Source organism: Gopherus flavomarginatus, chromosome 18 (assembly GCF_025201925.1).
Source record: "Gopherus flavomarginatus isolate rGopFla2 chromosome 18, rGopFla2.mat.asm, whole genome shotgun sequence".
Classification (NCBI taxonomy): domain Eukaryota; kingdom Metazoa; phylum Chordata; order Testudines; family Testudinidae; genus Gopherus; species Gopherus flavomarginatus.
This window is the reverse complement of record NC_066634.1, coordinates 5,694,792-5,817,584: the sequence shown is the minus strand read 5'-3', so window position 1 is coordinate 5,817,584 and position 122,793 is coordinate 5,694,792. Positions and strand designations below refer to the sequence as shown.

At 61.0% G+C, this 122,793-nt stretch overlaps 6 protein-coding genes and 1 pseudogene across 8 annotated transcripts; 2 read left to right on the top strand and 5 right to left on the bottom strand.

Moving 5' to 3' along the window:
• Window positions 1-1,189: 1,189 nt before the first annotated feature.
• LOC127036541 (sulfotransferase 2B1-like) lies at window positions 1,190-5,648 on the bottom strand (annotated as a pseudogene).
• A 6,759-nt stretch (window positions 5,649-12,407) lies between these two features.
• Window positions 12,408-20,670, bottom strand: NTN5 (netrin 5). The gene is made up of 6 exons (XM_050928209.1): window positions 19,734-20,670; window positions 18,779-18,967; window positions 18,439-18,588; window positions 17,060-17,122; window positions 15,751-15,831; window positions 12,408-12,736 (listed from the first exon to the last, which is right to left on the bottom strand). The coding sequence occupies exons 1-6, from the start codon at window positions 20,668-20,670 to the stop codon at window positions 12,408-12,410; spliced, it is 1,749 nt and encodes a 582-aa protein (XP_050784166.1).
• Window positions 20,671-46,543: 25,873 nt separating this feature from the next.
• On the top strand, window positions 46,544-50,854 carry IZUMO1 (izumo sperm-oocyte fusion 1). The gene is made up of 9 exons (XM_050927567.1): window positions 46,544-46,778; window positions 46,900-46,974; window positions 47,659-47,745; window positions 48,355-48,375; window positions 48,632-48,712; window positions 49,202-49,302; window positions 49,873-50,023; window positions 50,407-50,578; window positions 50,779-50,854. The coding sequence occupies exons 1-9, from the start codon at window positions 46,544-46,546 to the stop codon at window positions 50,852-50,854; spliced, it is 999 nt and encodes a 332-aa protein (XP_050783524.1).
• Window positions 50,855-52,351: 1,497 nt separating this feature from the next.
• On the bottom strand, window positions 52,352-63,544 carry MAMSTR (MEF2 activating motif and SAP domain containing transcriptional regulator). 3 transcript variants are annotated; one of them, XM_050927480.1, is made up of 14 exons: window positions 63,438-63,544; window positions 61,361-61,472; window positions 60,011-60,064; window positions 59,736-59,794; window positions 59,145-59,220; window positions 58,628-58,789; window positions 58,153-58,298; window positions 57,729-57,842; window positions 57,145-57,392; window positions 55,322-55,448; window positions 54,403-54,765; window positions 53,956-54,084; window positions 53,800-53,854; window positions 52,352-53,511 (listed from the first exon to the last, which is right to left on the bottom strand). In XM_050927480.1, the coding sequence occupies exons 2-14, from the start codon at window positions 61,413-61,415 to the stop codon at window positions 53,093-53,095; spliced, it is 2,007 nt and encodes a 668-aa protein (XP_050783437.1). In that variant the 5' UTR covers window positions 61,416-61,472; window positions 63,438-63,544; the 3' UTR covers window positions 52,352-53,092. The 3 variants fall into 3 exon arrangements, with proteins under 3 accessions (XP_050783437.1, XP_050783439.1, XP_050783438.1); XM_050927482.1 differs by having other exon boundaries at window positions 58,637-58,789; XM_050927481.1 differs by having other exon boundaries at window positions 58,628-58,786.
• Window positions 63,545-65,500: 1,956 nt separating this feature from the next.
• On the bottom strand, window positions 65,501-83,657 carry RASIP1 (Ras interacting protein 1). The gene is made up of 12 exons (XM_050927445.1): window positions 83,526-83,657; window positions 78,473-78,627; window positions 77,220-77,797; window positions 76,017-76,387; window positions 71,822-72,442; window positions 71,284-71,321; window positions 70,481-70,632; window positions 70,164-70,279; window positions 69,280-69,520; window positions 67,128-67,300; window positions 66,506-66,653; window positions 65,501-65,933 (listed from the first exon to the last, which is right to left on the bottom strand). Exons 2-12 carry the CDS (start codon window positions 78,604-78,606, stop codon window positions 65,734-65,736), a joined length of 2,772 nt encoding a protein of 923 aa, XP_050783402.1. The 5' UTR covers window positions 78,607-78,627; window positions 83,526-83,657; the 3' UTR covers window positions 65,501-65,733.
• A 786-nt stretch (window positions 83,658-84,443) lies between these two features.
• Window positions 84,444-85,594, bottom strand: LOC127036560 (cytochrome c oxidase subunit 6B2). Its single transcript, XM_050927590.1, has 3 exons — window positions 85,459-85,594; window positions 84,798-84,898; window positions 84,444-84,497 (listed from the first exon to the last, which is right to left on the bottom strand). Exons 1-3 carry the CDS (start codon window positions 85,592-85,594, stop codon window positions 84,444-84,446), a joined length of 291 nt encoding a protein of 96 aa, XP_050783547.1.
• Window positions 85,595-103,007: 17,413 nt separating this feature from the next.
• Window positions 103,008-105,143, top strand: TMEM238 (transmembrane protein 238). The gene is made up of 2 exons (XM_050927591.1): window positions 103,008-103,387; window positions 104,938-105,143. The coding sequence occupies exon 1, from the start codon at window positions 103,014-103,016 to the stop codon at window positions 103,383-103,385; it is 372 nt and encodes a 123-aa protein (XP_050783548.1). The 5' UTR covers window positions 103,008-103,013; the 3' UTR covers window positions 103,386-103,387; window positions 104,938-105,143.
• The last annotated feature ends 17,650 nt before the right edge of the window (window positions 105,144-122,793 follow it).

Sequence of the window (122,793 nt, the reverse complement as noted above, 5' to 3'; positions counted from 1 at the left end):
CACCCAGCACAGAGACCGAACTGGAGTTTTTGATCCTCTCCGTGACTGTGTGCCGACCGGAGGCTCCAGGTTTCTCAGTCCAGCAGCCCCCCAGGGGCCTCCCCACTCTGCTGGGGCTGGGACTCGTTTAGGGGAGCCCAGCTCCTGGACTGGGTTAGGGCTGCTGTCACCCCGAGTCCCCCCACTACATCCGCAGCGCAGGGCGCCCCCTAATGGCATGAACTGGCCTCTGGGTACAGTTTAAGGGTTCCAAGCATTCTCCCCATTTGCAGATGTTGGGGTACAGGCCCTGTGTCTGATCCCCAAGTGAAATTTGGGGTCCCATCCTTTGATCTGGGACCAACTAGGGGGGCTCCCTCTTCCTGGAGGTAGGGGAAGATTTGGGGTGTCCTGTACAGACAGTTAAGGGGTCCCACAAATCCATCTAGATGGAATTCTTGGGGTATGGATCTCTCTCCCCAGTCTTGCGGTGCAGCAATCTGGAAAGAGCGGCTGTCTGTGTGGGGCTCCAGGAATCTTGGGGTATGGCCTCTCAGAGGCTAGATTAAGGGGGCCTGCAGGGCTTACCCCAAATTATCTCCACGCCCAGTGATCCATCCATGTGACATGTGGAATGCTGCAGCTTTCCTGGGGGCGGGGATTCCCCTGAATGAGAGGGGAATGCCCCACAGGAGGGGGTCCTGGAGCTATGGGGCTGCTGACTGGCATCCAGGGGCCCTATGTGCCAGCCACTGTAAGAGAAGGAAAATGGGGGGGGTTAAGAAAAGACCTCCCCAAATATAACAGAACCCCCTTGTGCTGCTCCCCACCGAAGAATGAGGGGGGTTGGTGCTGGGATTCAGGCACTGGACACATTTGGGGACACCCCCATCATCCAACCAGGACTCCTGGGTTCTTTTTTGGCTCTGGCAGAGGAGGGGGGGTTTAGTGGTTGGGGGGAGGGGAGTGCTGGGAGCGAGGACTCCTGGGTTCTCACCCCACTCTGGGAGGGGAGTATGGCCCTGTGTGCTAACTCACCCAGGAGTAAGGACAGCTGGGGCCCGGCCCAGCCACATGTGGACGCCCTAGACAAGGTGCCCGAGAGAAAGGCTTTGAGTAGGGGGTGGGGAGGCCCATTGGGGCAAAGTGAATTAACAAAATCCTCTGTGCAACCAGAGAGAAAAATGGGGGAACCGTGTATGGGGGGGGGGATGCTGGCCCCCAGATGGGCTCTGTTACGAAGAAGACACTGCCAGGGTAAGCCTCTCATGAGAAGTGGATCCAGGCTCTCCCAGTGGGACAAACACTGGCCGGGGGGGACCAGCGGGGAAGAAACACCTTCTTGGCCAGGAAAGGACACGGGGAATAAATTCAGGCTCGGACTGTGTTTATGACTCTTGCCCGTTTATTAACTAGTAATTACTACACCTTCCAGACTGCTCATTAACTGGTAATAACTATGGTTTCTAGGAGCACCAGTTTAACTGGGAAAAAGTGCAGACCCTACCCTGCTTATTAACTAGGAATACGCGCAAACCCTACCCCACGCTTTATATTTTCTTGTATCTCTTTCCCAGCCTTAAACTTGCTTCTGTTTGACTCTTGGTTTTGCTGCAGACATGACCCCAGCCCGAATGCTCAGCAGAGGGCTGGACTGAGGGGACGGTGGTTAAGAGGGGGGCCCAGCTCCCACAGAGGCAGCCGATCCGAGTGCAAAGCGGCCCTCCCAGCAGTTGAGGGGCTGGGCACAGACAGGCTGGAGGGGCCAGTGCCCCAGGGACAGAGCAGATCTCGGGGTGGTTGGGGGATGGGTAACTATCTCCACATATTTAGCTCTGCCCCAAGGATCCGCGCCAGGATGCTAAGGGCTGGTAGGCAAACCACAGCGCCCCCTGCTGGGACGGGCTGGTGGGGCCCGGAGTGGGGGCTCGCGTTTCCCCCCTTGAGCACAGAGAAGGTGGCCTGGCACTGCTGATTCACCCTGTACCCCTGGAGAACCTGAAAGGGTCACAGTGGGGGTATCGGGGTAGATGGGCCGGGGGGGGGGCTGATCCAGGGGACAGGGAGGGGGTGGGATGCTGGGGTGGATGGGCCCAGGGAGCTGATCCGGGGGGAGGCAGAAGGCGGGATACCAGGGTAAATGGGCCCAGGGGGCTGATCCGGGGGCATGGATGGAGGAAGGGGACTCCAGGCTGCAGCCCCTGCCAGAGATGGAGGGATGTTGGGTTCGTCACCCCGACCCCAGCTAATCCCCCCAACCCCTTACATTGCTGGGAAGGGGAGGGGTGTGGGCAGCTGCTGGGGGCTGAGGCAGGTGGTGAGGGGGAGGCGGAGGGGGATGCTCTTTGGGTACCTGGGGGGCGCTATGGGGCTGGGGGAAGGGTGCCCCTGCCAAGGCCTGGCACAGACCCTCTGTATGGGGCACAGTGCCCCCAAGGGGCCTCAGAGCCAGCCCCCCTAAGCGGGGCCCATTGCCAAGGAAAGCCTGCCCCCCTACCTCCATTTCTGGAGAGGTTTCGCCCCCTGGTGGCAGGTTCCCCACACAGCAGTCGCACACTTTCCTGCTGGGGTTGTTAGTAACACGCAGCTACAGGATTAATCCAGGGCCTGGGAAGGGGGGTTTGTCCCCATTCCATAGAGAGGGAAACTGAGGCACAGACGTTGATGAGCCCAAATGGCTGTAGAGTGACAGAGGCGAGGAACAGAAACCAGGACTCCTGGGTTCTATCCCCAGCTCTGGGAGAGGGGTTGGGGTCTAGTGGTTAAAGCAGGCACGGGTGGGGACAGGGGGAGCCAGGACTCCTGGATTCTAGCCCCGGCTCTGCAGACTATTCAAGTGCCCACACACGGATCTAGGGGTCCCTACAGACTGTAGCTGTCTGGTGGAGGGGGCTGGCGACCCCTCAGGACTCATCCCAGGGGAATCGGACACCCACATCCTGCATCTGCTCCCGGTAGAGCCAGTCAAACACCTGGCTCTGCGCCACCATGAAGTGCCCCTTCCAGTCGCCAGGGACCCTGCAAGAAGTAGAGAATGGAGGGGGTGAGGGAGTCCTCCACAGCGCCCCCTGCTGGAAAAGGCCAGGCTGGAGTAACTGGGAGCCCCTCCACAGCACCCCCTGCTGGGAGAGGCCAGGCTGGAGTAACTGGGAGCCCCTCCACAGCGCTCCTTGCTGGGAGAGGCCAGGCTGGGGTAGCTGGGAGCCCTCCCCCCCACACACACACAGCACCCCCTGCTGCCCAGCAGGGGCACTGCCCCTCTCCCACCTTTTCTCAGGAAGGGGCTGACCCATTGGTCCATGATGTTCTCCAGCCCCAGGCCGTAGTTGCACATCTTGTTCTGATTCATGGCCTGGAAGGAGGCGTTCTCCACCACCCCATCCAGTGCCCGCGCGTCCTGCTGCTTGCCCAGGAACTGGCAGATCCACTCCATGCTGCCCCACAGGTCCTGGCACAGGGCGGAACACCAAGGTAGACGGGCCTGGGGGGCTGATCGGGGGGCAGGGAGGGGGCGGGACACCTGGGTAGAAGGGCCCAGCTGGGGCTCTGAGCCAGGTGGCAGGGAGGGGGTGAGCCCAGGGGTCTGATCAGGTTGGGGAGGGGAGGAGGCTAGATACCAGGGTGGATGAGTCCAGGGGTGTGACCCACGATGGCGGGGGAGGGGGTATTTCCCTGGCCCCACCTCTCTCTGGTGCTAGTCTCTCACCTGATGCATTTCCTCACAGGTCAGGAGGAGGAAGTTGAGCCGCTCTGGAACCAGGAGCCGAACAGCACTGGAAGTAAGGTGGGGTTAGGGAGCGAGGGTAAAATGCCAATTTATGTATGAAACGAACAGTGGGACCCAGACGCTGGGCTTGAAGACCCTTTGATATAACAGCCTGGGAACACGCAGCTCCCCAGCCCGGAGTCCTGGCTCCCAGCCCCTGCTCTAACCATTAGCCCCCACTCCCCTCCAGGAGCAGGGAGAGAACCCAGGAGTCCTGGCTCCCAGCCCCTCCCCCGCTCTAACCACTGCACCACGCTGCCTGGTACCTTTGCCTGCGCTGAAGAGCTCCACAAATTCCCCCAAATCCTCCTGGAACTCCAGGAACGAGGCCATTTTAGAGTAATGATAGAGAGAGACACAGACGTCCTTGGGGTTCCTCACAGTATAGATCACCTGGGAGAGGGACAGGGACTGAGACAGTGCCCCTCACTCCCGACCCACAGCCTCCTGCTAACCCAGCCCTGCCGGTGCCCCTCACTCTCAACCCACAGCCCCTGCTAGCCCAGCCCTGCCCCCCAAGCCCCGCCGGTGCCCCTCACTCCCGACTCGCAGCCCCTGCTAGCACAGCACTTTCCCCCCCCAGCCCTGCCAGTGCCCCTCACTCCCGACCCACCACCCCTCACCTTGGCGTTGGAGCCATGGAAGCAGGTGGGGAAGAGACGGCAGGGCAGGTGGGAAGAGATGAGGCGAGGATAGGGCCTGTTCTCCAGGAGCCTGGCTGCTGTGGTCTGCTCCAGCCAGGGCACCCACTCCCAGGAGGGCACCAACTGCACCAGCCGGGGGGTCTCCATCACTGTGAATGAGGGTCAGCAGCTCCTGCATCCAGGTGGAGCCTGGGGGAGGGGAGAGAATGATGGAGCTGGGGGGCTGGGTAGATATTGGGAGAGGGGGCCCCAGGGAGTGGTAGTAGGGGGTCCCCAGGTATGGGGGTGGTTAGAGCCAGGAGTAGGGGAAGCATGGGGGGGAATGGAGTACAAAGGGGGGGGACCCCAGGGCGCAGGGCGATGGGATAGGAAGCTAGGATCCTGGGAACATGCAGCTCCCCAGCCCGGAGTCCTGGCTCCCAGCCCCTGCTCTAACCATTAGCCCCCACTCCCTCCAGGAGCAGGGAGAGAACCCAGGAGTCCTGGCTCCCAGCCCCTCCCCCGCTCTAACCACTGCAGATGGGGGTCAGAGGGGTGGAGGGGGAGTTAGGGGGTAGGGGAGGTGGGGAGACCCAGGGGATAGGGGAGATGGCCGGGTGCTCAAAGGCTGTGCCAGGGTTCAGAGGATGTAAGTGGAGTTTGAGGGGTGCAGATGCTGTGGTTCTGGGGGTGCAGTGGGGATCCTGGGGGAGGCTGGAGGGGGGATCCCAGGGGCCATAGTGCAGGGGGGTTACTAGCAGGAGCTAGGGATGGGATGGAGGTATGTGGATGCATGGGGGAGGAAGAAATGGGGGAAGCAGTGTAGGGGGCACCAGGGGCTGGGGAGGAATGGGGGATTCCAGGAATTAGGGGGTCTCATTTGCGCTGGGATAGGTGTGGAGTGCAGTGGGGGTCTCCAGGGGAAGGTCTGAGGGGACCTCATACAATTTGGGGGTAGGTGTGGGGGTGCAGGGGAGGTATGGCAGGCATAGGGGGCTCTGGGAGGCTCTCGTGATATGGGGTGGGGCTCAGGGATGTCGGGATATAGGGGGTACAGGGGAGGTATTGGGCATGTAGGGGGTTCAGGGGGTGCAGGGCAGGTAAGGAGTGCAGAGGGGGAGTTTGGGGGGTTCTCACAGGATTTGGGGTAGGTGACACTGAAGACGTCTGTCTCGTACCTGGGAGCCGAACTGGGCGTATCACACGCTCTCCTCGCTGTGCACCAGGGCCGGAAGCAGGAGCCCCTCGTACAGCAGCTAGCGCGGGCCGGGGTCAGCCATGGAGCTGGGGGGGACATGGGGGGACACAGGGGGACTCTCAGCAACGGGCAGCACCAGCCCTGTGTTATTGGGTCCCCCCTCCTCATTAATCCCTCCCCCCGTGTTGCCATCCCTACCTCTGAGCCCCTCCCCTTCCAGCCCCCCAATTCCCAACCACCACCCTGGGGAGGAATCGCCCCCGGGGACCCACTCGGGCAGGGCAGGACGGACTTGGAGAGTTGAAGTCAGGGAGGAGTGAGGGGCACCGGCGGGGCGGGGGCGGCAGGTCGGGAGTGAGGGGCACTGGCGGGGGGGGCAGGGGCTGCAGGTCGGGAATGAGGGGCACTGGCGGGGGGGGCAGGGGCTGCAGGTCGGGAATGAGGGGCACGGGCAGGGGCTGCAGGTCGGGAATGAGGGGCACGGGCAGGGGCTGCAGGTCGGGAGGGAGGGACGCTGGGGGGGGCAGGGGCTGCAGGTCTGGAGTGAGGGACATGGGCGGGGCTGGGGGGGCAGGGGCTGCAGGTGGGGAGTGAGGGGCATGGGGGGCAGGGGCTGCAGGTCAGGAGGGACGCTGGGGGGCAGGGGCTGCAGGTCGGAAGTGAGGGGCATGTGCAGGGCTGGGGGGGAAGGGGCTGCAGGTCGGGAGTGAGGGGCACCGGCCTCCTCCACCCCCTCACCCAGATCACCCTCCGGCCGGGGTCTTTCCAGGCTTTGTCTGTGTCCCGTTCCCACGGCCCGGCCCCGCCCCACAGAGCCCACGTGGGTTCCGGGGCTGCTCCCGCACAATGGGGCGTTGTGTGAATCCGGGTCACTGGTGGGGGAATCCCCCAGGGCAACCCCAGCCGAGCCCCGCGCTGGGCAGTGACGTGGGCGGGGGGATCCCGCGGGGGGGTTGCCGCATTAGGGGGTCCGGGGAGAACAGCTGGTGCCTCCCGGAGTCCCGCCTCCCCGGGGAGCCGCGCACATGTGTCTGTCCTGCCCCCTGCTGGTGTGTGTGTGTGTGTGTGTCCGTCCTGCCCCCTGCTGGGGGGTGTGGTGTGTGTGTCCTGCCCCCTACTGGGGTGTGTGTGTGTGTGCAGCACTGCCCCCTGCTGGTGTTTGTGTGTGTCCAGCACTGCCCCCTGCTGAGTGTGTGTGTGTGTGTGTGTGTGTGTGTGTGTGTGTAGCACTGCCCCCTGCTGGGTGTGTGTGTGTGTCTGTGTGTGTGTGTGTGTGTCCAGCATTGCCCTCTGCTGTGTGTGTGTGTGTGTGTGTGTGTGCGCGCGCGCGCGCAGCACTGCCCCCTGCTGGCTGCCCCCAGCCCAGGGCAGCATGAGACGCTCCCCAGCGCTCAGGCAATGGGAAGGAGGCCGGGCCCCTGGTATTTTGCAGCAGGTCCCGTCCCAGGCGAGCTCCCTGCGCGCTCCCGGCACTGACCCGACTGGAAATCGGTGGGTGCCACCCCCGCCGGGGCTGTTCTGCGGCACGGGCCAGCCGGGCATTTCCAGCCCCTCGGCGCTCGGCAGCGCTTGACTTCTTACTTAATAATCCCCACGGGTCACAGCAGTGTTTATTTTCAGGCATTTCCCCTGTTGCGCTGCTGGAGAGGTGCTGAGAGGGGCCAGGGCAGGGGCTCCAGGCACCCTATAGGAGATTAGTGTTGAGTGAAAGGGCCAGAGTGGCACAAAATGATGTGGTTTAAGCATTTTTATCCATTGAACTATTGAGAGATGTGCAAAATGATGGGGGTGGTGTGAGGCCATGGAGAGGTCAGATGATAATTATGACATGAGAGCAGATGAGGAGATGCCGGAAGTTAAGAACATAAGAGTGGCCAGACTGGGTCAGACCAAAGGTCCATCTAGCCCAGTGTCCTGTCTGCTGACAGTGGCCAATGCCAGGTGCCCCAGAGGGAATCATCAAGTGATCCATCCCCTGTCGCCCGTTCCCAGATTCTGGCAAACAGAGGCTAGGCCAACCATTCCTGCCCATCCTGGCTAATAGCCATTGATGGACCCGTCCTCCAGGAACTTATCTAGTTCTGTTTTTGAACCTTGTTATGGTCTTGGCCTTCACAACATCCTCTGGCAGTGAGGTCCAAAGATTGACTGTTTGCTGGGTGAAGAAATACTTCCTGTGGTTTGTTTGAAACCTGCTGCTTCTTCATTTCATTGGGTGACCCACTAGCTCTTGTGTTACGAGAAGGAGTAAATAACACTTCCTGATTTACTTTCTCTAGTCATGATTTTATAATATCAATGGAAATATTTTTGTGGTGTGTGCAGTGAAATTGATGTTTACTGACATTCAGCCATAAAAAAATTAAATCTTCCAAGCCTGCCTAGGAGTATGGGAAGGACTTTTAAATATCTATCTATCCATCCCCATCCCCATCCACCCATCTATCCATCCCTAGACACCTCATCTATCTCTCTAACCCCATCCACCCCATCTATCTATCCATCTATCCGTCTAATCTTGGCTAATAGTCACTGATGGACCTGTCCTCCAGGAACGTATCTCGTTCTTTTTGGAACCCTGTTATCCTTTTGGCCTCACAACCTCCCCTGGCAGTGAGTTCCACAGGTTGACGGCACGTTGGGTGAAGAAATACTTCCTGCTGCTTGTTTTAAACCCGCCGCCTCTTCATTTCATTGGGTGACTCCTAGTTCTTGTGTAATGAGAAGGCGTCAAGAGCACTTCCTTATTCACTTTCTTCTAGGGTGACCAGACAGCAAATGTGAAAAATCAGGTGGGGCGTAATAGGAGCCTATATAAGAAAAAGACCCCAAAATTGGGACTGTCCCTATAAAATCGGGACACCTGGTCACCCTACTTTCTCCACACCGGTCAGGATTCATTAGACCTCCATCATATCCCCCTGAGTCGTCTCTTTTCCCAGCTGAAAAGTCCAAGTTTTATTAATCTCACCTCATACGGAAACTTTCCAGCCCCCGGATCCTTTTTGTTGCTGTTCTCTGCAGCTTTTCCAATTCCAATGTATCTTTTGTGAGCTGGGGTGACCGGATCTGCACGCTAGACTGAAGGGGTGGGCAGACCAGGGATTTATACAGCGGCATTAGGATATTTTTATCTTATGATGGTTCCCTTGCCTAACGATTCCCAATAGGCTGTTCGGTGTTCGACTGCCACTGCACATTGAGGGGATATTTTCAGAGACCCCTCCCCAGTGACCCCAAGAGCTCTCTCTCGAGGGGTACCAGCTAACTTAGACCCCACCGTTCTGTACGAATAGTCGGGATTATGTTTTCCCAATGGGTGTTGCTTTGCATTAGTCAGCATTGCATTTCAGCTGCTGTTTTGTGGCCCAGTAGCCCGCTGTTGTGGGATCCCTGTGTGATGCCTGAGTCTGCTTTGGATTTTCTCTGTGGGCCCGGCCAGGTTCACAATCGGACCCCTTGTGCCATGGGCTGGCAGGTGAGTTCCCACATGGAGTGGGGCCGGGGCCGGGGGTCAGGGACAATGCAGAATTGCCCTGGAAAGACACCACCCAAAAGTTAACGGGCTGGGGCACTGACCCTTGGGCGCGGAGCTGAGCTAGCAGGGGGAGGGGCTCCAGTCCAGTCTCCTGATCCTCACCCACCTCCCCAAGCTGGAGAGAGAACCCAGGAGTCCTGGCTCCCAGCCCCCCCAACCACTAGACCCCGCCCCCCACTTCCCTCCCAGAGCCGGGGAGAGAACCCAGGAGTCCTTCCTGGCCTCTGTCACGCTCCAGCCATTTGGGCTCATCAGCACTGGTGCCTCAGTTTCCCTCTCTGCGGAACGGGGCCGAACCCCCCTCCCCTGGATTAACCCCTTATGGCCTGCAGAGTCGCAGCCTGTCCCTAGAAAATAACCCCTGCACCAGTGTGCGGGGCTGCTGTGCGGGGAACCGGCCACTAGGGGGCGAAGCGGCTCTAGAAATGGAGTGGGGTGGGGCAGGCTGTGCCTGGCGATGGGCCCTGCTTAGGGGACTGGAGTGTGGGGTGGGGCTGGCTCTGAGACTCCTCGGGGGCGCTGTGCCTCATACAGAGGGTTTGTGCCAGGCCTTGCCAGAAGCCCCCGGCGCCCCCCAGGTACCCACAGAGCATCCCACTCAGCCTCCCCCCCCGCCTCCTGCCTCCCGCGTCTGGGATCAGAGCCCTGCCTCCTCCCCACCTGCGCCAGCCCCCAGCACCTGCCCACATCCCTCCCACTCCCAGCTCTGTAAGGGGTTGGGGGGATTAGCTGGGGGTGACGAACCCAACATCCTCCCTCCGTCCCTGCCCCTGGGGCTCATCTGCCCTGGTATCCCACCCCCTGCCTCCCCCCAGATCAGCCCCCTGGGCCCATCTACCCCAGTAACCTGCCCACTGCTTGCCCCCCGGATCAGACCCCCAGACCCATCCACCCCAGTATCCCATCACCTGCCTGCTCCACAGATCAGCCCCCACCAAGCCCATCTATCCCGGTGTCCTGCCCCCCAAAACATGGATGCAGATAGAGCAGTGTATATGGGGAGAGAGAAGCTGTACAGGGATAGATAGGGTGGATGGGGATAGATATAGATGGGGTGCATGGAGGGATGCATGGGTGAGGGGGGTGGATAGACAGAGGCATGAGAGGGGACATATGGATAGACAGATGGGTGAGGGGGATGGAGGGATGGATAGATGGGAGGTGTGGGGGGGCTGGATGGATAGACGGGGTGAAGGAGATGGAGGGATGGGTAGATGGGAGGTGAGGGGGGATGGATGGACAGATGGAGGCACAGGGCCGCCCAAAGATTCAGGGAGCCGGGGGCAAAGCAATTGCAGGGGCCCATTCCATAAAAAAAAGTTGCAATACTATAGAATACTATATTCTTGTGGGGGCCCCTGCAGGGCTCGGGGCCTAGGGCAAATTGCCCCACTTGGCCCCCCTCTGGGCGGCCCTGTGGAGGCATGGAGGCAGGGATGGATGGATAGACGGGGGCATGGAGGGGGATGGATGGATAGGCGGGGTGAGGGGGATGGAGGTATGGGTAGATGGGAGATGCGGGGGGATGGATGGATAGATGGGGTGAGGGGGATGGAGGGATGGGTAGATGGGAGGTGCGGGGGATGGATGGATAGATGAGGTGAGGGGGATGGAGGGATGGGTAGATGGGAGATGCGGGGGGATGGATGGATAGATGGGGTGAGGGGATGGAGGGATGGGTAGGTGGGAGGTGCAGGGGATGGATGGATAGACGGGGGCATGGAGGGGGATGGATGGATAGACGGGTTGAGGGGGATGGAGGTATGGGTAGATGGGAGATGCGAGGGGATGGATGGATAGACGGGGTGAGGGGGATGGAGGTATGGGTAGATGGGAGATGCGGGGGGATGGAGGGATGGGTAGGTGGGAGGTGCAGGGGATGGATGGATAGACGGGGGCATGGAGGGGGATGGATGGGTAGACGGGTTGAGGGGGATGGAGGTATGGGTAGATGGGAGATGCGGGGAGATGGATGGATAGATGGGGTGAGGGGGATGGAGGGATGGGTAGGTGGGAGGTGCAGGGGATGGATGGATAGACGGGGGCATGGAGGGGGATGGATGGATAGATGGGGTGAGGGGGATGGAGGGATGGGTAGATGGGAGGTGCGGGGGATGGATGGCTAGATGGGAGCATGGATGGCTAGATGGGGTTAGGGGCATGGAGGGACAGACACATAGAGGGGTTCAAGCCGGGTGTGTGCAGCAGACACAGTGGGCTAGAGAGTTCCGGCTAGATGGGGCTGTGAGTGCGTATCTCTGGTGTTTGGGGGGAGGAAGGGCCTTTGGGTCCTGGGGGTTCCCTTTGGAGCTGGGGTGCTCAGGGCTCTGGGGAGAGGGGCCTGGGGGATTAGATGGTGCAGGGCCCCACACAGCGAGGGGCAGAGTGGGGCTGGCAGGCGGAGTGAAGGGGCAGGAAGGTGTGAAGTGGCGGGGGCGGAGGGGTTGTGTGGGGGTGGACATGCGCTCCCTCCCGCCCCCTCCCCCGCAGTAACAGGACCCTCGGGCACAGATGGCGATTTCACACCCGTGCCCAACGATTGGTTCTGGTCAATGGCAACAAGGTTGGGTTCAGGGAGGATGTGTTCCCCCCACCCCTACTGCTGATGGGGCAGCTGGGAACCTGCACATCAAAGGCCCCTTTCCCCACCCCCCTGAGCCAGCCAGCCCCCGCCCTGGGGCCAGATGGGAGCTGGCGCCCCCTAGAGGGGAGAGGCCCCGAGCCCCATTCCCCGCCCCCCTGAGCCAGCCAGTCCCTGCCTTGGGGCTGGATGGGAGCTGGTGCTCCCTAGAGAGGAGAAACCCCGAGCCCCATTCCCTCTCTGTCCCCCCGCCCACACACACTTTAACGAGGACCCCGCTCCCCTCCCAATAAACAGACTCTCCGGTGAGTAAAATAATTTCTCATTTTATTCCATTCATGTTTTGTACAAGTGCAAGAGCAGAGCAGGCCATAGATCAGCGGTCAAAGGTCATCTTAGGTATTTCCTCCCCTTCCTTCTCAACCTGATTACAAAAATGTGGAGTGAGGGGGCAGCGGGAAGCTGGGTGGGGAGGGGCTCCCCTGTAGGGTTGGATGAGGAGAGGTAGGATTGGGCCCTGCACGGGGGGTAGGGTCTGAATATGGGGGAGTCTAGGGGATTGAGGAGGGGATATGGGCCCAGTTTCAGGGGCCAATGGGGGATCTCAGCCACTGGAGGAGCTGCGCCAGGCGTTACAGACCCTGCCCTGGGTCTTGGGGTGCCTGGCTTGCCCTCTTCCCCGGCCTTGGGGTTCCCGGTATTTCCATCCCACCTTCTTGGTTTCAGGGGCTCCGGCAGTTGCCCTGCCGGTCCTGCTGCTGGAAGCGACGGAGCTTGTGGGCCCAGACATCGCGCCAGGGCAGCGCCAGGCTGTTCCTGTCCAGCACCAGGCGTGCCGGGTCGGGCGACTCCGCATCGTTCCCGATCACCAGGTAGGCCTTGCCAACCTGAAGGCGCAGGCAGCCGCAGGCCAGGTCCTGCCGGGGCACCCAGAGCGGTTGCTCGCCCCGACGGATGGGCACCTGGCGCTGCCGATATACCGCCAGCACTGAGGTTGTGAACTGCCACCACTCGCCCGACTCCACCATGGACAGCAGCTGGGCATGCAGCACTGCAGGGGGAGGTCAGAGGTCAGGAAGGGGCAGGATACTCCCCTATCCCCAACATTAGCCAGTGATGCCAGTTCTCAATGGTAGCCAGTAATGCTCATCAGGCAATGATACACAACGATGCTCAGCGGTGCTCAACATTAGCCAATGATACCGATACCCAATGATATTCAACAATATCCATTAGTCAATGATACCAATACCCGACAATACTCAATGATATTCAAGAATACTCATTAGTCAATGATACCAATACCCAACAATGCCCAATGATATTCAACAATACTCATTAGTCCTCACCATTCCCCAATGATACTCAATGATTCTCAACGTTAGTCAATTATAGCAATACCCAACAATACACAATAATACTCAACATTATCCAGTGATACCAAACCTCACCTTTTCCCAATGATACTCAACAATAGATAATGATATCAATACCCAGTGATACTCAACAATAGATAATGATATCAATACCCAACAAAACCCGATGATACTCAACAATAGACTAAGATACCAATACCCTACAATACTCAATGATACTCACCAATACCAAATGATACTCAATGATACCCAACATGAGCATTGCACTGCTACAGACTAGGGACCGAATGGCTAGACAGTAGTTCTGCAGAAAAGGACCTAGGGGTTACAGTGGACGAGAAGCTGGATAGGAATCAACAGTGTGCCCTTGTTGCCAAGAAGGCTAATGGCATTTTGGGCTGTATAAGTAGGGGTATTGCCAGCAGATCGAGGGAGGTGATCATTCCCCTCTATTCAACATTGGTGAGGCCTCATCTGGAGTACTGTGTCCAGTTTTGGGCCCCACACTACAAGAAGGATGTGGAAACATTAGAAAGAGTCCAGTGGAGGACAACAAAAATGATTAGGGGCCTGGAACACATGACTTATGAGGAGAGGCTGAGGGAACTGGGATTGTTTAGTCTGCAGAAGAGAAGAATGAGGGGGGATTTGATAGCTGCTTTCAACTACCTGAAAGGGTGTTCCAAAGAGGATGGATCTACACTGTTCTCAGTGGTACCAGATGACAGAACAAGGAGCAATGGTCTCAAGTTGCAGTGGGGGAAGGTTTAGGTAGGATATTAGGAAAAACTTTTTCACTAGGAGGGTGGTGAAGCACTGGAACGGGTTACCTAGGAAATCTCCTTCCTTATCGGTTTTTAAGGTCAGTCTTCACAAAGCCCTGGCTGGGATGATTTAGTTGGGGGTTGGTCCTGCTTTGAGCAGATGGTTGGACTAGATGACCCCCTGAGATCCCTTCCAATCCTGATATTCTATGATTCTATGATTAGCCAATGATGCTGGTACCAATATCCACCAAAACCCAATGATGCCCAACAGTGCCCACCAATATCCAGTGAGACCCAATATGCAACTTTATCCACTGATGTCAAACATTCCCCAATGATACCAACACTCACCCATATTCAATTAAACGTATCAACACCCAACATTACCAAATAATGCCAATGCCCATCAATACCCATTGATGCTCACCAATACATAGCAATACCCAGTGATCCCAAATGATGCCCAACAGTGCCTGCCAATAACCAATGATACTCACCAATACCCAGTGTTACTCATCGATGACCAATAGTGCACTCCAATACCCAGTGAAACTTACCCACCAATACGCAGTAGTGCCCTTCATGCCCAGTGTTCACCAATGCCCACCAATTCTGAAGATGCCTAGTGATACCGAAGAATGCCTACCAATATCCAGTGACACCCACCAATATCCAACTCTGCCAGCAATACCCACTGAAACCCAACAGTATCCAGATAACCAGCAATAGCCATTGACAACAACAATAGCCACTGACACCCAACAATAGCCACTGAACCCCAATATCCAGTGATACCCAGCAATACGCACTGATGCCCAAACGATATGAAGTGCTAGCCAGTGATGGATACTGATACCCAATAATACCCAGTGATGTTCACAGATACCAATTGATGTTGATTAATACCCAGTGATATATGCCATAAAACCCTCAAGTGGCCCCAACTCCTAGCCAGGGACAGCAATCAGACCCTGCTATGCCCAGCAATTCTAAGCACCCCAAGGAAAGCCCCACTCTCCCACGAATGGTGCCTGACCATGCCCAGTGGGCCGGCCACCCGGACTTGCCAAGGTGTTTCGGCTCTGGCACTCAGGGCCTGATTCTGAGAGAGCAAGTGAGGAAGAGTGGTGGAGGAGGAGGGATGGACACACAGGTGGGGGGCGGAGGCAGAGTGGGGCAGGCTGGGCTCTCACTATCCTTTGTGCGGAGTGTGTATGATCCGTTGCTCTTTGGCTGCTCTCAGGAGCCGGGGCCAGGGGCAGTGGGTGGCTCATCTGGATAATCCCTTCCTAATCCCTGGAAGAAAACCGCATAGACTCCTAATGCCCTTTGTGCCTTGAGCGCGGCCTCCAGCTCAGGGTCAACCCTGCAGTGCGGGAGAATTCTCTGCCGGACAATTGTCACAGCGAGGGCAGGGGGCAGGGACCAGATCCTGAACAGAGCATTGCTGGGGAATAAATCATATCCATCTATCTTGGGACACAGCTATCTATCTATCTATCTATCTACCTATCTATCCCCATACACATCTCCCTGTCTCTCCATCCATCCCCGTATCCCCATCCATCCATCCCATACACACTCATCTATCTATCTATCTATCTATCCCCATCCACCCCCTCTATCTATCTATCTATCCTCATGGCACATCTTTCTTTCTTTCTTTCTTTCTTTCTTTCTTTCTTTCTTTCTTTCTTTTTCTTTCTGTAACATTTCCCAGCTTCAGGATGGACATGTATGAGGAGAGAGAGACAGATAGGTGGATGGGATAGACAGATGAATAGATAGCGGGAGTGTCTGGAGATAGATAGATGGGGTGGCTGGGGATAGATAGATAGATAGAGTGGCTGGGGTGACCTGGGATAGATAGATGGGGTGGCTGGGGATAGATAGATTAGATAATGATGTCGGGTCAATGTTACCGTAATCCTTCTTGCAGTATTTTCGCAGGTTCATGTGGACACGGCCGTGGGAGGGGCTGCAGTGAGTCCGGCATTCAGTGCCTACGGGGAGAGCACAGATGGAGGCACATGGGTACAGTGGGGTTAGCTCGTCCCCGGCTCCTCGCCCCATCCTGCTTCTCATGAACCAGGGTCCATCCCAAATCATGCCTTTGACCCCCCACAAGTGCTGCTCCAGGCCTGGAGGCGGGACCTCCAGCTCCAGTGCTATGATGTCACTTCCTGAATTAGCATTCCTGCTTCCTTGGAGGCAGGATTTCCTGCCGGGCTGAAACTCCATGGTACAGCTGTTAAGCTATCATGTCACTTCCTGAAATCACATGTGTCACCCCCGCTGGAGGTGGAACCTATAGCACAGCTCCCCCTCCCCGCCAGGGGCGGCACTTCTTGGAATGCCATAATACAGCACAGTTCTGGAGCTATGATGTCACTTCCTGAACTAGCATGCCTCCCTCCTTGGAGGCAGGACTTCCTAGAGTGCCAGGTAGAGGACATAATTCTGCGGTTATGATGTCACTTCCTGAATTTGTGTTCACCATCCACCTTTTAGAAGGGATTCCCTGGAATGTCTTACCCTACAGCACAGCTCCAGAGCTACGACGTCACTTCCTCAATAGGCATTTCCCCCCCTTTGGAGGCGGGCCTGCCTGGATTGTCCTACACTGTGTCACAGTTCCAGGTCTATGAATTATATCTTCTATGTCCTGGAGTGCCATATATCATGGGGCACTAGCTATGACATCACTTCCTGCCTACAGCCCCTGGAACCTTGAGACTCCGTTGGGGGAGGGTCTTCTTTATAGGTACCCCAACAAATGTGTTCAGCCGTACCCCCCTAATAGTCCCCTCCTCTTCCCATTGTCCTCCTCCTCCCATTCCCTTCTTCCGACCTCTCGTGCCTGTCCCACTTCCATCCCCATCTGCTAAATGCCCACCTTCCTTGGCACCCCCTCAAATTCCCCTCCACCAGAGCCAGCATATTTGGCTGGTTCATGCCATGAACCTGCAGGCTCCATGACCACACTGCATTGCAGCTCGGCATCCACTGAGTCTTACCAGCAAGATTTGAACCCTCCCCCCAAAGCCATGTCTCTCTGTTAGTTGCGCTAAAGGAGTGGCTTTCCCTAGCTGGCAGCAGTAGTAGGCAGTCATCCTCCCTACAGAGTCCTGCACCAGGTGGAAGGACAGTGGTGGGGATGACTGCTCCATCCTGAGGCTGGGAAATGGGACTGGGGGGATGACGCCCAACTGTTGATCCCCCTCATCCTGCCCCAGGCACCTGTGTTCCACTCCAGGGGGTAGACAGCTGTGGTGGTCATCACCTCTTGAATGCCTGGGAGAGGGGGATGGAGGGAAGGAGGGAGGGAGAAAGAGAGAGAGAGTGAGACGTGTGGAGTCAATAAGCATGATCCTGTCACCCCCTCCCCATCTCATGCGTGTAGAGAGCAAGGTTCACTCATGCACTCAGACTGCCACTAAGGATGTTCCAGGCGTGATCCTTGCCCATTTGCCAGGACAGGCTGAAGTCATGAGCTACGATGTCACTTCTTGAATTAGTGTTTGCACTTCCTGGATGGATGACTCACTTCTAGAGTTATGATGTCACTTTCTGAATGACAATCTCTCTCTCCCCTTCCACCACCGGAAGTGGGACATCCTGGAGTGCCACATGCCAGGTGACAGTGCCAGTTCCATGATGTCACTTCCTGAATTAACAATGCCCGCCCCCCAGGCCCAGTTAGAGGTGGGCCTTCCTGGAGTGCATTACACCACATACCACACCACTGGAGAGCTATGAGGTCATGTCTCAAATGAGCTCCTCCCCTACAGGCGGGACTTCCTGAAGTGCCCTAACTAGAGGTCAGATCCGGAGATACGAGTTCACTTCCTGAATTAGCATCTATTTTATCCCCCGACCCCTGAAAAACTCCAAGGAGGCGGGGCTTTCTGGGCAGGATCTGATTGGTGGATTAATATTTTACAAGTGGTTATCTTATTGAACACAATATAGGGACCCCACCTCCTTAAAGTAGTCAACAGAAAATGAAAGCTCTGCAGTTACCATACCATGCCTGGCTACCGTATTGAGCAGTATATATGGGCCCAACCCAATTACCAAACTGAATGGAATATATGGGCCCAATTTAGTTACCATATTGAACAGAATATACAGCCCCTCCTGGTTACTGTAGTGAACAGAATACAGGTCCCAATTTGTTTACTGCACCTAACTAGGGTGACAAATAGAGGCACTTTCTGGGGGGTGGGTGTGTTTCAGTTGCCTATATACGACAAAACCCCTAACATCAAGATAGTTTGGTCACCCTACTGAAGGGAGTATAAAGGGCTTGATTGGTTACCGTATTGAACAGAATATAAATGGCCCTTCCTGGTTACCCTATCGAGCCGAATACATGGGCCCTTCCTGGTTACTGTATAGAGCAGAATATATGGGTCCAGTTTGGTTACCGTACTGAGCAGAATATATGGGCCCAGTTTGATTACCGTACTGAGCAGAATATATGGACTTTTCCTGGTTACCATATTGAGCAGAATATATGGGCCCAGCTTGGTTACCGTATTGAGCAGCCTACATGAGCTCTGTCTAGGGCATTATACCCATCCAGTATGTATAAGGGGCAGACTTACGGATGCAGGGGATGTGGGCTGTGCGGCTCTGCTGAAAGCCCTGGGCGCAGCGGTTGCAGGTGAGCCCGGTGACGCCCATCTTGCACTGGCACTGCCCCGTGGTCTGGTTGCACATGGTGCTGACAGCTCCAATGGGGTGGCACTGGCAGGCTGGGAAGGAAACAAGCAGGGTTAATGTCTATCCCAGCAGCAGGCCTCGCAAAGGTGGGGAGGTGCTGTGAGCTTCCCCTCAGCAGTGCCCAGCCAAGGAAGGCCGGCACTGCGAGCTTCCCCACAGCAGTGCCCAGACAGGGATGCCAAAGTTGTGAGCTTCCCTGCAGCAGTGCCCTGTGTTGCTCACCCTTGCAGGCCCTGCGGCTGGTGATGGGCCGAGCCAGGTCACGTTTGAAGCCCGGCTGGCAGTAGTGGCAGTGCCGCCCGGCCGTGTGGTGCCGGCAGTTCAGGCAGACACCCCCGCTCTTGCGCCCCGACAGCTTGTACAGCTCCATGTTAAAGCGGCACCGGTGCGAGTGGCGGTTGCATTCACAGGCTGCGGAGATAGAGTTGGGGTGGAGGTGGGGGAGTCGTAGTTCCAGCCCAGCAGGGGGCGCCTCAAACACCAGCAAACCCAGCCCATCCTTTACGCAGGTGCCGGTGCCCCTCAGTCCCGACCCTCAGCCTCCCCCTCCCACTGTTCTCCCAGCCCTGGGCCCCTCAATCCTGACCTGCAGCCTCCCCCCAACATACACGGTTCTCCCAGCCCTGGGCCCCTCAATCCTGACCCACAGCCTCCCCCCAACATACACAGTTCTCCCAGCACTGGGCCCCTCAATCCTGACCCACAGCTTCCCCCCAACATACACGGTTCTCCCAGCCCTGGGCCCCTCAATCCTGACCCACAGCTTCCCCCCAACATACACAGTTCTCCCAGCCCTGGGCCCCTCAGTCCCGACCCGCAGACTCCCCCCGCCCCACAGTTCTCCCAGTCCTGGGACCCTCAATCCTGACCTGCAGCCTCCCCCCCACATACACGGTTCTCCCAGTCCTGGGCCCCTCATTCCTGACCCACAGCCTCCTGACAGCCAGCTCTGGGCTCTCCACCCTCTGGTCCCAACTCTGCCAATGCCCCCCAATCCTGACCTGCACCCCTTGCCCCCACCCAATATCCCAGCCTGTGGTGTCTCTGTGCTCAGGAGCACCCTGGGGCTGCCCGGCCTGCGCTACCCAGTGTCCCCACTAGGGGTCTCTGTGCTGAGAAGGACCCTTGGGCTGCCCAGGTACCCTCCCTTAGCAGCCAGGCACCCCCCGTCACTCACCCACGCACTCGTGGGCATCGCTGGGCGTGGCACGCTGCCAGGGCCGGTCGCAATAGAAGGCCCTGCAGGTCTCGCACTCGGGGCCGGCCGTGTTGTGGCGGCACTGGCACTGGGGGGCCCCGCCGGGCCCGGCAGCCCCACACCGGGCAGCATGCCCGTTGCACCGGCACCGGCCCCCGACCTGCAGCTCCGACACCCCGTAGGAGGCTTCCCGGCCCCGCAGCCCCAGCCCCCAGTGCCTGCGGTCCAAGGCCACCCGCAGGTCGGTGGCTGTCACCCAGTCCTGGAGCACGGGGCTGTACTCGAAGGCCCGGGCCAAGGGGCGGCCGGCCAGAGGCATGAAAGCCACCAGCCCCCCCACCAGCGGCGTGGGGTCTGTCTGGGCAGAGGTGCAGATGGCTTCATGCTCCGAGGCCTTGCTGATGACCGAGGCCGGGGGCAGCCCGTAGGCCTGGGCGCAGCGGGCGGAGAAGAACTGGAAAGGCATCCAGGAGTGGCCATGGTCTGTGGATTTGTAGAGGGCCATGGAGTGGGGGCGGGGGGAGCAGAAGCGGAGGGCCACGTAGAGCAGCTCGAAGCGGCCTCCCAGGGCCAGGGTCAGGCTGGCATTGGCCACCGGCCCCGACTGCCAGCAGGTGGCCTCGCCGCCCGCGTCGGTCAGGTAGGCGGCGGGGTGGGCGGCAGCAGGGTCGGCCCCGTCGCAGAGGCGGCACCGGCGGGACGAGGTGTTGCCCGGGTGGCGGAAGGCGCACAGGCGCTGCGGGGGGCGGCCGCAGGTGGTGGAGGCCTGGACAAGGCGCCCGGCGGCCAGGTCGGTCGGCTCCGGGAGGCAGTAGCGGGGCCGCCGGGCGGCATCGTAGCAGGGGTCGGAGGCCAGGCCCAGCAGGGCCAGCTGGAGCGAGAGCAGCACCCGCAGGCCCCGCCAGAGGCCAGGCATGGCCAGGTGGTCAGCGCCGGGCTGGCATCACCTGGAGAGACAGAGAGAGGAGAGGGTGAGGGGAAGGTTAGGCAGGAGACGGCCTGCAGTGGCCAGCCCCAGCCCCGCCTGCTTGCCAGAAAGCTGGTGGCTTCTCATTCCTTCCCCTCGCTGTGGTGGGTCACAGAAACAGCTGTCGCTCGGCAGGACTCCGCCCCAGCCATATCCAGTGGTGGGGAGTTCCACAGGCTAACCACTCAGCGGGCTGGATCTCCTTCGTTGTCGTGCCCCACATGTTCTGCACTGAAGTGGGAGGGGCCCAAGGGACCATCTCTGACCCACTCGCTACAGCTAACACCTTCCCCACCCTGGGCAGAATGCTGCTTCTGGGGTGCCAAAGCCAGCGCTTATGCTCAATGACCTAGTGGAGTAGCTCCAGTTGCCAGCTCCAGCTGGCTGTAGTAGGGTGTTACCCTCGAGCTAAACCAGACACAAAAGGGATACAGAACATACATAGTTAGTGTGTTACAAACACCACCATGCGGCCTCCCAAACCCAGGAGTCCTGGCTCCCAGCCCCCCTGCAATCACTAGACCCCACTCCACTCCCAGAGCTAGGGAGAGAACCCAGGAGTTCTGACTCCCGGGTCCCCCATCGCTAACCACTAGCCCCCACTCCTCTCCCAGAATCGGGCTTGGACTGGTGCTCGGAGAATTCTCTTTCTAGCTTCCTGACCGGGGTGTCACATGCAGAGTCTAAATGCTCAGCAGATTTGGGGTGAGCAGGGCAGGAATGAATTTCTCCCCCAGCTCAGCTTGGCTGGGAATTCAGTGAGTTGCGGGGAAAGGCTTCCTTCCTACAGGGCAGAGCTCACACAGCCGGGCTCTTTGCAATGGTGGGTGCGCCGCCTGTCCGGCCCCACCTGCGCTGAACCAGAACCGTGGTGTTCGAGCCCACCCCAAAGAGGGTTTGTCTGCCTGTTCCGGCCCCTGCAAGCCCCCTCTTAATATCTACCCTAGATCTCGCTCGCTGGGAACAGACCCCAGCCCGTCTCTGTGCCATGTGGAGCCCAGCTGATCCCAACCTCTTTACACCCTCCTTGAGCTGGGATCCGGCCCTCTCAGCCAGGCTAATCCTGCCCACCCCTCTCTGCTGTTCCTCTCCCGACCGGTCCTTTTGCCCGCCCGGGGATGCTGGAATTTGGGGCTGGCTCACCTGAACCAGCCTCTGCCACTTTGGGATATGCCTGCTTTCGGCCCCTGGTCCAGGAGATCGTTTTGATCGCATGCCAATCTCCAGGCGTCCCAGAGGGGTAAGGGACCGGGTGGAACTGACCGGCGGCTGGTCCCCCTAGGATCTAGGCATCTCGCACCCCAGGCTTGCTCCAACCTGCCCCGGTCCTGGCTGCAGCCAGCCTGGAAAAGGTTAACAGCCCCCTACCCCAGCAGCCCCAGCTCGGCGCTAATCCGGGTGCGTGACTGCTGTGAGAAGAGGCCCTTTAAATCCAGACTCTCACGGTTATTAAGGGCTCATCGGCTTGTTTCTGTCCTGATTCCCGCTCCCCCTCCAACACCCTTCTCCTTTCCCTGGCAGGGCCGATGAGTAAGGGGTGGATCTGAGAGAGGGTCCGCTGACAGCTGGAGTCAATGCAGGATTAAGGCGGCCTGGAGGGGTAAAGGACACCCACCCATCCACTGCATGGAGAGCCCCAAATGATCTCCAGTGGGAACGGCTGGCTCAGGGGACCCAGGATGGGACATGGGGCCTTTCCCCTGTAGGGGGTGCCAGCCGCAATGTGGCCCCAGGGCAGGGGACCACGTGGCCCAGGGATGAGGAATGGGGCAGGGGCCTTTCACTCCACACACAGAACTGGTTCTGATGCAGCCACAAATTTGCAGAGATAAAAAAGTGAGGGCTCCTGGGGTCTGTTTCCCGCTTGGATTCTCTGTGTGCGTCTGTAAAGCTGTGAGTGGGGCCCCGATCTCAGCAGCTCTGTGTCTGGGTGGCGCCTGGCCCGACGGAGACCCAATCTCGGCGATTCTGTGCCTGGGCAGCGTCCGGCCCGACAGGGCCCTGATCTTGGGGACTCTGTGTTTGGGCAGCCACCAGCGTGACGGGGCCCCGATCTCGGCGACTCTGTGTCTGGGCAGCGCCCGGCCCAATGAGGCCCCGATCTCGGCGACTCTGTGTCTGGGCAGCGCCCGGCCCGACGGGGCCCCGATCTCGGCGATTCTGTGACTGGGCAGCGCCCGGCCCGACGGGGCCCCGATCTCGGCGACTCTGTGACTGGGCAGCGCCCGGCCCGACGGGGCCCCAATCTCGGCGACTCTGTGACTGGGCAGCGCCCGGCCCGACAGGGCCCCGATCTCGGCGACTCTGTGTCTGGACTGCACCCGGCCCGACGGGGCCCCGATCTCGGCAATTCTGTGCCTGGGCAGCGCCCGGCCCGACGGGGCCCCGATCTCAGCGATTCTGTGCCTGGGCAGCGCCCGGCCCGACGGGGCCCTGATCTCAGCGACTCTGTTTCTGGGCAGCGCTCAGCGCGACGGGGCCCCAATCTCTGGGACTCTGTGTCTGCACAGCGCCTGGCCCAAGGGGGCCCCGATCTCGGTGACTTTGTGTCCAGGTAGGGCCTGGTGCGACGGATCCCTGATTGTGACCAGAAGGAAATTCTCTTATTCTGCCTTAGCCCAGCCAGACACCTGTCTCTGCCTCCCTGTGTCTCTCGGACACTGATCGATGACTCAGGGGTGCTAAGTCTGGGATTAGGTCGTCGCGAATTCTTGATTTTCGCTGCGTTCCTGCGCTCCCTGTTAAGTAAACACCTTCGCCTCCATCTGGGCCCCCTGCCCCCCAACTCAGCCCCCACCCCTCCAGGGTAGGAAGATATAGGAAGTGCAGGGAACCGCTCCCTGTTGAGAGTGCTCTTCTCCGAGCTGTGAGCTTCCTCGCAGCAGTGCCCTGCACATCCTCCTGTCCCATCCGCTCTCTCTCTCAAGATCTCACTGCCGCCAGCATCCTCCAGTGCTGGGCCCAGCTCCCCCACCCCCCAGCACAGCCCCTTTCATGTCTGGCAGGATCTTCTGTTTGATTCATGGCAGCTGGGATTTTACACTGGGGCCCATCCTGCTGCTGCCTCCAGCTATTTATCACCCCGGTGGTGTGCGGGAAAAACCTCCTGGCCACACCTTCCCCCAGGGCTGGACAGGGAGGTGTTGGTTCGCAGCCAAGACTCCTGGGTTCTAGCCCCAGCACTGGGAGGGCAGTGGGAGCTAGTGGGCAGAGCAGGGGGGTGGCTGGGAGTCAGGACACCTGGGGTCTATCCCCTTGCCCTGGGAGGGCAGTGGGAGTCAGTAGGTAGAGCAGGGGGGTGGCTGGGAGTCAGGACACCTGGGGTCTATCCCCTTGTACTGGGAGGGCAGTGGGAGCTAGTGGGTAGAGCAGGGGGGTGGCTGGGAGTCAGGACACCTGGGGTCTATCCCCTTGCCCTGGGAGGGCAGTGGGAGTTAGTAGGTAGAGCAGGGGGGTGGCTGGGAGTCAGGACACCTGGGGTCTATCCCCTTGTACTGGGAGGGCAGTGGGAGCTAGTGGGTAGAGCAGGGGGGTGGCTGGGAGTCAGGACACCTGGGGTCTATCCCCTTGCCCTGGGAGGGCAGTGGGAGCTAGTGGGTAGAGCAGGGGGGTGGCTGGGAGTCAGGACACCTGGGGTGTATCCCCTTGCACTGGGAGGGCAGTGGGAGCTAGTGGGTAGAGCAGGGGGATGGCTGGGAGTCAGGACACCTGGGGTGTATCCCCTTGCACTGGGAGGGCAGTGGGAGCTAGTGGGCAGAGCAGGGGGGTGGCTGGGAGTCAGGACACCTGGGGTCTATCCCCTTGCCCTGGGAGGGCAGTGGGAGCTAGTGGGTAGAGCAGGGGGTGGCTGGGAGTCAGGACACCTGGGGTGTATCCCCTTGCACTGGGAGGGCAGTGGGAGCTAGTGGGTAGAGCAGGGGGATGGCTGGGAGTCAGGACACCTGGGGTGTATCCCCTTGCACTGAGAGGGCAGTGGGAGCTAGTGAGAAGCTCCCCAGGTGGGGCAGACGTGCTGGGAGCCGTGGGTCTGTGCCCAGCTCTGATTTCCCCAATTGCTAATTGCTGAGGTCAGCTCTAATTGTTAACATTCCTGCAGGGCTGGGAGGTCTCTGTCTTCCCACTCCCGCAGCCTGTCCTATCCCAAGCGCCAGCCCCCAGCCTCTCCGGGTTGGGAGTTACTGAGCCTGGATCCGAGGCCTCAGCCAGACCAGGTCCAGGAGCGCCTGGGCTGCCAGGGAGTGGATATTATCATTGAGTAGGACCTACTATTATAATGGGACATGGCGCGGGAGCATGGGAGGGCAGAGGCGGCTGGGTGGGACCCTTTCTAAGCACCCTGTCTCCTCTGGCCCACCAAAACTCGCTCCCAGACTCACCCCGAACCTTCCCCCTAAACTCACCCTCATGTCCCTGAACCTTCCCCACAAAATCCCAGTGACCACCCTTAACTCAAACATCACCCAATCGTTTCTCAGTTTGGGACATGCTGACCTCACACTGATCATTATTATTATGCGCCGCCCAGACACGAAGTCGCCGAGATCGGGGCTCCGTCGGGCTGGGCGCAGCCCAGACACAGAGTTGCCAAGATCGAGGCCCCGTGGGGCTGGGCGCTACCCAGACACAAAGTTGCTGAGATCGGGGCCCCATGAGGCCGGGCGCTGCCCAGACACAAAGTCGCCGAGATAGGGACCTCGTCAGGCCGGGTGCTGCCCAGACCCAGGGTCGCTGAGATCGAGGCCCCGTGGGGCCGGGCGCTGCCAGACACAAAGTTGCCGAGATTGGGGCCCCGTCGTGCCGGGCGCCATCCAGACACAGAGTCACTGAGATCGGGGCCTCGTTGTGCCGGGCGCTGCCCAGACACCATCACTTTCTTTTATTAGAAATATTTAAAAGCAATTCATATCATTAATAATTGTGTACAACCAAAGTCGAGATCATTATTAAAACCTATCTACTATCCAAACTCTAGTAATGAGAGCAGCAATTAGTGTGTAATGGGTAGCAATTAGTTATTATTAGACCCTATAATTACTCTTTATTATTAACGTTTAAAAGCTCTGCTTATCAGCAATCATTCGTGTACAACCAACTGCAAATATTACAATTAAAACCGACCATTGCTCTTTCGTGGTACTACTGAAAAGATGTGCACGATGTCAGCAATCGTTCATGTGTGCCAGCCATTATTAATCATTAGAACCACTTCTTGCTCTCTATTAATTACTAATCTTTATAATCCATTCAGATTTGTCAATCATGTGTGTGATTATTAAGTATTTATCAAACTGATTCCTGATCTTTATTACGAACTAATCTTTAAACTCTATTCCCATTCACAACCGTTTACGTAGAGCAACAATCATGACTCATTGTTAAAACCTAGCGTTGCTGTTTGTTAATAACTAATATCTAAAACCGATTAGGATTTGTAATCATGTGGGTGATTATTATTATTATTCCGTTAGCCCTGATCTTTACTCATAACTAACTTTTAAATGCTATTCATCTTAGCGATCCATTGTGCAGAGACGCAACCACTGATCACTGGAAAAATCTCATCTTGCTCTGCGTTACTTACAAATCTTTAAATGCTGTTCACGGGGTGCCTAATAACCCCTTAATAACAGGGTTGCAGATTGCAACGTGGAGGAGGGAGACACAAGGTGTAAGTGGGTGACACTGAATCATCTGGGTTATACAGCTGGCTGAGGGATCTGAAGCAGTGGTTCTCAACCCAGGGATATACCCCTGGGGGCATGGAGAGATCTGCCAGGGGGTACATCACCTCATCCAGAGATTTGCCTAGTTCTACAACGGGTGACAGAAGAAGCCCTAGCGAAGTCAGTGCAAACTAACATTTCCTACATACAGTGACTTGTTTATACTGGTCTGTAAACAATACCCTGAAACCCCTTTGTATTTTTGTCTGAATCTCTGACTCCAGCGGGCCGGAACGGGACAGGGAACATGGCAGTTGAGGGCTCCGGATCAGGAATTCATGGGGTTTTTGCTCTTCTGTGGCATTTCCTCCAAGCTCCCCCCCCGCCCAGTTTCCATAAATGACCAGCAGCATGTTGTCTCTGCACTAACGAACCGCACAGGGGAGCTGCCCTCGTTCGATTAGCTGCTCGATAAACCTTTCCAGTCCAGACTGTCTTTCCCGAGGGGTGGAAGAAAAGGACGGGCCCAGGTGAGGTTGTGGCACCTCAACTCCGCAAGGACGCAAATCAACACACACGCACAGATGCAAAAACCAAGGACGCCAAAAGGCACAAGTGCTGCTTGGCAAATTTCAGTGGTGCCAAGCACCCAGGTCGGGGTACACAACCACACATGTACACTCCCCCCGAAGTCACACTCACACACATATCACACGCCCACTGAACTCAGACGCCAAGCCTACGCAGTGAGAACAACCACACAACCCCCAAGCCAACACACGCACAGCCACCTACCAAACACAAACGCACAGCAAAAAACAATCACCCCCCCAAATTCACACAAACCTACAGCAAAACACTCACCAAACCCACCCGTACCAAATACAACACAACACACCAACTCATCACCCTACACAACCATGCCACAAACAACCATCCACCCCCCAACCCAACCACACACCTCCAAAAACCACCCACATAGAGCTACCCCTCCACCCAAAACTATACCCACCGCACCCACCCACCCACGCCCCAAAATAACCACACAGCAAAACAAGACACATATCCACCCACCAAAAACGACACACAAGCAAAAAGAACCATATGGCCCCTCGCAAACCTACACATGACAACCCTCCCCAAGCAACTAGACAGCAAAAAAGCAACACACACACATACCCCCCCAAAAGTACACACAAAACACACCACACAATACACCACGCACAAACCTACACAGGACAAACACCCCTCACAAAAAAAACAAGCAGACGGTTAAAACCAACACACTCCTCCCCACCAAAAAAAGCCTACAGCCAAGCAAAAACACACCCACACACAAACCTACACACAACAACCACCCAGCACACCAAAATCACCACCCAAGCAAAAACAAAACAACCCTCCCCCCAAAAAAAACTTTTTTGGAGGGCTCTTTCTTTCAAACCAAGAGGAAACCCACCCACCTGGGACAAATACCTGAAGCACCTGCCTATCCTGAAACTTTCCCCGCATGGCTCAGAGCCAGCGCTGGCCAAGCAAGGGCAGAAAGGGCCACGCCGCGGCCCTGTCAGATGCCTGATCCAGGTGCCCAGGGATCCAGGCCGCCCTGATCTTGGCCAAGCCTCCTAGAGCCTGCGCTCACACAGCCATGTAACAGACAGATATTACCACAGCTTATGATTAGATTCCCCTCTGCCCCTCCTCGGGGGCAGACAAAGAGGTAATCCTCGGAGGAAACAGACAGACACCTACAGGAAACTCTGGAGTCCCCCTCGCTTCTCCACAGTGAGATCGGCTTCTCAGCGTCCTGTCTCTGCTGCTAATGTCTCCGATCCGCATGCTCCTCGCCAGCGCTGTCACCTCTGCCGCCGGGAGACATGTGGGGACGAAGGGCCCGACCCTGTGACCTGCCAGATCAGCAGCCGGCTACTACTGGGCGAGATTCCCAGCTGGCGTCAATCAGCCATAGCTCCATTGGAGTCAATGGGACCCGATCCCCACCAGGGCAATCCAAGAAACAGGATCGGACCCAAGGCGTGTCGAGCCCATTATCCTGGCCCTGACCATGGCCAGAGCCGATGCTTATCAGTGACGCTCAGGAGCTGAATCAGCAATCAGCATTACCCAAAAGGGCCACAGCAGTGTGAACTCATTATTTCATTTACTACAGAACTATTCATGTTTAAACAGTCTGACGGGGAAAGATTTAAGTTTCTATAGAGAGATCTATAATTCTCGCAGCAAATGAGTTACTAACTTAGTGCCAGTTGATCACTTCGCTGGTTGAGAACACAGTAAAAACATCCAGATGGGTTAATAACCTAGACTGGTCAATAATTAAATCACGCATTGGTTTAATATTGTGTGCTGCAAAGAGCCGCAGGAGACACGTGGAAGAGCCACTGGCAGCTTGCAAGCCGCAGGCTGAGCCCATCACTGCTTCAGATGAAGGTGCGAGAACCACGCACATCTGCTCGGGCCCACAGCAGAGGTGTACTCCCAGCAGCTCCCATGCTGAGCTCTGAGTTAGCCCCGTCAGGATCTGGGGCCACGCAGCCATCAGCGTGATTAATAAACCAAGGGACACTATTTCTCTGAAATAAGAAACCTTCTCAGGCTGTGGGTCAGGGGACAACTAGCCTAGAAAAACCCAGAGAGGGAAACTGACCAGAGCAAAGAGGGCGTGTGTGTGAAATTGACAAGATGCCCAGGTGAAACCGACTCAATTATTTTCACTGTCCAGAGAGATAGAGGCCAAACAGAGAGCAACAAAGACGCAGAGGGAGGGGGGCTCTGACTCTTCTTTCTCAAACGCCAGCACAGACCAGAAACAGCCCTGTCAAAACGCGCATGGGGGGAGTTTAAAATCAAAGCCGGGATTCAAATTTTCTGAAGTCTCCTAAACACTTTTGAAAATCGGTCCCTCTGATTTTCGGCGGGACCGAAGGCTTCCACGCAACTGAAATCCTTTTGAAAATACTGCCCTGCTCTCTTTCTCAAAAATCCGCCAGGATGCAATCAGAACTGCACTGCCTGATGAAGGTGTCACCATATTCCTTGGATTTCCACTAGCTGGGAATCAGGCTCTGGTGAAGTTTCTTTTACAACCTGAAAAGGCCTCTTTCCGTTTACTTAAACTTTTCTTCGCTCACTTAGAATTTCCCCCCTCATCTTTCATTTGTCTTGTCTTCTTCTCTCTTAAAACCCTTCTCCTTTAAAAAATAAGCAACTCCCCCCCTAGAAAAACCCCCTCTCTTTCCCTCTGATTCCTCCCTAATGATCGGAACTTTCCAAATTCGATTTTCCGCTCCTCCCGTAACCTTCACCTCCCCCCAACACCACTCCAGATTTTCCTTCTGTTTCACCATCTGCCATCACTGAAGGCTGTTAAGAAGAACCTCCTGTAGGCAGAGAGATATTTTTCAAATAACATGACAGAGCCCTGTATGCATTTGAAGAAGTGAGGGTTTTTTACTCATGAACGCTTATGCCCAAATAAATCTGTTAGTCTTTAAGGGGCCACTGGACACCTTGTTGGTTTTCTGGATACAGACTAACATGGCTACCCCTGATACTTGCCTAGTATCTAGAAATCAAGCGAAAGGAAACAGGGATGGCCTTCTGTTAAAAACTACCCCAACATATCAGAGTCTGGATAACATCCAGGGATTCAAAATGGGAAGGGGAGGTTTTTATTTGCCGGGGGTTTCAAAAATACTTAAATCCCCAAACTTGGGTTTCTAAAAAACCAATGAACCAGACAGATGCTTTGAAATACTGTGCCCAACTTTGTGATCAGTTTTTAGGATTGGGGATTCACTCAGCAAAGATGCTTCTGTCTGAATTTTCTTGGGACTTGCTGCCCCATTTCAGAATTCAAAGTTAAATGTAAGGGTTTTTTTTTTCCAGTCTACAGGACCAGGTCCTCAGCTGTGAGGAATGAGGACAAATCAGTAAGCTCCTTCTAAAACATCAGTGATAAGGCAGCAGCCCAGACCCCACAAACTGCAACAGAATATTTGAAATTTGCCGCCGTTTTTTTAGCAACAGGCAGTGTGGATTTTACAAAAAACACCCGCCACTCAACCGCCGCATTAGTTCTGACCATTTTTGCACCTGTTTTCATGGCAAGTCCCACTTACAATCACAGGAATTGGGCAAGATGGGGGCGTTAAATATATTTTGCGCTCCGATGCAAACACAAGTCACAGCTCCAGAGTAAAAGACGAACTCCAATTGTACCCCCAAAATGCAGATTCAAGCTCTTTGCTACGTAGGAAAAATATAACGTCCCTTCTCAAAGCGTCAGTGTTTCTTCTGTGATGAAAGGATGGATTTCCTGAGGCACGCCACTTAAATCTCTTAATTTGTTTACTTCGTAGAATTAAATTTAAAAAATGGATCCTTTAAGAAACAAAACACCCACGTGTCTTCACTTTTGTTATCAGAACAACACAAACTTGCTGTTCGAAAGGGTCACAAATATTTTCCACCAGATCCGTTTTCTCTTGGAAATTGCAGTTTTGTGGAAATCGAAATTATTGTGGGGGAATGTGTCAATTTCAAGGAAATTTTAGACAGGGAGATGCCCAAGCGAATTGTTTCAGCTTTCTCGGTATGTTCTGATAAAGTTGAAACGTTCTGAGTTTATTATTTTGGTGCATTTTGTTTTAGCTTTAATATATTATTATGTTTACATGATACTGTAGTATTCATAGAATCATACAATCGTAGGACTAGAAGGGGCCTCGAGAGGTCGTCTAGGCCAATTCCCTGCACTCAGGGCAGGACTAAGTATAATCTAGACCATCCCTGACAGGTGTTTGTCCAACCTGCTCTTAAAAATCTCCAGTGATGGAGATTCCACAACTTGCCTGGGTGATTTATTCCAGTGCTTAACCACCCTGACAGAAAGTTTTTCCTAATGTCCAACCTAAACTGCCCTTGCTGCAATTCAAGCCCCTTGCTTCTTGCCCTCTCCTCAGGGGATAACAAGAACAATTTTTCTCCCTTCTCCTTGTAACAACCTTTCATGTACTTGCACTTTGTGATCAAGTCCCCTCTCAGCCTTCTGTTTGTTTTAATATTATATTTTATATATTTAATATAACATATTTAACATACAATCTTAAATATAATCTACACAACATATAAGATATATTACATATACATTTAAGCTCTAATATATAGAATACACATATTTAAGATCTGATTATATATACAAATAAACATAGTTAAGTTCTAATATTATATATATGTTTAGCTCTAAAATTTTATATATATATATATATGATCTAAAGTAATATATAGACTATGTATATATTTAAGATGTAATCTCCAGAATATATATTTAAGACTGAATAGAAATACCAAAGTCCAAACAAAATGAATAAAAAGAATCACGTCAATATGGAAAGTTTTAACCTTATCAAAAATCAAAATTTTCAAAACAAGTCATCCACCTGGGCCTGGAATTGACATTATTCAGAATTTGTGTTTTGTGGAAAATATCAAAGTTTCAGCTTTTGGTTGAGACTCTGAACAGACTCCCTCCTCCCCTCCATGCCCCGCTTTCCCCCGGATGTCAGAATCTCCCACAAACCAAAGTCCCGTTCCCAACCAGCCCTGGAAATCAGACTGCCGTGCACCGGAGTGAAAAACGATTGTTGCCGCTAAAGTCATTTAAAAAGAATCAGATCTTCAGCCGGGGTAGATCAAACGGCTCCGAACAGCAGAGGGTTATCACAGGTGCAACCAGCAGCTAGACACTCAATTTCCACTTCTGAAAATCGACCCCATAAATCATGTCCATTGATCCACAAAAAGGGAAGACGGCTTTTTTTTAAGTTGGCCATTTTTTTTGTTTTTTTTTTTTAAGCAACAGGCCTCTTGGATTTCACAGAGACAAAACCCACTTCCTCACCACTCTGCTGTACCTGCCGGTGTTACAGTTAACGCACGAGAACCACAACCGATGGCCGAGTTAAAGCTATTTCTCCTCTTGGCCACCAAGACCGAGTGAAATCATCAGCTGTGTTTAAATCAACGTAGATCCACTGACTTTCGCAAGGAGAAAAAAGACTTGTGTCTGCTAAAAAATGTGCCCCATTCCCCCATTCCAGATAACTTTCTCCAGGCATGAAATGATATGTTTCCAAACCAGCTGAGGACCTTTGTGCCTGGTTTCCTTCGGGCCCAATTCTCTTCTCATTTACACTGCCAGAAATCCCGGAGCTAGTGAGAGCAGAATCCTACCCGCCCAACCTGGTTCTAACCTCGGGCCTAGGCCTAGAAGGAACCGGCAAGTGGATTGCTAATGAATGGCCTGGTGCCTCGAAAGAAAGATGAGCCGTGGGGAAGGAGCAAATTTCACATCAGCTCCCCTGCTGACTTTCCATTTCACGCTCCGACACCGAAATGTTCCCCCTCACCCCGAACCAGATGTTCCAGGGCCCCCCTGTCAGGCAGAGCGATGGGGAGCATAAATTATTTTAGAAACAGTCCCCCAATGCCCCCCCAACACCACCAAAAAAAGTCATAGACTCCAGGGGACCACTGTGATCAACTCTGACCTCCTGGATAACGCAGGGCCAAGAACGTTCTCTAGAGCGGAGCATTTAGAGAAACATCTCGTCTTGTCGGTGACGGAGAATCCACCACAACCAGTGGTGTAGCCAGGTTTTAAGTGTAGGGGGAGCAAATATAAAAAAGGCGCCCCCCTTGGCTCCTCCTCTGGCCACGCCCCCCGTGCTGAGCATGGGGCGCAATGGCCGAGGAGCCGGCCCCTCACTCCTCCGGCCGCGCCTGCCGCCCCCCCATAGCTCCTCTGGCCTTGCTGTCACCAGTGCTAGCCCAGCAGACGCCACTTTTTAAAAACGTGCTGAGGGGAAGCGGCTGCTTCCCCTGAACCCCGCTAGCTACGCTACGGACCACAACCTGTGGGGAATTGTTCCAATTGCAATGGCTAATCACTTTCCTTGCTCCACCTTATTTCCAGTTGGAATTTGTGCAGCTTCCGCGTCCAGCCAAGTTAGACCTGTGCGAGATCGACAAGCCCCTTATCCAATCTTTGGTCCCCATGTCAGTACTTCTAGGCTAGGATCAAGTCCCACCTCAGCCCTCTCTTTGTTCAACTTGGCAGAAGATCACTCCCAGGCCTTCAGAAAATCCCATGAGCTAGGCCAGAGGCTCTCAGTGTCTCCAGATGATGGGACCCCTTTTGGGAGTCTGATCTGTCTTGCACGCCCCCAAAGTTTCACCTCGCTTACAAACCACTTGCTTCCAAAATCAGAGCTAAGAACAGAAAAGCAGCACAGCAGGTGGGAACCGGCTACCTTTCTCCTTTTTACTATATGATTATAAAATCTATCAGCTGGAATATAAATATTATATAAGTCATTGTCCGTATGAAATGTTAGTTTGCACTCACTTCGCTAGGGCTTTTCCTGCTGCCCGTTGTAAAACTAGGCAAATCTCTGGATGAGTTGATGTACTCCCTGGCAGAGCTCTGTGTACCCCCAGGGGTTGTGCACGCCTGGATGAGAATAACTGTGCTAGGGCCTCGCATTTGTTCCTCTCATGAGCTGGGTGACAGACAGACTTTCTGGTTCTTCTGATAAAGCAGGGGGAGGGGGTATTTATTTTTCGTTACAAAAAATGAATCTTTTTTTGGTGACATTTTGATTGCACCCAAAAGTTGGAATTGGTTTTGATTCAGGTCGAAGGAAATGTCTTGCTGCAATGCTGAACGTTTTTAAAAGCACCAGGCAATATCTAAAGGAAGAGACTCTTCCAATTGAAAAAAGCAAAATGATTTGGTTAGAAAATGTCTAAACAAATCATTAGGGGGGAGGGAGAATTTTTTTTCATTTTTTTCTTGGACTGGAAGAGTTGAGTGAAATTGACCCAAATCCACAAATTGTTTCCATGGCACCAAAGCTGTGCTTCTCATTCCCTCCTCCCTCACAAAAAATTTTTTTTGGTTGAAAAAATGTTGCAGCTTCTCCTCCCCAGCATTAGGGGTCAGGTTTTCAGAGGCAGGTTCCAGGGGAGAGATTTAGGAAGGGAGGGATCTGGTTTACACCCTGTATGTTAGCAGGATTGGATCCCTTTGACCGAACTTAAATCAGAAGCTGTTCCACTATGGAGTGAGATCAGAATCCAGCCCTGCCCCCATTGCAATCGGAGTGACTCCAGATTGACCCCAGGGAGCTGAGATCAGAATCCAGCCCTGCCCCCATTGCAATCGGAGTGACTCCAGATTGACCCCAGGGAGCTGAGATCAGAATCCAGCCCTGCCCCCATTGCAATTGGAGTGACTCCGGATTGGCCCCAGGGAGCTGAGATCAGAATCCAGCCCTGCCCCCATTGCAATTGGAGTGACTTCGGATTGGCCCCAGGGAGCTGAGATCAGAATCTGGCCCAGTCCCCATTGCAATCGGAGTGACTCTGGATTGACCCCAGGGAGCTGAGATCAGAATCTGGCCCAGTCCCCATTGCAATCGGAGTGACTTCGGATTGGCCCCAGGGAGCTGAGATCAGAATCTGGCCCAGTCCCCATTGCAATCGGAGTGACTCTGGATTGACCCCAGGGAGCTGAGATCAGAATCCGGCCCTGCCCCCATTGCAATCAGAGTGACTCTGGATTGACCCTGGGGAGCTGAGGTCAGAAACCAACACGTTTCCTCAGCGGTTAGTGGCTCTAGGGAGGTTCTATCTAATTTATCCATCTCCTCACACACCCTCCATCCATCCATCCACTGCCCACCCACATCTCGTCTTCCATCCACTCATCCCTCAACAGGCCCCTCCACAACTTCCCAAACACCCAAAATCCACATGTGAGTATAGGGGGCACCACAGACAGACAGACAGACAGATAGAGGAGGTGTGTGGGGATGGATAGATAGATAGACAGACAGACTGAATCATGTAAATACATAAGCAGAACAATAAAACTGCTGTTTGGTAACAACTGCCCAGCACTGACTGATACGTCCAGTGAATAGTTCCTCATTACCCAGCTCTTGAGGTTCGGACTTCGGGTGTGGGGGGTGAAAGCTGTGGGTGCAGATCTTGGATTTGTTCCGGGCCCGCTGCCTACTCTAACCTGGCTGCCCCGGCACCACCCTGAGGACCGGAGACATTCAGCAGAGCACAGGGACCGTGCCCAGTTGTTCCCTAGAGAACAGCTTTGTCACAGACCCTCAGCAGGGGTCAAGCAGCCCCAGTGACCCCAGTGGTGCCACGACCGAGTGACACTCGCTGCGCGTCTGGTCTCTGAACGCTTTAAATCTTCAAAGCACTGACTGGTTCCCCAGCTCCACGAGCTACCGGGCTCACATTTCCCAGCGCTCCAGTGAGAATTTTACCCCTGCTGAGGGAAAGATAAACATTGTTCTGTGCTGCCCAAACTCTCTGGGGATTGTATCATGGTAACTCACTAGTGGCCGCGCTCTGATGCTTCTCAGTTCCTGCTCTGGACTAGCGCATGGAATGAAGACTCACTGAGATCGGATTTGGGGCCCCGTCGCGCCGGGCGCTGCCCAGACACACAGTCACCAAGATCAGGGCCCCGTCACACCGGGCGCTGCCCAGACACAGAGTCGCTGAGATCGGGGCCCCATCACACCGGGCGCTGCCCAGACACAGAGTCGCCGAGATCGGGGCCCCGTCGGGCCGGGCGCCGTCCAGACACAGAGTCACTGAGATCGGGGCCTCGTCACACAGAAACAAGGTAAGAAAAATGTTGCTTCAGAACTTAGTAAGGTTTGATTTTAGCTTATTTAAAAGCAATTATGCACAGCACCTACTACTACCCATTTTAATCAATAATAGTGTGAATGAATAATAAAGTACAGAAATAATAATAAGTATCGAGAATATAAATTAAAATGAATCATTAGCAATTACGTATCTTTGTATGACCAATAATAGTTTAATAATATAGACACTTTAAACAATAAGTGATAGAAAGCAGGTATGGGTGATATAAGATAACAGCCATGAGGAATCGTAAGTAATTATGTATTCTCTGTATTATCAATGTAAATTAACTTATACATTATCTCAAATAATTGTTGGTTATACGAAACACTGAATATAAATAAACTGTCTCTGAAACTGGCCTAACTGAAATCATGGCCGTGAAATAGGGACATTCAAATAAATGACACCAAAGCCGTTACAATCGGTTGACTTATGGTGCTATCGGTGAATTCTGCAAATATTATGGGCGGATGGAGCAGCTGACAAACAAGCACGGGAGAAGCCTGGGACTCGGCAAACGCTACCAGAGATCTTAGCAGAGGAAGGATTAGATGTGTTGGGCCCATTTTACGAGGTTTGGCGCGCGAGGCGCGTTGACAGGCACCGGAAATCAAGAGGAGAAGAACACGAGGCAGAAAAAGAAGCCGTCGGATGAACGACGTGTTGCCCTGGATGGCTCCAAGGACCCATCCTCCCCAAAGAGATGAGCAGAGAATGGCATAGAACAGACCCCACCGTGGCTGCAAACCTCCAGGAAGGGAGATGCCAGGTAAGAACGGAAAACAATACCAGGGAGGAATCGTGTCTCGATGTATTGCCCGTATGACTGACGACAATTTCAACATCATATGATGACTCGAGACATTCATGAGCCCCGTTCTCAGTGGGCAGCCAGCACTGGTTCTACAAGCAAGCTCCCCTTGTGTTTTCGGCGCAGTGGCCGTCTCTCTTCCTCTGTGCCCACGGCCCAAAGTTTCTGCCCCCACTCCCCAAGGTTGGGGCGTTTTGTTCTACCTCCAAGCTTTGGGCTCCACACGGGGACATGTGGGGGAAAGTCTCTGTCAAGGACAGGCCAGGATGTGTAATTACTGCAATTAGCAAGTCTAAGCAATTTGTAGACATCTGACTAAATGAAATAAGCTATGGCTTGAGTATTAGCACCGGAAACAGTAAACTATTAATTAATAATATTATCACCAATGTATAAATACTTATTAACTAATTACTATTCACTATTCAAGTGTGACTATTAACAATTTTCAGATACAATTTATTAACATTGTCACTAACAATTTTTAGTTATTGTAGATTAATATGTAATGGTATCTTAGAGGACATTTATTAATTATTAGAACTAATTATTCATTATTAACAACTCTAAGCTATAGTTTATTAATATTATTACTAACAATCAAATTATTATAGATTATTATTTTTTGAACTACCAAGGGTTATTTATTAATTAAAATTAACACTGTTAAAGATAAGAAATACTATTAATAAGCTTACATTATAGGGTACTATTTTATTAACTATCTGTGACTATTATTACTAATTACTATTATACAGTAATTATTAATTTATCAACAAGTATAAGTTATAATTTATTAATATTACGAGCTAACTTAAATTATTATAATGTTTAGGAACTATCAGAGGCTATTAAAACTAATTATTAGTGTATTACTAACAACTGTAAGTGATAATGTGTTACTTTTATTACTAAGAAATGTAAATTATTATATATTAAATGTTTGATTTCTGAACTCAGAAATAATTTATTATCACTTATAAGTATTAACTAATTTTAATGTATTATTATTAACAATTCTTAGATATAATTTATATCACTAACAATCTTAAATGATTACAGATGAATATTCTATGACCTACCAGTGCCTACTACTAATGATTAATTATTCACTACTTATTAATTGATTATTAACCAATATAAGCTATAGTTACTTACTTACGTTCAATTCTTATGCATTAATATTTTTACTTACCATCAAAAGCTATTTATTCTTATAAACAATCATACACCTCTATTTGTTAATGCAGTTCCTAACCCTCTAGACTAATTCTTAGTATTATTACTAAAAATCATGGGCTAATTATATATTATTCATAATATTTTTATAATCACCTATGCACAGATGTTATTACTAATCATCATAATCTAATTATTTATTATAATCCATTATTTCTACTACCAAGTAGCTTAGGCTACTCTTTTTTAAAGCTTAATAAACATTCTAAAATATAATTTATTAGTAAAAATCTTAAAGTACAATAACTCATTGCTATTCCTAGTCAAATGGATTATTAATTATTGGCACTGTTCTGACCTCACATTACTGTTTATTCCAAATTTGTAACCACCATCACAGGCATTTCTTCTTCTTCTCTCATTATTATTAACTATCTAAAGTGATTGTTGATTATTATGAATGATTCTAAGCTATTTTTCATTATTAATAATAGTTCAATGCTGTTAATATATATTTATAAATGTATTACATTTTACTCTATTAATTATGTATTAACCATCATGGGCTATATATTAACAAGTATATGCCATCAATTACTTATTAATAGCATTCTAATGAGTAATAGATAATAAGTACTCAGATTAGTAAAATAATAATGTGATAATCATAGAGCAATACATAACAATAAGTGCTTAATCATTGTAGCTTATTAATAACTAATATTAACAATTCCAGCTCATTTATTAATATTAGCATTTCTGGGATATTTATTACATATAAGTATTAATAATAATTCTAATCATCATTCTGATTATCAGTGATTCTAAACTATTCATGAATGTATTATTAATTCTAGTCTAATAATAATTCTTAACAAGCCCAAACTATTGATCGATTACGATGAATTCTAGTCCAGCAATAATGGTTCTTATTAACAATTCTAGGCTATTAATTCATTAATTACCTGTTCTGAACGCGAGTGGAACCAGAATGATTCCGAGTAACAGTTCAATTACTGTGAAGAATTCTAGTCTAATACTAATGATAATTCTTAGTAACAATTTTAGGTTATTTATTATTCATATCAGGTGTTTTCTGGTGTGTAATAGTTATTACTATCAGACTAATCATCACCACCACCGCTATTATGAACACTTCCAGGTTATTGAATATTGGTCACAGTCATTTAGGTTTTCTCACCCTGTTGTTATTACACATTTTCGGTCTGTGTCATTATGAATAGACATTGGTGCTCGGCTCGCAGGATGCTCACTCTTGCTAGCCCCTGCGGAGTTTTTGAAGAGGATTCAGGATGTTTGTGCACATTGCAGGCTGCTGAGCTTTCTGTCACCGAGAAGGTTACGTTGCTGCTCATTAATTATGATTATTAACGAAGCTCGGCTGCCTTGTGTCACTGTTTGTTAATATTCCCCCCTCCGGACTCTGCCGAGTCACTCCCCTTTCGACGCGCTCCTCGGAGCCCTTCCAGGCCGTGGGCTTTCCCCCCCCTGCAAAGGCTTTTAAACCCGGACTTGCGTCCGCAGCGCCCCCAGCTCGGGCCGGGGGTCGGTCCTGCTCTGCCGTCCCCACCTGCTCGCTCACCGCCGGCATCCAGCTCTTTCCCTGCCCGGTGCGGGGAGTCACTGACCCAAACTGCAAACCCTGGGAATGATGGAAACCACTGCAAGCCAGGGGGGCCTGCCGCCCCCCAGCACCCCCTGCCCCTCTGCCAGCCCGGAAAAGTCAGGGCACGGCCCGGCCCCCCTGCCCCCAAATGCAGCCGCGCCGGCGTCTCACCTCTCCATGGCCTGTCCCCCCGGGGCCCAGATTGCGCAGCCCTCGGATCACCCGGGCTTTGTTTGCTTTCAGTTAGGTCCTGGGTTTACCAGACCCCCCCAATCCCGCCCCTCTGCCCAGTTTACAAGCCCTGGGGTCCCGGCCTCCACGCGAGCCCACGGCCCTGCTGAAATCAGAGTTTTATTACCTCCGCGCGGCTCCGATTCGTTCAACCTCCGACGGGAGAAGGGGAAAGGGCCGGGGGAAGCTGTGAAATTGGATGTTGTTTTCTAGAGATCCCTCCCCCCCTCCCACTAGCCCCCACTCCCCTCCCAGAGCCGGGGATGGAACCCAGGAGTCCTGGCTCCCAGCCCCGCCCCCGCTCTAACCACTAGCTCCCACTCCCCTCCCAGAGCCGGGGATAGAACCCAGGAGTCCTGGCTCCCAGCCCTCCCCCACTCTAACCACTGGCCCCACTCTTTTTGGTTAGAGGGGGCGGGAGGGGAGAGCTAGGACTCCTGGGTTCTATCCCTGGCTTTAGAAGGGTTGAGACCAAAGGATAACATACCTTTTAACCCCTTCCTACAGCATTAACCAAAACCATCCTTTGATTTCCCACCTTCGCCCCGGCTCCCACTCGTCTTATTTCCTCCAGCCGTGAATATCTTCCCCCTTCCTACCCCGCCCGCTAGCCACACCCTGACCCTACTCCAGCCAATACCCCAGTATTGATACTGTCACCCTGAGCCTGCTCCAGCCAATACCCCAGTACTGATACTGTCACCCCGAGCCTGCTCCAGCCAATACCCCAGTATTGATACTGTCACCCCAGCCTGCTCCAGCCAATACCCCAGTATTGATACTGTCACCCCCCAGCCTGCTCCAGCTAATACTCCAGTACTGATACTGTCACCCCAGCCTGCTCCAGCCAATACCCCAGCATTGATACTGTCACCCTGAGCCTGCTCCAGCCAATACCCCAGTACTGATACTTTCACCCCGAGCCTGCTCCAGCCAATACCCCAGTACTGATACTGTCACCCCGCCTGCTCCAGCCAACACCCCAGTACTGATACTGTCACCCCAGCCTGCTCCAGCCAATACCCCAGTATTGATAGTCACCCCCAGCCTGCTCCAGCTAATACTCCAGCACTGATACTGTCACCCCAGCCTGCTCCAGCCAATACCCCAGTATTGATACTGTCACCCTGAGCCTGCTCCAGCCAATACCCCAGTACTGATACTTTCACCCCGAGCCTGCTCCAGCCAATACCCCAGTACTGATACTGTCACCCCGCCTGCTCCAGCCAACACCCCAGTACTGATACTGTCACCCCAGCCTGCTCCAGCCAATACCCCAGTATTGATAGTCACCCCCAGCCTGCTCCAGCTAATACTCCAGTACTGATACTGTCACCCCAGCCTGCTCCAGCTAATACCCCAGTATTGATACTGTCACCCCCAGCCTGCTCCAGCCAATGCCCCGGTACTGATACTGTCACCCCAGCCTGCTCCAGCTAATACCCCAGTATTGATACTGTCACCCAGAGTCTGCTCCAGCCAATACCCCAGTATTGATACTGTCACCGGAGCCTGCTCCAGCCAATACCCCAGTACTGATACTGTCACCTCTGAGCCTGTTACTGCTAATATCTCAGTAGTGATACTGTCACCCTGAGCCGGCTAGAGCTAATATCCCAGTAGTAATACTAACACCCTGAGCCTGCTCCAGCCAATACTCCAGTATTGATACTGTTACCTCTAGCCTGGTCCAGCCAATACCCCAGTATTGATACTGTTACCATGAGCCTGTTACTGCTAATATCCCAGTATTGATACCGTCACCCTGAGCCTGTTACAGCTAATACCCCAGTATCGATACTAACACCCTTAGCCTGCTCCACCCAATACCCCAGTATAGATACTGTCACCCCGAGCCTGCTCCAGCCAATACCCCAGTATTGATACTGTCACTCCAGCCTCCTCCAGCCAATACCCCAGTATTGATACTGTCACCCCCAGCCTGCTCCAGCCAATACCCCAGTATTGATACTGCCACCTGAGCCTGCTCCAGCCAGTACCCCAGCATTGATACTGTTACCCTGAGCCTGTTACTGCTAATATCCCAGTATTGATACTGTCACCCTGAGCCTGCTACAGCTAATACCCCAGTATTGATACTGTTACCCCCAGCCTGCTCCACCCAATACCCCAGTACTGATGCTGTCACCCTGAGCCTGCTCCAGCCAATACTCCAGTATTGATACTGTTACCTCTAGCCTGCTCCAGCCAATACCCCAGTATTAATACTGTACCCTGAGCCTGTTACAGCTAATACTCCAGTATTGATACTAACACCCTGAGCCTGGTCCACCCAATACCCCAATATTGAGACTGTCACCCTGTGCCTGGTTCAGCTAATACCCCAGCATTGATGGTACAATCCTGACTATGTTGCAGTTAATGCCCAAGTGCTGGTACTAACATCCTGAGCCTGATGCAGCTAATACTCAAGTACTGATACACACTGAGGCCCGGGCACAGGGAGGAGAATGGGGGCCCTGGCGCAAGGGGTGGGGGGCACAGAGCCCCTGGCATGGGGGAGGGAGCACAAAGCTCCTGGTATGGGGGGAAGGGGTACACAGGGCCCTGGGCACAGGGGGAGGAGGAATGGGGGGCACCCAGAGCCCCTGACACGAGGGGGAGCAGATGCGGGGTGCAGGGAAGTCCCTCAAATGCAGGGGCCAGGAAGGTGGCCCTCGGGGGCTGGTGGGTGCACAGAGCCCTGGGGGATGCCGTGAGCTCAGCTGACAAGCAACAACAGTTGAGACCCTCGAGTGTTAAACTACGAGCAAATGGTGCCCCTGGGCCCCCGCCCTGATCTGCCAGCGCCTCCCCCCCAGCAGCTGGCAAAGACATTGTGTGTGTGTGTGTGTGTGTGGGGTGTTATACTGTAATACCCCCCCCAGCACAGGGATTCTTTCTTTCTCATTTCCCACTTATTCTCTTCTTCTTTCTCGTCCAAAATGTTCCATTGTTCATCCTCTCTTCCCCCCTCTTCTGTTTTACTGCATTCGTTCTTTCCTTTTTCAGTCTTTCATTCCCTCTCGTCTCTCGTTCATTCATTCATTGCCCCTTTTCATCCTCTCTTTTCAGTTTTCCATTCCACCTTCCTTAGGTCATGTGTCCTCTTTCTCTTTTCCTTTCCTTCTTTTCTGATTTGCATTAATCTCCAGTTAGTGTCTTCACATTTTTCTGTTTCGTTCATTCATCCGATATTTCTTTTCAGTTCTGTTTCAGTCACTCTATTTTGCTTTCATTCTTTCTTTCCTGTTTTCAATGTCTCATTCATTTCTTCATTTTTCTTTTTTCATCCAACATTTCTTTTCAAATTTCCATTCATTCTTTTCTGCTTTCATTCATTCTTTTCTGGTTTTCATTCTCTTTATCATTCATTCTCTAGTTAGGTTTTTCATTTTTCTTTTTTATTCTTTACCTTTGCTATTTTTATTTATTCTTTTTTCTTTCATCCATTCACTTTCATTCTTTTCTATTTTCAGTTCTTTCTTTTTCGTTCATTCATTTCTTTTCAGTTTGTCATGAATTCTTTTTCTTGCTTTCATTCACTCTTTTATTCTCTTTTCTATTTTTCATTCATTCTTTTTTCTGTCATTCAGTCTCTCTTTTCTAGTTTTGATTCTCTTTCTTTTTCACTCATCCATTTTCTTTTTCATTAATTCTTTTCTGTTCTTCCTGCTCTCTTTTTCCCATTCTTTGCTTTTCTAACACATTCTTTCTCTCCATCCATTAGCTAATTTTTTTTTCATTTGCCATTTTCATTCTTTACAATTTTTTGATTCATTCTCACTTTTCATCCCATTTTCGCTTTTTCAGTCATTCATTCGTAGCTGTTTTCCATGTCAATCTCCCTCTCAATCTTTCCTCTCGGTTTTAACCATCTTTTGTGCTAATTAATTTATTCATTCTCTTCTCTGTTTTTTAATTCTTTCGTTTCTCCTTTTACAACCCTTCGTTCTTTCTTTTCAGAGTTTCATGTCTTTCCTCATTTCCTCGTTGGTTCTTTCTCTCATTCACACGCACGTTCCCCAGCAAGCCCACCTTCCATTTCTCCTTCATCCCTCGCTCCGCACCCATCCGGCGTCTATACCCAACTCACACCGAGCAGCCAGCTCCGAATCGTGTGTTGGGGCTTCTGGATCTGATACCCCTTTACCCCATTTATGGGACCCAGGAATCCTAGCCCGGGCTCTGGGAGGGGAGTGCGGGCTAGCAGTTGGAGGGGGAGGCTGGGAGCCAGGACGCCTGGATTCTCTGCCCAGCTCTGGGAGGGGAGTGGGGTCTAGTGGTTAGAGCGGGAGAGCTGGGAGCCAGGACTTCTGGGTTCTCTCCCCGGGGAGGGGAGTGTCCCTCCCACACCCAGTCAGATTCACATGTCTCACTATGAAACCGATACAGCCGGGACGGCCCCCAGACTCGCTCGGACTCACCGTGCCATGGGGGAGATGGTCGCCCCCCGAAAGACGAGCCAGACCCCCCCGGAATCTCCAGGCAGGGGACAGGAACAGCGAACCGGGTGCTGTTCTCATGCACCCACCGAAGCCTGGGATGGAGCAGGGGCTGGGGTCGCCCGGTGTCCCCCATTGAGCCCTCCAGCCCATCCCAGCTGCGGAGGGCTTGGCGCTCCAGAGGGGAAGGCTGTGGGGCTGGGAAAAGGAGGGGCAGGGGCGGGATGGGAAGCGGGAGCCAAGGAAGGAATCCGCAGAGAGGATGGAGCCCGCGGCTCTCAACCTTTCCAGAGGATTGTACCCCTTACAGGAGGCCGATCTGTCCTGGGTACCCCCAAGATTCGCCTGGCTCACAAACGAGCTGCTTCCAAAATCAGCCCTAAAAATACAACCGTGCCCCAGCCGCAGTGTTACTGAAAAACTGCCGCCCCTCGACCATGTGATTATCAAACAAACCAACCGGGACAGAAATCCTGAAATTGCCCCCCCGGGGACGGTACACGGAGCCGTCTACACAAAATGTTACTTCGTGCCGACTTCGCTGGCGCTTTTTCTGTCCCCTGCTGTAAAACCAGGCGAACCTCGGGATGGGCTGATGGACCCCCGGGAAGACCTTGGCGGACGCCCGGGACACGCGGCCCCCTGGCTGAGAACCACTGGATGGAGGGATCCAGACAAACACTTGGGTCATGGCTGGGTTCAGACCTTCACCTCTAGGGGCACCGGAGCCCACCCGGCCTCGGGGCAGGGACTGGCTGGCTGGGGGCGGGGGCGGCTGAGGATGGGGCACAAGGGGCAGAGGGACGTGGTTTTATCCTCAGCTGCCCCACAGCTGTAAAGTGGGGAGAATGATTCTCTTGAGGTCTAGTCACAGTGGGAGATCCATGGGGCAGGGGCTGTCTCTGGTTTCTGCAGCACCTCGCACAATGGGGCCCTTGATTCCCCACCCCAGCCCCTCACTCCCAACCTGCAGCCCCCCGCTAGCCCAGCCCTGGGCTCCCCCAGCTCTGCCGGTGCCCCTCAGACCCGCAGCCCCAGCTAGAACGGCCCTGGGATTCCCCCCAGTCCTGCTGGTGCCCCTCACTCCCGACCTGCAGCCCCTTGCTAGCCCAGACCTGGGATCCCCCCGAGCTCCGCCGGTGCCCCTCACTCCCGACGCGCAGCCCCACCTCCATTCCCAGCTGGCTGGCTCTGTCCCTCACTTGATGAAAGCAGCCATCAATCTCGATGCTGGTTTTATGACCCCCCTCCGCCCCCGCCCCGGGTTGCCCATTCGGATCAAAGGTTAATTAATCCGAAGCAGACCGTGTCCAGAGTTATTCTGACCCCCGCCCGGGCAGGTGGTCCCAGCCCTGACACACAAGCCGTTATGAAAGACCAACAGGGCCCCGGCCCTGCCAAGGGGCCGGGGGCTGAGCCGGGGGCTGGGGGGACACGGCAACCATTTGGGACTCAGCTTGGAGGGGGAAGGGAAAGGCAGGTGGGATTAACCCCGAATCAGAGACGCCTGTCGCCCTAAAGGAGCTTGGATTTCACACGCCCGGCGCCGGGACGTGGCCCCTCTGGGGTGGGGCGGGGGCTGGGTATATGGGGACCCCTCACCCAGTGCTAGGACATAGCCCCTCTGGGGGGGCACAGGGGCTGGGTATATGGGGACCCCTCACCCAGCGCTGGGATGCAGCCCCTCTGGAGTGGGGCATGGGGGCTGGGTATATGGGGACCTCTCACCCAGCGCTAGGACATAGCCCCTCTGGGGGGGCGGGGGCTGGGTATATGGGGACCTCTCACCCAGCGCTAGGACATAGCCCCTCTGGGGGGGCGGGGGCTGGGTATATGGGGACCTCTCACCCAGCGCTAGGACATAGCCCCTCTGGGGGGGCGGGGCCTGGGTATATGGGGACCCCTTGCTGGGACATGGCCCTTCTGGGGTGGGGCGGGGCCTGGGTATATGGGGACCCCTCGCCCAGGTCAGGGTGGGCGGGGTTTAATCTTGGCACGTGATTGGCCAGGCCATTGTGATGTCGGGGGTGGGTGCCGCAGGCGATTGGCCATGAGGCAGGGGTCGGGGTGGCACGAGGTCGCCCCCTGGTGGCAGGCCATGGCCTGGGCGCTGTGGCTGGCGCTGTGGGCGCTGGGGGGGCCGGGGGCCCGGGGCTGCCTGCGCTGCGACCCCGGCTCCATGCGGCTGCTGCGGGAGCTGAAGGGGCCCTACCTGGGCCGGCAGCTGCGGGGGGACCCGGGCCTGCGGGCGCGGCTGGACGCCCTGCTGGAGCGCAGCCTCCAGGGCCTGGCGGAGCTGCCCATCGGGGAGCAGAGCTACATGGGGGTCATCGGTGCGCAGGGCCCCCCGCCTCGCCACCCCAATACAGCCCGGGGGGGGGGCGGGATCCCAGAGCTTTGGGTCTCATCCCTCTGCTGCCCCCCCACTAACATGTCACCGTCCCCCCCCCCCAGACGAGAAGACGATGGGAGAAGCCGCCGCCCACTTCAGACGGGCCGTGACCCGAATCCTGGAGAATGACTTCAAAGGTACCAGCCCCAGGGTGCCCCTCACTCCCGACCCGCAGCCCCCTGCTAGCCCGGCCCTGGGCTCCCCCCAGCCCTGCCGGTGCCCCTCACTCCCGATCCGCAGCCCCTGCTAGCCCAGCCCTGGGCTCCCCCCAGCTCTGCCGGTGCCCCTCACTCCCGACCCGCAGCCCCCTGCTAGCCCGGCCCTGGGCTCCTCCCAGCTCTGCCGGTGCCCCTCACTCCCGACCCACACCCCTCACCCCACCCCTGCCGGTGCCCCTCACTCCCGACCCGCAGCCCCTCCCCCCAGCCCTGCTGGTGCCCCTCACTCCCGACCCGCAGCCCCCTTCTAGCCTGGCCCTGGGCTCCCCCTTCCCATTGCCAATGTGGCAGCGCCCCCTGCTGGCTGCTCTTCGGTTTTGAAGCTCGATTAACCCTGTGACACCTGAACCGCTTAGACGACGGGGGTCGATCCCAGGAGAGTCTTTTCGCGGCGTGGAGGGCGTTTGCTCTGAATGTGGATGGCGGGATATTGGGGAAGGGCCCCACTTTGGTGTGGGGGAGGGGCGTCTAGTTTTCAGTTAAATTCCCCTGTTGCCTCTTGAACCTAAGGATGGGGCATGGGATATGGGCGGGGCTAGACGGCAGCCACGCCCAAACGGCACTGCCCCGTGTGGTGTTCACAGCGCACTGGTTGCTCTGCAGATGGGCAGCTCTTCAACGAGGTGATGTGGAGCCTGCAGCAGCTGAGAGAGACTTTCACAACCCTCATGGCCCGATTCCAGAGAGAGGGTGAGCAGGAAGGTGCCCCTCACTCCCGACCCGCAGCCCCTGCTAGCCCAGCCCTGCCCCCCCAGCCCTGCCGGTGCCCCTCACTCCCGACCCGCAGCCCCTGCTAGCCCAGCCCTGCCCCCCCAGCTCTGCCAGTGCCCCTCACTCCCGACCCGCAGCCCCTGCTAGCCCAGCCCTGGGCTCCCCCCAGCTCTGGCGGTGCCCCTCACTCCCGACCCGCAGCCCCTGCTAGCCCAGCCCTGCCCCCCACAGCTCTGCCAGTGCCCCTCACTCCTGACCCGCAGCCCCTGCTAGCCCAGCCCTGCCCCCCACAGCTCTGCTGGTGCCCCTCACTCCTCACCCGCAGCCCCTGCTAGCCCAGCCCTGCCCCCCACAGCTCTGCCGGTGCCCCTCACTCCTGACCCGCAGCCCCCTGCTAGCCCAGCCCTGCCCCCCCAGCTCTGCCAGTGCCCCTCACTCCCGACCCGCAGCCCCTGCTAGCCCAGCCCTGGGCTCCCCCCAGCCCTGCTAGTGCCCCTCACTCCCGACCCGCAGCCCTGTTCCCCAGGGGATGTGTGTCGGGGGGATGAGCTCCATTTCTCACCCTTCTTCTTCCTTCTTGTTTTGCAGTTTTTTGCCCGAATAAGTGTGGTGAGTGGGAGCCAGGGGGGATGTGGGGGGAAGGGACAGATCCTGGGGGAGGGGGGGAGGGTTCCAGGGACCCTGTCTCTGATTCTCTGGGGGGTCAGTGATCCCCGTGCTGAGAGAGTCCTATTTTTGACCTCCACCCTGGGCCCTGACCTCCCACCCTGGGCTCTGACCCCCTCTGGCCCCTGACCTCCGACCCCCCATCCCTGACACACCCCAGGCCCTGACCTGCCCGGCCCTGAGCCCCGCCTCTCTGCAGGGCGCATGGTTCACCAGTTCATCGACTGTCGAGCCTGCGGTACCAAGCTCTACTCCTGCAACCGGGACCTGCGCTGCGGGGGTGAGCGGGGGCTGCCTGGGGCAGGATGGAGGGTCAGATGAACGGGGGGAGGGTTGGCAGTGAAGGGATGTGGGGGTTTAGAGGCCTCCAGCCTATGTTGAGGTTTCACTCCCAGGCTCCAGGGCCTGGCTTCTCCAGCAGGGTCAGGAAGGAAACTTTCTGCCCACCCCCACCATGGCCAAGTGCATTGTGGGTAATGAGGGGGTCTTCTATATCTAACTGGCCACTGTCAGAAGCTGGACTGGATGGGCCCATTGACCGGGTGTGGGGGTGGGTACTGGGATGGAAGGGCCCACTCTGATGTGGGTGGTGGGCTGGGGTGGATGGGCCCATTGATCTGACCCAGGAGGGAGGTACTGGGATGGATGGGCTCATTGCTGTGACCCAGGGCACACTGCTGGGGTCGATGGGGGGTGGGGGTTACTGGAGTGGATGAGCCTGGCTGGAGGGGTGGGGGGCTATGGGCTCTGATCTCAGGGTCTCTGGCAGAGCGGAGGCTGCAGGTGCAGCAGGACGATGACCTGATCCTGGACTGTGCCTTGACCTGGCATCGCGCCAGCTATGGTGCCAAAAGCTACCGCTTTTACCGGGTACGGTGCCCCTCACTCCCAACCCGCAGCCCCTGCCAGCCGAGCCCTGGGCTCACCCAACCCTGCCGGTGCCCCTCACTCCTGACCCGCAGCCCCTGCCAGCCGAGCCCTGGGCTCCCCCAACCCTGCCGGTGCCTCTCACTCCTGACCTGCAGCCCCTGCCAGCCAAGCCCTGCCCCCACCCCCCAGCCGCAGCCCTGCCGGTGCCCCTCACTCCCAACCCGCAGCCCCTGCCAGCAGAGCCCTGGGCTCCCCCAACCCTGCCGGTGCCCCTCACTCCTGACCTGCAGCCCCTGCCAGCCGAGCCCTGGGCTCCCCCAACCCTGCCGGTGCCTCTCACTCCTGACCTGCAGCCCCTGCCAGCCGAGCCCTCCCCCAGCTCTGCTGGTGCCCCTCACTCCTGACCTGCAGCCCCTGCCAGCCGAGCCCTCCCCCAGCTCTGCTGGTGCCCCTCACTCCTGTCCTGCAGCCCCTGCCAGCCAAGCCCTGCCCCCACCCCCCAGCCCCAGCCCTGCCGGTGCCCCTCACTCCCGACCCACAGCCTCCCAGATCCCTTCGTCTCTCCCACAGGCAGTGGGGGGCTCAGAGCAGGTCATAGTCACAAGCCCCGACGCCTTCCTCGTGAAGAAGGAGGCGGCAGTGAACGATTCGGGGCGCTACCGCTGTGAGATGCTGAACACCCAGGGCTGGGTCTGCTCCGAGCTGCGCTTCCAGGTGACAGGTGAGGTGGAGGGAACTCAGAAGTCCTGGCTCACAGCCTCCCCCGCTGCTTCTCTAACCACTAGCCCCCACTCCCCTCCCAGAGCTGGGAGAGAACCCAGGAGTCCTGGCTCCCAGCCTCCCCCTCTTCTCTAACCACTAGCCCCCACTCCCCTCCCAGAGCTGGGAGAGAACCCAGGAGTCCTGGCTCCCAGCCTCCCCCCCCCACTCTAACCACTGGCCCCCACTCCCATCCCAGAGCCAGGAGAGAACCCAGGAGTCCTGGCTCCCAGCCCCCCTGCTCTAACCACTGGCTCCCACTCCCCTCCCAGAGCTGGGAGAGAACCCAGGAGTCCTGGCTCCCAGCCCTGCCTCCCTCTAACTCCTGTCCCCTCCCCCTTGCAGTGACTCCCCTGCCAGGGAATAGCACCCCACCGCCTGCGCCGCCCCTGCTGGGGCCCCTGACGCTGCCCCCCCCGTCACGGAGTCCGACCCCCCCGGGGGGCCCTGGAGACTGGACCGTCTGGGTCATCATCGGGAGCAGCGCTGGGCTTGTCCTACTGCTCATCGGGGGCTGGTGAGTCCGGACGCCGGGGTCCCCCTCACCCTTACCCCCAGGGGGCAGAGCCCCCATGTGCCAGGGGCTGTACGTCTGGGGGAGGATGGGGGGCAAGGCCTGTGCCGGGGTTGGGGGCAAAGTGCTGGCTCTGTCCCCCCCTCACCAGACAGCTTCCCCCATCTCCTTTCCCTAACCCTCCTCCTCTTCCCCCCTTACAGCACCTGGCTCTATCGCCGCCAGCAGGAGGTGCCAGAGAAGGACGGTGGCAGCCAAGGGGGGCAGCTGAAGACGTGACATGCCCCCTACTCCAGAACCGACCTCCCCCCCGCCCTGGTTCCTCCCACCTCCAACCCTCCCCCTTCCGCTATTTTTAAATAGACAGGATTTTATTGCCAATACACTGTCGTCCCGGACTCCTGAGTCCTGTTCCCGCCTCTGAGTGAGGGGCTGAGCTGGGAGCCAGGACACTTGGGTTCTATTCCTAGCTCAGCGTGACTCAGTTTCCCTCCCTATGGACCACCCCTCAGCTACGCCCCCCCCAGCCAGAGTTAAAAAACACAGAGGCAGCTGGTGCAGTGGGAAGGGGCTTTATTGTGTGGGGGGATCAGCTTGGCTTCCAGGGATCCCCCCTCAACTGACTCCTCCCAGCCAGCACTTGTGGGAGGGGCCTCCCCGACCCTTGTGGGCGGAACCATCAGAGCTTTGGAGCTGGGGTGGGGGGGTTGGAATGAGGCTAGGCAGTTCCAGGTGAATTGGGGGGGGTTGGATATAAGTTGGAGTTTCTACTCACCCCCCTGCGGATCGGGGCTCATGGGAAGTGAGAATCCCCACTGCCCCCCCACCAGTGATGGGGGGAGCTCTCCCGGCCCCTGCCCCCACTCTGGGGAGCAAACAGGAGTCGAGCTCCCCTGCTGCGAGCTTCCCCACGGCAGTGTCCCGAAGGAGTTGTGAGCTTCCCCATGACAGTGCCCCAAGGGGGCTGTTCCAAGGGCTGCGAGCTTCCCCACAGCAGTGCCGTCACCCAGGCGGTCCAAATTTCTCAGTAGCCTTTGGCAACTGTCAGCTCCCCACCCCCCTGTGGTGTGACCCCCCCCACTAGCTCAGCCCCCTTAGGGAGCTGCCCCCTCACCAGTGGTCAGTCCCCCCCTTAATGATCAGGCAGGGCACAGTGATGAGCAGGATGGGGGGGGACGGTGTAAGTGGGAGGGGGCCAGGAGCTCGGGGGCAGCCTGGGTGGGAGGGGGGGAGTGAAAAGGGCCAGGGAAGGGCAGCCCCCCATAGAACACTAGGCTCAGCAATGGTACAGTCCAACCAAGATGGCGTCTACAGTTGCCATTTCCCCACCCCCCTCTGCCAGTAAAACGTGAGGTAAAAAATGGTATGATCCATCCAAGATGGCGTCTAGAGTTGGCTTCCCCACTCCCAACCCAGCTAGGTACAAAGATGGTACAATCCAAACTAAGATGGTTTCCACATTCTCCCCTCTGGTCAATAAGACACCGGCGTCAAAGGTGGTATGTCCCAAACAAGATGGCATCCCACAGGTGGACTTGCCTTCCGCCTGCCAATGAAACACTTAGGTCCAATTAAATGGTATGGCCCAAATAAAGAGGGGCTTGGGGGGATGCCAAGGCCAAATGACTGGACCAATCCAAGATGGCACCTAGAGTTGACGTGACTCAAACATCAGTGGTCTGATCCATTTAAGATGGTGGTGGAAGTTGGCATCACCCTCGAACAATGGCTTAACCCATTCAAGAGCTGATGTGACCCTGAACACTTATGGTATGATTTATGTAAGATGGCAGCCACCCGCCATATCACTGTGAACACCAACAGTTTGTTCCTTCCAAGATGCCCCTTGGGGCTGACAACCAAAAGAGCAATGGTTTAATCCATCCAAGATGGCATCCAGTGTTGACATCAACCAGTAAAATGGTTTCACCCATCCAAGATGGTGTCTGGAGTTGGTATCACCCCCAAGCAATGGTTTCATTCATCCAACATAGCATCCAGTTGGCTTCACCGATCAATGGTGGCATCCCGAGCTGATGTCAAACCCAAACAATGGTTTCACCCATCCAAGATGGCACCCAGAGTTGATGTCATCCTGAGTAATGGTTCCAAACATCCAAGATGGCGCCAAACAAGGGTTCCACCCATCCAAGATGGTGCCAGGAGTTGACGTCACCGAGAATAATGCTTCTACTCATCCAAGATGGAGTTACCGTCACCCATCCAAGATGGCGCCTGGAGTTGACGTCACCGAGAATAATGCTTCTACTCATCCAAGATGGAGTTACCGTCACCCATCCAAGATGGCGCCTGGAGTTGATGTCACCCTGAACAATGGTTCCACCAGCCAAGATGGCGCCCAGTTTTGGCATCACTACAAACAATGGTTCCTCCCAAGATGGTGCCTGGATTTGACGTCACCCATCCAAGATGGCACCTGCATTGGTGTGATTTGTTGGTGTCTCTTGGGTGGCGGTGGGGGGCTCGCCGTAGATGGGCCAGGGGGTCCTGCACCCCCTACCACTGCTCCACCATCAGGTCAATCATGTGGTTGACGCTCAGTTCGGGCGAGTCAAAGAAGTCAGTGGAGAAGATGCTGCTGCTGCCAGGGGTGCCGGGCCCCAGCCCTGAGGCTGGGCCAGCTGTCAAGGCCTCCAGCCAATCGACGGGGTCAAAGGCGGGCCGGGGGCTGGGTGACGGGGGCCCCTCCGGGGGCTCCGGGGAGAAGACCCCACACAGGGAGTCTGAGGGAGATGAGGAGGAGGAGGAGGAGGGAGGGGTGAGAAAGTTGTAGTGGCCGGGGAAATCCAAGATGGCCGCTGCCGGCGGGGTGCAACGGGGCTTCTTGCAGGGCGCCCCCTGCTGGCTGAGGGGCGAGGGGGGCTGGCTCGGCTCCGTGGGGAGCAGCAAGGGGGCATCCGTGGGGAGCAGATCACCTGGAGAGGGGGCAGGGGGGTTAGATGGACATGGGATGCTGAATGGCACCCCCTCCAAGCTGCTCTCTGCAGCCCAGCGCCCCCTGCTGAGCCCCCAACCCCACCCCTTCACAGCCCCACCTCCTGCCCCGCTCCCCACAGCCCAGGGTCCCCCGCTGAGCCCCCCCACCCTGCTCCCCGCAGCCCAGCGCCCCCTGCTGAGCCCCCAGCCCGCTCCCTGCACCATGGCACGCCGTACACCAGATTGGGGCAGGGGGGTGATGGGAGTAGGGGTACTCGGGGTCTCACCTGCACACGCCAGTGGCTCCTCCAGGATATCTTCGATCGACTGACTTGGGACCAGCTGTGGACGGGGAGGGAGAAAGGGAGTGAAGGGCAGAAATGGGGACACGGCCCCACTAGGGTGGGGTGTGGGGGCTGGGTATAGGGGAACCGCCTCCATACCTGGGCTTTCTGGATGGCCTCCTGCAGCTCCTCCTCCAGGGAGCGGGGGGCCGGGGTGGGGCTGGCCGTGATCTGCAGGGGCAGTTCTAGGTCCTCCCCAATTGGCTCACAGGAAGGGGGGCAGAAAACCTGAGGGAGGGGGAGGGACATGGGGGTAAATTTGAGGTTCCCCCTGCTCATCCCCTGCTCCCCACATGGCCCTATGGCCCTCCCCCCTTGGCATGGCTCCGCCTCCCTCCAGTGCCCCCCCCACCAACTTGTCATGACTCCGCCCCCTCAGCCTCTCCCTTGGGATGCCCCCCAACTGCTCCGCCCAATCCAATTGTGGTATGGCCACACCCCCTGCCGTGCCCCTCCCATTTGGCCCATCCTCCCCGCCCTGGTCATGCCCCGCCCCCGGCACACAAGCCCCGCCCCTGGCACACAAGCCCCGCCCCCTGCTCTCACCAGGAACCCCTCTCTCCTGGGCACTGGGCCCTCGGGCATCTCCCTAGTGGGGGCCTGGGGGCCGTGGCTGGCTGGGGGGGAGGGGGGCAGGGGCTCCCCCTCCGGGCGGCCACGCCGGCACTTGTGCAACTGCAGCTCCTCCTGCAGGTCGTCGGCCTCCTGCTGCTCCCGCTGCAGCTCCCAGGTGAGGCTGTCGATGAGCCGCTGCTTCTCCCGCAGCGCCCGCTCGGCGGGGGGCAGGGCCGGGGGGGGCGGCCCTGGGGTCCCCCGCACCTGGAAGGGCTTCAGCCGCTCCAACAGGGCCGGCTTGGTGCCCGACACGGGCAGCCCGCGCTGGCGCAGCTGCTGGCGGAGCTCTGACACCTGGGGGGGAGGGGGTGTCAGTGGGGGGAGGGGGCCTTGGTCCTGGACAGACAGATGTCCCCGTTCCACCCCCCCACACACTAAGAATGTCTTCTTGACAGAGGAGAAGGGAACCCCCCCGTCCTCCAGCCCCTCACAATCTCCCTACCCCCATTATCCCTCTCCACCCCTTCACAGCCCCGCTCCCTCCCAGCTCCATCCCCACTGCTCCAATAACCCCTCCCCACCTCTTCACAGCCCCACCCCCACACCGCCAATAAACCCTCCCACCCCCTCACAGCCCCACCCCTCCAATAACCCCCCTCCCCACCTCTTCACAGCCCCCCACACCCCTCCAATAACCCCTCCCCCTCACAGCCCCACCCCTCCAATAACCCCTCTTCACCCCCTCGTAACCCCCCCATGCCCATGACCCTCCATCATTCCCTCCCAAATCCCCACTCCCCATTTTCTCCTCCTTCACCCTGGCAGCCCCCAGCCAGTCCCTGCCTCCAGGGAGGAGCAAGAGAAGGATCAGGGTCCCCCCCAGATTTCCCCCCCTCACAGACACACTCACTGTCAGGTCATCCAGGTTGGCAGGCAGCAGCTCAGGCTTGGGGGGCACAGGAGGGGTGGGAGGTGTTGGGGGGGCTGCCAGGGTAATTGGGGGGGCAGCAAAGCTGATCACTGGATCTGGGGAAATACTAGGGGGGGCAGAGAGAGGAGGAGTTGGAGGGGGGCAGATTCAGTGAGGGGGGATTAAGAGGGTTCAGTGGGGGTTGTGGGGGTACCTAGCACTCAGGGAGTGCAGGGGGGTTCAGGGGGTACCTTGTGCTCAGGGGGTGCAGAGGGAGTTGGGGGGTACCTGGCACTCAGGGGGTACAGGGCGATGTGGGGAGGGGTACCTGGCGCTTAGGGGGTACACGGCGATGTGGGGGGGTACCTGGCACTGGGGGGGTACAGGGAGGTGCAGGGGGGGTACCTGGCACTCGGGGGGTGAAAGGCAGTGCAGGGGGGATATCTAGCACTCAGGGGGTTCAGGGGGTACCTGGCACTCAGGGGGTACAGGGCAATGCGGGCGGGTTACCTGGTGCTCAGGGGGTACAGGGTGATGCTGGGGGGGTACCTGGCACTGAGGGGTAGAGGGGAGTGCAGGGGGGGTACCTGGCACTCTGGGGGTACAGGGCGATGCGGGGGGGTAGCTGGTGCTCAGGGGGTGCAGGGCGATGCCGAGGGGGTACCTGGCACTCGGGGGGTGAAGGGCAGTGCAGGGGGGGTATCTAGCACTCAGGGGGTTCAGGGGGTACCTGGCACTCGGGGGGTACAGGGCGATGTGGGGGGGGTTCCTGGCACTCGGGGGGTGAAGGGCAGTGCAGGCGGGGTACCTACTACTCAGGGGGTTCAGGGGGTACCTGGCACTCAGGGGGTACAGGGCAATGTGGGGGGGTACCTGGCACTGGGGGGTACAGGGAGTGCAGGGGGGATACCTGGCACTCGGGGGGTGAAGGGCAGTGCAGGGGGGGTATCTAGCACTCAGGGGGGTCAGGGGGTACCTGGCACTCGGGGGGTACAGGGAGTGCAGGGGGGGTACCTGGCACTCGGGGGGTGAAGGGCAGTGCAGGGGGGGTATCTAGCACTCAGGGGGGTCAGGGGGTACCTGGCACTCAGGGGGTACAGGGCAATGAGGGTGGGTTACCTGGTGCTCAGGGGGTACAGGGTGATGCTGGGGGGGTACCTGGCACTGGGGGGTACAGGGGAGTGCAGGGGGGGTATCTAGCACTCAGGGGGTTCAGGGGGTACCTGGCATGGGGGGTACAGGGCGATGTGGGGGGGGGGTTCCTGGCACTCGGGGGGGTGAAGGGCAGTGCAGGCGGGGTACCTACTACTCAGGGGGTTCAGGGGGTACCTGGCACTCAGGGGGTACAGGGCAATGCGGGGGGGGTACCTGGCACTGGGGGGGTACAGGGAGTGCAGGGGGGGTACCTGGCACTCGGGGGGTGAAGGGCAGTGCAGGGGGGTTATCTAGCACTCAGGGGGTTCAGGGGGCACCTGGCACTCGGGGGGTACAGGGCGATGTGGGGGGGTTCCTGGCACTCGGGGGGTGAAGGGCAGTGCAGGCGGGGTACCTAGCACTCAGGGGGTTCAGGGGGTACCTGGCACTCAGGGGGTACAGGGCAATGCGGGGGGGGTACCTGGCACTGGGGGGGTACAGGGAGTGCAGGGGGGGTACCTGGCACTCGGGGGGTGAAGGGCAGTGCAGGGGGGGTATCTAGCACTCAGGGGGTTCAGGGGGCACCTGGCACTCGGGGGGTACAGGGCGATGTGGGGGGGTTCCTGGCACTCGGGGGGTGAAGGGCAGTGCAGGCGGGGTACCTAGCACTCAGGGGGTGCAGGGGGTACCTGGCGCTCAGGGGTTGCAGGGCCGGCACACACAGCGCTGTGGGGGGCCCCGGCGGGGCCGGCGGCTGCTGCTGCTGCAGGATCTGGAGCTGGAGGAAGAGCTGCTGCTGCTGGAGCAGACGGGCGTAGGCGGCGTCCAGGGGGGCCGGGGCCCGGGGGGGCCGGGCCGCGGGGGGCACATACTGATGGTACTTCAGCTTCCTCACCTTGGGCTTGGGGTCCTTTGCCTTCTTGGGGCGTGGGGGGCCCTGGGGAGGGGGGAGAATGTGGCTGGGACCTGCTGAGTGGGGCCCCCTCCCTATCCCCCTACTGGGATCCCCCAGCTGCAGCCTCACTCCCCCCCACTGGGACACCCCAATTCTGCCCCCCCACTCTCAATGCTGGCCCCACTTCCCCATCCTCTCGCTGGGACACCCCAACACCCCCTCACTGGGACACCCCAATACCCACCTCCCCAACAGCCACCCCTGGCTGGGACACCCCAGCTCCAGCCCCCCTACATTCCCCTCCCAGTTCCTGCTGAGGACCCGCCCCCTTCATCCCACAGCCCCCCACCCCCGGCCCCACTACAGCCTGGCACCTACCTTGGGCAGCAAGGCCGGGGCCTTAGCCGGGGGGCCACCCCCAGGAGGTTGGGATTCAGGGTCCAGGGCAGGCGCGGAGGGGGGCTGGGACTCCAGGATCGACAGCAGCTCCGACTGCAGGGAGAGGGACCCAGAAAGCCAAGGAGTCACACAGCAAGGATAGAACCCCGGGGTCCTGGCTCCGAGCCCCACTTCTCCTCCAACTCTAACCACTAGACCCCACTCCCCTTCCAGAGCCAGGTATAGAACCCAGGAGTCCTGGCTCCCAGCCCCCCCACTCCCCCTGCAGTACCTGCAGTTTGAAAAGCCAGACACCCGATGGCAGCAGAGACCCAGGGAACCCCCCCCAGCTCTGCTGGTGCCCCTCACTCCTGACCCGCAGCCCCCTCCTGTGCCCAGCTCTGGCCTCCGCCATGTATCTCACCTGGACAGCGGCCCCTGAGGTCGAGGGGGGGGATGGGTTGCCGGCGGCCCCCCCTCGGCTGGCGATGAAGCATGGGGAAGAAGAGGAGGACAATGAAGAGCTGCTGAGGTCCTCGTCTAATAGGAAGGTCCCAGGGGCAGGATCAGCTGGTGGGGGGGGTGAGGGAGGGGAATTAGAGAAGTCTGGAAAATCTCACCTGCCCCCCTGAGCCAGTCAGTCCCCGCCCTGGCACGGGATGGGAGCCGGCGCCCCCTATTCCCAGAACGCATCCACCGTCAGCCACTCATTGAGCCTTAGACCCAAGGAGAGAACCCAGGAGTCCTGGCTCCCAGCCCCCCTGCTCTCACCACTAGACCCTGCTCCCCTCCCAGAGTTGGGGAGAGAACCCAGGCGTCCTGGCTTCCAGCCCCCTGCTCTCACCATTAAACCCCGTTCCCCTCCCAGAGCCAGGGAGAGAACCCAAGAGTCCTGGCACCTGCCATACTTTTCACAGCATCTTTGAGGCTGGCGTCCAGGGAAAGGATGTTTTTCGTCACGAGTTCCAGTGGCCCTGGCCGTTGCAGGAGTTTCTCCTTCAGATCCTCGGCCAGACGCGTTTTCTTCTCTTTCCGCTCTGAGGGGTCCCCTCCAGACTCTGCTGGGGGGAGGGGGGCACAGACTGAATGGGGGTCACAGGCCATGGGGCGGGGATCCAAGTACTATGCACTGATCTGTTTGTGCCAGTCATGGGACCCAAACATCTGGGAGAAGGAACCAGGCGGCCAGGCAGGTGAGCCACAGATGGGCTGGGGCAAAGGACTGGGGATCCAGGTGTCTGGGTGGGGGGGATCCCAGGTGAGCCAGAGCATGGGATTGGGGACCCAGGTTTCCGGGTGGGGGGGACCCCAGGTGAGCCAGAGCATGGGATTGGGGACCCAGGTTTCCAAGTGGGGGAGGACCCCAGGTGAGCCAGAGCATGGGATTGGGGACCCATGTGTCCGGGTGGCACCTACCTTCTGTGAACTGTCCCTTGGCAGCTCCCACTTTGTGGGTTCTTGTCTGGACCTTCATCTTCAGGGTCTCATCGGCCTGTAAGGGGTGGGACCGGGGGTCAGAACAGCCTGGAGCAGCAAAGAGAGGGGGTTTCGGGGTGCTCAGGGGGGAGCAGGGCAGGAGCACTGATTGCTGGGTGGGAGTGGGGTCTAGTGGTTAGAGCAGCGGGGGCTGGGAGCCAGGGCTCCTGGGTTCTTTCCCCAGCTCTGGGAGGGGAGTGGGGTCTAGTGGTTAGGGGGGGTACTGGGAACCAGGACACCTGGGTTCTATCCTGGCTCTGGGAGGGGAATGGGGTCTAGTGGTTAGAGTGTGTGGGGGTATTTGAACCAAGACTCCTGGGTTCTCTCTCCTGCAAGTCCCTTCCTCTCTCTGTGGCTCAGTTCCCCGCTCTGCGCAATTGGGAGTTTGACTCCTATCCACCTGAATGTGTCTCCAGCACTAAGACCCTCCAGTGGGTGGGGTTGATTTGCATATTCCATTACCCAGCGTGCCTTGCAGCAGCAACATAGCCACACAAGCATCCCCTGCCCCCAGGCTGCCCTGCTTCTCACCCGGCTCTGCTCTGGGGTTCCGTTCACCTCCAGGTAGGTTTTGGGGGGCTTGGTCAGAGCTGCAGGGAGAGATGGGAAGGTTAGAGCCTGTCACCCTCAACAGGAGAAGGGTCCCTGGAAGCCAATGATGGCTGTGGGAGGGGGCCTCCCTCCCAGAAATGCTGTGCTTGGTTACCCACCACCTCCCTGCTCCCCCCCATCCCTCCCCCATAGCCCTCCTTACCAGCCCTTCTGGGGTCCCCCCTTGCCAGCCCCTCCTCCTTGGGCCCACTCACGTGTCAGGAGATGCTGCTCCTGGGATTTGCGATGCTGCATCCTGAGCTGCAGCACTGGGGGAGGGAGGACACAGTCAGCAGGGGGTGAGACCACCAGCCCCATTGCCCACGTCCCAGGGGTTCCCCCCAGAGCTCTGCTTGCAACCCCACAATCCTGGGCAGCCCGCACCCCTCCACCAGTCCCCGCTGTCTCTCAGGTCCCACTCAGGATGGATGGGGGCAAACAGGGGGAGGGGTATGGCATTGGGGTGCATGGGGTGGGAGGAGCAGAGGATGGGGTGGAGAGAAGGCAGGGCAGGTGGGGGAAGAGGAGGGACAGGAGGGGAGCAGGCAGAGGAGGGGGAGGGGCGTGGTGCTCCCATCTATTCTTGTCCCTCCCCCCCCAGCAGGTGTCTGGCGAGTGGCAGCTGGGGTGAGGGGAGTGAGAGCTATTTCGGGAGCTGGTAACATGAGACCCCCCTGCCCCCCACAGAACCACCCTCTCCCCACCCCATATAACCCCCCACCAATGGAATACCCCCAGGGGCTCAGTGGGGGGGCCTGTGGTGCAGGGAGCGGGGTGGGGGCTTGGCAGGGTATGCTGGGCTGCAGGGGGTGGGGTGGGAGTTCAGCAGGGGGCGCTGGGCAGCGGGAAGCAGGGCAGGGGGCTCAGCAGGGGGAGCTGGGCTGCAGGAGGCGGGGCCGGGGCTCGGCAGAGGGTGCTAAACTGCAGACCCTAGCTCTGATCCCGTGGGCTGTGACTGGCTCTGGGGTGGCTGCAGCCAGCTGTTGAACAGGCAGCCAAGAGGAGATTTAGGACAGGAAGTGAAGCAGCAGCTCATTTCCAGGCGTTGGGGTAGGGGGATATCTCCCAGCAGGGGGGGCTGGGGGAGGGGAGGGGAGCTGCAGCACAGAGCTCCAGACCTGAGATTGGGAGGGGGACGGTTATGACCATGGGGGTTGGGGAATCATGCTGCCCCCTTTCCCCATTGGTGCCATTCACCCCCCATCCTTCCCCACCCTTTGTGGCTAAACCAGGGCCTGGGCTTTGCCACAGCCGGGAGGGGGCAGGGTTGTTTTGCTCACAGACACCTCCCTCCCCCCAGCTGGGGAATCCCTTCAGCTCTGGGACCCAGGCATCCGGGCAGAGGTGGGACCTCAGGTAGGCCAGAATAAGGCCTTGGAGACCCAGGGGATCTGCTGTCTGGCACGCCTGGATCCCTGGCTCCCAGCCCCCCTGCACTAACCACTAGACCCCACTCCTCTCCCAGAGCCGGGATAGAACCCAGGAGTCCTGGCTCCCAGCCTCCTGCTTTACTATCCGCCCCTCGAGCCCCTGCACTGGGGGGCCCGTTTCCCAGCCCCACTCACCGGATCGGAACTTGCTGCGGATCAGCATGGAGCGCTCGGAGGCCAATAGGGTCATGGTCCGGGCTGGGGGTGTCAAGCACGAAGAGGGAGACACCTGGCCGGCCACCTTGGCCTGGGGGGACCCCAAAACAATCCAGCAGGGAGGGGAGACCAAAGGAGAATGGGGGTATCACAGATGGAGCTTGTGACTGAACAACCCCTCCCCTGAGAGAGGGGCCCCCATAAGTTCAGGGGGATGGAAATGCCCCAGGGCTGGATAATGGGGGGCAGGGAACTCTCAAAAACTTCCACTCAGTGGCTCCCAGCACCCCCCCAGCTGGGATAGAACCCAGGAGTCCTGACTCCTAGCCCCCAGCCCCCAGCTCTAATCCTGTTGGGACAGATTATTCCCTGCATAGGGGGTCATTTTAATTTGAGATGCACACACCCCGGTTCCTTGCTGGGGGGGTGGGGAGCTGGGGTGTGAAGGGCAGATGTAGGGGGCTCTGTTTGGAGGGGGATCAGAACAAAGGGATAGGGGGATCTTGGGGCCAATTTTGGGAGTTTGGGGGGCAGGATGGGACAGATTAGAGGGAGGCCTATCTGGGGGGCAGATTTAGGGGGATGGAGCAGGGGGTCAGACAGCAGGGTTTGGGGGGAATCTGTTGGGGCACATTCTGGGACATGAGGATCTAGGGGTCAGATTTCAGGGGGCTATAGGGGGTCAGATTTGGGAGATCAGATTTTTTGGGAAAAGGGATTGGGACAGGTTTGAGAGCAGGGATGTCTTGACGGGCAGATTGAGTGGGGCTGGGGCAGGACTGGGTGAAGGGAGATCAACTGGGGGGGTCAGGATTGGGGAGATGATGTGATCAGGTTTGAGCGGATCCAGCTGGGGGATCTAGGGGCCAAGCTGTGGGTCGGAAGCCCCAGGGGGCAGGTTGGGGGTTGGGGGATCCCAGGGGGCAGGTTGGGGGATTGGGAGGCTCCAGGGGGGCAATTGGGGGATTGGGGAACTCCAGGGGGTGGATAGTGGGGATTGGGGGGCTCCTGGGGGCAAGTTTGGGGGAATGGGGGACCCAGGATGCAGGATGGGGCCCCCAGGGGGCAAGCTGGGTGATCAGGGGGCCCCCGGGGGTGGGTTGGGGGATGACAGGGTCCCAGAGAACAGGTGGGGGGATAGCAGGGCCCAGGGGGTGGGTTGGTGGCTCCAGGGGTCAGGTTGGAGGGCTTGGGGGCCCAGGGGGCAAGTTGAGGGGGATTGGGTCTCAAGGAGGCAAGTTGGAGGCTTCAGGGGTCAGGATGGGGGATCTGGGGCCCCAGAGAGCAGATTGGGGGGATTGCTGATATCAGGGGCTCCAGAGGGTGGGCTGGGGGAATCGGGTCTCAAGGGGGCAGGTTGGATGCTCCAGTGGGTGGGTTGGGGGGCTCAGGAGCACCAGGGAGGAGGCTGGGAGATTGATTGCCCCAGGGGGTGGTTTGGGCGGATCTGGGGACCCAGGGGGCAGGCTGAGTCCATCATGGGAACCCAGAGAGCAGGTTGGGGGGCCCAGGAGGTGGATTCGGGGGAATCTGGGGCTTCAGGGGGTGGGTTGGAGGCTCTAGGGGGTGGGTTGGGGGGATTGGGAGTTCAAGGGGATGGGTTGGAGGAACTGGGGGGCAGGTTGGGAGATCGGGGGCCCAAGTGGGAGAGATGAGGGGATTATAGGGGGCCAGTGGGTGGGTTGGGGGGATCGGGAGCCCCAGGGGGCGAGTTGGGGGGATTATGGGGGACAGTGGGCGGGTTGGGGGATCGGGGGCCCTATGGAGCGGGTTGTGGGGGATCAGGGGGCCCAGAACACAGGTGGGGGGCTCGGAGGGCCCCAGATGGTGGGTTGGACGGGTTACGGGGGCCAGGGGCAGGTTGGGGGTCCCAGATGGCAGGTTGCGGGGTTACGGGGGCCAGAGGGCGGGTTGGGGGATCAGGGGCCCCAGGCGGCAGGTTGGGGGGTCGGGGGCCCCAGGGGGCGGGCTGTGGGGGATCGGGGGACTCCAGAGGGGAGGCTGGAGGGATCGGGGGGTCCCAGATGGCAGGTTGGGGGCTCGGGGTCCCACCCACCAGCGCCGCGCGGTGACTGTCCCGGTCGCTGTCCGGCCCGGCTCGGTCGGTCTCTCCCCGCGGGTCCCAGCCCGGCTGCGTGGGGGGTGCTGGGGCCGGTCACGGGCGGGCTCCGCAGGCTGGGGGGCGGGGGGACCTCGGGCCGGTGATGTCACAGCTGCCCCTATAAGGGGGGGGAGGCAGCTGCCACCTCCCCCCAACGTGTGAAAAGGCCCCACCTGCCGGTCACCCGACACCGCCACTCGCGGGCAGGAACGCGCTGCTGGCTCAGCAGGGACCCGCCCCCTGGGCTGACCCTAGACCCCACCCCCCTGCCAGAGCCCGAGAACCCAGGAGTCCTGGCACTCCCCCCCCCCGCTCTAACCATTAGTCCCCAGCCCCCTCCCAGAGCCTGGAGAACCCAGGAGTCCTAGGTTTGGCCACTAGAGGGGGACGTGACTGTTGCACCTTCAGTCACGACTCCTGGGTCCTATTCCTGGCTCAGCACCTGAACTCCTCACCCAAATCACAGACCCAGAGTCGCCGAGATCGGGGTCCCGTCAGGCCGGACACTGCCCTGACACAGAGTCACCGGGATCGGGGCCCCGTCGGGCCGGGCGCTGCCCTGACACAGAGTCACCGGGATCGGGGCCCCGTCGGGCCGGGCGCTGCCCTGACACAGAGTCACCGGGATCGGGGCCCCGTCGGGCCGGGCGCTGCCCAGACACAGAGTCACCGGGATCGGGGCCCCGTCGGGCCGGGCGCGGCCCTGACACAGAGTCGCCGAGATCGGGTCCCCGTCACGCCGGGCGCTCCCCAGACACAGAGTCGCCGAGATTGGGGCCCCGTCGGGCTGGGCACTGCCCAGATACAGTCGCCGAGATTGGGGCCCCGTCACGCCGGGCGCTCCCCAGACACAGAGTCGCTGAGATCAGGGCCCTGTCGCACCGGGCGCCGCCTAGACAGAGTCGCCGAGATCGGAGCCCCGTCGGGCCGGACACTGCCCGGACACAGTGGCTGAGATCAGGGCCCCTTCGCGCCGGGCGCTGCCCAGACACAGTTGCTGAGATCGGGGTCCTGTCGCAGTGGGTGTGGCCTAGACACGTGTTGGGAGCTGGGGCTGAGCTGTGGGGCCGTGCAGAGGGCAGTTGTGGGGCTGTGCGGAGGGCGAGCCAGGGACCAGCGTGCCGGGTGCCCTTTGCCGGTGGCTGCAGTGGGGCGCTGGGGGATCCTGCGACAGGTGGCACCTGTCTCTGGCTGTCTGGGCCGAGCTGGATTTCACTGACGCTGCGGATCGGTTTCAGCTGTGGGTATTTAAAGCCGGCCTGATGCCCACCCTGCCCCCAGCCATGGTCCCTCCCGCCCCGCTCCCGGGCCCCACCTCTGCCTGGCCTTAACCCCCATGTTCCCTCCCAACTCCAGCTCCAGGGAAAAACCGGGTGAGGGTGAGATGGGATCTGCCCCCTACTGGAGTGTGGGGTGGGGAGGGGAGGGGCAGCCAGGACTCCTGGGCTCCATCTCCAGCTCTGGCGGGGGTGGGGTGTGTGGTGTCTAGGGTGTAGATCAGGGGGGCTGGGAGCCAGGACTCCGGGGTTCTTTCCCTTCACATCTGGGGGGGCTGATTTCCTCCACCCCCCCCCCGGGTGCTTGATGGGCGGTTCGGGGGCAGGGCTGGGTGCTGGGAGGTGGGGTGGCCTGCAGCTGGACGAGATGAGCTCATGCATCTTTCCCTAGCCAAAGTTTCCAGGATTAAATCACACCCGGGACTGACGCCATTGATAAATATAGACCCAGCTGAGCCAGCTCCGCTCCGACCACTAGACACCACTCCCCTTCCCCAGCCAGGGCCTGAACCAAGGAGTCCTGGCTCCCAGGCCCCCCAATGTTTAACCACTAAGGTCCACTCTTCATCCAGAGCTGGGGAGAGAACCCAGGAGTCCTGGGTCCCAGCCCCCCCCCAATGTCTAACCACTAGGCCCCACTCTCCTCCCAGAGCAGGGGAGAGAACCCAGGAGTCCTGGATCCCAGCCCCCACCACAAACACACCAGTAGGGGCAGCACTGGGCTCTGGCTGACGCCCTCAGCGCCCCCTGCTGGCAGAGACGGGCGCTGACACAGAGACGTGGTTTATTGGAATACACAGTTCGTTCCAAGCCCAGCACCAGGGGAGCCCATCGGGGTCCCCGCTGTCTGGAGGGGAGACACTTTGGGTGACGCCCCCCGTCACTGTCCAGGCCCTACGATGTTTGACACTCCCCCTGCCGGGGAGCCCGGGAAGGTGGGTGGGGCGTCAGCAGGTGCCCGGTGCCAGGTGCGCTCACTGGCCGCCCTCCAGCCCATGGGCCGCCCGCTGGTTGGCTGGCAACGAGGCCTGCTCCAGGTCCCAGAGGAAGCGGCGCAGGCGGCACAGCTGGTGGTGGAGGGCGTCGTCCGTCACCGGGGCCGCAGGGCAGAGCCGGAACCCCTCGCTGGGCAGGATCAGGGGCGGGTGGTCAGAGAAGCTCTCGAAGATCTCGCCTGGGGGAGGGGAGAGGGGTGAGAGCGGGTGGGGGCTGCGGGCCAGGAGTGAGGGGGGCTGGCGGAGCTGGGGGAGCAGGGCTGGGCTGGCGAGGGCTGTGGGTTGAGAGTGAGGGGAACTGGCAGAGCTGGGGGGCAGGGCTGCGCTGGCGGGGGCTGTGGGTCGGGAGTGAGGGGCACTGGCAAAGCTGGGGGTGGGGGCTGGGCTGGCGGGGGCTGTGGGTCAGGAGTGAGGGAGGCTGGCAGAGCTGGGGGGCAGGGCTGGGCTGCAGGTCAGGAGTGAGGGGTGCTGGCACAGCTGGGGGGCAGGGCTGGGCTGGCGGGGGCTGCGGGTCGGGAGTGAGGAGCAGCGGCAGGGCTGTGGGGGAGCCCAGGGCCGGGCTATCAGGGGGCTGTGGGTCAGGGGAGAAGGGGGCTGGCAGGGCTGGGCTGGCGGGGGCTGCAGGTCAGGACTGAGGGGGGCAGGGCTGGGCTGGTGGGGGCTGCGGGTCGGGAGTGAGGGGGGCTAGCAGAGCTGAGGGGGCTCGGCTGGCAGGGGCTGCGGATCAGGGGTGAGGGGCACTGGCACTTACTGTTCGCCATCTCCTCCCTCTCCTCGGGCGGGGGGCTCCAGCCCTCGGGGTACGGGCGCCCCAGCCCCAGGTGGTAGTTGCTCAGCACGTGGTGGAGCTGGGCGGGCGTCAGGGCCGGGTAGTCGCTGCGCAGCCGGGACCAGGTAGCCTGGGGGGAGCAGAGAGATGGGGAGATCCCTGGGAGCTGCAGGAGGATGGGAGCCGGCGCCCCCTAGAGGGGAAAGGCCCTGGGCCCCATTCCCCACCCCCGGAGCCAACCAGTCCCCGCCATGAGGCTGGATGGGAGCTGGTGCCCCCTAGAGGGGACGGGCCCCGGGCCCCATTCCCCGCCCCAGGAGCCAACCAGTCCCTGCCTGGGGCCCGATGGGAGCTGGTGTCCCCTAGAGGGGATGGGCCCCGGGCCCCATTCCCCGCCCCCGGAGCCAGCCAGTCCCTGCCTGGGGCCCGATGGGAGCTGGTGCCCCCTAGAGGGGATGGGCCCCGGGCCCCATTCCCCGCCCCCGGAGCCAGCCAGTCCCTGCCTGGGGCCCGATGGGAGCTGGTGCCCCCTAGAGGGGATGGGCCCCGGGCCCCATTCTGCACTGGTGCAGTTCCGCGACGCCCCCTGCAGGCGGCCCCTCACCTTGACCAGGCTGGTCTTGGGGACGCAGAGCAAGTTGGCGGTGGTGGAGAGCTTGCGGAAGAATTCGGCGGCGATGTCGCCCAGCCCCACGCCCTGCAGCCAGTCCAGCACCAGGTCCAGGTTGGTGCGGATCTGCACGGCCTTTGCCCACTGGTAGAAGGGCCCCCCGGTGCCTGGCGCCGGACGCAGGAGACCCACAGTCACAGCAGGGTGGGGCTGGATGGGACCCCCAGGGCAGCTGGGCCTCGACCCCGCCCCGGGGTAGATCCAGCCACCCACCCGCCCTCCAACCCACCCGTCCATCTATCTGTCCACCTTAACTCTTGGGCGTCCCCCCACCTTTCCCCCGGCCAGCCCCCTGACTTTCTATCCATCCTCCCACCTTTCCCCCAGCCAGCCCCCCGATCTTCCCTCCTATCCGTCCCCCCACCTCCCCTCCCATCCGTCCCCCCACCTTTCCCCCAGCCAGCCCCCAGACCTTCTATCCATCCCCCAACCTTTCCCCCGGCCAGCCCCTCGACCTTCCCTCCCGGGCATCCCCCCACCTTTCCCCCGGCCAGCCCCCCGACCTTCCCTCCTATCTGTCCCCCCACCTTTCCCCCGGCCAGCCCCCCGAACTTTCTCTCCTATCCGTCCCCCCACCTTTCCCCCGGCCAGCCCCCCAACCTTCCCTCCTATCCGTCCTCCCACCTTTCCCCCGGCCAGCCCACCGACCTTCCCTCCTATCTGTCCCCCACCTTTCCCCCGGCCAGCCCCCCGACCTTCCCTGCTGGGCGTCCCCCACCTTTCCCCCGGCCAGCCCCCCGATCTTCCCTCCTATCCGTCCCCCCATCTTTCCCCCGGCCAGCCCCTCGACCTTCTGTCCTATCCATCCCCCCATCTTTCCCCTGGCCAGCCCCTCGAACTTCCCTCCCGGGCGTCCCCCCACCTCCCCTCTCAGGCGTTCCCCGACCTTCCCTCCCATCCATCCCCCCACCTTTCCCCCAGCCAGCCCCCTGACCTTCTCTCTTATCCGTCCCCCCACCTTTCCCCTGGCCAACCCCCCGACCTTCCATCCTATCCAGCCCCCCAACCTCCCCTCCCAGGCATCCCCCGACCTTCCCTCCTATCCGTCCCCCCACCTTTCCCCCGGCCAGCCCCTCGACCTTCCCTCCTATCCGTCCCCCCACCTTTCCCCCGGCCATCCCCTCGACCTTCCCTCCTATCCGTCCCCCCACCTTTCCCGTGGCCAGCCCCCGACCTTCCCTCCCATCCGTCCCCCCACCTCCCCTCCCGGGCATCCCCCAACCTTCCCTCCCATCTGTCCGCCCGCCTTCCCTCCCGAGCATCCCCCCATCTTTCCCCCAGCCAGCCCCCCGCCTTCCCTCCCAGGTATCCCCCCACCTTTCCCCCAGCCAGCCCCCCGACCTTCCCTCCCATCCATCCCCCTTCCTTCCCTCCCGGGCATCCCCCCCCACTCCCTCCCAGACGTCCCCCAGCCTTTCCTCCCATCCATCCACCTTCCCAACCCCCCATCTATCCATCTACCCCTGCCCATCCTCGTGTCCTGACCACTCACCCACCATGAGACATGAGCGGTACGAGGGGGCAGTGGGTGAAGCAGACTGTGATGTGTGTGTGTGGGGGTGCAACGGTTGGTGGGGGTGGAGGAGAGGTGGGGGGCAGGGAGCCAGGGGCTGAGACTGGGGGAAGGGGGGAAGAGACACAGCTTGGAGCCCTGTCCCAGGGTCAGGATTTGGGGTAGCCCCAGCAACCCCCCCAGTACCCCCTCCATCAAACTTTCCCAACCCCACAGTGGTTCCTGGCCTCCCACTGACTGAGCCCCCCCCCGCCCCCTGCCCCTCCCCTTCTGCCTTGGTTCCTGGCATGGAACCATTTCCTGCCCTGCCCCGCCCCTGGGCCGATGGGCAGGAAAGAGCTGCCTTCCTGCTGATCTGGGGATGGGACAATAGGAGGAAACAGGGGGAGGGTGGCTGAGATTTCGGGCTGCCTGTGATTCACTGAGTCTGGCTCATGAGACCGGAGCCTCTGTCAGAGCCAGGGAGAGAACCCAGGAGTCCTGGCTCCCAGCCCCCTCCTGCTCTAACCACTAGACCCCACTCCCCTCCCAGAGCAGGAGAGAACCCAGGCGTCCTGGCCCCCAGCCCCTCACCTCTCTCCATGAGGGTGTTGAAGAGGGAGGCGTTGGAGAAAAAGAAGAGGTAGCCGAAGGTCTGGGATACCAGGTCGGGGTGTAGCTCACACTCCCGGGTCAGCTCCAGCGTGGCCTGGTAGATGGCCAGGGTGCCACGGATGCCCTCGGGCATGGTGCTCAGCTCCTGGGCGTGGGACAGGTCCGCCGCGGCAGTAAAGGGGTTACTGTCCAGCAAGGCGGGCAGGGCCGAGTACAGCGTCTGCCCAGACAGCAAAGGGTTAAACACAAGGCAATGAGCCAGCAGGGCTTTAGGGGGCGCTGGGCTGCAGGGAGCGGGGGGGGGGGAGGTCAGCAGGGGGCTCTCCTCAGGCAGGTGGGACGGGCCCCGATGCCCTAGGGCAGCACTAGGGGGCGCTGGGCAGCAGGGAGCCCACTAGGGGGTGCTGGGCTGCAGGGAGCAGGGGGCTCAGCAGGGGGCTCTCCCCGGCCAGGCAGTGTGGGCCCCGATGCCCCAGGGCAGCACTAGGGGGCGCTGGGCTGCAGGGAGCGGGGGGCTCAGCAGCGGGCTCTCCCCGGCCAGGCAGTGTGGGCCCCGATGCCCCAGGGCAGCACTAGGGGGCACTGGGCTGCAGGGAGCGAGGGGCTCAGCAGGGGGGAGGGGTAGCTCAGTGGTTCGAGCATTGGCCTGCTAAACCCAGAGTTGTGAATTCAATCCTTCAGGGGGTCATTTAGGGATTTGGGGATTGGTTCTGCTTTGAGCAGGGGGTTGGGTTAGATCAGGGATCCCCAACGTGGGGCCTGGACTAGATGATCTCTTGAGGTCCCCTCCAACTCTAATAATCTATGATTCCATGCCCTAGGGCAGCACTAGGGGGCGCTGGGCTGCGGGGGGCTGAGCTCACCTTGGTCAGGTAATACACGGACTGCTGGAACGTGGACATGATGACCTCGTCCAGCACCGCCATGGCGTCGTCGCAGGTCTCCAGGTCACTGGACAGCAAAGCATCATGGGAACTTCCTGGCGAGGACAAAGGGGGTCGGCTGTGGGGCTCTGTGTGCTGCGCTCGCTGCCGAGCTCACTCCATCCCTGTGGGATTCACCCTACCATCCCCTACGGGAGAGAGAACCCAGGCGTCCTGGCTCCCAGCCCCCGCTGCTCTAACCACTAGCCCCCACTCCCCTTTCAGAGCCAGGGAGAGAACCCAGGAATCCTGCTCACCCTCCAGGTCGAGTTCTTTCTCCATGTCCAGCACTTTCTTCTGGACCAGGTTGAGCAGCTCCATGGCGTTGGCCATCCAGAGCATCAGGGGGCGCAAGTCGGCCGCCACCTCTTCGATGCTGAGCACCCCCACCTGGCCCTTGTCCTGCTGGCTGGAAGGGAGAGAGGGGTGGGGGGAGCGACTGGGGGATCATCGGAGCTGCTGGGACACCCTCGCCCCTCCCCAGACTCTTTGGGACCCTGTCCAGTTCTTAGCAGCTTCCAATGGGACATACTCAGCTCTGAAGGGGTTAACAGCCCCTCTGGGGTGGGTGCGGGGGCTGGGTATATGCGGACTCCTCGCCTGGTGCTGGGACATGGCCCCTCGGGGGTGAGTGCAGGGGCTGATTATATGAGGACCCCTCGCCTGGTGCTGGGACATGGCCCCTCTGGGGTGGGTGCGGGGGCTGGGTATATGGGGACCCCTCGCCTGGCGCTGGGACATGGCCCCTCTGGGGTAGGTGCAGGGGCTGGGTATACAGGGACCCCTCACTCAGTGCAGGGATGTGACCATTCTGGGGTGGCGTGGGGGCAGGGTATATGGGACCCCTCACCTGGCATTGGGACGTGACCCCTCTTGGGTGAGTGCAGGGGCTGGGTATATGGGGACCCCTCACCTGGCACTAAGATACAATCCCTCTGGCGTGGGGCTGGAGTCTGAGGACAGAGCTCCTCCTACCCTGCGCACTGCCGCAGAGGGGGGCGAGACAGGGAGCACCCATGCCCAGGGTGGGGTGGGGCTGGGGTCCCGGGGTCTCACTCACTTCTCCGGCTGCCGGTCCCCGACTTCCTTGATCTTCTCCTGGCAGGGAAGAAAGCTGATCCGGAACGGGCCTTGTGGCTGCCGTCACATTCCCCCAGCCCTGCCCCCTGATACACAGGGGGGCCCCCACCCCCAGCCCTGCCCCCACCCTGGGATACACAGGGGGCCCTGCTCCCAGCCATTCTTCCCTCCTCCCTTCCCCCACTCTGGGAGGGGTCCCTGACCCCCCAGGGGCAGATTGGGGTTTTGTGGGGCCCTGGGCCAGAACAAGTGGGGCCCCTCCCCCACCCCTTCTACCTGCAGTCCATCCCCGCCCCCGTGTGCTGCTGCCGGGGACATGGGGTCCCCCACCCGGCACCCAAAGTCCCCACGCCCGTGGTAGGAATGCTGGGTGGGTGGGCAGTGTGGGTCGGGGTACCCATTTTTCCGGGGCCCCCCAATTGGCTGGGGGCCTGGGCACAGGGCCCCGTTGGCCCAGTGGCTAGTCCACCACTGCTGCTCCCTAGCCCCGATCCCCTGTCCACCCCCGCTCTTGTTACCCAGACGGCCTCCTTGATCAGCTGGGCCATCCTGGCCACCAGGCGGGGGAAGTGGCTGGGCTCCAGCACGCGGGTGGAGTGCTCCAGGCAGAGGCCCAGGAGGAAGGCTGGGGCCAGGTTGAAGGCGGTGGCCCCCTGGAGCTGGACGATCTCCCTCAGCAGCGCCTCCTCCTCCTGGGGCCGGTAGCGCAGCTCGGGCTCCCGGCTCTCCACGTAGGCCTGGAAGGCATCCTGCCTCTCCTGGAGGGAGCGCCCGCAGGCCTGGCACGAGAAGGCACCCGCCAGCCCGGGCGAGACCCAGGGCCGGGGCAGCCAGGCCGGCCGGGGCTGGGGGCTCCGGGGGTCTTTGTACATGAAGAGGAAGTGCTGGCCCAGCCCCAGCAGGTCCCCAGGGTGCAGCTCCGCCTCGCGCACCAGGGCCCCCCCATTGAGGGTGACGGCCGCCCCCCGGAAGGGCCGCACCAGGGCCGGCCCTGGGACCGGCTCGGCCTCCCGCACGCAGCAGTGGCGGGGCAGGATGTCCGGGGCGCAGAGGAAGGTGTCCACGTAGCCCCCCTTGTCGGGCTGGGGGCGGCGCCCAAAGACGTGCCGACGCCGAGTCATCACGTAGATCACAAAATCCTGGGGGGTGACGGGGGGAAAATGGCGTCAAAACACGGGAGTGCCATCGAAAGCAGGCCTGCCCCGCCCTCTGGGGGGTATGGACTCTCCCGCCATGCCACCCCTGCCCTCTGGGGAGGAATGGGCTCTCCCGCCATGCCACCCCTGCCTTCTGGGGGGGAGAATGGACTCTCCCGCCATGCCACCCCTGCCGTCTGGGGGGAACGGGCTCTCCCATAGCACCACCCCGCCCTCTGGGGGGGAATGGACTCTCCTGCCATGCCACCCCTGCCCTCTGGGGGGAACGGGCTCTCCCACAGCACCACCCCGCCCTCTGGGGGGAATGGCCTCTCCCACCATGCCACCCCTGCCCTATGGGGGGAACGGGCTCTCTCACAGCACCACCCCATCCTCTGGGGGGGAATGGACTCTCCCGCCATGCCACTCCTGCCCTCTTGGGGGAACGGGCTCTCCCACAGCACCACCCCTGCCCTCTGGGGGGGAATGGACTCTCCCACCATGCCACCCCCTGCCCTCTGGGGGGGGGAACGGGCTCTCCCACCATGCCGCCCCTGCCTTCTGGGGGGAGCGGGCTCTCCCACAGCACCACCCTGCCCTGTGGGGGGGGGGGAGCAGGCTCTCCCACCATGCCACCCCTGCCCTTTGGGAGGGAATGGACTCTTGTGCCATGCCACCCCTGCCTTCTGGTGGGGAATGGGCTCTCCCACCATGCCACCCCTGCCCTCTGGGGAGAACGGGCTCTCCCACAGCACCACCCCGCCCTCTGGGGGGGGGGTAATGGGCTCTCCCACAGCACCACCCTGCCCTTTGGGAGGGAATGGACTCTTGTTCCATGCCACCCCTGCCTTCTGGTGGGGAATGGGCTCTCCCACTGCACAACACCCACCTTCTGAGATGTGGGGGAAACGGGCTCTCCTGCCATGCCTCCCCTCCCTCTGGGGGGAACCGGCTCTCCTACAGCATCACCCTGCCCTCTGGGAGGGAATGGACTCTCCCGCCATGCTACCCCTGCCCTCTGGGGGGGGGAATGGACTCTCCCGCCATGCCACCTTTGCCCTCTAGGGGGGAACAGGCTCTCCCACCATGCCACCCCTGCCTTCTGGGGTGGGAATGGGCTCTCCCACCGCAGAACACCCACCTTCTGGGGGGGAATGGGCTCTCCGGCTGCACCACCCCTGCCCTCTGGGGGGGAGGGGAATGGGCCCTCTCCCACTGTGGCACCCACCACTCTTGGGGAGGGGCTCTCCCACGAATCCCCTCTATGATCAAATGGGTTCTACCCTTTTTGCCCCACCCCCAGTTTCTGTGAGAAAATGGGCCATCCTGCTATTGCACCCCTATTTTTGTTGGCTAAAATTGTCTCTTCTGGGAAGCCCCCTATTTTCTATGTTAAAATGGACTCTTCCATTACCGCACCCTCCCATGGGGTATCCTGGGGCGCTCCCACCTACCCTTCCCTCCCCCAAGGCCGACCCAGAGGGTACAAAGCATTATGGGAAAGCTGAGCTGTGTTCCCAGCATGCTCTCTGCTGGACCATAGTGGGGAGCAAATGGTCCTGGGGGCTGGAGTCAGCACCCCCTACTGACCTTGCACTGCAGCCCAGCGCCCCCTGCCGAGCCCCTGCTCTGCCCCCCCGAGCCTGGCACCCCTCACAGAGCCCCCCGCTCCGCCCCCCAGCCCAGCGCCCCCTGCTGAGCCTCCGCTCTGCCCCCCCCCCGAGCCTGGCACCCCTCACAGAGCCCCCCGCTCTGCCGCCCCAGCCCAGCGCCCCCTGCCGAGCCTCCGCTCTGCCCTCCCCGAGCCTGGCACCCCTCACTGAGCCCCCCGCTCTGCCCCCCAGCCCAGTGCCCCCTGCCGAGCCTCCGCTCTGCCCCCCCGAGCCTGGCACCCCTCACTGAGCCCCCCGCTCCGCCCCCCCCAGCCCAGCGCCCCCTGCTGAGCCTCCGCTCTGCCCCCCCCGGGGCCTGGCACCCCTCACAGAGCCCGCCGCTCTGCCCCCCCAGCCCAGCGCCCCCTGCTGAGCCCCCCGCTCCTCCCCCCAGCCCAGCGCCCCCTGCCGAGCCTCCGCTCTGCCCCCCCGATCCTGGCACCCCTCACTGAGCCCCCCGCTCCGCCCCCCCCCGAGCCTGGCACCCCTCACAGAGCCCCCCGCTCTGCCGCCCCAGCCCAGCGCCCCCTGCTGAGCCCTCGCCTTACCCCTCGCAGCCCAATGCCCCCTCCTGAGCCTCCGCTCTGCCCTCCCCGAGCCTGGCACCCCTCACTGAGCCCCCCGCTCCGCCCCCCCCGGCCAGCGCCCCCTGCCGAGCCTCCGCTCTGCCCTCCCCGAGCCTGGCACCCCTCACTGAGCCCCCCGCTCCGGCCCCCCCAGGCCAGGGCCCCCTGCTGAGCCCTCGCCTTACCCCTCGCAGCCCAATGCCCCCTCCTGAGCCTCCGCTCTGCCCTCCCCGAGCCTGGCACCCCTCACTGAGCCCCCCGCTCCGCCCCCCCCAGGCCAGCGCCCCCTGCTGAGCCCCCGCTCTGTCCCTCCCGAGCCTGGCACCCCTCACTGAGCCCCCCGCTCCGGCCCCCCCAGGCCAGCGCCCCCTGCTGAGCCCCCGCTCTGCCCGCCCGAGCCTGGCACCCCTCACTGAGCCCCCCGCTCCGCCCCCCAGCCCAGCGCCCCCTGCCGAGCCTCCGCTCTGCCCCCCCCCGAGCCTGGCACCCCTCACTGAGCCCCCCGCTCCGCCCCCCCCAGCCCAGGGCCCCCTGCTGAGCCTCCGCTCTGCCCCCCCGGGGCCTGGCACCCCTCACTGAGCCCCCCGCTCCGCCCCCCAGGCCAGCGCCCCCTGCCGAGCCTCCGCTCTGCCCCCCCCGAGCCTGGCACCCCTCACTGAACCCCCCGCTCTGCCCCCCCAGCCCAGGGCCCCCTGCTGAGCCCTCGCCTTACCCCTCGCAGCCCAATGCCCCCTCCTGAGCCCCCGCTCTGCCCCCCCCGAGCCTGGCACCCCTCACTGAGCCCCCCGCTCCGCCCCCCAGCCCAGCGCCCCCTGCCGAGCCTCCGCTCTGCCCCCCCCGGGGCCTGGCACCCCTCACTGAGCCCCCCGCTCTGCCGCCCCAGCCCAGCGCCCCCTGCTGAGCCCTCGCCTTACCCCTCGCAGCCCAATGCCCCCTCCTGAGCCCCCGCTCTGCCCCCCCCGAGCCTGGCACCCCTCACTGAGCCCCCCGCTCTGCCCCCCCAGCCCAGCACCCCCTGCTGAGCCCTCGCCTTACTCCTCGCAGCCCAATGCCCCCTCCTGAGCCCCCGCTCTGCCCCCCCCCGAGCCTGGCACCCGTCACTGAGCCCCCCGCTCTGCCCACCCAGCCCAGCACCCCCTGCTGAGCCCTTGCCTTACTCCTCGCAGCCCAATGCCCCCTCCTGAGCCCCCGCTCTGCCCCCCCCGAGCCTGGCACCCCTCACTGAGCCCCCCGCTCTGCCCCCCCAGCCCAGCACCCCCTGCTGAGCCCTCGCCTTACTCCTCGCAGCCCAATGCCCACTGCTGAGCCCCCGCAGGCCCTGCTCCCTGCAGCCCCGTGCCCCAGAGCCCCCTGCCCTACCTGCTTGTCGCAGCCGAGCAGCAGCAGGAAGTAGGGGTGCTGAGTGGGGGGCTGGATCAGGCACTGGGACAGCTGCTCCAGGTTGGCCCCGTCCGCCGAGTCCTCGGCCTCCCCGGACTTGGCGCCCCCGTCCGCCGGCTCTGCCTCCTGGGCCGGGGCCACCTCCCCCTCCTGCTCCTCGCCGGCCGGCCCCACCTCGGTGCCCGCCACACTCAGCACGGCCTTGCGCTCGCGCCGCTTGCGGGCGCTCAGGTTCATGTCGCTGATGCTGCGGCGCAGGGACAGGTTGTCGGCCCGCTCCTTGGGGGCCGGGCCCCCCGAGGCCGCCCGTGAGCGGCTCTTCTGCAGCCGCCGTGCCTGGGCATTGATGCCTGGGGGGCGAGAAGGGGGAGCCTCAGAGGGGGCTGACCGGCTCCCCACTCTGGGGGTTTCAGGGATCCCCAGCCCGACTCCCCAGCCCCAGGGACAACGGGGTCTGTAGCTCCAAGGCAGGACATAAATGGGGGGGGGGGGCCCATGGCTCCGAACTTGAGGATGACAGAGGGTCCCGTGGCTCCTGGCTGTGGGAAGATGAGGGGGCATGTCTCTGAGATGGAAGATGACTGGGGGATCCTGTAGTTTCTGGCTGGTGGCTCCCGACCTGGGATGACCCAGGGGTCCCATGGCTTCCAGCCTGGCATGCCCAGGGGTCCTGTGGCTCCTAGCCTGGGATGACCCAGGGGTCCCGTGGCTCCCAGCCTAGCATGCCTGGGGGGCCCATGACTCCCGGCCTGGCATGCCCAGGGGTCCTGTGGCTCCTAGCCTGGGATGACCCAGGGGTCCCATGGCTCCCAGCCTGGGATGACCCAGGGGTCCCGTGGCTCCCAGCCTAGCATGCCTGGGGGGCCCATGACTCCCAGCCTGGCATGCCCGGGGGTCCCGTGGCTCCTAGCCTGGGATGACCCAGGGGTCCCGTGGCTCCCAGCCTGGCATGCCTGGGGGGCCCATGACTCCCAGCCTGGCATGCCCGGGGGTCCTGTGGCTCCTAGCCTGGGATGACCCAGGGGTCCCGTGGCTCCCAGCCTGGTATGACACAGGGGTCCCGTGGCTCCCAGCCTGGCATGCCCGGGGGTCCCATGACTCCCGGCCTGGCATGCCCGGGGGTCCCATGACTCCCGGCCTGGCATGCCCAGGGGATGGAGGCAGCCCCCACTGCAGCCTCACCTGCCGTCTCGTTATCCTCGGCCTCGCCAACCCTCTCCACATCGCACCGCCGCCGCACCTCGAAGCGCCGTGACAGGCCGGCCTTGGGCTTCCACACATCCTGCAGCACCAGGGGCCGCTCGGTGTCGCCCACGGGGCGCAGGTGCTCGGCCTGCCAGGCCCCGCCGGGCCCCTCGAAGCGGCCCACCACGTCACACAGCACGTAGCCCCCCTCCTCCTCCTCCGGCGCCACCCCGTAGCGCTCCAGCGCCTCCCGCACCAGCTGGCGCGCTGTGGAGCGCGGCGTGGCCAGCACGCTCTTGTAGTTGGCCCCCCGGGAGATGGCTCCCCCGAAGATCTTCAGGATGCCTGGCAGCTGAGGCTGGCTGGACAGCTCCACCAGGTCCTCGGGCACTGGGTCGATGAGATCCGCCAGCTTCTTCTCGCTGCCCCAGCGCCCGCCCCCCACGCCCGCCCCAGTGCTGGTGCTGCGGTGGAAAAGGTTGGAGAGGCGCTTGTGGCGGCCCGCCTTCGCCTTGCCAGGGGGCCGCAGCTCCACCGTCTCACTGCCCCGGCTGGCGGTGTCCGAAGAGGTGGACCTGGGAAGGGAAGGCGGGAGGCCGGGTTAAATGAGCCCATTGCTCTGAGCAGGGGGAGGAGGCTGGGAGTGTGGGCTGGAGGGGTCTGTGGGGCTGGCCTGGGGGGCAGGAAGGGGGTGATAATGGGGGAGATGGGCCCATGGACTGACTGTGGGGACAGGAAGGAGGCAAGATACTGAGATAGATGGGCCTGTGGGTTTGACTGGGGGGCAGGGAGAGGGAGGGATACTGGGGTAGATGAGCCCATAGGTCTGATCTGGAGGCAGAAGGAGCCTGGATACCGGGGTAGATGGGCCCGTGGGGCTGATCCAGGGGGCCGGATACCTGGGTAGGAGGGCTGTGGGGCACTCCGGGAGGGGGAGCAGGAGGGATGAGGGCCATTCCAGGGGGCAGGAGGCAGGGGAGCCATTCCAGCGGGCAGGGGGGCTGTTCCAGGGGGCAGGAGGGACGAGGGCTGTTCCAGGGGGCAGAAGGGAGGGGAGCTGTTGCAGGGGGCAGTGGGGACGAGGCCGTTCCAGGAGGCAGGAGGGAGGGGAGCTGTTGCAGGGGGCAGTGGGGACGAGGGCCGTTCCAGGAGGCAGGAGGGAGGGGAGCTGTTCCAGGGGGCAGGAGGGCAGGGGCCTTTCAAGGGGGCAGGAGGGATGGGGGCCGTTCCAGGGGGCAGGGGGCCGGTACCTGACGGAGCCCACACTGGGCCAGCGACGGCTCATCTTGACGAAGTGTTTCTTGGGCGAGTTGATCCAGAGGCCGACGGGGAAGTGGAGTTTCCCAAAGCGGGGGCTGCCCTCCTTCCGCTCCTCCGAGAACATGGTGCCGGGGGCGCCGGGCACCTGGGGGGACACGGCCATGGCAGAGCGCTGGCAGGAGCAGGGCAGTGATGCCGGGGCAGGGGCCTAGCCAGACCGGGTGGGAGCCGGCAGCCAGACCTGGCAGAGGGCACTGGTGAGGGGCCGGGAAGGGGGAAGGGCAGGTTGGGGGCCAGGATGTTGGATGGAGTGGAGGATGGGGGTAGTTTGGAGGAAAGGATATTGGGGTGAGTGGGGGATGGGGGTGGGTTGGGGGCCGGGATGTTGGGGTGATTGGGGGTTGGGGGCTGGGTTGGGAGATGGGATGCTGGGGTGAGGGGGGATAGGTTGGGGGCTGGGATGTTGGAGTGATTGGGGGCTGGGGGGTAGGATTGGGACCAGGATGCTGGGGTGAGTGGGGAAGGGGGTACGTTGGGGGCTGGGATGTTGGGGTGAGTGGGAGTTGGGGGATAGGTTGGGGGCTGGGATGTTGGGGTGAGTGGAGAGGGGGGTGGGTTGGAGGCTGGGATGTTGGGGTGAGTGGGGGTTGGGGTATAGGTTGGGGGTTGGGATGTTGGGGTGAGTGGGGGTTGGGGATAGGTTGGGGGTTGGGATGTTGGGGTGAGTGGGGAGGGGGGTGGGTTGGAGGCTGGGATGTTGGGGTGAGTGGGGGTTGGGGGATAGTTTGGGGGCCAGGATATTGGGGTGAGTGGGGAGGGGGCTAGGTTGGGGGCTGGGATGTTGGGGTGAGTGGGAGTTGGGGGATAGGTTGGGGGTTGGGAAGTTGGGGTGAGTGGGGAGGGGGCGAGGCTGAGGGCTGGGATGTTGGGGTGAGTGGGGAAGGGGGGTAGGTTGGAGGCTGGGATGTTGGGGTGAGTGGGGAAGGGGGTAGGTTGGAGGCTGGGATGTTGGGGTGAGTGGGGAAGGGGGTAGATTGGGGGCCGGGAGGTTGGGGTGAGTGGGGGTTGGGGGATAGGTTGGGGGCCAGGATGTTGGTGTGAGTGGGGAGGGCGGTGGGTTGGAGGCTGGGATGTTGGGGTGAGTGGGGGTTGGGGTATAGGTTGAGGGTTGGGATGTTGGGGTGAGTGGGGGTTGGGGGAAAGGTTGGGGGCTGGGATGTTGGGGTGAGTGGGGAGGGGGTTGAGTTGGAGCCTGGGATGTTGGGGTGAGTGGGGAGGGGGCTAGGCTGGGGGCTGGGATGTTGGGGTGAGTGGGAGTTGGGGGATAGGTTGGGGGCCAGGATGTTGGGGTGAGTGGGAAAGGGGGTAGGTTGCAGGCGGGATGTTGGGGTGAGTGGGGGTTGCGGGATAGGTTGTGGTTGGGATGTTGGGGTGAGTGGGGAAGGGGGTAGGTTGGGGGATGGGATGTTGGGGTGAGTGGGAGTTGGGGGATAGGTTGGGGGCCAGGATGTTGGGGTGAGTGGGAAAGGGGGTAGGTTGCAGGCCGGGATGTTGGGGTGAGTGGGGGTTGCGGGATAGGTTGTGGTTGGGATGTTGGGGTGAGTGGGGAAGGGGGTAGGTTGGGGGATGGGATGTTGGGGTGAGTGGGGAGGGGGCTAGGCTGGGGGCTGGGATGTTGGGGTGAGTGGAGAGGGGGCTAGGCTGGGGGCTGGGATGTTGGGGTGAGTGGGGAAGGGGGTAGGTTGGGGGTTGGGATGTTGGGGTGAGTGGGGAGGGGGCTAGGCTGGGGGCTGGGATGTTGGGGTGAGTGGGAGTTGGGGGATAGGTTTGGGGCCGGGATGTTGGGGTGAATGGGAAGGGGGCTAGGCTGGGGGCTGGGATGTTGGGGTGAGTGGGAGTTGGGGGATAGGTTGGGGGCCAGGATGTTGGGGTGAGTGGGAAAGGGGGTAGGTTGCAGGCCGGGATGTTGGGGTGAGTGGGGGTTGCGGGATAGGTTGGTGGTTGGGATGTTGGGGTGAGTGGGGAAGGGGGTAGGTTGGGGGATGGGATGTTGGGGTGAGTGGGGAGGGGGCTAGGCTGGGGGATGGGATGTTGGGGTGAGTGGGAGTTGGGGGATAGGTTGGGGGCCAGGATGTTGGGGTGAGTGGAGAGGGGGCTAGGCTGGGGGCTGGGATGTTGGGGTGAGTGGGGGTTGGGGGATAGGTTGGAGGTTGGGATGTTGGGGTGAGTGGGGAAAGGGGGTAGGTTGCAGGCCGGGATGTTGGGGTGAGTGGGGGTTGCGGGATAGGTTGGTGGTTGGGATGTTGGGGTGAGTGGGGAAGGGGGTAGGTTGCAGGCCGGGATGTTGGGGTGAGTGGGGGTTGGGGGCTGGGTTGGGAGATGGGATGCTGGGGTGAGGGGGGATAGGTTGGGGGCTGGGATGTTGGAGTGATTGGGGGCTGGGGGGTAGGATTGGGACCAGGATGCTGGGGTGAGTGGGGAAGGGGGTACGTTGGGGGCTGGGATGTTGGGGTGAGTGGGAGTTGGGGGATAGGTTGGGGGCTGGGATGTTGGGGTGAGTGGAGAGGGGGGTGGGTTGGAGGCTGGGATGTTGGGGTGAGTGGGGGTTGGGGTATAGGTTGGGGGTTGGGATGTTGGGGTGAGTGGGGGTTGGGGATAGGTTGGGGGTTGGGATGTTGGGGTGAGTGGGGAGGGGGGTGGGTTGGAGGCTGGGATGTTGGGGTGAGTGGGGGTTGGGGGATAGTTTGGGGGCCAGGATATTGGGGTGAGTGGGGAGGGGGCTAGGTTGGGGGCTGGGATGTTGGGGTGAGTGGGAGTTGGGGGATAGGTTGGGGGTTGGGATGTTGGGGTGAGTGGGGAGGGGGCGAGGCTGAGGGCTGGGATGTTGGGGTGAGTGGGGAAGGGGGGTAGGTTGGAGGCTGGGATGTTGGGGTGAGTGGGGAAGGGGGTAGGTTGGAGGCTGGGATGTTGGGGTGAGTGGGGAAGGGGGTAGATTGGGGGCCGGGAGGTTGGGGTGAGTGGGGGTTGGGGGATAGGTTGGGGGCCAGGATGTTGGTGTGAGTGGGGAGGGCGGTGGGTTGGAGGCTGGGATGTTGGGGTGAGTGGGGGTTGGGGTATAGGTTGAGGGTTGGGATGTTGGGGTGAGTGGGGGTTGGGGGAAAGGTTGGGGGCTGGGATGTTGGGGTGAGTGGGGAGGGGGTTGAGTTGGAGCCTGGGATGTTGGGGTGAGTGGGGAGGGGGCTAGGCTGGGGGCTGGGATGTTGGGGTGAGTGGGAGTTGGGGGATAGGTTGGGGGCCAGGATGTTGGGGTGAGTGGGAAAGGGGGTAGGTTGCAGGCGGGATGTTGGGGTGAGTGGGGGTTGCGGGATAGGTTGTGGTTGGGATGTTGGGGTGAGTGGGGAAGGGGGTAGGTTGGGGGATGGGATGTTGGGGTGAGTGGGAGTTGGGGGATAGGTTGGGGGCCAGGATGTTGGGGTGAGTGGGAAAGGGGGTAGGTTGCAGGCCGGGATGTTGGGGTGAGTGGGGGTTGCGGGATAGGTTGTGGTTGGGATGTTGGGGTGAGTGGGGAAGGGGGTAGGTTGGGGGATGGGATGTTGGGGTGAGTGGGGAGGGGGCTAGGCTGGGGGCTGGGATGTTGGGGTGAGTGGAGAGGGGGCTAGGCTGGGGGCTGGGATGTTGGGGTGAGTGGGGAAGGGGGTAGGTTGGGGGTTGGGATGTTGGGGTGAGTGGGGAGGGGGCTAGGCTGGGGGCTGGGATGTTGGGGTGAGTGGGAGTTGGGGGATAGGTTTGGGGCCGGGATGTTGGGGTGAATGGGAAGGGGGCTAGGCTGGGGGCTGGGATGTTGGGGTGAGTGGGAGTTGGGGGATAGGTTGGGGGCCAGGATGTTGGGGTGAGTGGGAAAGGGGGTAGGTTGCAGGCCGGGATGTTGGGGTGAGTGGGGGTTGCGGGATAGGTTGGTGGTTGGGATGTTGGGGTGAGTGGGGAAGGGGGTAGGTTGGGGGATGGGATGTTGGGGTGAGTGGGGAGGGGGCTAGGCTGGGGGCTGGGATGTTGGGGTGAGTGGGAGTTGGGGGATAGGTTGGGGGCCAGGATGTTGGGGTGAGTGGAGAGGGGGCTAGGCTGGGGGCTGGGATGTTGGGGTGAGTGGGGGTTGGGGGATAGGTTGGAGGTTGGGATGTTGGGGTGAGTGGGGAAAGGGGTAGGTTGGGGGATGGGATGTTGGGGGCCATCTCTCTCTCTGGTCCTGCCAGTGCACAGGCAGTGACTTCCACCCAGTTAGATTTGGCTACAAGCCCCCTCCCACTCTGCCCCAAAGCCAGCTGCATTCAGGGGGCAGGGGGCCGGGGGCGCTGGGATCCATGGAATTGGAGGGACCCCAGGGCCATCTTGGGCTGTCTTCGAGGCCCTTTATTGGTTCAATGCTTCTCCCTCCCCAGGGCACAGGTCAGAGGGGACAGAGGCGACACATCGGGGAGACCTCCAGGCCCCAAAGCTGTAAGGAGCCTGGCTGTGGTACCAGGACTCCTGGGTTCCATCCCCCACTCTGGGTGAGGAGTGGGGGCTAGTGGTTACAGTGGGGTGGGGCGAGGCTGAGGGCCAGCTAGCTGCCCCCGATCACCCCACTCTGACCCCCTTGGCTGGCCCCTGATCACCCCCCCAGCTGGCCCCGATCACTCCACACACATCCCCGGCTGGCCCCTGATCACCCCCCCGGCTGGCCCCCGATCACGCCCCCGTCTGGCCCCAATCACTCCGCACACACCCCTGGCTGGCCCTGATCACTCCACTCCCCCCCCAAGCTGGCTGCCCCCGATCACCCCACTTCCCCCCCTCTGACCTCCAATCACCCCACTCTGACCCCCCCAGCTGGCCCCCGATCACCCCACTCCCCACTCCGGCTGGCTGACCCCAATCACCCCACTCTGACCTTCCCCCCGGCTGGCCCTCGATCACCCCACTTCCCCCCCGGCTGCGCTCGGATCACCCCACTCCCCACCCGCCCCTTCCCCAGCTGCTGCCCTAGAGGAAAGCGGGGGGGGTTACCCAGTCCCGTCGGGGGGCCGGACGTCTCCTCTCCTTGGCTCCGCTCCCACGCTCAGCTCCAGCCTGGGGGCTGCCCCGCCCGCCCCATAGCCCCTCGGTGGGGCGCGACCCCCAGCCAAGCCCCAGCTCTGCGGCCAGCCCGCTGCCAGTCGGGGCCGGAGTCACTGAGCGCGGATTTCCCCGGCCCCCACCTCCGCCCGGCCCGTGCTGCGGGGGGGGGGCAGGAAAAGGAGCCGGGCCAGGAAGCGGGGCCCCTCCGACGGGGCGGGGGACACGGAGCTGGAGGGCGGGGAGGGGCAGAGCAAAGGGGTGCGGGGCCACAAGCGAGAGGGAGCGGTTGGGGGGTGAGGGGGCGTGGGGGGGCAGTGAGTGGGGGCGGGGTACCTGGGGCAGCATGAGGGGAGGGGGTAGTGGGGGGATGCAATGTAGGGGGAAGGGTGTGATGCGGGAGACATGAGTTGGGGAGGGACCGTGTTGTGGGGGAGGGGACAGGGGCAATGGGCGCAATGCATGGGGGAGGGGCACCGTTGGGCAGCAAATGTGGGGGGAGGAGCATGAGGGCGTGGGGGAGGACACGGGATGTGGGGGCAGTGTGTGTGTGTGCTGAGAGGGACACAGTGGGGGGGCAAGGAGGGGATGCACTGGGGCTGCTCCGGCCTGTGCCAGCCAGCGTCCCCCACTAGGGCTTTCTGGGCTCAGCGCCTGGGGCTTCCCAAACCCAGCCCCCAGGCTCGCGGGGGATCTCCTCAGAGGGAGCACTATGGGGACTAGGACACTTGGACTCCAGAGACAAATTATGCAAGAAGCAGGTTTATTGTGGGTCTGTGAGGAGGAGTCACCACGGCATGTGCCGGAGGGGGCAGAGCCTCGCCACAGGGTGGGGCCTGTGGATCTGCCCACCCGCAGGTGCAGCTGGGCCTAGATCCTGCCAGCGAAGGATCCGTCCTCTCGCTGCTCATCCCAGCGCTTCACCTGGTGGGAGAGAAACGGGGTTGGGGTGGGGGCCACACCCAGAGGGGCAGCTCCACAGAGAGCGGGGCCCAGCCCTCCCAGCAGGGGCCGGCAGGGCCCCCCCAATCCCCCCCACAGAGCAGGGCCCAGCCCCCCTCCCCGCAGGGGCCCTTTCCCCTGGGGGTACTGGCTCCCATCCAGCCCCAGGGCAGCGGACTGACTGGCTCAGCGGGGTAGGGAACAGGGCATGGGACCTTTTCCCCTCCTCTCCCACTGAGTGCAGAGTGGGGGGTACCCCTGGGGTCCTGGCACCCCACATACCCAGGAGATGGGACATAGGGACTTGTAGACCCGGTAGTACCACTGGCAAGGCCTGGTGTTCTTTCCCTTCGCCCCCAGGGTCTTCAGGCAGCGGTAATAGTCTGCAGGGAGACAGCACAGGTTACCCTCTGCCACCACAAGGAGGCGCCAGTAATCCAACCTCACCTCCCTGCCCCCCATAGCCAACCCCTCCCCACAACTACCCCACTCCCCTCCCAGAGCTGAGGAGAGAACCCAGGAGTCCTGGCTCCCAGCCCCCCTGCTCTAACCACTAGACCCCACTCCCCTCCCAGAGCCAGGGGGAGAACCCAGGAGTCCTGGCTCCCAGCCCCACTGCTCTAACCACTAGACCCCACTCCCCTCCCAGAGCCAGGGGGAGAACCCAGGAGTCCTGGCTCCCAGCCCCTCCCTGCTCTAACCACTAGACCCCACTCCCCTCCCAGAGCCAGGGGGAGAACCCAGGAGTCCTGGCTCCCAGCCCCCCTGCTCTAACCACTAGACCCCACTCCCCTCCCAGAGCCAGGGGGAGAACCCAGGAGTCCTGGCTCCCAGCCCCTCCCTGCTCTAACCACTAGACCCCACTCCCCTCCCAGAGCTGGGGAGAGAACCCAGGAGTCCTGGCACCTAGTCCCCCCTGCCCCGAGGGCCCTCTGCCACTCACCCAGGTAGTTCTGGTAGCAGTTGCGGGTCTGGTTTGTGTTGGGGAAGCGGGGGTCAAAGGGGGCTGTGCGGTAATACCCCCTGGACCCCTCGGGGGCGCCCTTCTCCCCCCCACCGGCTCCATACGAGCTCTGCATTCCTGTGAAAGCAGTCAGGTGAAAGTGGAGAGGCTGCACTGCTCTAACCGCTGGGCATCACTCCCCTCTCAGAGCCAGGCTAGAACCCAGGAGTCCTGGCTCCCAGCCCCCCTGCTCTGACCACTAGGCCTCACTCCCCTCCCAGAGCTTGGTCTCACCTGTGTCCCACCCCCAATGCCCCAAGCTAGTAAATTCAGTTGCTTTGGGCTTCTAAAGGGAGAAAGAATAAAATGGGGGGTGACCTTTCCCTCTGGCCCCCAGGGGTGCTGCTGGGATCTGTCCCTGACCCCGCCAGCCTGCGCCCCCCCACGGCTGGATCCCTCCCCCACTTCCCACTCCCAGCTTGCGCTCCCCTTGCCGCTGCCCCACCCCCTGCTGCTGGGATCCCGACCCCCCCACAGCTCCCTTCGCCCCCCCGCTGCCAGGATCTTTCCCTGACCCCCCCCCGGCTGTGCTCCCCTCGCTGCCCCCCCTCCCGCTGCCAGGATCCCTCTCTGATCTCCCCCAGCTACCAGAATCCTTCCCTGACCCCCCTCCAGCTGCTTGGATCCCCCCCACCTGCCAGAATCCTTCCCTGACTCCCCCCGCTGCCAGAATCCTTCCCTGACCCCCCCAGCCTGCCCCCCCAGCTGCCAGAATCCTTCCCTGACCCCCCTCCAGCTGCTTGGATCCCCCCCACCTGCCAGAATCCTTCCCTGACTCCCCCCGCTGCCAGAATCCTTCCCTGACCCCCCCAGCCTGCCCCCCCAGCTGCCAGAATCCTTCCCTGACCCCCCCAGCCTGCCCTCCCAGCTACCAGAATCCTTCCCTGACCCCCCTCAGCCTGCCCCCACCCTGCTGCCAGGATCCCTCCCTGACCCCCCCCCCTGCTGCCAGGATCCCTCCCTGACCCCCCCTCAGCCTGCCCCCACCCTGCTGCCAGGATCCCTCCCTGACCCCCCCAGCCTGCGCTCCCCTTGCCGCTGCCCCACCCCCTGCTGCTGGGATCCCGACCCCCCCCCCCCACAGCTCCCTTTGCCCCCTCCCGCTGCCAGGATCTTTCCCTGACCCCCCCCGGCTGTGCTCCCCTCGGTGCCCCCCCCCCGCTGCCAGGATCCCTCCCTGACCCCCCCAGCCTGCGCTCCCCTTGCCGCTGCCCCACCCCCTGCTGCTGGGATCCCGACCCCCCCCCCCACAGCTCCCTTTGCCCCCTCCCGCTGCCAGGATCTTTCCCTGACCCCCCCCGGCTGTGCTCCCCTCGGTGCCCCCCCCCCCGCTGCCAGGATCCCTCCCTGACCCCCCCAGCCTGCCCCCCCCAGCTACCAGAATCCTTCCCTGACCCCCCCCCCAGCCTGCCCCCACCCTGCTGCCAGGATCCCTCCCTGATCCCCCCCCCGCTGCCAGGATCCCTCCCTGCCCCCCCCAGCCTGCCCCCCCCAGCTACCAGAATCCTTCCCTGACCCCCCCCAGCCTGCCCCCACCCTGCTGCCAGGATCCCTCCCTGAACCCCCCCCCCGCTGCCAGGATCCCTCCCTGCCCCCCCAGCCTGCCCCCCCCCCAGCTACCAGAATCCTTCCCTGACCCCCCCCAGCCTGCCCCCACCCTGCTGCCAGGATCCCTCCCTGATCCCCCCCCCGCTGCCAGGATCCCTCCCTGATCCCCCCCAGCCTGCCCCCACCCCGCTGCCAGGATCCCTCCCTGATCCCCCCCCCCGCTGCCAGGATCCCTCCCTGACCCCCCCAGCCTGCCCCCACCCTGCTGCCAGGATCCCTCCCTGCCCCCCCCAGCCTGCCCCCCCCAGCTACCAGAATCCTTCCCTGACCCCCCCCAGCCTGCCCCCACCCTGCTGCCAGGATCCCTCCCTGATCCCCCCCCTGCTGCCAGGATCCCTCCCTGATCCCCCCCCCGCTGCCAGGATCCCTCCCTGATCCCCCCCAGCCTGCCCCCACCCCGCTGCCAGGATCCCTCCCTGCCCCCCCCAGCCTGCCCCCCCCAGCTACCAGAATCCTTCCCTGACCCCCCCCAGCCTGCCCCCCCCGCTGCCAGGATCCCTCCCTGACCCCCCCCCAGCCTGCGCTCCCTTTGCCCCCCCTACAGCGTGACTGTGGGTCAGAACTGCTCCCCAGAGACTCTGAGGGGGCAGGGGACTTAGTGCCCCCTGAGTTCCTATTGGCTGGAACATTCCCCGCCATGGAAGGCTCTGGCCAATGGGAGTAAAGGGCGGGGCCTGGCCCCTCCCCACCGCATGTCAGTTAGGAGCAACTGCCATGGAACCTTCTAGAAATGTAGGGGGAGGGGAGGCCTTTCAGCCAATAAGAACATGGGGTTCCATGGTTCTGATCCTGCCCACCCACCCTGAATGCCCATCCCCCGAACCTGTCCCCCCCACTGTTCCCCACCATGGAGCCAATCCCCACTCTGCTCCCCCCACCACCCCGTACACCCCCCGAACCCCCCCACACTGCTCCCCCCACCACCCCGTACACCCCCCCGAACCAGTCCCCCCCACTGTTCCCCACCATGGAGCCAATCCCCACTGTGCTCCCCCCACCACCCCGTACACCCCCCGAACCCCCCCACACTGCTCTCCCCACCCCCCTGAACGCCCCCGACCCAGTGCCCTCCACTCTGCTCCCCCCACCACCCCGTACACCCCCCCGAATCCTCCCACACTGCTCCACCCACCATCCCGTACACCCCCCCGAATCCTCACACTCTGCTCCCCCCACCATCCCGTACACCCCCCCGAATCCTCCCACTCTGCTCCCCCCACCATCCCGTACACCCCCCGAATCCTCCCACGCTGCTCTCCCCACCCCCTGAACATCCCCCCAACCCAGTCCCCTCCACTCTGCTCCCCCCACCACCCCGTACACCCCCCCGAATCCTCCCACACTGCTCCCCCCACCATCCCGTACACCCCCCCGAACCCCCCCACACTGCTCTCCCCCCCCGAACGCCCCCGACCCAGTGCCCTCCACTCTGCTCCCCCCACCATCCCGTACACCCCCCCGAATCCTCCCACACTGCTCTCCCCACCCCCTGAACATCCCCCCAACCCAGTCCCCTCCACTCTGCTCCCCCCACCACCCCGTACACCCCCCCGAATCCTCCCACACTGCTCCCCCACCATCCCGTACACCCCCCCGAACCCCCCCACACTGCTCCCCCCCCCGAACGCCCCCGACCCAGTGCCCTCCACTCTGCTCCCCCCACCATCCCATACACCCCCCCGAACCTGTCCCCCCCACTGTTCCCCACCATGGAGCCAATCCCCACTCTGCTCCCCCCACCATCCCGTACACCCCCCCGAACCCTCCCACACTGCTCTCCCCACCCCCCTGAACGCCCCCCGACCCAGTGCCTTCCACTCTGCTCCCCCCACCATCCCGTACACCCCCCTGAACCCCCTCCCACTGCTCTCCCCACCCCCCTGAATGCCCCCCACCCCAGTGCCTTCCACTCTGCTCCCCCCACCATCCCATACACCCCCCCGAATCCTCCCACACTGCTCTCCCCACCCCCCTGAACGTCCCCGACCCAGTCCCCTCCACTCTGCTCCCCCCATCACCCCGTACACCCCCCCAAATCCTCCCACTCTGCTCCACCCACCATCCCGTACACCCCCCCGGATCCTCCCACACTGCTCTCCCCACCCCCCTGAATGCCCCCCGACCCAGTCCCCTCCACTCTGCTCCCCTCACCATCCCGTACACCCCCCCGAATCCTCCCACACTGCTCTCCCCACCCCCCTGAACGCCCCCCGACCCAGTGCCCTCCACTCTGCTCCCCCCACCATCCCGTACACCCCCCCGAATCCTCCCACACTGCTCTCCCCACTCCCCTGAACGCCCCCCGACCCAGTGCCTTCCACTCTGCTCCCCCCACCATCCCGTACACCCCCCCGAACCCTCCCACGCTCCTCTCCCACCCCCCTGAATGCCCCCCGACCCAGTCCCCTCCACTCTGCTCCCCCCACCATCCCATACACCCCCCCGAATCCTCCCACACTGCTCTCCCAACCCCCCTGAACGCCCCCCGACCCAGTGCCCTCCACTCTGCTCCCCCCACCATCCCATACACCCTCCCGAATCCTCCCACACTGCTCTCCCCACCCCCCTGTACGTCCCCCGACCTAGTCCCCTCCACTCTGCTCCCCCCACCATCCCATACACCCTCTCGAACCCTCCCACACCTCTCTCCCCAACCCCCGAACCCCCCCCGACCCAGTCCCCTCCACTCTGCTCCCCCCACCATCCCGTACACCCTCTCGAACCCTCCCACACCTCTCTCCCCAACCCCTGAATGCCCCCCGACCCAGTCCCCTCCACTCTGCTCCCCCATCACCGTCCTGAATGCCTCCCCACAATCCCCTACTCGGTGTCCCCTGACACCAACCCCCCCATTCCCTGCAGCCCAGGCCCCCTAGCGCCACCCTAGGGCAGGAGTCCAGCCCTGAGCCTTGGTGGTCACTGGCTGCCACGGAGGAGGGACAATTGCACACACGACCCTGACGCAACGTTCACTGCAAATTTTAATAGGCAAAGCTGGAAAAACCGTGACACTCGCAGCCCCATGCTCCTGGCCGGCCAGCCACTGAGGGGCGTCCTAGCTGCTCCCCGCCCCGATCCCGCAGCCGGGGCCCTCCAGACGTCCTGTCCCTGAGAGACTCCCCGGGCCAGGCAACAAATCGTCTCCTCCCGCTCTGGCTGTGTCCGGCCTGAGGGAAGAGAAATTGTTGTCATGTGGGGCAGAGAATGTACTGCCAACTACTGCACACCACTGCAGGGGGGGCTGTGGGGCATGGGGATTGCTCTGTGTCTGTACAGCACCTGGCACAACCAGGGCCCTGATCTCAGTGTGTTGATGTGCCACCATAACACGCAGAATAGGGTGAAGATTTGAATGCGGCTAGCATCCGAGTGCACAGAGATGGAGCTCTGCCAGCCCTTACCTGGCCTCTACTGGGATTTCATTCTGTCTGCAGCCTGCTCACTGCCGCCTCTGTGGAGACAAACACCCACGCCGTGATCAGCTGGGACCCTCCCGGCCCCAATGTCATGATCGAAACACCTGATTCTTCACAAGAGAAAATATCCCCCAACTGCCCCGCTCCACAGAAAGGCAAGTCAAGAGAAGCTATTAAGCAGAACTCGATTATTAGAGTTGATTGGACAATGGGGTGGATTTTCCATAGCAAATCACAACCCGCCCAATGGTTTTCCATTTCCGTCTAAATTTTGACTTTGGCTAACAAAAAAAAAAAAAATCAACAAAAAACCACCCAGGAAACAGCGGAAAGTCATGAAAAAATTGCCAGATAATACAAACAGCTGCAAAACAAATGGGCTAAAAAAAGGGTTAGTTGAATATAATCCACCAAATTTGGGCTATAAAAATTGGCCAACCAGCCAACCTCCCCAAGAAATGGCTGAAAAATTAAACAAATTTTGACTAGGGTTGTCAACCGATTAAAAAAATTAATTGTGATTTATCTCACTGTTAACCAATAATAGAATACCATTTATTGACATTTTTTGGATGTTTTCTACATTTTCAAATTTATTGATTTCAATGACAACACAAAACACAAAGTGTACAGTGCTCACTTTATATTTATTTTTTGATTACAAGTATTTGCACAGTAAACAACAAAAGAAATAGTATTTTCAATTCACCTTATACAAGTACTGTAGTGCAATCTCTTTACCACGACAGTTGAACTTACAAATGTAGAATTGTGCGCCAAAAAAATAACTGCAATCAAAAATAAAACAATGTAAAACTTTTGATCCTACAAGTCTACTCAGTCCTACTTCTTGTTCAGCCAATCACTCAGACAGACAAGTTTCTTTACATTTGCAGGAGATAATGCTGCCTGCTTCTTGTTTACATCGCACCAGAAAGTGAAAACAGGCGTTCGCATGGCACTATTGTAGCCGGTGTTGCAAGATATTTACGTGCCAGATGCGGTAAAGATTCATATGTCCCTTCATGCTTCAACCACCATTCCAGAGGACATGCGTCCATGCAGACCACGGGTTCTGCTCGAGAACGATCCAAAGCAGAGCGGCCCGACGCATGTTCATTTTCACCATCTGAGTCAGATGCCACCAGCAGAAGATTGATTTTCTTTTTTGGTGGTTCGGGTTCTGTAGTTTCCACATCGGAGTGTTGCTCTTTTAAGAGGTCTGAAAGCATGCTCCATACCTCGTCCCTCTCAGATTTTGGATGGCACTTCAGATTCCTAACCCTTGGGTTGAATGCTGTAGCTAGCTTTAGAAATCTCACATTGGTACCTTCTTTGTGTTTTGTGAAATCTGTAGTGAAAGTGTTTTTAAAATGAAAACATGTGCTGGTCATCATCCGAGACTGCTATAACACGAAATATATGGCAGAATGCAGGGAACGTACGATTCTCCCCCAAGAAGTTCAGTCAAAATTTAATTAATGCATTATTTTTTTAACAAGCATCATCAGCATGGAAGCATGTCCTCTGAATGACTGCCAAAGCATGAAGGGGCATACGAACATTTAGCATATCTGGCATGTAAATACCTTGCAATGCCAGCTACAAAAGTGCCATGCGAACACCTGTTCTCACTTTCAGGTGATGTAAATAAGACGTGGGCAGCATTATCTCCCGTAAAGGTAAACAAACTTGTCTGTCTGAGTGATTGGCTGAACAAGAAGTAGGACTGAGTAGACTTGTAGGCTATAAAGTTTTACATTGTTTTGGTTTTGAGTGCAGTAAGATAACAACAACAAAAATCTACATACGTTCCCAATAAAGAGAGTGCATTATGGTACTTTTATGAGGTGAATTGAAAAATACTATTTTTGTTTATCATGTTTACAGTGGAAATATCTGTAATAAAAATAAGAATATAAAATGAGCAGTGTGCACTTTGTAGTCTATGTTGTAATTGAAATAAATATATTTGAAAATGTAGAAAAACATCCAAAAATAGTTAATACATTTCAATTGTATTCTATTGTGTAACAGCGTGTGATTAATTTTTTTAATCGTGATTCATTTTTTGGAGTTAATCGCATGAGTTAACTGCGATTAATCAACAGCCCTAATTTTGCCCCCAAATTGGAAAACAAACAAAAAAAATTGGCCTAAAACCCCTAAAACAATGGCTGAAAATTGAAACTAATGTTGACCAACAATTGGCAAGAAACACAAAATATTGGCTGAAAAAAATATTTTTGCCAGAAACTGCTGAAATGCACAGCAAGGGGGAAGGGAATTGGCCTGAAAACACAAAGCAGCAGCAAAAACGGCCATGATGGGGAAGGTCCCAGAACCCGGGCCCGAATGGCTCTGCTGCAATTGCCTAGCCCGGCAGTCCGGGCCAGATGACCCAGGCCAGGCGCAGGAGTTTGAGCTGGTGGAGATGCGCCACCAGGATCCTTCACGGGCCTGTGTCATGAAAGGGGGGTCTCAGGCAGGCTGGCAGGACTGGGGCAGGAGGGCCGAGACCGCTTGAGTCTAGTGCCGCGAAACCTGCGTGGATTGGGGCTCATGAGACGTGGGGCCAAACACTGGGGGTTAATGCAGCGTGGGGAGTGGAGGGGGGCTGGTAAACCAGGATGCCCAGGGCCTAGAGGCTGCAGGGGGACACGTGAGGGTTGGGGTGTGCCTGTAGGGCTGCCCTGTATGGGTCTGGGGGGGGCTTACTTTTCCTATGGAGTTGGGGAGCAGACCCGCCCCCACACACAGAGCAGTCAGGGCAAGGGGGTCCATCACAGCCCTGGGTAGCCCCCAGGCAGTGCCACGCCCTGGTTCAGGTCCCTCACCCAAATGGGGCAGAGCAGAGGTATCACATGGCAGGGCTCTGCCTTGGTGACGGGCAGGTGGCCATGCCAGGAGAGCGCCCCCAGGTCCCGGCTGGCCAGGGAATGCGTTCAACAGGCCTTGTCTCTGTTCAGCATTGCGGGGAAGCAAATCTCAAAACATCCCCATGTTTCATGGAATGGAAGGCTGATCCGGCCAGCCCGAGCTGGGTATAGAACCCAGGAGTCCTGCCCCCTCCCTCAACCTTACCCCGCTCTAACCACTAGACCGCGTCCCCTCTCAGAGCTGGGGAGAGAACTCAGGAATCCTGGTTCCCAGTGCCCCCTGCTCTAACCAGTAGACCCCACTCCCCTCCTGGCCTGATGAGAGAAGCTCCTGGCAACGGCCCAGACCTGAGCTGGGCTTAGGAAATCTTGAGTCTCAGGAGCAGGGGGTAGGAGGAATGGGGGCAACTGTTGAGCCCCCAGGAAACACTGCTGCCTGTCCTAGAGAGAGTAGAGAGCATCCAATCAGGATCTCTAGGACCTCCTATCCCTCTGCAGCCCCTCCCCCCCAGGCCCCACGGGGAGCACAGTGCTCCCCTATACAGCCCACAGGAAGGAAGCACAGCCCTACCATGTAGTGGGGGAAACTGAGGCACGAGGCTTGACCCAGGGTAACAGAAAGTCAGTCTCAGACCGAGGATAGAACCCAGGAGTCCTGACTCCCAATGTCCCCACTCCCCAACCACTAGACCCCACTCCTCTCCCAGAGCCAGGGAGAGAACCCAGGAGTCCTGGCTCCCAGCCCCCCTACTCTAACCACTAGATCCCACTCCCTTCCCAGAGCCGAGGATAGAACCCAGGAGTCCTGACTCCCCATGTCCCCACTCCCCAACCACTAGACCCCACTCCGCTCCCAGAGCCAGGGAGAGAACCCAGGAGTCCTGGCTCCCAGACCCCCACTCTAACCACTAGATCCCACTCCCTTCCCAGAGCCGGGGATAGAACCCAGGAGTCCTGTGGAAGCAGCCTCTGCTGAACATGCACAGTTGACGTGATGCGCTCCAGCCTCACCTACCTGCTGGCGGGGTGCCCCACAGTGGGGTCCCGCTTGTCTTCCTGCCGACCTTTGCTCCGGCTCCTCGTCTTGCTGGATCCCCAGCCCAGCTCCCTCTGTCTGTCCAGCTCAAAGGGCTGGGTGCTGCTGGGCCTTTGGTCCTTGGAGGGATGCAGGGTCACAGAGACTGCAGCTCTCGCATGGGGCGCCTGCCTCGAGGGGCTCTGGGAACAGGCCCCTCCTTCCTCCCTGGCCTGGCTTCGGCTCTGCTCCCTGGATCTCCCCAGGGAGGCACTGCCCGGGGATGCGTCGCCAGCCTCCGTCCCCAGAGGAGCCCCGGAGCACGGGGAGCTGAGCCGACTCTTCCCCGCATGGGGAGCCCTCTGAGCATCTGTCCCTGGGGTCCTGGCGCTGCTGAAAGACCCTGGCTCAGACCATCCCACGGCCACTGACACTGTAGCCAGCTCCGAAGGGCCGGCAGCCACGGATGCTCTGGATCTCTCTGATGGGCCAGCGGCCACCGAGACTCTGGATTTCTCAGCAGAACCTGGAGCCACCGACGCTCTGGATTTCTCAGCAGAAGCTGGAGAAGTGGGTCTCGATCTTTTTGGCGAGCTTGGAACCACAGAGACTCTGGACTTTTTGGATGTCTCTCTAGATACATCATCGCCTTCCATGCCCAGGGCTGCCACAGTGCCGGGGGTCCCAGCCTCCCTGTTGGAGCTCGGGGAGCTGATTTGACTTCCACTCCGGTTCCCCGTCTTGCTGCACTCTCTTGACCTCCTGCCTGGCAGGCTCAGCTGGTCCCTCCCCAAGGGCCGGGCGCTGGTCCATGGCCCCAGCTCGGACGGACCCACGGCCACCGACACCGTGGCCATCTCTGAAGGGCCGGCAGCCACTGAGGCTCTGGATCTCTCTGAAGGGCCAGCAGCCACTGAGGCTCTGGATCGCTCTGAAGGCCCAGCTGCTCCAGAATCTCTGGACACGGCGCTAGACCCCAGTTGGCTTGGCCTCCCTCTGGGGCTCTGGGAACGGGACCTGCTCTGCTCCGTGGAGGGGCTGGCATGGTCCAGCGGGGCTTGGCTGCTCTCCATGCTGGGCTTCCTGGATCTCTCGCCCGGCTCCATCTCTCCGCCCATCCCCGAGGGCTGGGCGCTGCCCAGCCTGGAAGGACCCGCTGCCGCCGAAGCTGTGGCTACTGCTGAGCGCCCCACGCCCACAGAGGCCGTGGCCACCGCCGAGCGCCCCACACCCATGGAGGCTCTGGATCGCTCGGGGGAGCTGGGAACTGTGGCAGCTCTGGATCCCCCAGACTGCACCTTTGGCAGTGGGCCGCTCTCCCGCTGTGGAGCCGCCCTGGAGCCAGCCGGGCCCTGCTCCCTGCTGCTCTCCATAGCTGAGGGTGGCATGGAGTTGGTCTCCTGGCTGCCCTGGCCCGACAGCTGCACCACGCCCGAGATGGTGACCCGCTTGGAGGGCTTCGAAGACAACTGCGTCTTGGCATCTTCCTGGCTCCTTCTCTTTGGGGAGAGAGGGCACAGAGAATCAGACGGGGCTCGGGGGCTCAGGGCACGAGTGCTGCAGGGGATTATGGGGGATGGGAATGGTGCCAGCCTCCCTCCCCCAGCACATACAGCCCCCTTGCCCTGGGGGCCCTACGCAGGAGGCAGATGTGGGCTCTGGCTCCGTGGCCTGCCTGGCCCTTCCCCAGGGGAGCTGGGTGGCGCCAGGGACCAAGGACCAGCAAACTTGTCACACTGAGGGAGGCCGAATGGGAGTGGGCCGGATCCTATGTGAGATTCGCCTGGCTGAGCCCCTGCATCCCCCCACCCGTCCTCACCTGCCCCCTGCCCATTGCAGCCCGGCCCCCTGGCTCCCCCTACCTGTCTCAGCTTCCCGCCCGTCAGCTTCTCCAGTGAGTTCGACAGGGCGCTGTAGATGGTCACGAACGTGAGGCTGCTCCTGTGCCTGGCTGAGGGGGTGACAGAGCGATGAGACACAAGACAGCCACGTGGGGTGCTGTGGGGCACGGGGCGGGGGGGTTCCAGCTCCCCAAGCCCCACCTCTCCCAGCGGGGAGTACTGTGGGGCATAGGGTGGGAACTTCCCTTGCAGTGGGAAGGAGAATTACCTCCGTACCTGAACTCAGGGCCGATTTCAACTTCCCCTTCGACTCCAATCTCTTCTCCCTGGGAAGGAAGATCCACAGTTCAGCTTCTGGTGACCCGGGGGCCCAAATATCCTGGAATATTCATGTTAGGGCCTCAGGTGGGGGTGACAGTACCATCCCCCTCCCACCTCCTGCTCAGTGACAGTGGGGTACGGGCCACTGCCTCCCATTTGTAAAGCTCCAGCCCCTGTCCTTTAGGTGAATAGAGAATCCCCCTGAGTCTGGAGCAGAACGGTGCATAGGATACAGTGTCAGAGAGATCCGACCACAGCCAGTAGAGGGCAGATTAGTTTGCATGCGCTCACGCATACACACGGAGCAGGACTCTTCCTCTCCAGCAGGGGGCGACAGGGATACACACACACACACACACACACACACACACACACAGAGAGAGAGAGAGAGAGAGAGAGAGCAGGTTTCGATAAGGATCTCAAAACTCCTTAACCAAATCGATTATACAGACTATAGGAGATCATGTCACTCAATGCTGAGATGCTGCCCCTCTGGGGCAGGACACAGGGGCTGGTCATACGGGGACCCCTCACCCAGCACTAGGATACTGCCCCTCTGGGGCGGGGCACCGGGTCTGGTCATATGGAGACCCCTCATCCAGCCCTGGGATGCAGCCCCTCTGGGGTGGTGCCCGAAGGCTGGTTATGTGTTTAACCGATACCCCACCTACTTGGATGGCTTCTTGTGGCCGGCGCTGCCAGAGCTGGTCCGGGCTTTGCCTTTGCCATTTTCTCCAACTGTTGCCCTGGATCTCGGGCCCTGTCTCTTGGCTTGATCCAGTCGGGAGCTGCTCCGGCATCTCTGCCCAGAGGGGCCCACGGCCAGAGCCGCCGCGGTGACCTCCGAAGGCCCCATGCCCCTGGAGAGTTCAGATCTCTCCGGAGGTGCAGCAGCAGCCATGGGCGAGCTGGCTGGCTGCAGAAAGCTGGGAGCCCTGGAGCCACTGGGCCGCTCGTGGGACCTGGGGGTCACGGTGGCTCCAGTTGGCCCACGTGCCGCACTAGATTCACGCTGGCTCCGGGAACGTGACCTGCCCTGCTCCGCGGAGGGGCTGGCGTGGCCCAGCAGGGCTCGGCTCCTCTCCGTGCTGGGCTCCCTGGATCTCTCACTCGGCTCCATCTCTCCACTCATCCCTGAGGGCCGGGTGCTGGCTGGCCTGGATGGACCCGCTGCTGCCGACGCCATGCCCACCGCTGAGCGCCCCACACCCACGGAGGCCGTGCCCACTGCCGAGCGTCCCACGCCCACGGAGGCCGTGCCCACCGCCGAGCGCCCCACGCCCACAGAGGCCGTGCCCACCGCCGAGTGCCCCACGCCTACGGAGGCTCTGGATCGCTCAGGGGAGCCAGGAGCCATAGCAGCTCTGGATGCTGCACTAGATTCATGCGGGCTCTGTGAACGGGACCTGCCCTGCTCCGCGGAGGGACTGATGTGGCCCAGTGGGGCTTGGCTCCTCTCCGTGCTGGGCTCCCTGGATCTCTCAACGGGCTCCATCTCTCCACCCATCCCTGAGGGCTGGGTGCTGGCCGGCCTGGATGGACCCACTGCTGCCGATGCCGTGGCTAACGCTGAGCGTCCCACGCCCACGGAGGCCGTGCCCACAGCCGAGCGCCCCACGCCCACGGAGGCTCTGGATCGCTCAGGGGAGCCGGGAGCCACGGCGGCTCTGGATGCTGCACTAGATTCACGCTGCCTCTGGGAATGGGACCTGCCTTGCTCCGTGAAGGGGCTGGCGTGGCCCAGCAGGGCTCGGCTCCTCTCCGTGCTGGGCTCCCTGGATCTCTCAACGGGCTCCATCTCTCCACCCATCCCCAAGGGCTGGGTGCTGGCTGGCCTGGATGGACCTGCTGCTGCCGACGCCGTGGCTACTGCCGAGCGCCCCACGCCCACGGAGGCCGTGCCCACCGCCGAGCGCCCCACGCCCACGGAGGCTCTGGATCGCTCAGGGGAGCTGGGATCTGTGGTGGCTCTGGACCCAACACTAGATCCACGCTGGCTCGGGGTTCCTGCTGGGCTCCGGGAACCAGAGGGGATGGCCAGGCTCAGCTGACCACGGTTCCTCTCTGTGCTTGGCTCCCCGGACACTGGGCCCTGCTGTGAGGGACCCTGGGGTAACGGCAGCTCTAACCACCAGACCCCCACTTCCCTCCCAGAGTCAGGGAGAGAACCCAGGTGTCCTGGCTCGCAGCCCCTGCCCCGCTCTAACCACTAGACTGCATTGACACCTGTCCCTCAGCCACCGGCTGCATCACTCCTTGCTCAGCAGCGCCCCCTAGGCCCGGTGAAGAGCAGGGCAGGCGGGGAACTCCTCTGGGCTAGTGTTGGGGGAAACACCCTTTCCCAGGACCCCCCCTTCCTGGGAGACAGTGGTCCTCTGCCCAAGGCACAGCTCCCCTCAGCCCCCTAAGTTAAGGGTTGCAACCCCCTCTCGTCAGCCCTCACCTGCGTCCAGGGGCTGGCGACCTTTGCCCGGGACCCAGAAAGACCATCAAGGAGCTGAGCGGTGCTGGGGGAGCATCTCACCGGGGCTGCTGGGAAACAGGAGGGGAGTGAGGGGCTGGGTGCGGGCAGGGATCCTGGCTGCCCCAGGCCCATCTCTGCCAGCAGGGGGCGCTGGTGGGAGTGGGGCGAGAGCGCTGGCTGGCGGGTGTGGGGGGCTCCTGGCTGCTCCAGCTGCACCTCTGCCAGGAGGGGGCGCTGTGGGGCTGCCCTGATTCCTGTACCAGCCTGTGCAGTACCTACCTATGTTGGGTGATGTGGGGCATCTGGATCCCCGTCCCCCTATGCTTTGCCTGCAGAGAGAGAGCCCAGATCAGAACCACCCGGCCTGTGGGGGAGGAAGGATGGCAGGGGCAGCCCCCCGGCCCAGCTGGGATCCTCTGCAGATCTCAGAGCCCACATACAGGGTTCCCCCTGTGATCTTCCCCCTGTGTCCCAGCCCGTCCCTCCAGGCTTCCCTCACCGCGGGCTCAAAAGAGACATAGGGGATCTATGGGCTGGAAAGACCTCCTTGCTCTAAGCATGGGGCCATGTTCCCCTCTCTTCCAGAGCCGCAGCCAGAACCCAGGAGTCCTGGCTCCCAGCCCCCCGCTCTAACCACTAGCCCCCACTCCCCTCCCAGAGCTGGGGAGAGAACCCAGGAGTCCTGGCTCCCTGCCACCTTCCCCCAGTCTCCGGCTGGCCCAGCGGTACCTACGTGGAGGGTTGCTGCCCCCTGGTGGGGTTGGCTGGGCGCTGCCTCCCGCTCAGCTGCCCCTGGCTGGGGGTCTGGCTCCCGCTGCCCGGCGGCTCCCCAAGTCGGGGTTTCAGGGCCCTGGGCTCCTCCTCCTCCTGGATGGGCTGCAGCCGCTGTCTGGGGGGCGGCTGGAGAGATAGGGGAGCAGGGATGGAGGGATGGGTCAGCCCAGCAGGACAGGATCTGCCCCCCACCGTGTGCCCCCTATGTTGCCTTGCACTCCCCACACAGTGCTGCCCCCTGCACACTCCCCAGCCACTGACCCCATGCCCCTCATCCCCCCACGCTGCCCAGCCGGGTCCCCCTGGTGCCCAACATCCCCCCCACCCATACACCCCATGCCCACCATGGGCCCGACGACTCCGTGCTGCCCCCAGCTGACCTTGGCGCTGTGCCCACGCAGGTCGGTGGTGTGCCAGGAGGGGACGCTGGCCCAGCTGTCTGGGGGGGCTCTCAGCAGGTAGATGAGGCGCAGCCAGCGTGCAAAGAGCGGGTGCTCCTCCCCCCGGGGGGCGCAGAGCTGCAGGTAGTAGACTCGCCCTGTGGCCAGGCGCAGCTTCAGCCGCTGCTCCCCCAGATCATGCAGGAAGATGCTCACCAGCTCCAGCGGGATCAGCCTGCCGGGGGTGGGGGGGTCAGCTGGATGCCTGGGTTCCAGCCCCGTTTGGGGAGGGGGTCCTAGTGGTTAGAGCTGGGGGGGGCGGAGAGCCAGGATTCCTGGGTTGTTTCCCTGGCTCTGGGAGGGAAATGGGGTCTAGTGGTTAGAGCAGAGAGGCCTAGAATCTGTTCACACAGCACTGAGATGCAGCCACCTCTGGGGTGGGGCACCAGGGCTGTTCATGCAGCTGCCTTTTGCAGAGCGCAAAGCTTTTCCTGCCCCTGACTCACAGACCAGGCCCCGCTCCCAGCTTCTATTGGACTGGCTGCAGCACGGCGTCCCCTAGTGCCATCGAGCCCTGGCTGCTGTGAAGGGCGCCCCCTGCTGGCACTCACCGGGTCAGCTCCAGCCCTGGCTGGATGTGAGCCCCCTTGGGGCCCAACAGCTCCCCCTGGGGCCTCTCCATGGGGCGGGCGATGATCATGACGTCCGGCAGGAGCAGGGCGGGGCTGATGGCGGCGATGCCCAGGGTCACCAGGCTGGCACGGTTGTGCAGATCCACCAGTTCGCCCTGCTTGGTCACCTGCAAGGCAGGAGAGGTTTAGTGGGGGGGTCCCAGGCACCAGTCCCTGCCCCCCTGCTGGATCACGCACCCTTCTCCCCAGGCAGCAGGACTAGAACCCGCGGCTTCCAGCCACACCAGGGAGAGGCCTTGGCCCTGGGCCTGACGGAGCCCAGCCAAGGTTCAGGGAGTGGGCAAGGAGCTGCTGGGCAAGGAGCAGCCTAGAGAGGGTGCCCTGAAGCTGCCCCACTCCCCCCCACACCAGCAGGAGGCAGCACTCACCTGCAGGAAGTTGCTCTCAAAGAGGGGGGCAGGGCACAAGGGGTTGTACTCCCTCCGTGCCAGCAGCTTCTGCAGCTCCCCGACGACTGGGATCCACCCGGCAAAGGCGAAGTCGCTGATGCATTCGGGGAAGGGGTGCGGACTCCTCCGCACGATGCCTAGGCGGGAAGCCAGCGAGAGGAGAACCCAGGAGTCCTGGCTCTCAGCCCCCTGCTGTGGCCATTAGACCCCACTCCCTTAGAACACAGGTGTCCTGGCCCTCAGCCACCCCCGCTCTAACCACTAGACCCCACTCCTGTCCCAGAGCCGGGGAGAGAACCCAGGAGTCCTGCCCCCCCTTACACACCAGTCCCCATCCTCAGCCCACCTGGTGGATACATCAGCATGGCCAGCTAGCTGGGTCAGGCCTGGCTTGCCGGGGTTGGGGGTCCCAGGAGGCTGAGATCGTGGGGCACGTCATGGCAGCAGCAGGGGTCCGTGACTGCCAGTGCCAGGGGCCCCATGGCTCCAGCACAGGGTGCTTCCAGCATCAGTGCCCCCTGCTGGCAAGGCATCATCACTGCCCCATGCTGCTCTGGGTCAGCCCGGAACCTCTGACCTGGGGCCTGGCATTGTGATATCAGCAGGCCCCTCCCTGCCCCAGGGCTTCCTCTGGCCCCCATCACCATGGCCTCTGGGTGCCTCACAAGCTGCAGGCTATTTACCCACCACCACCCGCAAAGCAGGGCAGGGTGCTCTACCCATTGTAGGGATGAGGAAACTGAGACCCAGAGAGGTTAAGTGACCAACCAGGATGAGCAGGGAATTCAGTTTGGTGGGGGTGTCCCACAGCCCAAGTTAGTGTCCAAAAAAACAGGGCTAGCCTTTCTTCTGGGCTGGGAGCCAGGACACCTGGGTTCTCTGGGAGGGGACTGGGGTCTAGTGGTTAGGGCAGGGGGGCTGGGAGCCAGGAGGAGACTGGGGTCTAGTGGTTAGAGCAGGGAGCCAGGACTCCTGGGTTCTCTCCCCAGCTCTGGGAGGGGTCTGAGGGAGCAGCCAGGGTTGTCTCGGGGGGCGTTTCACCCATGCTGGGTTTATAACATTCAGCGGCCTGTACCCGTTCTGAATGGGTTAAAGACAACCTTCCTCACCGTCTAGGCTCTCATTGGTCGGACAGGTAAAGGTGAGCAGGAAGAGGGGAGCATGCAGCACAGCTGATTGGATAGTGCACACCTGGGGGCGGGTCTTAGGAGTAAGCAGCGTCTCTTTTGACCTCAGCAGGTAGAGCGAAACTGAGTGACCCAGGTGACCGAGCCAGGCCCCGCCCACCATTGTGTGTGGGGGCTGGGAGCCAGGACTCCTGGGTTCTCTCCCCAGCTTTGGGAGGGGAGTGGGAGCTAGTGGTTAGAAGGAGGGAGCCAGGACTCCTGGGTTCCCTCCCCAGCTTTGGGAGGGGAGTGGGAGCTAGTGGTTAGAAGTGGGGGAGGAGGGCTGGGAACCAGGACGCCTGGGTTCTCTCCCCAGTCAGGCGTGGCCATCCCAGCCGTGCCCTGTGGCGGGCAGGGAAGGGTTAACCCGGGCAGAGAGCGATACCTGCCGGGTCCCGCCCTGCCCTTCCCCAGCAGCCGGGCCGGTTCTCAGCGCACCTGGCCGCCGCCTCCCTGCCCAGCGCCAGCCCGGATCCCTGCCCCCGCGCCCCGGATCCCTGCCGGGTCTGTGCCCCCCTGCGCCCCGGAGCCCTCGGGACCTGCCCCCGCCATGGCCTCGGGGGGGCTGGGCCGGTGCCGCCTGGCGCTGGGCCTGGCGCTGCTGCTGGACGGAGCGGGCATGGGGGCGCTGCTGACGGGCATCTTCGCCCGGCTGCGGGTGCGGGGCCAGGACTTCGGGGACCTGCTGATCTACTCGGGCGCGGTGCTGGTCTTCCTGAGCCTGCTGGGCTGGGTGCTCTGGTACACGGGCAACCTGGAGCTGGCGCCCGACGAGCTGGGGCGCGACTACGGGGCCAAGGGGGGCACCCTGGCCCGCCTCGCCCGCAAGATCTCCCGCCGCTGGTCCCGGCGCCAGCCCGGCCCGCTGGCCCTGGGCCCCGTCCGGGGGAACCAGGGGCCCCCGTCCCGGGAAACGGTCTAGAGGTAACCCTGCCCTGTGTGCCCCCAAACCTGGCCCTGCTGCCCTGCCCTGTGTGCCCCCAAGCCATGTCCCCTGTGTGCCCCCAAACCTGGCCCTACTACCCTGCCCCTGTGCCCCCAACCCTGCCCCTAATGCTCTTTCCCCCTGAACCCTAAACCCTGCCCCTAATACTCTTCCCCCTGTGCCCCTCAAATGCTGTCCCTGTGCTTTGCCCACCCAAACCCTGTTCCTGCTGCCCTGCCCTGTGTGCCCCCAAACCCTGCCCCAATGTTCTTCCTCCTGTGCCCCCAAACGCTGTCCCTGCGGCCCTGTCCCCCAAACCCTGCCCTGTGTCCCCCAACCCTACCCCAAAACGCTGTCTCTGTTGCCCTGCTCTGTATGTCCCCCAACCCTGCCCCTAATGCTCTTCCCCGTGATCCCCAAACGCTGTCCCTGCTGCCCTGCCCCAAACCCTGTGCCCCCAAACCCTGCCCCCTGTGCCTCCTAAACCCTGCCCCTAATACTCTTCCCCCTGTGCCCACAAACTGTCCCTGCTGCCCTCCCCCCAAACCCTGCCCCTGCTGTCCTGCCCCCGTGCCCTCAAACCTTTCCCCCCAAACTCAGCCCTGTGTGCCCCCCAAATCCTGCCCTGTGACCTCAAATCCTGTCCCTGCTGCCCTGCCCCATGTGCCCCCAATCCCTGCCCTGTGTGCCCTGCCCCCTGTGCCTGTCAAACCCAGTCCCTTCTGCCTGTGTCCCCTAACCCTGCTCCCCAAGCCCTGCCCCTGCTGCCCTTCCTCCTGTGCCTCCCAAACTGTGCCCCCCAAACTGTCCTCTCTGCCTCCTTCTGCCCTGTCCCCAAACCCTATCTCCTGTGCCCCCAAACCATGTCCCCTGCTTCCCAAACCCTGTCCTTTTTGCCCTGCCCCATGTGCCCCCAAACCCTGTCATCTCTGCCTCCTGCTGCCCTGTGCCTCAAGCCTACCCTGAGTGCCCCCAAACCACATCCCCTGCCCCCCAAACCCTATCCCCGCTGCCCTGCTCCCTTTGCCCCCAAGCCCTGCTTCCAAACCTTGAACCCCCCGTGCCTGCAAGCTCTGCCCCCAAACCCCACCCCCTCGGGTCCCTCCAAACCCTGCTCACATTGCCCTTCTCCCCAAACCCTGCCCCCTGGGAAAGGGCCGAGAGGGACCCCCAACTTCCCCTCCCCCCCACCAGCACAGCGCCCCCTAGTGTCACGTTCGCCCCTTCCTCTCCTCCCATCATCTTCATCAAATTTTATGACTGTGGCTGGGAACTGGGCCCTGGTGTGGTGGTGGTGGGGGCTGGTGTGGTGAGGGGGGGCAGGGGAACCCCAGGCCCTGGTGCGGGGGGTGGTGGGCAGGGCAGCCAGGTCACTGGGATTCGGATGCTGTTCTGGGGGAGCAGGGGAGAGCAGCTTAACCGAGGGGTGTGAAACATCTGGATGGGCCATTCTGATGGGTGGGAGGCATTGGCAGGGCCCTCCCGATACAATTATCCCCCCAACTCAGAGCCCCCCCGGAGCTTATGACTGACTGTCCATCTCTTCCAGATGCCTTTTGGGACAGAACCCTGGGGGGCAAGTCGGATGGTGGATCTGTCTGGGACCAGCCCTCCCCCCCCTCCGCTGATTCAGAGAGCACTCACGGGGCTGCGAGACAGACGGACTGAACCAGCCCCAGGACAGAGGGACAGAGACGCGGCCTCTCTGGGGTGGAGCATGGGGGCTGGGTATCTGGGGACCCCTCGCCTGGCGCTGGGACGGCAGAGCTTGGAGGCTGGGTGCTGGCTCCCCTGACCCAGAGAAGGGGCGTCTGTCACAGGGAAGTGTCATTTGTATTTAAAACACTTTGTGTCTGAGACCCACTGCTCTGTGCTTCCTTGTCCTGCATCGCATGCTGCGGAGTGGGGTCTAGTGGTTAGAGCAGGGGGGCTGGGAGCCAGGACTCCTGGGTTCTCCCCCTGGCTCTGGGAGGGGAGTGGTGTCTAGTGGTTAGAGCAGGGGGGCTGGGAGCCAAGATGCTTGGATTCTATCCCTGGCTCTGGGAGGGGAGTGGGGTCTGGGGGTGGGGGGCAACTGGGAGCCAGGATGCCTAGGTTCCCTCTCTGGCTCTGGGAGGGGAGTGAGGTCTGGGGGTGGGGAGTGGCTGGGAGCCAGGACTCCTGGGTTCTCCCCCTGGCTTTGGGAGGGGAGTGGGGTCTAGTGGTTAGAGAGAAAAGGCCCCGTGTCCCATTTCTTGCCCCCATTCTGGGGTGGAGCGCGGGGGCTGTGTATACAGGGATCCAGATGAGGGAAGGGAATGTGGCAACAGCATGTGCCTCACCCCCCAGCTTATCAAGAAAAAAGTGGGGGGAGGGAAATTAACCCTTTATTGTGTGAGGGATGCAGCAGCCCAGGTGTGTGTGGGGGGGTCCCCCCAGCCTGTCCCTACTCCCCCGTCTCTTTTGGCTCTTCCTCTCTGGGCTCCATCCCCTTCTCTTCCTCCTGGTCACTCTCCTCCAGCAGCTTCATCAGATAATCAGCCGCCTCTGCGTCCGACCTCGACTTCGGCTCCCCCGGCTCCTTCCCTGCTGCCCGGGTGCTCTTGAGCCTGCTGCGGGGAGAACAGAGATAGTGGGGGGCTGGGAGCCAGGACTCCTGGGTTCTCTCCCCGGCTCTGGGAGGGGAGTGGGGCCTAGTGGTTAGACATTGGGGGGGCTGGGAGCCAGGACTCCTGGGTTCTCTCCCCGGCTCTGGGAGGCGAGTGGGGCCTAGTGGCTAGAGTGGGGGGCGGGGCTGGGAGCCAGGACTTCTGGCTTCTCTCTCTGGCTCTGAGAGGGGAGTGGATTGGGGTATCTAGTGACCCAAATGGGAAAGGCCCGAGCCAGCCAGTCCCTGCCCTGGGGCCGCATGGGAGCCGGTGCCCCCTAGAGGGGAAAGGCCCCGGGCCCCATTCCCAGCCCCCCTGAGCCAGCCAGTCCCTGCCCTGGGGCCGCATGGGAGCCGGTGCCCCCTAGAGGGGAAAGGCCCTGGGTCCTTTGCTGGGCTCCGCCATTGAGCTCTCAGCCAGGACTGGACTGTGTAGAAAGCTGGCTTGATTCCAGTGCTGAGGCTGGAGAACCCAGGAGTCCGGGGCGAGTCTGAGCCCGTCTGTGCCCGTGGGATGCTGCAGCTGCCCGACCTCAGGGCTCCGGTTCCCTTCCCCCCCCCCCGCCCCCAGGGGACACGGAGTCCAGGGCGGTTCTGCTCCAGCTGGTACCTACCAGGTGACGCAGACGCAGAGGAACAGCCCGGCGGCCCCCACGCAGACCCCCCCCAGGATCCCGGCGTTCCGGCGCTGGCGCGGTTCTGCCAAGGAAAGGGAGGGTTGGGGCAGCCCAGCACCTGCCAGCCGCCTCTGGGGAGGGCGGGGGGGGCTGCGGCTGGCTCTGGGGGGGAGTGCGGGGCTGGGTATATAAAACCTCAGGCAGGGCAGCAGTTGGCTCTAGGGTTGGCCGCAGGGTGTGGCTGGCTCTGGGGTGGGGTGCGGGGGCTGGATGTACAGAGCCCCACATAGGACTGGAGTTGGCTTTGGTGTCAGGTGAGGGGGTACAGCTGTGTGGGTGGGGTGTACAGAGCCGCACATGGGGGATGCGGCCAGCTCTTGCGGGTGCGGGGGATGCAGCTGGCTTTGGGGTGGGGGCTGGATGTACAGAGCCCCATGTGGGGGATGCAGCTTCCTCTGGGGGGCGTGGGGGATGTGGCTGGATCTGGGGTGGGGTGAGGTGCAGGGGGCTGGGTGTACAGAGCCCCCGCAGGGGGGATGCGGCTGGCTCTGGGTGGGGTGTGGGAGCTGGGTGTTCAGCCCTCCATGTAGGGGAGGCACCAGCTCTGGGGGGCATGGGGGAAGAGCTGGCTCGGGGGGGGTGCGGGGGAGGCGCCGGCTCTGGGGGATGTGGCTGGTTCTGGGTGGGCGCAGGGGATGTGGGGGGCGCGGGGGATGTGCTGGCTCTGGAGGGCAGAGGGGATGCGGCTGGCTCTGGGCGGTGCGGGGGAGGTGCCGGCTCTGGGGGATGCGGCTGGCTCTGTGGGGCAGAGGGGATGCGGCTGGCTCTGGGGGTCGCGGGGGATGTGCTGGCTCTGTGGGGCAGAGGGGATGCGGCTGGCTCTGGGGGTCACGGGGGATGTGCTGGCTCTGTGGGACAGAGGGGATGCGGCTGGTTCTGGGGGTCGCGGGGGATGCGGCTGGCTCTGTGGGGCAGAGGGGATGCGGCTGGCTCTGGGGGTCGCGGGGGATGCGGCTGGCTCTGTGGGGCAGAGGGGATGCGGCTCGCTCTGGGGGTCGCGGGGGATGTGCTGGCTCTGTGGGGCAGAGGGGATGTGGCTGGTTCTGGGTGGGTGTAGGAGATGCGGCTGGTTCTGGGTGTGGTGTGGGGGCAGCGCCAGCTCTGGATGATGTGGCAGGCTCTGGGGGGCGCGGGGATGCAGCTGGCTCTGGGGGATGCGGCCAGCGCTGGGAGATGCAGGGGATGTGGCTGGCTCTGGGGGATGCGGCCGGCGCTGGGGGGCGCGGGGGATGCGCTGGGTCTGTGGGGCAGAGGAGATGCAGCTGGCTCTGAGGGATGCGGCTGGCGCTGGGAGGCACAGGGGATGCGGCTGGCTCTGGGGGATGCGGCTGGTGCTGGGAGGCACAGGGGATGCAGCTGGCTCTGGGGGATGCGGCCGGCGCTGGGGGGCGCGGGGGATGTGCTGGCTCTGTGGGGCAGAGGGGATGCAGCAGGCTCTGGGGGGTGGGGGGATGCAGCTGGCTCTGGGGGATGCGGCCGGCGCTGGGAGATGCAGGGGATGTGGCTGGCTCTGTGGGGCAGAGAGGATGCGGCTGGCTCTGGGGGGTGCGGGGGAGGCGCAGGCTCTGGGGGATGTGGCTGGTTCTGGGGGGCGCGGGGGATGTGCTGGCTCTGTGGGGCAGAGGGGATGCGGCTGGTTCTGGGGGGTGGGGGGATGCGGCTGGCTCTGGGGGGCGCTCACCGTCGACGGCGCGGTGGTAGCAGGTGCCATTGGCGTGGCAGCATTTCCTCTGCAGACACTGGCTGGCGTAGAAGCTCTCGGGGTTCCCACCGCAGGGCCTCCGCAGGGGGAGGTGCTGAGCGCAGGCTGAGGGGGGACCCCCGTTAGTGCCAGTGCCTCCACCTCCTCCCAGGCCACATGTCCCCCCCATTTGGGGTCCTGGTCATCCCTTGGTCTGCTCTAGCCCAGAGCAGGGGATGTGGGGTGATGGGGGGTGCAAGGGGGGGGCTGAGGAGTAGGGGAGGGAAGCAGATGGGAGGTGGGGGCAGCATAGAGGGAGGGGAGGAGGTGGGGCAGGGGGGGCAGTTACTCACTCAGGGGTCTGAAGAAACTGCCTATCCCTGTGGCACCTGTCGGGGGGAGGGGCAGAGTTAAGACTGGCCCTGATCCTTCCCGGCTGCCTGGGTCCCCCCATCCCCTCTCGCTCATCCCCTCCCCACTCGCCCTTTTGGGGTTGGGGGCAGCCCTGCACAGGCTCCCTGGCTGTCCCCCCACCCTCCATCCTGCCCCCAGGCTCAGAGCTGCAGGGTCCCCCAGGGACCAGTGCCTCATGCTGCTGTCCCGGATGCCTGGGTTCCATCCGTAGGGCCCAGCCCCGCACTCACCAGCCCCCCTGATGCTCAGCGCCAGCAGGAGGCAGAGCAGGGGCAGGAGCGGGCGGGGGTCTGAGCCCGTCTTCATCCCGAGCCCTTGGCGGGCAGGGCAGGGGCGGGGACAGCTCCTGCCCTGTGCCAAGAGCGCCCCCTGCAGGGAGCACACGGCGGAGACCCTCAGCAGCGGGCAGGCAGGTGGTGGGGCAGGGCCAGGGGCTCGGCCGTTCTGGAACCCGCCTCACAGAACCCAGGCGTTCTAGAGCCCCCGGGCGAGCGGGGCCTGGGAGTGGGGGGCTGACCTAGCAGGGGCTGCGGGTCGAGAGTGAGGGGCACCGGCAGGGCTGGGGGGAAGCAGCTCCCGGACCTGGGGCCGGCTGGGAGCTGGTGCCCCTAGAGGGGACAGGGCCTGTGTCTCCCCCTCTCCCCCTGCCAGGTGAAATGCTGGGGGCAGGGTCCAGCCTTTGCCCCTTTCTCAGCCTCTGGGACATTTGGGGCCATTAACTCCCCCCCCCCCCCGTGGTGCACATTTCCTGTGGCCTCCCCCCCGCCACACACACAACCACAGCCGCCGTGTCTCTTGTCTCTGGTGATGAACTCACAGGATTTCTGGGAACCTGCAACTGCTGAACATGTTCCTGGACAGAGCCCAGAGGGCGCCCCTCACTCCTCCCCCCCAAGCACCCTGCAGCCCCCTGCCCTGCTGGTGCCCCTCACTCCTGCCCCCCAGCACCCCTCACTCCTGCCCGTGCAGCCCCCTGCCCTGCCGGCGCCCCTCACTCCCGCCCCGCAGCCCCACTGGTGCCTCTCACTCCCACCCCAGCGCCCCCCACTCTGGCCCCCTGACACCCTGCAGCCCCCTGCCCCACCGGTGCCCCTCACTCCCGCCCCGCAGCCCCTGCTAGCCCAGTCCTGGCCTCCTCCCACTGCTCACAGAGCGGGATATTTTGGCCTCCTGTTTCTTTATCTCTGGTTCATTCCAAAGCCCCAGTGAAGCTGGAATCCTTTCAGTTATTAGTGTTGCCTGGAAACCAGGTGTTTACCTGGGGCCCTACAATAACAAACCAGCCCGTGCAGCCCCCAGTGCCCCGCAGAGACCCTACAATAACAAAACAGCCCCCGGCACCCCAGAGAGACCCTAATAACAAACCAGCCCGCGCAGCCCCCGGCGCCCCGGAGAAACCCTACAATAACAAACCGGCCCGCGCAGCCCCCGGCGCCCCGGAGAGACCCTACAATAACAAAACAGCCCCTGGTGCCCCAGAGAGACCCTACAATAACAAACGGGCCTGCACAGACCCCAGCACCTCGGAGAGACCCTACAATAACAAACCAGCCCGCGCAGCCCCCTGGCGCCCCGGAGAGACCCTACAATAGCAAACCGGCCTGCGCAGCCCCCCGGTACCCCGGAGAGACCCTACAATAGCAAACCGGCCTGCGCAGCCCCCCGGTACCCCGGAGAGACCCTACAATAACAAACCAGCCCGCACAGCCCCCAGCACCCTGGAGAGACCCTACAATAGCAAACCGGCCCGCGCAGCCCCCCGGCACCCCGGAGAGACCTACAATAACAAACCAGCCTGCGCAGCCCCCAGCACCCCAGAGAGACCCTACAATAACAAACCGGCCTGCGCAGCCCCCGGCGCCCCGGACACACCCTACAATAACAAACTGGCCTGCGCCGCCCCCGGCGCCCCAAAGAGACCCTACAATAACAAACCAGCCCACGCAGCCCCCCGGCACCCTGGAGAGACCCTACAACAACAAACCAGCCCCCGGTGCCCCGGAGAAACCCTACAATAACAATCCGGCCTGCGCAGCCCCCAGTGCCCCGGAGAGACCCTACAATAACAAACCAGGCCCCGGCGCCCGGGAGAGACCCTACAATAACAAACCGGCCCGCGCAGCTCCCGGCGCCCCGGAGACACCCCACAATCACAAACCAAGTGCGTGTCCCGGCTGTCTGTTTGTCTCTCTGTCTGTCTGTCCGCAGCACAGACGCTGCCACTTCGCCAACCCCCCCAATAAACCAACCCTCAACCAGCCCCCAGTTATATTGCGCAGGCTGCGGCTCCAGGTTGCAGCCGCCAGATGGCGCCGCTTGCTCCTTTTTTCCCAGCTGCTGCGCGGCCAAAGCAGCGCTGTTGTGTGAGCTAACACAACACAACACAACTCAACACCCACATTCTGCGCCCCCACGGGGCGAGGGCCGTCTCCTTTGCAAACCGCGATCCAGCCCGACTCTCTTCTAATGGGGGGGGGGCAGACCATAGACCAAGCCCCCCTGTTGTGTTGAGTTGTGTTGTGCACAGTTTGTGAAGGGTATTTTGGGAGGGGAGGGTCAGTGATCAGGGAAAAACCTGCACAACACCAAGTTATGTTATGTTATCTGGATCTCTCCTAAAGCGTTGTGGGTGGGTAGAGTGTGGGTGGAAAACTCCGACCTCAAACCGAGTTGTGTTTGTGTTTGACCTGAAGTTGTCCCATGCAGTGCTGTGTGGCTGGTGACTGGCCTCTTAGCCAGGAGTACAGTGGATTGTGTTGGTCCCATGTTGCACTGTTGTTGTGCTAAGACGTATTGTGTTATATTGATTTATGTTGCATCTGACATTGGATTGTGTTGTTTCCCAGTGGGCAGTGCTGTGCTGAGTTGCATTATGGTGTGTTGTTTCCCACTGGGTAGCTCTGTGCTGTGTTGCATTGTGTTGTGTTGCATGCAGTGCTGTGTTGTGGTGTAATGTGCTGCATTGTGTTGCATGCAGTGCTGTGTTGTGTTGTGTTGCATTGTGTGTTTGTAGCTCTGCCCAGCGCCCCCCACCCAGCTCCTCTCTGAGCCTCAGAATGGTTGTGAATGGGCTCAGCTGTGAAACGAGCAGGGAGGCTTCTGGGGTGTGTGTGTGTGTGTGTGTGTGTGTGTGTGCGCGCGCAATGCCCAGGCCTCTGGGAGGTGCTATGGGGGATCCCCAACCCCAGGGGAAGCTGAGCCCCAGAAAGGGGGGACAAAGCCTGTGGGGGGGTGATTCAGCCCCCCCAGTCAGGAGCACATCCCCCCACTCCCTCCATGGCCCAACAGCCTCCCCAGGGAAATCAGGGGCCACTTGGGATCTCTGGTCTCAGATGGACCCCAGGAGTCCATGGGGGAGTTGGAGAAGTGTGGGAATCTGGGGGTGGGTTCTGGTGGGGGGGCACCCCTAGATCTGATTCAGTGTCTGGGATCCCCCCAGTGCATTTGGGGGTGGAGGATCCAAATGCCCCAGATCCCCCCTTACTCCCCAGCTGCCCCCCAAGGGGCTCTGTCTCAGGCCCTGAGCTCATCGGGCGTCCCACCCTCCCTGTGGTGGGGCAGTGCGGGGGGAGCTGCACGGCGCGGGGGTAGGGGGCAGCCCAGGGCTTTGGGGTGGCCTCGGCGTCATGTCTCAGGCTGGCCACAAACCCGCCAGGGCCGGGCAGCCAGGGCCACTGAGAGGGGAGAGGCAGCCACAAGGCCCTGGCAGAGTCAGCGGCGGGGGGGGGCAGCATGGGCTGGTGGGGGGGCTGGCTCCGGGCTACCACAGCCCCACCTCTCCCAGCAGGGGGCGCTGTGGGATGGCCGGGGGGGGGTGTGAGTTGCATTTCCATGGTGAGAAGATCCCTTGGGTTGGGAATGGGGCAGGAATCGGGGGGCTTGGGGGGGGTTGGGGGCAGGGGTGGGAATCGGGGGGCTCCAGTGTCAAAGGACGAACGTAGTAAGACAGGAGTTGGGCTGATTAACACACAGCAAAGTGAGTGTCCCTTGGGGTCTAGCTCGGGGGTGGGCAACCGACGACCCGGGGGCGCATCCGGCCCTTCAGACGTTTGAATCCGGCCCCCGAGCTCTCACCGGGGAGCGGGGTTCGGGGCTTGTCCTGTTCCGCTTGGCTCCCGGAAGCAGCGGCACGTCCCCCTCCGGCTCCCACGTGCAGGGGCAGCCAGGGGGCTCCACACGCTGCCCCCAGCCCAAGCGCCTGCGGACGGGGCAGGGCGCAGAGCCACTTGGCCGCGCCTCCGCACAGGAGCCGGAGAAGGGACGTGCTGCTGCTTCTGGGAGCTGCTTGAGGTAAGCGCCACCCAGAGCCTGCACCCCAGAGCCCCTCCCGCACCCCAACCCCCTGCCCCAGCCCTGGACCCCCTCCCGCCCTCCAAACCTCTCAGTCCCAGCCTGGAGCAATCTCCTGCACCCCAACCCCTCATCCCCAGCCCCACCCCAGAGCCCACACCCCCAGCTGGAGCCCTCACCCCCCCTGCACCCCAACCCGCTGCCATAGCCCGGATCCCCCTTCCGCACCCTGAACTCCTCGTTCCTGGCCCCATCCCAGAGCCCGCACCCCAACCCCCAATTTCGTGAGCATTCATGGCCAGCCATACAATTTCCAGACCCGGATGTGGCCCTCAGGCCAAAAAGGGTGCCCACCCCTGGTCTAGTGGGTTAGAGCAGGCAGGGGCTGGGAGCCAGGACTCCTGGGATCTCTCCCTGGCTCGCGGAGGGGAGTGGGGTCTAGTGGTTAGAGCAGGCAGGGGCTGGGAGCCAGGACTCCTGGGATCTCTCCCTGGCTCGCGGAGGGGAGTGGTGTCTAGTGGTTAGAGCAGGCAGGGGCTGGGAGCCTGGACTCCTGGGATCTCTCCCTTGCTTGGGGAAGGGAGTAGGGTCTAGTGGTTAGAGCAGGAGGGGGCTGGGAGCCAGGACTCCTGGGTTCTCTCCCTGGCTCAGGGAGGGGAGTGGGGTCTAGTGGTTAGAGCAGGAGGGGGCTGGGAGCCAGGACTCCTGGGTTCTCTCCCTGGCTCGAGGAGGGGAGTGGGGTCTAGTGGTTAGAGCAGGAGGGGGCTGGGAGCCAGGACTCCTGGGTTCTCTCCCTGGCTCAGGGAGGGGAGTGATGTCTAGTGGTTAGAGCAGGAGGAGGCTGGGAGCCAGGACTCCTGGGTTCGCTCCCTGCCTCTCCTGGAGCTCAGTTCCCCCACCTGCATCCAATCTTTCCCAGCCACCAGATCCCAGCGTGAAATGACCCAGCTCAGCCAGAACGACTCATCGGAGCCAGGAGGGCAGTGCCCGCCCTGCCCGCCAGACGCTGCCAGCTTCCCCCGGCCTGTCTGGGATTCCCCCGGCCCCGCCTCTGCCGCAGGGCCGGAGCCACGGAGCAGCCTGGGTCTGCCCCACGGGCCTGATCCCTGGCCCTGCCCCTCCTTGCTGCCTCGTGTGCCAGGTGCCCCCGCCCAGAGCGAGCTACTCCCCCGGACACCCTTGCCTGGTCACCCCCCTCCCTGTACAGCCGCCACCCTGCCCCATACAGCCCTCACCCCATCACCTCACCCCATACAGCCCCGTCCCCATCCCCCAGCCCCATACAGCCCCCACCTCTTACAGCCCCTGCCCCATCACCTCACTCCATACAGCCCCCTCCCTGTACAGCCCCTGCCCCGTCACTCCTGCCCCGTCACCCTGCTCTGTCACCCCGCCCCATACAGCCCCGTCCCCGTATAGCCCCCAGCCCACCATCCTGCCCCATACAGCGCCCTCCCTGTACAGCCCTTGCCCCGTCGCCCTGCTCTGTCACCTCGCCCCATAGAGCCCCATCCCTGTACAGCCCCCAGCCCACCATCCTGCCCCATACAGCCCCATCCCCGTATAGCCCCCCGGGCACCCCTTGCCTGGTCACCCCCTCCCTGTACAGCCTTTGCCCCATACAGCCCCCTTCCCGTCACCTCACCCCATACAGCCCTGTCCCCGTATAGCCCCCCGGGCACCCCTTACCTGGTCACCCCCTTCCCTGCACAGCTCCTGCCCCATCACCTCACCCCGTACAGCTCCGTCCCCATGCAACCCCATCCCCATATAGCCTCCTGGGCACCCCTTGCCTGGTCATTCCCGTCCCTGTACAGCCCACCCCATCACCCTGCCGCGTTCAACCCCGGCCCCATCACCTCACCCCGTCACCCGGCCCCATCACCCCACCCCATACAGCCCCTGTCCTGTACATCCCAGTCCCCGTACAGCCCCCTGAGCACCCTTTGCCTGGTCACCCCCCTCCCAGTAAAGCCCCCGCCTCATACAGCCCCCATCCTGTACAGCCCCGTCCCTGTATAGCCCCCCGGGCACCCTTTGCCTGGTCACCCCCTTCCCTGTATAGCCCCCTCCCCATCACCCCTGCCCCGTCACCCCCACCCCATACAGCCCCCTCATCACCCCACCCCGTACAGCCCCCGCCCCATTCATCCCAGTCCCTGTACAGCCCCCTGGTCACCCCCTTCCCTGTACAGCCCCCGCCCCGCCACCCCCACCCCATACAGCCCTGTCCCCGTATAGCCCCCTGAGCACTTCCCACCGTGTACAGCCCCTGCCCCATCACCCCTGCCCCATCACCCCACCCCATACACCCCCCCCATCACCCCACCCCGTAAAGCCCCCGCCCCCATTCATCCCAGTCCCCATACAGCCCCCTGGTCACCCCCATCCCTGTACAGCCCCCGCTCTGCCACACCCACTCCGTACAGCCCTGTCCCCGTATAGCCCCCTGGGCACTTCCCACCTTGTACAGCCCCTGCCCCATCACCCCACCCCATACAGCCCCCCTGTCACCCCACCCCGTAAAGCCCCCGCCCCCGTTCATCCCAGTCCCCATACAGCCCCCTGGTCACCCCCATCCCTGTACAGCCCCCGCTCTGCCACCCCCACTCCGTACAGCCCTGTCCCCGTATAGCCCCCTGGGCACTTCTCACCCTGTACAGCCCCTGCCCCATCACCCCACCCCATACAGCCCCCCTGTCACCCCACCCCGTACAGCCCCGTCCCCGTATAGACCCCCATCACCCCACCCCGTACAGCCCCGTCCCCGTATAGACCCCCATCACCCCACCCTGTACAGCCCTGTCCCCGTATAGACCCCCATCACCCCACCCTGTACAGCCCTGTCCCTGTATAGACCCCCATCACCCCACCCTGTACAGCCCTGTCCCTGTATAGCCCCCTGGGCACTTCCCACCCTGTACAGCCCCTGCCCCATCACCCCACCCAATACAGCCCCCCTGTCACCCCACCCCGTACAGCCCCGTCCCCGTATAGACCCCCATCACCCCACCCTGTACAGCCCTGTCCCTGTATAGACCCCCATCACCCCACCCTGTACAGCCCTGTCCCTGTATAGCCCCCTGGCCACCCCCCTCCCTGTACAGCCTTGGCGATTTCTTGCAAAGGATCCTGGGAGGAGTCCTCCAGGAGAGAACAGTGACCTCTGACCCCCCAGTGACCCCCTGACCTTGGACCCTGACCTGGAGTGCATGACCCTCGACTTCCACATGACCTTTAACCTTCACCATGACCCTGATCTCTGGGCCTATAGCAGCCGGTGGCTAGGCCCCACTGTGAACTCTGTACATGACCCCTGCCCTCCTCATGACCCCTGACCCCGCCAGACAGATGCCCGGCTGAACCAGGGTCATTGACACAGTGGTTGAAACAGGAGAAGCTGCCTGGGTCCCTGTCTGTCTCGGGGATTCCCTCCCGGGATCTGCCCCAGGATTCCCCCCAGCCCCTCTAATGCCCACAGTCCCGGGTGCTCACCACCCGACAGCTCACCGGGCTCACCAAAGGGAGGGGCTGGGGCACCTTCCCCCTTGCACATGTGGGGAAACTGAGGCACCCAACAAAGAAGGGACCTGGCCAAGGTCACTCACTGGAGCTGGGATAGAACCCAGGAGTCCTGAGGCCCAGGCCGGTTCTTGGTCCACTAGGGCACAGGACCCATGAGACTGACACGCAGAGCAGGGCCCGGCCCCTCCAGCAGGGGGCAACATGCACGCGCGCGCGCACACACACACACACACACACACACAGCCAGGGGTGGGTAAACAGTTTGACCTGAGGGTCACATCGGGGAATAGAAATTGTATGGCGGGCCATGAATGCTCACAAAATTGGGGGTGGGGCTGGGGATGAGGGGTTTGGGGTGCAGGAGGGTGCTCTGGGCTGGGACCAAGAGGTTTGAAGGGTGTGGGGGGGGTCAGGCCTGGGGCAGGGGGCTGGGGCGTGGGGAGAGGCTCAGGGGTGCAGGCTCCAGGCGGTGTTTACCTCAAGCAATTCGTGGAAACTGTCATGTCCCTTCTGCTCCTACGCGGAGACGTGGCCAGGCGGTTCTGCGCCCTGCCCCGTCTGCAGGCACCGCCCCTGCAGCTCCCATTGGAGCGTGTAGGAGTCAGAGCAGGGCTGAGGTGTTTGGTGCCCAGCCCCTCCAGCAGGGGGGCGGCAGGGATATATATACACACACACACACACACACACACAGAGCAGGGCCCAGCCCCTCCAGCAGGGGGCGGCAGGGATATACACACACACACACACACACACACACACACACACACAGATCAGGGCCCAGCCCCTCCAGCAGGGGGTGGCAGGGATATACACACACACACACACACACACGCAGATCAGGGCCCAGCCCCTCCAGCAGGGGGTGGCAGGGACACACACACACACACACACACACACACACACACACACAGAGCAGGGCCCAGCCCCTCCAGCAGGGGGTGGCAGGGGGACACACACACACACGCGGCGCGTGTCCGTGCTCCCGGCTCCCAGGCTGCCGTGGTGCGTGTGTGTGTCAGTGTCTCCGTGTGGATCACTGCCCCCTCTGTCTGTGCGTACGCGCTCCCACCTCCGGCTGCCCGTGCGCCCAGCCAGACCACAGCCCGGGCCCGGTGCCAGCCCCACCGCACTGCGGCTGCCTGGGCTTGCCGTGACACGGGGTGTTTGCGTCAAAGGCTGGCCCCACGCAGGGGGACCCCGGCTTCCTGTGTACTCAGCGTGTGTGTGTGTGTGTGTGTGTGTGTGTGAGAGAGAGAGAGAGAGAGTGTGAGTGTGCGCGCAGACGGGCGGGGGCGAGGATATGAACCATGTGTTTGTCTAAGCTCCAGCTCCGGCTCCTGTCCCGGCCGCCCCAGGAATCTGTGTGTCAGGGCCGACTGGACACCTTTGTTATTTGAGCTGGGGGGGGCTGGGCTGGCAGGGGGCTGCAGGTCGGGAGTGAGGGGCACTGGCAGAGCTGGGGGAAGCAGGGCTGGGCTGGCAGGGGGCTGCAGGTCGGGAGTGAGGGGCACTGGCAGAGCTGGTGAGATAGCAGGGGCTGCAGGTCAGGAGTGAGGGGCACCGGCAGAGCTGGGGGACCAGAAGAGGGCTGGGGGTCAGGAGTGGGGGCTGGGTTGCGGCTGGAGGCCTATCTGACTCATACCTCTAAGCCAGACCTGGCTGGGCCAGTTGCCTGCACCTGCAGCTGCTTCCTGGTAATTGCCCCCCTGGAGGGTGGTGCAAGACTGGACACCTCCCACCGCCCCCAGCCGGCCTGCGACTCCTGTATTCCAAACCTTGTGTCAGCAGAGACAGACCTGCCCACCCCCCCGCCCCGGCTGCTGAGGAGCAGCCTCCCCCAACCCAGCACAGCCGGGGGCCAGGCCCTAGCAGCCTCACCAGCCCCCACCTGTGTGTGTGTGTCCGTCCCTGCCGCCCCCTGCTGGAGGGGCTGGGCCCTGCTCTCTGGGGATGTGTCAAGTCACCGGCCCTGCGCCGTGTGGGTGGGTCCTAGATTTGTGCAGCGGGGGGGGGGGGGGCTGAGTCCATGGGGCTTGTGCACTGCCTGTGCGAGGTTCCCATACAGCACGGGCGTTGGTGATGTCACAGGGGCAGGGTGGGGTGTGTTGTAGTGATAATAGTGCATCGGTGCCTTGGACATCACATTCGGTTGCCCTGTGGCAAATATTCTGTGGTGTGATACTGCGATGCCTTGCGCTGTGTTCTCTTGCGTTCGATTGTACTGCATTATTGCCTGGCGTGGCCTTGCGTTCCTGTCTCCTGACCTGCTCTCTCGCATTTCAGTGCGTTCTGTTCTGTTGCACTGTATTGCAATAGACATTTCGTTGCGGTTTTGCCCGGTGGTGCTTTATATTATGGGACATTTTCCTCACACGTTTTACTGCGTGACTTTCGATTGCATTGCACGCGCAGTGTGTTGCGGTATTCCCGGGGGTAGCATTGCTTTTCCAGCGCTCTCGCGTTCTGTTTGCAGACATAATTTGCCTCTGTGTTCGATGTCTGACTCTGTGGCGCTCTCTGGCCTGGGCGTTATCGCCCGCCAGAGCGTTGTGTTCGCCTCTGTTTTCTCTCTTCCGTTTCATGGCATTGCCGGCTATTGCAGGGGTTGGCAACCTACACCACGCATGCCAAAGGTGGCACGCGAGCCGATTTTTGATGGCACGTGGGGCGGGCTAAGCCGCTCAGCCTGCCGCCACTCTGGGGTTCCCGCTGCTGGCCCCTTACCAGCCGGGGTCCCACTCAGCACCCTGCTGGCCTGGGGGAAGGAACCCCAGGCTGGCAGTGGGCTGAGACCCCAGCTGGCAGGAGCCAGTGGCTGAAACCCCAGAGAGGGGCTGGTGGAGATGCTCAGCCCATCCCTGAAACCACAGAGCTGGGCAGGCTGACCCGCTCAGCCTGCTGCCGCTCTGGGGTTCCGGCTGCTGACCCCTTACCAGCTGGGGTCCCCACCGCAGCCCCATTCACCTTGCTTCCAGCGCAGGCCCCCTGCCAGACAGGATCCAGGCCTCCGGGCCTGCTCTGCCCTACCAGCCGCCAGCTCCACTCACCTCAGCTGCTGATCTGGGGTTCCAGCCGCTGACCTCCTGCCAGCCAGGGCCACCCGGGGGGGGGAGCAAGTGGGGAATTTTCCCCAGGCCCCGGGCCCTGCAGGGGCCCCTACGAGAATATAGCATTCTATAGTATTGCAACTTTTTCTTATGGATGGGGCCCCCGAAATTGCTTTACCCCAGGCCCCCTGAATCCTGTGGGCAGCCCTGCTGCCAGCCAGTTATCAACATAACTTAGGAGCCTGTGTGCAGCTTAAAGTATCCAAATACCTGCCCCCAGACATTGGAAAACTCAGCAAGGGCAAGGATCACACTAAACTAATAAGATCTGCATTTTAATTTAATTTTAAATAAAGCTTCTGACACATTTTGAAAACTTGTTTACTTTACATATAACAATAGTTTGGTTATATATTGTAGACTTACAGAGAGACCTTCTGAAAACCGTTCGAGTGCATTACTGGCAAGCGATGCCGTAGATCAGCGCGTGCACATGAGGACTCGGCACAGCACCGCTGAAAGGTTGCCGACCCCTGGGCTAGTGCACTGCAGTGGGTTGCATTCTCTGGCCCCATCACGTGGCACGTTCTTGCCCACTGGCTGCAGCATTGCCCGGGCTTGCGGTGTTTTTGCATTCTGCTCCGCTGCCGTCGGCCGCCCTGTGCCGCGTGGTGGCCTTGCCGAGCGGGGCCGGAGATTCGGCAGCACCCGGTTTCCTTGCCGCGCCCTGCGTCCGGTTGCACTTTGTTGCGTTTGTGTGATTCGCTTGTGAGCTCGGCTTGGTTTTCTCTGCCTTGCACAATGACCCCAGCTGGGGCGACTCAGCCGACAAAGATTATTGAGAAACGCTTTGCGACATACATGAATTTCCAGAGGGAAAAACCCTTCAGCTGGCACTGGGATATGCTGGGCTGCGGGGAGTGAGGCTGGGGGTCAGCACGGGGCTCTGGGCTGCGGGGAGGGGGCGGGGGGCTCGGCAGGGGGCGCTGAGCTGCGGGGATCAGGGTGGGACCCCGACATGGGACACTCTCCCCGGCGCCAGTCCCAGCCCCAATGCTTCAGGGTGGCGCTGGGGGGTGGGGGTTGTGACAAAGGGGGAATTTTCTGTAAAGTTTTGATGATGCCGGTGCTTGCCTCGGTTTCCCTTTGCACTTTGCACGGCTGCCCGGTGGGTGCCAAAGCCTTGAACATTGCTCCTGTAGCCGCCCAGGAGACCTGGTGGGGGTGGGGGGGTCACCCCGCTGCTTGGGGGGATGACTGGCTGTGATGGGGGGGTTGCCGTAAACAGATCCTGGAGGGGGTCAGGTGGGGCAGGGAGGCCAGTTACGGTCCCAGGGCAGGATGGCTGTGGAAGATGCCACACTGCAGGGGGGCAGGGGGGATTATAAAGCCAGGAGGGGGAGAGCGGGGGGGCCGGGGCAAGGAGGGAAGAGGCATAGGCTTAATGCCTTGGCGAAGAGGCTCCCTGGGAAACCACTACCAGCCCCGCCACTGGATGGCGCCGGCAGAGACCGAATGGGGTGTGGGGCCTTAAAGCCCTGGGGGAAATGCCCAGGGAGCCTTGGGGGCAAACAGGGACCCGGGAAAGGCCGGGTCTCCAGCCTCGTCAGAGCGAGAGGAGCTCAAATCCACTGGGCAGATACAGAGCCCCCCGGGTGCCGGATCTGGGGAGTCCCCTGAGGGCTGAGCGAGGGGCGCTGGAGCCGGAGACCCGAGGAGGCTGGGATAAGGGCTGTCCTAAGGTGGGAGGAGGAGACAGAGCCGCAGCTGGGGGCCGTGGCCACGTGGCTGGCTAGTGCCCCCAATCTGTGCCAGTCCAAAGCCAGGAGGATCCTGGAGCTGGGCCTTGGGCCAGCCTTCCACGGGCCCGGATTCGCCCCAGGGAGCCACAGGGTGGGGAGCGGGGGCTGTCTCGGAGTTGTGGAGGCCACTGGCCTGCCCCATGAAAGCGTGTGGGGCCTCTGTCAGCTGGGGGGGAGGGGGTTGGACGAGCGCCCTGAACTGATTGTGCTTGGAGTAACCCTCCCCCCATTACCCTCCAACATCCCCTCATCTGCCTCTCACTTCCCCCCACCTCACCCCACCCCCCCCAGGGGAGTTAGCCTGTGATGAAGTGGGAACCCGCTGTCTCATGATGCCACTGCGTGCCTCAGTTTCCCTCTAGACTAGACTGGGGGAGGGGCATGGGAGGGTTAGAAAGCTGCTCTGGGGCAGAAAAGGAGACACAGGTGGGAGGGGGAGACCCCTGGGAGTGTGGTTGGGGAGGAAGGAGCGAGAACCCCAAGTCTGACGCTGCCCCAACCCAAAGGCTCCGTCCATGGCTCTGTCCGGCAAGTTTCTAATGGCACCAAGGGTGGACTGGGGGCGAAGTGCCACCCCCCAGCTGCGGTCGGGAGTGATAGGCACCAGCAGAGCTGCAGTTGCACCCCCAAGCGAGGTGGGGGGCTCGGAGTTACTAAGGAAACAGCCGCTGCTGTGAAAACCAGGGACCCGGAGGGCAAAATACCGGAGGGGGGGGGGCACTGAGCACAGAACACAACAACACACAACACAGACACACAGCCCTGCTACACTCGCACAACAACACACAACACACACAGAGCCCTGCTACACTCACACAACAGGCAACACACCGACAACCACACAACAGGCAACACACACAACCCTGCTGCTACACTCACACAACAACGCAGCTGCACGCAAACACAACACAACACCAGGTACACAACATGCAACACACACAATGCTGCAACACTCACACAACTCAGCTACATACAGACACAACCACACTACAATAGGCACCCAACATGCAACAAGCAACACCATGCATTCACCACACACAACCCTGCTACACCCACAACAACCCACCTACACACAGACACAACACAATAATAGGCACACAACACACACCCAACACAATCCTGCTACACTCACACAACATCCAGTTACACACAGACACAACCACAAACAATAGGCATGCAACGCACAATACCACACATCCAACACACACAAAGCTCTGCAACACTCACACAACAACCCAGCTGCACACAGAAAAACAACACAATAGGCACACAACACGCAACACACACAGCCTAGCTATGCACACGAAACAGCAACCCAAAACCCACACAACCCGGCCTATGCA

What these genes read in the sequence shown, in the direction of transcription:
- RASIP1 (XM_050927445.1), bottom strand. Translation starts at nt 78,606, where the DNA reads ATGTTCTCGGAGGAGCGGAAGGAGGGCAGCCCCCGCTTTGGGAAACTC. An exon ending in CCGTGTATTACCTGACCAAG is followed by an intron (nt 69,521 to 70,163) that starts GTGAGCTCAGCC and finishes CTGTCTGGGCAG; the next exon opens with ACGCTGTACTCGGCCCTGCC. An exon ending in CCAAGACCAGCCTGGTCAAG is followed by an intron (nt 66,654 to 67,127) that starts GTGAGGGGCCGC and finishes TGCTCCCCCCAG; the next exon opens with GCTACCTGGTCCCGGCTGCG.
- NTN5 (XM_050928209.1), bottom strand. Translation starts at nt 20,670, where the DNA reads ATGCCTGGCCTCTGGCGGGGCCTGCGGGTGCTGCTCTCGCTCCAGCTG. An exon ending in CGATGCCCACGAGTGCGTGG is followed by an intron (nt 18,968 to 19,733) that starts GTGAGTGACGGG and finishes CTATCTCCGCAG; the next exon opens with CCTGTGAATGCAACCGCCAC. An exon ending in AGCCCACATCCCCTGCATCC is followed by an intron (nt 17,123 to 18,438) that starts GTAAGTCTGCCC and finishes CCCCTCTCCCAG; the next exon opens with GCATTCAAGAGGTGATGACC.
- TMEM238 (XM_050927591.1), top strand. Translation starts at nt 103,014, where the DNA reads ATGGCCTCGGGGGGGCTGGGCCGGTGCCGCCTGGCGCTGGGCCTGGCG.
- MAMSTR (XM_050927480.1), bottom strand. Translation starts at nt 61,415, where the DNA reads ATGACCCTATTGGCCTCCGAGCGCTCCATGCTGATCCGCAGCAAGTTC. An exon ending in CCGCAGCAAGTTCCGATCCG is followed by an intron (nt 60,065 to 61,360) that starts GTGAGTGGGGCT and finishes TCCCTCCCCCAG; the next exon opens with TGCTGCAGCTCAGGATGCAG. An exon ending in CTGCAACCCCTGAGCGCCAG is followed by an intron (nt 55,449 to 57,144) that starts GTACCCCCTGCA and finishes TGCCCCCCCTAG; the next exon opens with TATTTCCCCAGATCCAGTGA.
- LOC127036560 (XM_050927590.1), bottom strand. Translation starts at nt 85,594, where the DNA reads ATGCAGAGCTCGTATGGAGCCGGTGGGGGGGAGAAGGGCGCCCCCGAG. An exon ending in CTGCTACCAGAACTACCTGG is followed by an intron (nt 84,899 to 85,458) that starts GTGAGTGGCAGA and finishes GTCTCCCTGCAG; the next exon opens with ACTATTACCGCTGCCTGAAG. An exon ending in CCCTATGTCCCATCTCCTGG is followed by an intron (nt 84,498 to 84,797) that starts GTATGTGGGGTG and finishes CTCTCCCACCAG; the next exon opens with GTGAAGCGCTGGGATGAGCA.
- IZUMO1 (XM_050927567.1), top strand. Translation starts at nt 46,544, where the DNA reads ATGGCCTGGGCGCTGTGGCTGGCGCTGTGGGCGCTGGGGGGGCCGGGG. An exon ending in CCTGGAGAATGACTTCAAAG is followed by an intron (nt 46,975 to 47,658) that starts GTACCAGCCCCA and finishes GTTGCTCTGCAG; the next exon opens with ATGGGCAGCTCTTCAACGAG. An exon ending in TTTTTGCCCGAATAAGTGTG is followed by an intron (nt 48,376 to 48,631) that starts GTGAGTGGGAGC and finishes GCCTCTCTGCAG; the next exon opens with GGCGCATGGTTCACCAGTTC.